We start from the raw sequence: 144,179 nt of genomic DNA, 5'->3' as shown, positions 1-144,179 counted from the left end.
AACAGCCAGATTCTTTGGCAATGAATGTTTGTAGCTTACCCTCCTTGTGAAGGGTGTCAATTATTGTCTTCTGGACAACTGTCAGATCAGCATCTGATTGTGTAGCCTAGCAAACGAAACTGAGAGACCATTTTGAAGAATCAGGAAACCTTTGCAGGTGTTTTGAATACTTTGCAGTATTCTCGTAGCTACGTAAAATTAATGTTGAACCCCTGTTGTCACATGGAATATTTGACCGATCTTCTTGCCACGTTTCTGGACCTAGATCGTGATAATTACATTGCTGTCTATGGGATGGGCAGAGAGGTCTCAGAATTCATCAAAAATATCTTAATTTGTGTTCCAAAGATGAACATGTTGTCTTACAAGTTTGGAACAACATGAGGTTGAGTAATTAATGACAGAATTTTTATTTTTGGGTGAACTTACCCTTAGCTTAGTGAATATTATGTACAGGAAGCAGTAGAAGTAGAGACTTGTACTGCTTGGGGTAGTGTACCAAATAAACCTTTAATTTAGCTTTTTTGTGCATAAATTATCAAAAGGAAAGAAAAGATGCACAATGGCACATCTTTTGCATTGTTTTTGTAGTAATTCAATTGTTTTAATATGAATATCGTTTTAATAGTGTTCAGTACAGTAATTGTCTATACATCTAAATCAGTACTTTAAACGTTTTGTTGTCTTAAAGGAGCATTGCGTAGGTTCTGAAATTTCTAACCGTTACTGACACCAGTGGCCGTTAGAGGAACTGCAGCCAGTCTCATGCTCGTTCTCAGTGCGCACGCTCTTTTTTTTTTTTTTTTTACTTACGAGGAGTGTCCGTGGGTGTCTGAATTGTGCTGGAGGCTGGTCGTTTCTTCCCATCCGCAGAGTCCATTTGAAAACACTATTGCCGCTGCTTACTATAATGGCTGGCGTGCCGTACGGTTGTAAGCCCAAGTAGACGAGAACGCGCATGACGTCACATTTTGTGAATTTTCGCGCCAATTCGGGCCCGACTCCTCCACACACAATTGAGCCTACAGGCTGATAGAGGCAACCGTGGTGGACAGTCGAGGTGTCATTCTTTTTTTTACATCATGGTTGGCTCATACATGTACAAATGAAAAATCTTAAAGATTTTTTTTTTGTAAAAACCTCCACATAGCTCCTTTAAGAGCTTTGTATAACAACTTAACAAAAAAAATTCAATGCGTGTAAGTGGAGTGAAAAGCTGTCGGCCAATCAGAGCGGTGCATGTTAACCCGCCGCCCACCTGCCCCTCCTATTTTTTTACTGTTTATGCTCCTATCCACAAGCTTAGTTGGCAGTTAGAAAAGTGGTGGAATGGCTTGAAATCTAGAAGGTTTTAGACAGGCCAGGTGCTGATTAACGTAAAATAAAGGTAACAGTTAGGCTATGTTTAACCTAATTGAATTTATGAATATTAAAAGTGACCTTGACATCATAACAAGCAGTCCAGCTGTAATGAGCTCAGTTCAGTTCAGTTCAGTTCAGTTCACGCGTTCATGTAGGCTAACATGTAAGGGTGGCTCTGCCAATAACGCACCTAAAAGCTGTCACAAAGAACCGGCAAAAGTAATGATTATGAATATTTTATGAATATAATTCATAAATTATATTCATGTATTCATGTATATATATATTCATATATTCATGAATATAATTCAGGGGGTGGTGTTGGCGCAGTGGATAAGACACACTTCTTTGGTGTGAGAGAACTGTGTTCGAATCCACTGTGAGACACCAATGTGTCCCTGAGCAAGACACTCAACCCCTAGTTGCTCCAGAGGCGTGCGACCTCTGACATATGTGGCAATTGTAAGTCGCTTTGGATAAAAGTGTCTGCTAAATGAATAAATGTAAATAATTATTATTAACAAGTGTTTTCTGTATCAATGTCGTGTCGACTGCAAAGATAAAGTTGACGATGCTGTCTCACGATCTTTGCAGTAGTGAACGCGTCAGAGAAATGCACATTTCATACGGATTAACGTTACATAAGCAGAGAGCAGTCTGTTTTCTTTCGTTTTGAATTGTTCTGTTCAACCCTCTGGAGTCGGTTAACGCGGATACGCGTTATGAGTCATTTTCTCCTGATAACCCCGAAAAGAACTTAAATTACACTTTCAGTTTTGATCGTACAGATAAGAGCAAAATCGAATCTGTAAAGGGTCTACTTTTATTTGTATACAGACATAATAACAACAAAACTTTGTGCACTTATAAAATAAAGATAACAAACAAGGTGTGCTGTCTGCGCTGATCTTCATTTACAAACACGTCATTAAAATGAAGTGTAACTCCGTGAATACTCAACAAAGAGACATGAGAGAGACATGAGATATCTATAGAAAGCCTGACATGTCTACTTTTAAACCAAACAAGTGCCGCCGAAAACAGATATTCTGTGATAAAGTAATCCATATGAAAACAACGCGATGTCCGTTTTTCACATCTCCCTTCATTATCTTCTATTGTGACCACGCCCCCGCACTGAACGGGCTATTCAGATTCTAATGTTAAATAAAGTTTTTATTTTTATTTTACTGTTTGCTTCGCGATGAGAGGAATAATATATAATTCACCCCAAAATATGATTTGGTTGAGTATTTGAGATTTGGATTTCCTCAGAAAAAAAGAATGAAGCACTTTATTCAGCAGAGATAATAAATAGGCTATGAGTAAGTCTCTTATTATTTATTTATATGCTTGTACTAGTTTTCACATAACGTGTAAACAATTTACTAGTTAGACTTTTTCCAAACTATAATTCCTGACTTAATGTATAATCAAGTGAAACATTATGAAGTTTCAACAACAATATACAATACAATACCATTCAAAAGCTTGATGTAAATAATATAAATGTAACAAACAATGCTGTTCATTCAATTTATTCCCCCGAAAAAAACTGAAAAAAAAAATATTCTCCCCTCTTTTCAACATTAATAATAATATGAGCACAGAGATGTTTAGTTCTCTGGTGACAAGAAAAGTCATGATTGCCTCCAAAGGCAGCATTTGTTACAAAGAGACTTTCACTGATGCACTAATTAAAAAAGCCAAATCTGTAACCTTTAACAAGTTAAACAAAAGTTTAAACACTATGCATGGAAAATTATAAAAAAAATTGTTGTTTGTTTTTAGCAAACTGATTTTGATATTGATAACTGCTGATTTTGCACATTTATTTAATGTTTTGATTTATTTATTTAGAAAGAATGTTTTTACTTTTATTTCTGACAAGATTTTCAGGTGGAAGAAGTTTCCATGGGCTATTCCTCCTGTACAAAATGTTCGGAGTGATTGCAGTAATTGTATAACATTTAGGGTCTAATTGTATATGTTATGGAGTAACTAATAATTCTTAATTGGTGAAAGGATATTATGTGTATAATATGTATTATAGTGTTAGGTATCTCATAGGTTTCTCACAGGTGTGTGTGCAACGATGGAGCAGTCATTGGCGGTGGGCTGTCAGTTTCTCGCGTGCTTGCGTGGGGGGGGGGGGTTGGGGTTGTAGTACTCATAAAATTTCTTCAAGGTTGGCAGGTATGTTATCCTCGTTACCCAACCCCACCCCTAAATCGAACGTCACTATCAGGTATCATGGTGTAAAAACACCCTGATCTGGCAACTCCCATTACTTTCCTGCAGAGACCTATTCGGATGAGACTGCTGCGTTCACACCTTGTCATAATAATTGAGGTAGCCTGCCCCTCTAACAACATTACGTAACTGTTACGTATCTGCAACGTAATCTGGTGACCCAAGTTTCATCGTTACGTCATGGCAACCGTAAAAGTGAAAGATGCGTATACGTCGCAACAACGTAACTTTGTGACGTTAAGTAACTGCGACCTCGTGGCAACGTCGCGGATCGGTAGTGGTGTGCTGGTAATCAGTTGGTCATTTTTTTAATCATTATTTATGATTTTATGGGCGGACATGCAGTAGTTAAACCTAATTTATGTCCTCATATGCCCAAACTAATTTAAAGGCTGTTTTAGCAGCTGTGAATGATGAATACAGACTCGAAATTAATTCAGTTAATTTATTAACAAGCAAATATGAACAGTAATACACCCAGATTATTAATAAAAACATAGGACATAGCGAAATATGAAACATAGCGAATGAAAGCATTCAGCCCATACAGAAGCACATAGATTGAAATATATTAATAATAAATACATTTAACATATATTTAAATATCTATATCATTCTGTAAGCATCCAGGGTCAAAACATTATGCACAAATATGCAAGTCTTAGTAGGACTAGTAGGACACACTCAGCACAATGCATTTAAATATTTAAGAGCCATCATTAACCATGCACACAATTCATCAACTAATTACAAGCTCCCACAATAATACATCAGCTAATCACACCCTTATCCAAACCACTACAAATAATTAATTGAATATCATATGCAATAGCTTATGAACAGATGTATTATAGCAAATAAAGTTTAATGAATCTCACACCTATCATACAGCATTATGGCCAGTTCACACGGCCACAAAAACTATTTAAAAAAATGCTTATTTTGTTTTGTTTGAACTGTGTTTAGCCTGTTGGAGTATGGCAGTGTGAATTGGCTTTTAGGTGCTTTGGAAACCAAAACAAAAAACAAAAAAAAACACAGATATATAGAAAATGTTTAAACAATTAACATTAAATTCTTAAATCTTAAGTAATTCTTACTTTCTCTATTCTTGCAATATTCAAGTGGTCATGTCCCTGAGTAATCTGCATCCACCGAAGTCTGAAGAGAACACAATATACTAGTAGACAGCCATCCTCGTGAGAGAGGTCTGGTGTGGAGGTGGATCTGGAACTGACTTCTCATGATTATCTGTCTTCACAAACTACCCTGAAATACAATTCAAACATTAACAATGATTGTTATAAATGTAACATAAGGCTCTTACATTCATAATGCTCATTTTGGATTCTACAGCTCATTTTGGAAATATAGTTAATATCAGTAATATGCAGCATGCACAATACAAGGAAGTGGTCAGTAACATCATCACTTTGAGGTATATATCAGTAAGGCTACTTTATGAAAAAATAAAATGAATAAATTAAGTTGTGTTATGCATTCAAATAGTTAGACATGCTTAAACACAGAATTTGGTAACAATAATAAAAAAAAGAAAAATTTCATAGGGTCCTAAACATGTATTTTTTTTTTTACTTTTAATAAATTGACATGAAAATGTATATACTATTAAAAAGGAGTTGATACTTTTTAATTAAAGTGGAAATCAGTTTACTAAATAAAAAACTTGACTGACTGCTACTTTAAAAGGATATTATTTGTGTTGTTTATTATTTATTTTTATGTATACTATATACATTTTTTACTTCCCTGTTAGCTGAGTTTGTGGCAAAACCTTTTGCAGTGTTTACATGTTGTTTATACCTGCATAAAATGTATTAAAATAGATGTTTAATTTCATAAAGTACAATTTGATTTAAAAATGCACCTAATTTTTTTGCATTTTGTGTTTTTCAGTTGAATAAAAGACACATTTTCCATATATATTTTATCATTGAAGAATATGGAAAAAAAAAAAAAAAAATCCCAGTTAACCCAGTCTCTTGTCTCGTCTCATCCCGTGGGATAAGTGTCTCATCAAACCCCTAGTAGCCAGACCAAGAGATACATTAGATTTATTTTGCATATCTGACAGTGTAACATTAAGCAGAAGTATTTCAAATGAGTTAAACCTGTATCCTGTTTTCTGGGTAACATTGAGAATATCAGTAAATATTGTTGACCAGTCTGACGGGGCTCATGCTTATAACAGTAGTTTGGTGGAGTAGACTCATTTAGACCAAAATAATCATTTGGTTTTAGCCAGTTTTCAGTCAAGCAGAGTACATCAAAACTATTTTCTGTGATCATTTCATTTACAATAACTGCTTTGGGTGCAAGTGATCTAAAGATTTTTTCGTTTATTTAGCATTTTTCTGGTTTAAATCACAATCAGATTTTTATCTAGAGATATTTTGACCTCACTATTTGGGGAATAAACCAGTGTGAATTTTTTCAACAAAGACGATGACGAAAATTTCTGTAACTAGGATGAGACGTTGACAAGCTAAAACTAATATCTGATGATAAAAACTTTGTGCTCTGTCTTCATTAATAAGACTAGATGGGACTATAATATTATTTCAGGTCTACCAGATATTCAAAATACAGAAAAGGCTATGGATTCGAGTCTCATACAATCCCTGCCGGGATCTCCCCCACCTTTAATACCACGACTGAGGTGCCTTGAACTAGGCACCGAACCATCAACATCAAAAAATGGCTGCTCACACAGTGTGTGTGTTCACTGCTGTGTGTGTGTGCACTTTGGATGGTATAAATGCAGAGCACGAATTCCAAGTATAGGTCAATATACTTGGCCACGTCACATCCCTTTTTATCACTTTCCTCATAAAGTATCTATCCAAGTCATTAATGTTAACCAACAAAAGATGTTAAATAAATATGTAAAGTGAACTTACTGTATCTGAAAAATGAGTTTAATTTGTTTCTCTGTCGTATTTGTCTTATTGTCTAATTTAGCTTCTTTCAAAAATTATAAATTATATACATTATATATGAACAACTGTAATTTTGCTCCCTTTTCACTACTGTTAAAGGGATAGTTCACCCAAAAAGAAAATTGTCATCATTTATTCAAGTTTTTCCAAATTCAGATTCAAATTTCTCATAAACTTAATTGATTTGGTCTAAAGAGAGAAGAATTAATTACTATTTTTGTTTGAAGACTACCGTATTTTCCGGACTATAAGTCGCACTTTTTTTCATAGTTTGGCTGGTCCTGCGACTTATAGTCAGGTGCGCCTTATTTATCAAAATGAATTTGACATGAACCAAGAGTAATGAACTACGAGAAATTGACCAAGAAAAAAACAATACCTTCTACAGCCACAAGAGGGCGCTCTATGCTGCTCAGTGCTCCTGTAGTCTACCACTGAGCAGCATAGAGCGCCCTCTAGCGGCTGTAGATGGTAATGTTTTCTTTTGCTTCTTGGTTCTAAATAAATGCGACTTATAGTCCAGTGCGACTTATATATGTTTTTCCCTCATCATGAGGTATTTTTGGACTGATGCGACTTATACTTAGGTGCGACTTATAGTCCGAAAAATACGATACATAAAAAATAGCTATCAAAATAAATGTTGGTAACTGCAGTTTGACTAAAAGTAATGACTAAACGTAATGACTAAAAGTAGACTAAGAGCCAGGATCCACCGCATGTTTGTCTATCCAGTTGATGGCCTACGTCAAACTGTGAAATGCACTCAGTATTTTACTGGACTGTGTCTCGCCCGCTCCCCCATATATATCTCCTTTGTATTTCATGAGAAGGAATGAATGGTACAGCTCCTTCCTACTGACTGGAAGGAGTGGCTCTCTGTGGCTGCACTTGTACTTTGGCTGTACTTTTCAGGCACCTTCCCCTGCCATTTCTGTCTTGGGGGGACTGTGGGAATGCTGATCCCAGTGGCTTCTGCCTTTTCAGAAGCACTCTTAAACAGTTTTTCAAACTCTTCTTCTTGTGTCCTGAGAGGAGTTAAACTTGACACCTCTTCTCCAAATGTAGCCTGAGTACACTGGCTAAACATTTTAAAGAGGTCAAGTTGCTCTCTTTTTGCCTTGCCTTGAATATCTGATACCTCAAAACAGGCTGGCGTGGTCCTCTATCAACACATTTGATCACATAGCTGACACTTGAGATAAAAAGCTTGGTTGGGGACAGGATCGGTTGGATACTTTAAGGATGCAATTTTTGAAATGGCCTCTAACAGTTTCCTCAACATCATTCTCTTCCATTGCTTCCTCAATCTCCACATTATCTACCATTTCTGGCCTCCTTCTCCTCCTTTCCTGATCATCTTTGTCATCTGTTTCAGGTGTTTCCTCCAAAGCCGCCTCCTGTTATTCAGTTGTTGCTTAAGATATATCTACTGCTCTCTCGGGTGTAACACTCTTAACGTCTGAGCTATCCGTTCTCCCTTGTTTTTCCTGGTACTCCTTCTCCTTCTTTTTCTGTATCCTTTCTTGCAATTGTGCAGCCAGTCAACAGAATATATAATTGCCTGAATAATAAAAAAAATACTAAGTAAGATAAGCCATTATTTGCAGTGCAGTAACATTTCCCATGTTTTTGCATGTTCTGTTAAGATGCTTAACAGTTAACTTAATTGAGTAAGATTTTTGAAATCCAATGGCTTATTACCTGCCTTAACTGATAGCCAGGTACACAAACAGTGAAGACAGATCCAGAGAAAGAATGGAAGTTCTTAAAAGAACTGTTTAGTCAAAACTGTAATAAGTATTTACCTGAGTAAACCACCATCAAATGCCATCAAGCACACTCAGGTAAATACAGGCACTAACAATGACTTAAATCAAGTGACTTAAATACTGGTTCCTAAGGTCGGAAACCAATGAATGCAAGACACAAATCAAGTAATTGCAACTACACAATATCCCAATACACCAGTGTCCATGAAGATTTATAAAAGCCAAAGTTGTTGTATGTGTCCACCACTAGATAGCGTCCCAGCTCTATTAAATTAGATACACTGTCTGTTTCATCAATGAGTAACTCCTCCGCATGTCTCTAGTCTTTGTAGCACACTTGTTGTGCACCTACAGCCCAGCAGATGTTGATCTCAGTCAGAATGAATTCATCAAATCAGCATATTAGAATGATTTCTGAAGGATCATGTGACACTGAAGACTGGAGTAATGATGCTGGAAATTCAGCTTTGCATCACAGGAATAAATGACATTTTAACATTTAACATATTCAAATGGTAATCAGTTGTATTTTTAATCTTAAAAATGCATGCTTGGTGAGAGACTTCTTTTAAAAACATTTTTTTAATATTTTAACGCTAATGTCGCTTTCTTTCCGCTTAAGGACAATATTTTTTTTTATTTCACTATGCATGGACTGACAGACACGAAAATCCCCAAAACTTTGTAGTCGTCACAATTCGGTTTTCGGTGACAGAAAGTATACGAATGTGCTGTTGTATCACACTTCTCTATGAAGGCCTCAGAGGTGAGTAATGCCAGTTTGTGTGTATGTGTTTGAGTACTGCTGAAGCAAACGGGTCACTTCCTGTGTGCTATGTAAAGGGACAGATGGGTGACAATGACAAATCCCATTCTACGTATCCAAACTAACACATTCACAGAAAGCTTTAAGGTGTTCTTCTCTCTACTTTCAGTCTAACAGTGGTGTGCCGAGACTGAGTGTAGTTTTCAGTCACACTGACTCTTCACACATTAGCAGAATGCCCCCGATGAACTGGAAAAACAACGAGGGACGCTAACACCGTGTTTCTTCTGTTTTTCTAGAACATGAATGTGCTGACTTCTGTCTCAGTTCGTGACGTCAAAAGACACCTCCGTTCATGAGTGAGGCTGGTTTCTGTGATTAATGCATGAAGCTCACACATTTCCTGTCCATCGTATTTTTCAGTCCATGTGATGAGCCCGAGTGCGTCTGTTGAACATGACGTGTCTTGTTCGTAAAAAATAACCCTTTCTGGGATCCAGTAAAAATCACTAAAGACGCCATCCGCTGAAGGACAAACTAGAATGTTCCAGATAATCAACATCAAAATTGCAAACTCAAAAAGTTATTTGTGTTTGTTTTGAAAAAAAAAAAGAAAATCCATTGTCACTGGATTCACATGAAAACTCTTAACTAAAGGTAAGAGGGGTGTTTTACATAAATCATGCACATTTGTTTTTGTTTTTTTGTGAAATAATTTTTTTTCTTTTTCAGTCGCATTTCACTCAGGAAGTGCAGAGTGAGTCAGTTTGCAACTCCTCCGACAGTCGTATACTGCAACTCCAGATATTTTCACAAAGGATGATTTAATGAACTGACGTAATTCAGCTTATATGTCAAAATGGTGGAGTTTCCTCACATTTCATTCAGTTCTGAGAGGCAAAATAGCTTGATCTAATTAGAAACTGACAGATTTGCCCAATGTGTGTGCGACTTTTTTAAATTTATTCGATTATCATGCTGTTAGCTTAGCAACATGCTAATGTCAGACTCAATCAATTGTGAATTGAGTCTTTAAATATAGTAGATATGACTTGTTGGGAGTGTTATGAATATAAATGGACTAGCTATACTAGCCTTGACAGCAAAGCAGCTCAGTGTGTGTGTGTGTGTGTGTGTGTGTGTGTGTGTGTGTGTGTGTGTGTTGTAATTTAAGGCCTCCGTAATTGCTGTCGTCAAATCAATTCTCTTGTTGTCCTCACACACTCTTCAATTTCCTCTTCCATTTCAGTGTAATCTTCTGGAGAGCGGGTTTTTTGTGTGTATATGTGTGTGAGTCTTTATGATTCATTCTTCATGTTTGTTATGTATCCAAACAAAAAGCCTAACAGCAATCTGACTGGAAATGGATGTTTTTCTGTAGTTTTAACTCTCGTACGTCACCGTTTAGCACATTACACCACTAGCCGTCCCACATAGCAGCTCTCTCTATCTCTCTTTCTCAAACATAGACACACTTTATAAGATGACACAAAACTGTCATGGGGTGTGCGTCATCATTTTTGCACGTAATTTTTTGATTGGCAAGTGGGATAGTGAAAGAAAAGCACCTTTCATTGACGTTTAGCAATAGTGTGAGTAGTATGTGCATGTTTTGATTCTCCACTGTTCACCACACATCCAGGTATTAATGCTTTTGAAGCACTTTACCTGCTGAATACAGGCAGCGTGACTCACAAACACACTGGCTTTGTTCCAGAAGCTGCCTATGCAACATTTTAAGGCATCTTTGGTACTTTCAACAAATACTTTCAAAAACTAGGAAGTGTAATCATGCAAGACACAGTATTTTGACCAGAATTCAAAAGCAGCATTTGCATTAACATGGATACAGCAATCCCAGAATGCACTGAAATATAGTTTATTTAATAAGTACTTGGGTAGTCGACAAATAACATCCATTATTCTTTGTGCACAAAATAAGGGAGAGTGTTTTAGTTAACTAAAACAAAACAAAAATTATTAACAATAATTTTTGTAAATTGAAATGAAGATGGAATTAATGTTTTTGTACATTTTTAATCGGCTTTTAGTTTGGCTGCTTTCTAAAATAGCACTGCAGTGTGACGACATAAGTATAATAATTATTCTAAATAAATAACACTTCATTTAATTAGGATCCATTAATGAATACACACCTTAACTATATTTGAAAAAGAAACTATTATAAATATGAGCAATAATTACGCACAAAATTATTTCTAAAATTATATAAATAAATAAAAAACTTTTTAAATATGGTCTATTCATATAAATACGACATATACTGAAATAGAAACTTATAACTATAAGCATTAACTAAACAAAATTATAAATGAATTATAAAATGATATATAAATAAAAAAATATTATAAAGCATGATTTTAAAAGGGTTTGTTCATAGAAATACAACATCTGAAATAAACTGAAAAAAAAAATGAATTAATCAATAAATATGCCAAAATTATAAAGTAAATATATAATGATTTAAATAAAAAAATTAATGTACTTCGACTATAAAACTATTTATATAAGATCTATTAATAGAAATACAACATCTAAAATATATATAAATATATATATGTAAACAGAAGCAATAGCTATATACTATATAAGGCCACTTAAAGAGCAATTATTTGCAGAAAAGTTGCAAAAAATACAGAAAAGTCAATATTTTGTGCATGTTTTTCCAGTGTTCACTCTTATTCATCATGTTATCACATACGTCCTCACACTGCAGACACCAGGGTTGCCAACTCTCACCCATCTGGCGTGACACTCACGCTTGGACTTCAGCGTGAGATTGATGCTGAAAGCGTGAGTTTCACACCAGATGTGTGAGAGTTGGCAGCCCTGGCAGACACACCAGGGCCAGGACGGGTCAGCCCTGATGTCAGCTGCCTAGGTAGGTAACAGACCACAAGGGCAGCTCACTGGCATTCAGAACACACAGAGTCACTCATACAGTACAACGTGTTCAGATACACAAACAGTGGATGGGAGGAGAAACTCAGACGTCGTCACAGCGCGAACGGACCCACACACAGAGTCAGAGTCCTTTGTAGCTCAGTGTAACAACAATGGAAAGACGTCAAAATGAATCACCACGGCCTCTTTCCAAACATGTCAGTCTGCTGCGTGTCAGCCACGAAACTGCGGTTCCTAACATTTGGGAGAAGCATATTTGGGAGAAGCATATTAACCTTAATAAAAGTGATAGCAAGCCTGACTTGAATTCCCAGTGTTGGCACAGCACAAGTGCTAACTGCTAAGCTAAACACTGGCCTTTGATTTGTTTTTCTTGCACTACACTGCAAGTTATTTTACTTTTCTCCTTGATTTGTCTACTTTCTCTCATATCCATCTTCATTTTGCTCTTCTTGTCTTTATCTGAGCAAATCTGAGTGCTTTGTGTAAGTATGTGGAGAGCAGTTGCGTCAGTGTGTGCAGTGATTATTCACTGTGTGTGGAGGTAGAGAGAGTGTTTTGTGCATGATTATCCATGTGTGTGTGTGTGTGTGTGTACATGTTGTCGGTGGGTAGAGGGGCGATGGGCAGGATGCTGCTGCATAAACAGTGGGCTCCAGAGCCGAGCCGTCTCTCTTGTGTTTCCTTCCCTGGCTGGGGGGCGTTGACGGGGGATACAGGGTGTGAAACGGCCCCTGGCTGTTCGAGCCTCTGTGATCAGCTGCAGATTATGATCACATGTTCATTATTAGTGGTGACTGATTGGACAAGCATCACTATTACTATAGACATGCGTCAGGTTAGACACCATATTGAATTTTGTGCAGATGAAAATGAGGCTGTGAGGGATAGACGTACAGTCTTGACAATGGCACGTGTTGTATAAAGGTCCTAGATCACGTACTTTTGAAAGCTCAGACAAAGAGTCTGGAGTGATGTCCGGTTCACGAATGAATCATTCTTTTGAACCGGTTCTTTTTAGTGAACTGATTAAACCTGTTCACCAAATTGGACTGAACTGTCTGAAACAGTTCATGGCTCAAGCACCTCAGATCTACAAGGTACTCATTCAAAACAATCACCCCGACTTGAAATGAGCCAAAATACTGGCTTATATAATCCTGTGATAAACTCATTCAGCGCTTTAGCTCCTCCAATAGTCCAATGAACTGGTGATATGTGGTTTATGGCCATGGTTTATGTAAAAGACTGGTTTATTCCCTTTATATGCTTTAGGCATGTAAAACATCCATTTTCCACATTGTACCATATGTTATGTCACTGTGTGATTACATAAACTAACTAGGGAATTGAATCAGTGAAAGTCCCCCTATTATGAATTTTTGGAAAATGACCTTTCATATGCAGTGTGTGACGCAAAGTGAATGAAAACATCTGCAAAGTTTTCAATTTGAAAGTACACCGTGTATAAAGTTTTTTCTCTCAAAAGAAAGAGTCGACTCTTAGTCATTGAAAAGATTTGTTTTTAAAACCAATCCCAAACCGTTTCCTGTTGATGTCAACATAAAATATTAACATATTCAATAAGGGGTTCAAAGGGGTTTTAGGGTGTGTTTGGGTGGTAATCTACAGGCCCATGTCAAAAGAGCTACACAATTTATGGTATTATTCACATGCTCATAACCTGTTATTTTTGTTTATATACATTAAAAATATGCACTGTACATGTTATATGATGCATACTAGACCAATACCTTTAATATGCTTTTATATATATATATATGTGTCATTCTTTGACACTAGGTGGCGCTTTTGTTTTGGATCGTAAAAATAGCTGTTTAACGCTGTAAACAAAGCAGCACTGCACTCACAAACACTGCTTTATCAGGCAAATAATTACATTTCCCTGACTGCCTGAGACTATATGGATTACTGGGAGTACTGTTGTAAATAATTCAGTTTCTTGCAAAGACCGATCGTTTCAGTTCATTAGACCTCAATATATCGCCATGATCCACGGGGGTTAATTTAGTTTCTTCATGCTCTTTTTAGCCATTGACTTGCATTTTATGAATCACCGATGACCACGGTTTCAGCTAAAAATCTTCCACTGAGGAAAAAAAGTGACCAACATGTATGGCCTGAGGGTGAGTAAATTAGCAGTGAATTTAAATTTTTGCACGACTTATTCCATTAAGAGCAAGTTATAACACAAATGAACCGGTCTAACTTATATATATATATATATATATATATATATATATTTATATATATATATATATATATACTGTATATAAAACCATATTGAAGGTATTGGTCTATTATGCATCGTATTACATGTACAGTACATATTTTTAATGTACTGTATATACAAAAAAATAACTGGTTATGTACTGAGTATGTGAATAATACCATAAATTGTGTAGCTCTTTTGACATGGGCCTGTAGGTTACCACTCAACACACCCTAGAAACCCCTGTGGCATGGGAACCACCCTAAAACCCTTTTTGAACTTCTGAGCAACAACCCATCTGAAATTGTGCTTCAAAGCCATTTGATTTCCAAAGATGTGCTTATTTTTAAGATAAAATATGTGAATGCCGACTGCTAGCATGAAGTTTAAAGTCAATTAGCTTACAACTGCAGTATGAGGAACATGTGCTAGCACGTCACAGCTTCTCCACGGGAACAGACAGCTGAGTAAAAGCTTCCCACATCTCTCACACACACACACACTCGAGCAGCAGATGAGAAGGTTTGTCTGTGGTTCATTAGTAATGAGCCACTCACAGACACACCTCGGCCCCACCCTGCGCACCCGCTGGAGTGGAATGGGGTTTTTACGCAGCGCTAGTTTCATACTCAGTCTTAATGGAAAGTGTGGGTGGATTCCCTGCTCGTATGATATCCACAGAGTGTGACATTACCAGTAGAATGGGGTGAGCGGTTAAAAATCTCTTTTGTTTTTGTTGAGTCCTCGAGGTCTGGGACGGGCCTGCGGTATTTACATGCCCTGAGGATGTGCATTGTTTCTGATGACTGGTCGCACATGCAGCAGCTCTTCACTGCCAGTCTAGATCTGCAGAGAGCTGTTCCCATTTCCTGCTGAACAGGAAGAGCCAGTCCCCACTGGTCTTTGTCACTCAGAGAGACAGGAAGAGGAAATGGCCCACAGGAAACAGCTCCCCCACTTGCTCCGAATCATCCCACTGTACGCTACATGAACTTACGTGCACAAACTGTCCTCAGTTAGCTGCCTTACAATAAAATACAGTGTAAAAGTGAATGTGTGTTACCTGAACTAAACGGTGGAAATGCTTTCACTGGTGTAACACAATGTGGTCAAACTAGTTGATAAAAGTCATTTAATTTATATTTAGGTTATAAACTACACTTACACTGCACACATTTGAAACAAAGATCTAGTACAATTCTGCAACATCAAGGAAAGGAACTCAAATATTCACTTTCATCTGTGCATGAATGGTTCACAAACACACACACACACACACACATATATATATATATATATATATACCTTGAAAATATGCATGTTCTACTCTAATGATAAAGAAAATCTAACTTGTCTTCACAAAATTAAATGGAAATATTTAATGCATTTAAAATTTAAATTCACTTATTTAATATAAATTAAATAAATGAAAGCGTACATTAATAATTCTTATCATAATATTAAACTTAAAAGATGTCAGTCTTTTTCGTGTTCACTGGAAGTCGTTGCTATATATACATACATATACGACATCGCATACAAAAAAGTTTGTTTATATATAATATATGTGTGTGTACTAATTATTTGTATATGTATAAAAGAAATTATTTATTTCAATACACATGTATATGTTTATATTACTATAACAATTTATAGTGTAGCTTTCATCGCTTCTGTCCAAACCACACGCTGTGTCGCCATGCTTTTGTTTCTGTTTTCGCAAACTTTAGAGCAGTAGGTTCATAGTTACATCTCGTTTTAAATGAAACCCAAGTTGTTGAATAACTCTTATGATGAATAATATTGTTCTGAAACGTATACATATTACGCAATGAGATTTCAGGACTAGCATGCACACTGACGGCATGTTGTAATGTTTCTGTCATTTATTTATTTTTTTGTCATACATTCTTTAAAGGGAAGTAATACAGATGCAGTGTCACCACAATCTAACCAGAAAGAAACACATCTGTGTCTGACGCATCCACCGCCGTGCCTCTGTCCACACAGCGTTCACAGCCCTCAGCGGCCGCCAGCCGTTTCTGGACCGTGAAAAAGGGTGTTAGTGGTTAGATCCTGAAACTGATACTGACGGGAAACGCAGGTAGCTTCTGCATCATTGTGTGTGAGAACAGAGCTTGTCATTGAAACTTTTCAAACCAACTGCCAGAAATGGATCACTGGCCCAAAAACATTGACACTTAAAAATAAGGAAGTGTTTTTAACATGACAGGAATTCACAGAAACTGCTTATTGAAGTACAGTAATAAGTAATAAGTGCCTGTGCTGTACAATAAACAGTGCTATAGCAAAAGTTTTTAAATGTGTCATTATTTAAGGTTATTAAAGGTCATTATTTTTTCAAAATACAATATATATATATATATATATATATATATTTTATTTATTAAAACTTGATAATCTGTTTTGAAATTGTGGGACACAGCTAAATATTTTTGGTGATTAAAAATGGAATAATAATTAAAACGCTTTATTTGCTACAGTTAATTGAATATCAATATCAAGACTTTAAATATGACTTTGAATATTGGATACACCATTTTAATAACAATACATATATTTAATGCATTATGAGTGAAAAATAAAAAAATGGTAAAAAAAAATAAAATAATAACAAAAAAAAAACATAAAAACATCATTAAGCATTGAGCCATCTGAGATGTTCACTATGGTAAACTACAGTTAAAATATGGTTGTAAGGTATTGTAAAGATTGAATGCATTCAAATTGTTTTTTATTAATACAACTTTGTCTTGGTTCTCAGCATTTTCAGGATTTAAATACCTCAAACCTTATCGTCAGCACCATTTGTTTCAGAGAAATGAATCTTCAAATAGACTGTGGATGTGTTTTAAGTGTGTGTGTGTGTGTGTGTGTGTGTGTGTGTGTGGGGACAGTCACATGAGTCATCAGCATAGTTCTTCCAGAAAAATTATTTGAATGCTGAGGAACAATGTTGTCAAACGCACCAGAAATACACCAATAAAATATGTAAAAATGTGTGTGTATTTATGTTTAGGACTATTAGATCTCAAACATCCGGCTTCATTGTTCCAGAGGTGCTGTTGCTCATATAGCTTGTGTGACTCAGGTTTGGTATTTACATTTACACAGCGGACTCATTCTAATCATTTAGCATGCTTTTAATAAAATTGTGGATTTTAGCACTTCACCAGTAGTCCTCCCACTCAGCTGTTCAGCCGGCGTTTTCAGACAGTCAAACCTCCCACAGTGCTGGACTGCCATATTAATAAAGCAATGGAGTAATAAGCACCAAAACAATGATACACAGTTATATAATGATACACAAACTAAACTAAAATGTCATTTCAAGAGGTTCTGTGCAACCCTTTTAAGTAAGTTTGTTCAGTGTCACTGTTTACTCACCCTCATGTTGTTCTAAACCTCTCGGAAAGTTATTTAGCTGAATGTCCTGCTCTCTTCATACAATGTGATTGAGGACTGGCCTGTTGAGTTCCTATAAAAACAAAATATATTTTTGTGTTCCACTGAATATTTTACCCTTAAAATAATACAAAAAAAAACCATCATTTACTTACCTAATGTTGTTTCGAACCTACACTGAAAAACACAAACACAAAGAAAAAACACAAAAAATGTTTAATGTTTTCTCTGTGACACACTTTCATGAGTTTACAGTTTGTCAGAGCCACCAAACTCGTCTTGAACAATGTTATCTTCACCCAGAAACACATTCAGACACACTTGCACATAAACACATGTGTGCACCCACGCGCTTATCACCCGGTGAGTCATGTAGCGTCTGCAGACAGAGACACACATCACAATGGTTTTCTCTTCCTCTAATTGGCTCGTGAGAAGTAGGTAATGATCGATACGTGTTGTGTTTTGGTAAAGCTGTATTGTGCGTTGCGTGTGTGGAGAGCTCTGTCTGGTCTAATGAAGGCACTATAGGTTATGATATCTTTAGATTCTGCCTCAGAGGAGGGGAGAAAATCTCCAGCTAAAAGACGTGTCACCTGTCTGTTGCCATTGCATTTCTCCTCAACATCCCCTCCTTCCTTTGATTCTTCATCCCTCACTCACTCAAAAGGTATCTGAGATCAAGAATATAGAAAAATGACTCATTGTCTTCATGCAGTTATCCAGCGAATATAGGGATGTGGGATGCCAACTGCAAATATGAAGCATGCAATCCATATCAGGATTGCTTAAATTACACAGAAAACTGCATACAGGAATGTTTATGGTTCAAAACAAGTTAATAAGTGCTTTCACTGGCATCTGTGTCATCCTTTTCCTCGGCACGTCAAAATAAATAAAAGTCATGGTTACAGTAATGCACCTACAGTACAATGAAAGTCTATGCTAATGCTAATCTACTTTAGTTTACAAGACAATGCACATAAAGAACCAACATTTATATTGAATTGCATGTATATTCTTAACTTGATGTCCTTTCAACAACCCAATCATCACAAGCAAAATTATGATGTTCAACACTTTCCGAATGCAAAGATCAATTAGTGGTAATGTGTTGTTGATGTATTGAACTTGATGCAATAACTAAACCATGAAAACCATACAGTGTACGATCGGCCTAAGACCTTTGATCATCTTCAGAACACAAAGGAAGATATTTTTGATGAAATTCGAGATCTTTCTGTCCCTCTACTGTCAGCAAAGCAACTTACACATTCAAGGTCCAGAATGATTGGCCATTAAAGTACTCCATTGGTTTAAACCTCAGTTTTATAAAGTGATGTGAGTGCTTTGTTTGTGTTAAAAAAAACATAATTTACCACTTTATTTATGAAAATATAATCCAAACACATGGTACTGTAGTGAACACTCACTTTTGTGCATTGTGTTGAGGTGCGAATCGCATAAACATAACACAGATGCATTGTGATGCACAATGCAGCTCAGTATTTTCATAAATAAAGTTGTAAATTATGGGTGCATCCTTTCATAAAATTGAAGTTAAACCACTGGAGTCACATGGAGTACTTTTTTAATGATGACTTTCTACTGTTCTGGGCTTTGAATGTGTAAGTTGCATCGCTGCTTATGGAGAAACAGAAAGCTCTCAGATTTCATCAAAAAGATCTTCATTGTTGTTCAGAAGACAAACGAAGGTCTTACTGTGAATTGACATGACGGTGAGAGATTAATGACAATTTCCATTTTTGGGTGAACCAAGCCTTTAATTCATCAATGGTTCAATCTTCCAACTGGAGAAAAATAAAATAAAATAAAATAAAATAAAAAAACACTGAAAGAAGCTGTTTTGGTGCTCAGTGCAAACTGGCTAAGTATGTACCAAAATATATAATAATATCAGATATTGCTCACTGCATGTTATTACAGGACAGAAGAAAAGCTGCTCTAGAACTTTGCTTGCTAGCTGAGATGTGACGTTAGCTTCCTAGCTAAAGTTAGCTAGCCTACTTGTTTCTATGGACTAAATGAAATTTTTAAAGGGGCTTTATGAAAGATTTTTCAAGTATTAAACGATTTTATTGCCAATGTGTGAACAGCATGTAATGAAACCTAAAAAAAAGAGATGAAGCCTGTAGACTCATTTCTATGTGATGTCCTTCTGTCATATCAGTGTAATTCATCTGTTGACAAGATGTCGATGAATCACATTGGCCATAGCTCACATTATTATGTAGTGTATGCAAGAGCATGCATGAGCAATAAGTTGCTGGCCACAGCTCACGTAACAGCCACCGGTGTCTCTAATAACAAGGGTTTCTGAATTCATAGAGCCCTTTAACTGCTAAATATCAGCATTTTTCAGGAGTTAATCTTTACTGTTGACAGCGAAATAGCTTGAGCCATCCTCCTGAGTAGAACACAGTTTCACAGGACTGCTTCATTTTTGACACGCAGACGAAGAAACAATAAAAGAGTGATAAAGAAACTTGCTTGGTAAATGCAATCGGTTGTGTCTTAAGTAAACATAAGAAATAAGGATCAATATATTGGATATATTGTCTAGTGTAAAGCTCCGTTCACACCAAGAACGATAACTATAAAGATAACGATATTAGCATCCACACCAGCGAACGATATCGTCTGTTTATTCTGAGCACACTTGCGTCTAGAGTTTTGTATTATCAAATTACAAATGACTTGTGTTTTAATTAAATACATTTCCACATCAGTATTTTTTGTTTTAATTAAATACATTCAATAAGCAAGTATTTGTAATTTGTAACAAAATACTTTGTGATATACAGTATTTGTTCCCATCTCTGCATAGAAAAATGTGATTTTTGATATGTGAAGACATATTTCAAAGGACTAGTTTTCTGAGCAGATAAACCTTTGGTTATTCGTTACATAACAACAGTATTAGGTGAGTTTTTAGACAATTTAGCTAGCTAACTACACTATGAAAATGATCTTGGCGTAATTAGCTAAAAGTTAGCCTTGAGCAACATTAGATGGTTATACTACAAACCTCATTTTCATGGTAGGAACTTATTTTTTGGGTGGATACATGTTTGATTATTTATTACATAACAGCAGTATTGGGCGAGCTATCCAGAAAATGTAGCTACAAACTATGTTATTAAATGACCTACGCTAACGCTAAACGGAAGTAGCTAAAGTAGCTGACTAAACTAAAGCTACATCGTCCTTTTAGTGGTTGGATTACTTTTCTAGGCGGGTGAAACTTTGTTTATTCATTAGCAACAGCCAAGATATTCAGAGAATTTAGCTAGCTAATCTACAAACTATGCTGTAAAAATAGCTAAGCTATACTTTAGCAAAAGTAGCTAGTAATACTACAAGCTACGTCATCCTTTTGAAGGGATCTCTTTTCTGGGTGGATGAATGTTTGGTTATTTATTACATCATCACAGTTTCTGGCAAACTATTTAGAAAATTTAGATTTAAAAAAAATAGCTAAATTAAGCTGTAAACTACACTTTAGTTAAACAAGTTGTTAAAACGACAAGCTACATCATCCTTTTAAATGGTTAGTTCACCCAAAAATGAAAATTCGTAAATGTTCGACTCACCCTCGGAGCATCCTAGGTGTATATGACTTTCTTCTTTCAGACGAATCCAAATGGAGTTATATTAATAATTGTCCTTGCACTTTTTGGGTGAATGAGCCTTTGTATATGCATTACATAACAATAGTAGGGCAAGCTATGAAAATTTAGCTGGCTAACCCTTATGAAAATTAACCATAGTTTTACTACAAATAAAACCAAAAAAACATGGTTACTGTAGTTAAACCATGGTAACCACAAATTAACCATGGTTTTGCTAAATTAACCATAGTTTAACCATGGTATTTGTAGTAAATCTGTGGTTATACAAATGGTAGTCAACACGCCAAAAAACCATGGGTTACTACAGTTTTACTATAATAAAACCATGGTTATTTTTCGTAAGGGAAGCTACAAACTGTATTATAAAAATTGACACAAATTGACACAGATACACACAAGAGCGTTTGAAAGCAGCATCTATCAGCCGATATATATTTTCAAAAGTTTGTATGTCAAAAGTTATCCAAGTGTCATGATCCTGCCTTCATGTCCTGATTTTCCTCTGGTCTTGAGGCAGGATCATGACAGGCCCGTGTTTTGTGTACAAGCACATGGCCATGTGCTTGTGTTGTCTCGTTTCCTTGCCCCGCCCCCTTGTTACCCTAGTTTTGTCATTATTGATTTACCTGTGCCACCTGTTGTGTCATTATTAGTCTCCCTATTTATATTCCCTTGTGTTCACTGTCTTGTGCGGTTCATTGCTACTGTTGATGCAACTTTGTCACTCATTGTTACCCTCAGAAGATACGTTGTGAGAGTTTCTCTGTAGTTTGTGTTCTAGTGTGAAGAGTCTTTTGTTAAGTGTTAGTTCCTAGTCTTGTTAATTCAGTTTTGTCTTTACCCTAGTTGCTGTTTTCCCCCTCGTGGGCTTTGTTTTCCCCTTTTGTTTATAAATAAACCCTGTGTGTTGTGCATCCTGTCTGCGCTTGAGTTCATCCCCGCACCCCATCCTGACAGAATGAACCGCCACAGAAGGAACTCAGCAGACAGGGGGTCCTCCGAACTTCAGCGACAACTGGAGTTCCGCAAGCAATGCTGGCTGTCATCCCCTACAGACAAGAAGAGGGTCACCCTCCCATACTCGTCCGAGGGTGAGTGGATCCTGCGGAACTATGCCCGGCTATGGGAGAGTATCTCCCAGGAGGAGCCGCAGGTCTCCCCCTCGAGGTCCCCACCTTCGGCCAAGCTGCCAGTGATCCCAGAGGGTCGTCTCCTGGCCGTTGCAACACTGGGGGATCAGGCACATCCCTCCTCGAGTCCTGAGGCACCTCCCACGCCCATCAGTCTCTACAAGAAGCGTGGGAGGCGGTTTTCGTGGGAATCTGCCTCGGAATCCCTCGGCGTCAGAATCAGCCCTGCCTGAGACCGAACCTCCCCAACCAGTCTCAGACCCAGCTGTGACCTCTGCACCGCGGCCAAGGAGAAAGAGGAGGAAGAAGGGGTCTTCTGGTCCTGCGTCTCTGTCTCAGCCTGAGTCCGCGATGCCTCTCCCACCCGCAGCCGCGGTGAGTGCTGATCCCGAAGCAGCTGCGGTGAGCGCTGATCCTGAATCGGCTACAGAAGGTACTGCGTCAAAGTCCGCAGTCGTGAGCGCTGAGGAGAGAGCCGCGGCCGACACTGCAGCTGAAGCAGTGTTGCAGTCTGTCTCGGCCAGTCAAGAGATGCCTGTAGTCATTGCTGCCAGGACCCTGTCAGATTATTTGTCTCGCCTTGTCAAGATCCTTGAGGTCCCCGCCAGCCCTGTCTTGTCCCCAGACCCTGTTCGTAGTGATCCCGAGCCAGCCGCAGTGAGCGCTGATCCCGAGCCAGCCACGGTGAGCGCTATTCCCGAGCCAGTTTCTGTCTACTCCGATGTTGTTGTGTGTCCAGAAGATGTTGTTGTTTGTCCAGAAGATGTTGTCAAGTGTCCACCGATCACTCACCACCCAGACCTGCCCGGACCCCTCGTCGTCAGCCTTCGTCCCGTCCACCTAAGACTCCTGCCCCACCCACTCACCCAGGACCTCCCCCCATGAACTTTGTTGTCCCTTCTCCCCCCCTCTTCCTTTTTTTTTTTTTTTTTTTTTTTTTTATTTGCCACCCTAACCCTGTTATAGTCTATTCATGTTTACCTTTATTGCTATTTGTCATGTCTTGTTGGCTTCTGTCTCAGTCAGTCATGTCCCGTGTTTGATGTTCCCTTAAGGAGCGTCTGGAAGCCGCTCCTTAAGGGATGGGTTCTGTCATGATTCTGCCTTCATGTCCTGATTTTTCCTCTTGTCTTGAGGCAGGATCATGACAGGCCCGTGTTTTGTGTACAAGCACATGGCCATGTGCTTGTGTTGTCTCGTTTCCTTGCCCCGCCCCCCTTGTTACCCTAGTTTTGTCATTATTGATTTACCTGTGCCACCTGTTGTGTCATTATTAGTCTCCCTATTTATATTCCCTTGTGTTCACGGTCTTGTGCGGTTCATTGCTACTGTTGATGCAACTTTGTCACTCATTGTTACCCTCCGAAGATACGTTGTGAGTCCTGTGAGTTTCTCTGTAGTTTGTGTTCTAGTGTGAAGAGTCTTTTGTTAAGTGTTAGTTCCTAGTCTTGTTAATTCAGTTTTGTCTTTACCCTAGTTGCTGTTTTCCCCCTCGTGGGCTTTGTTTTCCCCTTTTGTTTATAAATAAACCCTGTGTGTTGTGCATCCTGTCTGCGCTTGAGTTCATCCCCGCACCCCATCCTGACACCAAGTGCAAGATATTAACAAACGAGAGTGACCAGATGAAGTGTTTTTTTTTTTTTTGTCAATAAAGCTCAACCTGCACTGAACCTGAAACATTTTTTTCAGGAAGCATCATTCCTTGTGATAACTTTCATGTTGTAATCAATGTAAATGGCTGTCATGATAAGGGTCTTCTAGGGTGGAGAAAGGAGGAGGGCCGTTCACTGGCCTGCAGCTGTAATCCCGCTACATGGGGTGAGTTCTGTCTATCATTTTGCCTTTCTTCTTTCTCTTCCCCCCTCCCTAATCCAAGTGAGTCTGTGTGGGAGTCAGAAAGCCAAATCCACAGAGCTAGAATTAAAGCCAAAGACTTGAAGGAAATCAAAGCCTGGATCACTTGCTTCAACTTTACCAGAATCACCAAAATCATCCCACTCTGCACGTTATATTTCACCCTCAGTTTGTAAAGTGAAGGGTTATTGAGGAAATAAAGGATTAATCAGACACTTGATTAATTAAATTCAATGATACATGGATTTTGCAACATTAGGAACACTTTTCATGTCAAGCGAATGTAAAAATGACAATCCAAGTGTCTGATTATGTCTGCAATGAGAATGACTGTCCTTAAATTTAAACCAAACAATAAGTTAATAGCAGGTAGGACAATAAGAGGGGTTGATTACATCTAGAGATTTGCTATGGGAAACCCCTGGAAGCCTCGAAACTTTCCTGCTGAATGTCAACACGTCTGAAATAGAAGATTATCTCACACACATACATTTACCAGAAGGTATGAGAATGTGCTTCCGTAAACAAAACAAATGCTTGAATGGCACATTTGAGTGAGGGAACATGATGGAAACACCAATCAGGAGCATTTACAACATCTTGTTTGAAACTCGTAACACTTTTTGGCATTGAATAAAATATAATTGTATTATTTCCTTCTACTGACTTCGTTCAAAGTCAGCTGATCTTCACACAAACAGGAAACACAGCTGAATCCAATAGAGTAGGTAATTAGCATGTTGCTAACCAAACAATGCAATCGAGTTCATGTGATGCATCACTGTTTCCACACTGTAAAAAAAAAAGATTGTGATTTTAACAATAAAAGACTACAGTAAAAATGCCACAGTAAAAACCTGTTGACTGGTTAACCGTAAATTTCCATACTATATTCGGTGAATAAATGTAATTACATTTAATGTGATTTTACAGTAAAATACTGTTAAAACATTTTATTTTTTTTCGAAGTGAAAAAGAAAAAGTCATTGTATAATTTATGGAGAAAAAAACGTAAATTGACAGTCCCAGAATTCACTGCATGACACTTCATATTTGATGTTTTGTGTTGAAAAATTATGTTTCTTCTTAGTTTTTTTTATTATTATTATTATTAGTTGCGTACACTAGGGTTTAATCGTACATATAATGTTGTTAAATTAATGTTTATTGCATTATTTCAGTATCGCGTGTGTCAGCATGATGGGGTTTAGTGTTTGTTTAAATTAGACTGTACACCTTCTATATACTGTATAAGTGTTTTCCTCCTCAGCTCGTAGAAAAGCTGTTTGTGTTGAGTTTTGGTGTATCATTTGACTTTATCATCACCACCAGTTTTTGGTAGTTATTAGTGCATTACAATGGTTGCAAACAGATATTAGTACTTCAATATGTTGGTTTATGAACATTAAATCAGTAAATGAAATAAGGCATTTTATAGTGAATTTAAATTAAGTCTGTAAAACCTAAAATGTTGGTACCATATTTTTTACGGTGAAGCTCTGGCAACCACAGCTGCCGGTATTTTACCGTAAATGTCAGAGACTTTTTTGTTTTTGTTTTACAGTGCAGGTTCCTAAAGCTTCTTCAGATCCCAAAAGCAAACAACAAATGCTGCTAATATGTGCTGTAGTACTGCCTTAAAATCATGAACTTGTGATACCGAAATAGTTGGTTAGACAGTGAATATTGTTGTCTGGGATCCTGTAAATTCCAAGTATTCTTGGCCAGATCAAAGTTTACGATTTCTGCCTCCAAATCTTCCCACTAAGCTCAAAAGTTCTGTATTATAGTATTTTAACATATTACAATTAAGAGTCAAGATGCGTCACACCAGGTTTGACTCCAATGATATTAACTCTCATTGGTTCAACGTCTTAATGTGCCTTATTTTATTGACATTTAAAACACACAAGGATAGAGAATTTGTTCGTAAAACCTTTTAAACTCTTGAATTTAATTGACTTTTTACTTTAAAATAGCCTTGAAATTAATTCTGCTGGACTCCTACATGTATCAGTGGAGGAAATAAAGCCGTACAGGATTGGAATGATGTGAAGGTGAGTGAATGATGACAGAATTTTAATTTAGAGTGAACTCCTCCTTTAATTGCTACAAAACTAGAAACATTGCTTCACACCCATTTGACCCATTGTCTAGTCCACTCAACGTGATAAGATTACATTTAATTCTCTGGGCATCAAGCGCTGTTGGCTGACTCATGTTTCATTATTAAAACATATGATTATCTGCTTGTGCCTGTAAAAATGAACAACTGGAGATCTTATTCTGGATTATTTGATCCAGATCTAGGATATAGAAATGTTTGTGAAAAATACTGTGAAGAAGTCTTTTCTTCTGAGGTGGCGGCCACATTTGTGCCTCTGTTGTTTATTGTTGTTGATTATTTCTAAATCAGTTCAGTTCATTGGTCACTTTCCACCCTCGCTCACTCAGACACTGGAAGAGAAAATAATGTTGTCAGGTTTTTGCTAAATCCCTGCTTCAGGATGTTACCTAAAAATGCAGTCTAGCTAGGTTTTAAAACAGAGCTACTTCAATGCATTAACAATCAAAAAATAACAAGTAACTGTCCACCTGAATCCATGTTGGAAAACACAGCTTTCAAAATCTGGGTGTAAACTGAAAATGTTCCATACATGTGACAGAAAATAGACACAAGCCGAGGCGAGAACCCCGGTGTGGTTTCTCGTTCAATCAGACAGTGTCTGCAAGCACCTGGAGTCTGTGCTATTTTTACTGCTCCAGACTAGAGTTGCTTTGTTCTTCTGAATAGAGAAGGCGAGGTACATTTATATCTCTCTCGCTTTCTGTGCCCTGTAGCATTTTGGCATTAGAATGATTAGTAATACAGTCAGAGGGGTGTGTAGTGGCCTGTGTGCTTTCAGGAATGAGGTACTTCAGAAAAAGCAAGTGAACATGAATGTTTGGTAATTAACAATGTAAGTTTAATGGAACAGTTAAACTTCAAATGAAAAATTTTGTGAAAATGTACTCATCCTCAAGATATAGATGAGTTTTTTCAGAGTTCATCAGATTTGGAGAGATGAAGCATTACATCATTTGTTCACCAGTGGATTCTCTACAGTGAATGGGTGCCGTCAGAATGAGAGTCCAATCAGCTGATAAAAACATCACAATAATCTACAACTAATCAACACCAATCCAGTCCATCAGTTAATGTCTTGTTAAGACAAAATCTGCATGTTTGTAATAAATAAAAGCATCAAGATATTTTTAACTTCAAATTATCACTTCAGGCTAAAATATGAGTCCTATATCCATAATGTTGTTTGCTCCAATATTATAAAAAAAAAAGTGTGAATCAGGGGAGAAATATGCACAGATCAAGCATCGTTTACAAGCCAAAACAGCTCTGAATAAATATGTGGGTGGATTTTGAAATGGGAGACAACAGGAAATTGACTTTTTTTTACTGGAGGAAGATTTGTAAAGGATTCTGACGGCACCCATTCACTGCAGAGGATCCATTGCTAAGCAATGATGTAATTTCTACAAATCTGTTCCGAAGGGTGAGTACATTTTCTGCAAATTTTTAGTTTGGGGGTGAACTTTTCCTTTAAAAGCTGTGGTTTGACCTGATGCAATTAGCAAGATTCCAAACATATGAGGCATTAAGTTTGGATAGTGCACTTTCATGCCTATTTAAAAAAAAAAAAAAAGTGGGGGGTGACAGTAAAGTGGTTAAAGAAAGCAGACGTTTTTTTTCAAAGTGCATTACGTTGTGTTCCCGGAACACTTGTTCATTCCTGGAACGCTTGTTCTGAAAGTATTTTAAAGCCTCTGCTTTTTCATCTCCTACTATTCTTGAGGGTCTGTTATTGATCAGCTGAGGTGGTTTACTGCGTGTGTCATAATGTGACCCAATATATTACCGGCACACAGCTGTGAATCTAGGAATTCTGTCATTTACCACTGTCATCGGCATCATTGACATCATCATTATCATCATCATCATCAGTGAGGGGGCGGGGCTTACCAGGTGCCCAGAAGTGCACACATATTAGATTAGTGTTAAGGCTCTTTATGTGAAAGAGCCTGTGTTGTAAGAGCATGTGTGTGTGTGTGTGTGCTTGCAGTATATATTAAGAAATGCATCGGTCAGCAAGGAATTTCTGTCAGGAATCCAGGAAGCACCTGCTGTGACTAGAGCAAAAAACTCATGTGTGTTCCATTGTGATTTTTTGCCTATAATGTACATACATCAGGAAGACATTTCACACACACACACATACACACACATACACACACATACACATGCAGAGGCTGTGGATAGAATAGAGAAAAAAGAGCATGACTCACACAAAGAGAAGCAAATCAGGGGTTTCTAAAATGAGACAAACCCGTCATATGTTTTTCGATAAATCCTATAAAAATGATTCTATAAACCCTTCTAGCAGACTTCCTAAATCTATCATTTTTCCATAATGCCTTCACTATCCGGTCACAGGGAGGACATACATACAGACATTCGGTTGATCCTCCTCACTCGGGCACTTACTCGTGTAGGCTGTAGGCTACATGCACATCAACAATAACATACAATTACACCCAAATCTTCACCTCCCGTTCATTTAGCCAATGCTAGTTTGGAGTGTGAGGGCGAGCAGGCCTTGTGTCACCCCACCACACTGTGATGTCATCAGCCCAGAGATAACACAGGGCCATATGGGCAGAGGTGGGTAGTAACGAGTTACATGTACTTCGTTACATTTACTTGAGTAATTTTTTGGGGTAACGAATACTTTTCGGAGTATATTTAAAGATGGGTACTTTATACTCTTACTTGAGTAAATTTTTGGGGGAAAATCTGTACTTTTACTTCGTTACTGTGGGCGATGCTCCTCTCGTTACTTTATCTTAATGCAATAAATGTTATAAATGCTTCAGTTTGTTCCAAACGCGCCGTCTACTTTTCTCTGGGCAATGAGCGATGCACATTCGCGAATGATTCATTCTTTTGAGTCAATACTGTTCAAAGGCTTGATCAAACCAATTGGCAAACGAGTGAATTGGTTCATGAATCAGTTTGAATGAGTCGTTCAGTTCCCTGCCGCACGCGAGTCGTTCAGTTCCCTGCCGCACGCGCTGAGCGTCTGAAGTGGTCCACTCGGAGTTGTAACGTTTAAGAACAGAAAGAGCGTTGAAAACGTGGCTGGAACTGCACTGAATTGAAATCTGCAAAGGTTATTATTTGCTAGCGATGGAGATCCTTATTAAATGAACACCGCGTGTGCTGTCTACTGTTTAACAGGTAATAACTTGGGCTACATTCGATTACAGTACACGATACCACTGTGAGATTAGTTTGTTGTACGTGTGTGGCTTACAACAGAGGAGTCAAGTTGAATGAAGCTTCCAAAAGACAAAAAATAGCCGATTAAGATTATATTAATTTTAATACAATCACACCGGTGCGAGTACATTCAGCGAGTCATATCATCAGCTGCTAAATTCAGATCTGTGATCGCTTGCTGGCGCTGAGCCAGATATAGATGCGTTTTTACAGCGCTGTGCATTATAACAAATCACACATGATTCTTTTGAGCTTATTAAAGCATTTGCCAATCAGAGGCGTTCCGATGAGTCATCGCTAAAATGCCGGTGTTTCCTTAACTCGCTCACTGACTGGAGACCTCTTTCTGGCGAACTCTCTCGTCAGAAACAACAAAGTGCACATATGTGTACGAATCTTTAATTAAGATATTGATTTCACAGTGTTAACAGTTTCAGTGATTTTAATGGGAGTTTCTGAAAGTGATTGAAATCTAGACTGTCAGTGAAAATTATCTTTAATAATGTAAATGTTATTTGCTCTCTTTCTGAACAATGAAAGATTAGTAGCAATATTTAAATCACATTAACTTTCAATGTTAAATTCACATTTAATATAAAGTCAGTCGTATTAAAAATATGTTATGGCATGACACCTATATCTGTTACTCAAGTAAACAGACAGGGTTTTATAATAAATTACATAAATTGGAGTAAAGGATGATGAAATATATACATTTATACACACACACATACATTACATACATTTTATCTATATATCTAAATAAAAATAGGCTCAGTACAGTATATATGACCCAAAGTAACTAGTAACTAACTACTTGAGTAGATTTTTTTATCCGATACTCTTTTACTCTTACTCAAGTAACTATTCAAGACTAGTACTTTTACTTTTACTTGAGTAAATATTTCTAGAAGTACTTTTACTTTTACTTGAGTACAGTTTTTGGGTACTCTACCCACCTCTGCATATGGGTGCCGGCCTGCCACAGTAATCCTCCATCAGCCTGCTCTTCCTGTCACACACACACTCATTCTCTCCTCACCGTGGGATGCAATCTGGGAAACGTTGGGCCCTTACCAGTCAAAACCATTGCTCATATAAACTAATAAGACAACATTTTGATTATATTCCGCAGTGTAGGGGACATGATTGAAAACAAATACCTGTTGTAGTGTATTTCCTAGACTGGTGATGGAAGTGACCTATATAATCGCATTAAGAGATCCTGGGATTATGAAGAACGGATATAGGATAGGCTGAGGCAGTGAAGCCTTAGTTCATTCATATATTTTGAGGTCTAAATTCACTAAATTCACTAAATTCAATTTTTTTTCCGGAATAGCTACAAGTAGCCTACTATCCATCGAATAGCCCCACATACCTCTAAATATTTTCGTTGTTATTTCAAGGAAACGTGATCTGAATTACAAGAAAATGACACAGTGTGTGCAGAAGCGCCGTGATGAATTGATGAATTCAGTGTTCAGTATGTGTCAAGGGCGGGCTCGCGCTCGTGTCGGCGTGTCCATATATGGTTCGTGACGTCACGCGCCGGAGGTTCCAGTCCAATAAAAGCGACCCGACGGAATCCCCTTCGGAGGAAATGTAGACTCAGGCACAGCACACAGGGTTCAGTACACCCCTGAAACATCCACATCCCCACTGAAAACACTTCAGCTTGTCACTCCAACATGAAGGTCTCCAGCATAGACTGTCGCCGCCTGAGGAAGATCATACGGAAGGAGTGTGGAAGTTGTCTGATTGTGGACTGTAGACCGTATTTGTCGTTCTCCAGCTCGAGTATCAGAGGCTCCGTCAATGTCAACTTGAATTCAGTGGTGGTCCGGAGGTCCCGTGGCGGACCGGTGCCTCTACAGTTCGTCATACCGGACGAGAGAGCGCTGTTTCGGCTTCGGGAAGGAAGCATCTCGTCGGTCGTGGCTCTGGATGACCGTACAGCCCATTTACCAAAACTGAAAAAAGACAGTATTGCTCAAATTGTAATCAATAGTTTGTCGCACTTGGCGAGCAACGCGAGCATCTGCTTCCTGAAAGGTGAGGAAAGACTGCTGGACCGATCGGGTGTTTTGTTTAATGTTTTCTCAAGAGGAAGTGTTGAAAAATTTGAACCTCGTTTGATTTTATGTTTACTTTTGGAATGACGATTTCAGGACCATAAAAGATTTTTCTCTATTGTTTATTTTAAATTATTGTATGAAAAAAATGACATTTTAATGAATAAAATGAATATTTTAACTTTTTTATTTATATATATATATATATATATATATAATAATCAAAATATTATATACGTTTATAATATCATAATATAATAAACGTGCTAAAATGTAATATATTTCAAATCTCTCACCTCACACATACATACGTTTAACCTTCACTTTAATGCTGTTGAATTAATTGCTTAGGTTTTTGTCTGGTTTACAAGAGATACATTCTCTTTGTGCGTCAAAGGACGGATGAGTCGGAGAGGGACGTATGAGAAATAACACAGTAATATTTATAGCATTATATCATATTTTACTCCTTTCAATGATAACATTGCATTCAAACGTACAGGGATTTTTAAACTAATTTATTCAACTTGTTAAATTGACATGTTGAAACTAGGAGATTTTGCTGAAAGCAAGTCAAGCTCTTGGTCTCATGAACACTCTTCCTCTGTTGGTGGGATTTTCTTCTTGCCTCTCACACTCAGCTCAGCTCTGAAATGCAACACGTGAAGCTCTTGATAAGGTGAACGACTCAACAATCCTTGACGCCTTATAATAACGGTGCATTTCTCATTCCAGGAGGCTACGAGAACTTCCATTCCCATTACCCCGAGCTTTGCACTGAAACCAAGTCTGTGAATCTGAGTGAAGACAAAAGTGAAAGAGGCGTCAGCAGCCACTGTGACAAACTAGGTGCTCACCCCAAACCAGACTATGATCAGGTAAGAGAGAAGAAAGCGAGCTGTTGTTTCCTCATTTCAACCCACTTCCACCCAAACCACTTCCTGTAACTGTTGGAGTTTCTGCAACAACTCCCCCTCAAATATGAGTCTAAAAACTCAGAAGACCCTGTTTAAAGACTCTACTCAATAACCCAACCATCCACCCAAACCAAAAAGACCCCTTACAATCCTTCAAAGACATCCAACGGACATCCAATGTCCTTTTATGTCTGACCTTTTCAGTTTTTCTGAAAAGGTCAAACGGTCCCAGTACAGAACCTGTTTGTATTCGGGTAGTGAATCTTGAGATCTTGAGTCTTGAGAGTTTCAGTTTTGATATCTGTTTTTGTTGTTATTTTTCAGGGACGGCCCGTGGAGATCTTGCCTTTCCTATACCTGGGCAGTGCCTATCATGCCTGCAGACAGGACTATCTGAGTGACGTCTGCATTACAGCGCTGCTGAACGTCTCACGCAGGGACTCGCGGCCCGCCAAAGGACAGTATGACTACAAATGGATCCCGGTGGAGGACAGTCACACGGCAGATATCAGCTCACACTTCCAGGAGGCCATAGATTTTATTGGTAAATATTGTGTATATATAATAAAGTTTTGTAACAATTATTTTTTAATTTATTAATTTTATATTTTTCATTTTATTTTTTAATTTATTAATTTTATATTTTTCATTTTATTTTGATATTATTTATTTTAATGATTATTTAATTTTTCTTATTTAAATTTCACATGTAATTATATAATTATGTGCTTTATATAATTCGTTTTTTAATTATTATAATTTTATTTAAAGCTCTTTTTAATTATTTAAATATTTTCATTTCTGTTATTATTATTTTTAGTTTACCAGTCTGAGCACTTCAAAGTCTCACGTTCGAAAGTGGTCAAAACTGATATGATATTATCACTTGTTTCAGTGGGTTATTAATAAGAATAAGACGTTTTAAATAACAACACCTTTAGTGTTATATAAACTTAAACTTCATCCGTCTGGCTAAAACCATTCCCAGAACTGAGCACAGTCCTATAGATAGTGGAGCTTATTTCAGGTCGTGTAAAAATAAGACTTCCTCTGCTTTACTAACACATGATTTCCATAATCCAACTGGACTGCACCTTTATGTACGCCTACAAATCCCATGTTACTTGTGTTCTCGGAAATGCAATACCAACTCCTACTGAAAAAAATACGATGAAACATAAAGATAGAGAAAGATAAATGGACATGTTGCTGTGAGTCACAGGTTAGACTAATCCAAGATTTTACGTATCACAGGTGTGGCCAGTGTGTCAGTGGATGAGTCGATGATTAGTGGCGTCAGGTGTGTTTGTGTGCTAAGAATGGACTGTCATGTGTTTTCTAGGTTGTTCACGGCTTCTTTATCAGGTGAATATGTTTACACAATGATCTGAGAGTGTTTAAGGCTATTCATGGGTGATCTGCAGGGAGCCTGTCAAAAACAAATCCAAGTGTAGGCCATATTTCTACCCTTAAAAAATAGAATCAAGTTGAAACTGAAACTGAAAGGTTCTTGGGTGAACCAAAAGTGGTTCTTCTATGACATTTCAGTTCCTCTAGTGAGGCTTTAACCATGTCATCCTCTCATTCAAGGACTTTGACTCGCATATCCCACATCTCTTTCGAATATACTCAAGTTTCATTTACATTTGGCTGAATATAGTCAGTATTACGTAAGTAAGAGACCATGAGGTGATATGGTCTCCCGCAGGAAAGTGATAGCAGTGAAGTGAAAGAATAATCCATCGAAAGCTTCAACTAATGAGTGTGTGGTAATATTTAGGCACATTAGGGGGTGTGATAGTCATTATGACGCCCACAGCTCGGCATCGCTCTGCTCCAGATGGGCTTCAGGCGTGATTCACACCAGCAGGTTTTGTTTTAAAGAGACCAGCAGCGAGGGATCTCGCATGAACACGTGCTTCACTTCTCGGTGTGTGCGTCAGTCGTTGAGAGATATGAGGCTGGAATCTGCTTAGCTGTATTAAATCAGACAGGAATCCGCAATCAGAGCTTTCTATAATGGTGTGAGTGTGTGAATTTATGGATTTGTGCGTCAGAAATTTCTGGGGTGGAAATGAAACTGATATGACATTACGATAAAAAAAGGGGTCAGGGAGGAAATGAATTAGCCAAGCAATAATGGACAGAGGATATCAGAAGAACTGTGAAAGATATCCATGATTGTGTTTCACTCGTTAATATAACCCAACACCATTTTATGGCATTTACAGATTGTTAAATATATTTTACATACCAAAATTATTGTTCTCAAACTATAAGTAAACCATTCATAAATTGTAAAAATTTTGTAAATTAAACTGTATACAAGATAGAGTTGTGACTTTCGCGAACGAACCGATTCTTTTGAACGGCTCAAAAACATGAACGATGGGAGCCGAGTCGCGGCTGGAGGGGAGCCGTTCTTTCTGTCTTTCTTTTTTCCTATGCGTATTTCACACAGATGCACACAAATGAGCTCCTCCGCGAGACAGAACAGTTATAGGGGGAGGGGCGCACCCAGCGCAGGCCAACCCTTTATAGCGTGATGATATTAGTTATTAGTTGTGCATGTTCATTGCAGCCCACTTTGTTATTGTTCATTGACTTGAAGGGGCTGATGTCCTATTTGCAAAGTTTACAGTAGTAATAGTATGTATTATGTAGACATTTCCATTTTATTTATTCTAATTTTATCTACTTTAAATATTTTTTGTTTTCTATCAAAATGTTCTTGTGTGATAACAATGTTCTTGTGTGAAAGTGTTTGTAGTAAAAGCTGTTTTGCACAGAAATTCATTGCAGCCGGCTTTGTTTTTGATGTTTATTTGAGTAGGTATTGTATGAATAACATAAGTCAACGTAGCTTTACACACACACACACACACACACACACACACACACACACACACACTTTGTACTAAAGGTAAATCCAAAATAGTGATGTCACTGTCTAAGCAGAGGGATTTGTGCAACCCTATGGAATATAGTCCACACATGACAAATGAGGTAATAATCAATATTTCAGAATAATTCAAACTCAGATATTGGTGTGTGATATCTGAGTTTTAATTATTTGACTACAAATCTCACCTCATCATTCCTCCCAGTGATTATTTCCAGAATAAACTGAGATGCCCCCAAGCTGGCTTCTTAAAACTGACTAAATATTTAATAAGATTATATTCTTTTGAACGGCTCTTTGAAAGGAACGGATCGCGAAGATCCGGATCCCCTCAAAGAGCCATAAATCCCATCACTAATACAAGAAAATACAATTTCAGTCTTTATATATTTACATTTCATTTGGTGTTACTTTAAGTATACTATATATATATATATATATATATATATTATTTGTTAGCAATTTCTGAGTGGAAATTGTTTAGAGGTAAATCCTTTTTTTTCAGCGTAGATTGATTTCCCTCAAAAGTTTGAACATTTTGTCTCTGTGGTGTTCCAGCATGGCAACACTGATTCAACCAATGGTGTAAATTTGGGGCGGGGTTAATTGTTTGACTGGCCAATGGCAGACGAGGGGTGTGTTTGGGGAAACTTGTTTGAAGACAGTCATTATTATTTTGTCTGGTGCTGCTACTTCACCTTTTATTCATTATTTATTTTTTTTTCTTGTCCGATAATTTTAAAAGTGCACAGGACACTTCTGTTGTATTTAAATGTGCTTCACAAATAAAGTCTGGCTGAAAGTTTGACTTAAAAGACAGTCTGTATTTCTGGTGACTGATGCTGTTGTCTCAAGAGCTTTTGTAATGAATTCATGTTTTTTTTTTCTGTCCACAGAACGTGTGAAAGCAGAGGGCGGTAAAGTGCTGGTCCACTGCGAGGCTGGAATCTCTCGTTCTCCCACAATCTGCATGGCGTACATCATGAAAACCCAACGATTGCGTTTGGAGCAGGCCTTCGAGGTCATCCGACAGCGGCGTGCCATCGTCTCGCCCAATTTTAGCTTCATGGGTCAACTACTGCAGTTCGAGTCGGAGGTGGTTTCTTCCGCGCCTCCATCAGTCACTCCTGCCGCTCAGGATGCACCCACCTTCTTTAGTGGCGACTTCACACTCGAAACGAAGAGCTTTGAGTCCTCGGTTTTCACCTTCCCTACCTCCTTCCTGACACCAGTGCCCATCCAACCATCGGTTCACCAGTTCAAACTGAGTCCAATAACTGCACTGCCTTAAAATGGCTGTCTGGCTCATTGCAATCTCAGTGTACTTGAAAAATAAAGGACGGGTGAACGGAACAAAGCAATGGACTATCACAGGGAATTAAATGCTTATGTTTTCATAAAAAAAAGAAAAATCATGAAAGACAGTGTTTGCTTTTTCATTTTGTTTGCCTTAGAGAAAACCACTGCACAATGATTACACTGCAATACCTGCCTTAGCTCGATGATGTTCTGCCTATCAACAGCACCTAGCTGAGCAAATTAAATTATTATTATTGTTTTGTTTTTTACAATTTCTTTTTTATGAATTGTGGATTTGTTAATAAACATTTTTACAGAAGTGCAAAAATGTGTCCGTGTAATAAACACACACACAAGAATATTCCACCACCTAATGCCTTTGTTATTATTATATTGACAGACTATAAATATTTGCCCTCGCAAAAAAAAAATTGGAGTTTAGGCCACAGTAGAAAGACAAAATAGTGACCTCTGCTGTGAAATTTTACATATATTATTATTTTAGGAGAACATATATAATCCCTTCCTCACACTACAGTCAAAAGCAAAAGAGACACACTACACTTTGGCTCCTGTTCAGGATTCACACTAGCACATTGACGCTACAAAACAGAGTTTCAAAATGTAAAAAACACATTGAATTGCACTGAATATGCTTTAGGATTATATTCGTCAATAAATAATTAGCAGTAAAAGCTTTTGTGGCACAATATTAAGATAACACATTTTTAGGACAAAAGATACGTGTTGGGCATCATGAAAGCATGCAGGCAAACACACAGCAATTGCTATTCACCAAACATGACTGAATCCATAAGTAAGCAGTTTGTTTTTTGTTTATCCTATATTAACTATAATATTAAACTACATTATTTACTATTTGGAAATAAATGTAATTCCTTCAATCAATAATTACCCTCGCACAACTGAAGGTAATCAATAGTTGCGTGAAAAAAAATATGGCCAAACATCAAAACAAAAAATAATAAATCCCACACACTATCCACGCTTGCAAATTTACCAAACTGAATCACTCATAACATTTCGTTCTCATGACCTTCATCAAGCACGATGAATTCCCTCCTTAAATTAAATGAGGATCAGGTCTATATGATAATTATAAAATAATGATCACCATTTAATAATTTATGGACATTATTGACATAATTGGGTGTAATGCATCACCAATGACTTTTCCTTGAAATAGTAAAGTAAGGGGTTACTCTTAGTTTTTATGTTTTTATGTAATTTATGTCATGTACTTACTGTATAGACTGTATAGCGCAATGCTATATGAAACAATAGTGAATTGAACACCAAAATCTTAAATCTAACTATAAAATTTACATTTTTAATGTAACCTTGTCCCCATACTTCTGTCAGTTGAAGAATAATTTATGCTGTTTTATAATATTTATTTTGAAAGAATTAAAAGAACAACTTATGTCTATCCTTGAATTGTTCAACGGGTAGAGGTTGATAAAATAATAGTTAGCCTATCAAAAAAATAAAAATGGTAATAATAATTTTAAGAGTAACTTAATAACAAATGTATTATTATTATTGCATTGCAGTTCGCTTATGCAGAAGGTTTAACTGTGAAAAAAAGAAAGAAAGATTGCTGTATTCATGTACTGTCCCAATAACAATTTCAATACTACGGTACTTTTATGTTTTATTTTATTTTGATTAAACGTGTTTCCACTTTTAATTCAGTAACAAACTAAACGTGGAAGCACAATGATCGCTAACACCGAATGAGCACAACATGCTTCATCACAGAGCAGCTGTATTGGCGCCCACCTCGAAGGACTAAACCATCTCTACAGAAATAGGGGTATCGTTGCAGACGAAATGGATATGAAACTAATGAAACAGCAATAAGCTCATTAAACAATCAATTATTAATAAATATAATTTAATTATCTTGATATATGAAGGACCTGGTCTCCATTTACTATTGCTTTGAACATTTATAATAAACCATATCTATAAGCCTCCCTAAAAAGTCAAGTAGACTCGTCCGTTCGTCCCGCCTCTTTCGCCATTTTGACTGTTATGTCGGTTTCGTGAAGGGAGGGAAGGTAATATTAGACAGTACAGAAGAGTAAATATCGGAGAAATTGATCCGGTGTGCAGGTATATTTATCTTCTCTTAGCCCTTCTTCTCTGTGAGGAGGAGGGTGTCTGATTCGGCTGTTTCTGAGGATAGTTGTGTGCATAAGCAGCCATGTACATCAAACAGGTAAGAGATCGAGACGCGGCTCGACCGTTGCGTGTGAAATTATGATTTATATGATGAATTATGCGAGTAAACTACTTATTCACATATGTCAAATGTGCACAAACATGTATTATTCTCAATCTTGAGCATGTTTGAGTTGTGATTTCTGAGAAGTACACGGCCTTCATTAAAGTTAGCTTTAGCATTAGCTGTCAACCCCCCCCCCCCCAAACACAGCGATCAAATCTATAATAAAACATTTATAAAGTTTACTTTAAACCTTTATTTGCTGCTGCTGTGCAGATGTGAACAAACTAAGTTACTAGCAGAAAATGAAGTAACAGCTATTTCTCATGTTAGATACTAATAAGTCGTTATGTATCATGTAAATAAATCAGAAACTTTTGTTGTACCGTTACACAGACATGTGTCTGTATGTTTTGTTTGGATTGTACTAGTATTTTAAAGCATATTTAGATGAGAAGCGTTCTGACTATTACTATAAGACTATGTTGACATTGTACAGTATTTAATATGGTATTTATGATACCTTTATTAATATATTATATATATATATTCTGATGTTGTGTGTTTCAGGTGATTATTCAGGGGTTTCGGAGCTACAGAGATCAGACTGTGGTGGACCCCTTCAGCTCCAAACACAATGTGATCGGTGAGACCGGTGTCTGACTTTGTCATCGTAGTAGAAATATATATATATATCAAACCTTTTATTGTTTAATTTTTTTAAAGTGTGTGTATATAGAATAAATTTTGTTAGTTACTTAAAAAATAAGAAAGTCAGAAGTTAAAGAATAAAACTTTGATCAGGGGCCGGCAACCTTTTCGGCATGACTTGCCATTGTTAATTTGACATTTTTCTAAGGTGCGATAAAAAACAAATAGGCCTGTTTGATTTTCATGCAAGTAGTTTCTGGGGATTATTTTTTTAACCTTTTCAGAAGTTTCTTGAATAACAGAGAAACGGTGTGATCGTACTGAGCACCACTGTGTGTGTGTGTGTGTGTGTGTGTGTGTGACAAGGTCAGTGCATTAAAACCGTTCAGTTTAATCACTCTTCTATACTAATGCACCGCTTCAGTTGATGCGCGTGCACACACAGATCCGAGATCTGTGCAAAAAGTAACATTCAGAAGCTCATAAACTTTTCTTAATCCATAATGAATCGCTATGTTATATTTCTCAGCAACGGGGGGGGTAAAATCTCTGTTTTTTATGTAGCCAAACTAAACTTTTGTAGTTTAGCTGTCGGTCATTTAACATTTCTGTCGTAAAACTTATTGTTAAAAATTGACTAATGTTAAATGATTTGCAGCTTCATCTTACCTCGCTCTCTTTAGCGTTAAACTGACGCCTCGCGCTCTGCTTCTGTGAACAGTAAACCCCGCCTACTTTGATCTGATTGGCCATCCCAGTCATTTTGACATTGACAATGTACGTCAGTATGCAGTTTTCACTATTGATCACGTGCCACTGCTGGCGACCCCTGAACTAGACTATAGGAAAAAAAATGACAATATAATACAATTGTGGTTATAATATGCTAAAATAGAATGTTAAACAAGCTGGAAGTAAGTGTAAAAAGTAGAAAAAGAGTAGGTAATGGAAATATGGGAGATATATTATTTTAAAATATATATTTAAATTTTCAAATGTGTATATATATATTTTACATATAACTTTCACAGTTGGAAGAAATGGATCAGGAAAGAGTAACTTCTTCTATGGTAAGTATAAGTTAAGTAATGTAATACATCAAAAGACTGACGGTGTGGGTGAATAGTTTGTGATGGACAGTTATATATTTTTCCTCCATCAGCCATTCAGTTTGTACTCAGTGATGAGTTCAGTCATCTTCGTCCAGAGCAGCGTCTGGCTCTGCTTCACGTGAGTTATTTTATTCTGTTTCGTTTATATTCTATTTCAATTATTAAAAATAAAAAAACTCTACCCTTGCTGAACCGTGTGTTTTTGTGTAATATTCAGGAAGGCACTGGTCCTCGAGTCATTTCAGCTTTTGTGGAAATTATATTCGACAACTCTGACAACAGGCTGCCGGTAAGAAACTGGTCCTAAATGTTGAGAAGCGCACTAAAGTAAAGACAGGCGAGTAACTTGACCTCTTCGCTCTTAGATTGATAAAGAGGAGGTGTCTCTGCGCCGTGTCATCGGAGCAAAGAAAGACCAGTACTTCTTAGACAAGAAGATGGTCACGTAAGTTTAGCTCTCAGAAAACATATTAGAAGAGCTTTGACTGCTGAAAGCTGTAGCTGAATGGCTTGTGTTCTGTGTTTTTTTTAGTAAGAACGACGTGATGAACCTGTTGGAGAGCGCTGGTTTCTCCCGCAGCAACCCTTACTACATCGTCAAGCAGGGAAAGGTACGCTACTGTCCCTTGACAGGGGACAAATTATTTATTAATGGGGTTTTACAAGTATTCAAGCTTTTAAAACCACATTTTATCTAAAACGGAAAATTGTCGCTTTACTCGAGTTTTTCCAAACCTGACTATAAGTCGCAGGATCAGCCAAACTATGAAAAAAAAGTGCAACTTATAGTCCGGAAAATATGGTAGTGCCACATTTTTATCTACAATTTTGTCATCTTTTTGGACACTTTTTCTTTTACTTTTGTCCCCGCATCCACACATTTTTGCCTCCTCGTTTTGAGGAAACGGCTGTGTATTTTTGACTGTGACTGTACGCGTGACTGGCTGTTGTCACATTTATATCTGCCGTGTAATTGGCTAGATGGTTGGATTGATCCATATCGAGTGAAAATGTCCAGAGCTTATCATCATTATCAGCATAAATCATTTATCGGTCCAGCCCAAGTGAACCGTCTCTGGGATCCCTCTGGGATCATAGCAAACAACATGATCTCTTTCAAATACATTAATGCTCGGTTATAAACAAGAATGTGGCTCTTGGGATTAAAGTGGTGCTAATGCTGTTGCTACACGTTCTAAATGTGTTGGCTCACTTTCTTACACATTCTATTGTCTGAAACATGAAAACAGATCAATCAGATGGCAACTGCGCCTGACTCTCAGCGTCTGAAGTTGCTCAGAGAGGTGGCTGGCACCAGAGTCTACGACGAGCGCAAAGAGGAGAGTATCTCGCTCATGAAGGAAACAGGTAGATCCTTCACTGATACGGTTTTAATCAAATCTGTCATAACGGGCTAAATGCCATTCATCCTTTTTGATCTAGAAATATATATATAATATGAAAACTGTGTCTTTTTATTATTTTGTGAAATAGTTTTAATGGCTAAAGCAGTGCGGGAAACACTGCAGTAAATGATTTACTGTAGTTGTTGTTATGGTCAAAGGTTTGTGACGTGCAGTTTGTTCTTGTGTGTGTTTGTGTGTGTGTGTGTACAGAGGGCAAGCGAGAGAAGATTAACGAGCTGCTAAAGTACATCGAGGAGCGTCTGCACACTCTGGAGGATGAGAAAGAGGAACTGGCTCAGTACCAGAAGTGGGACAAAATGAGAAGAGCTCTGGAGTACACCATCTACAACCAGGAGCTCAACGAGACCCGGGCCAAATTGGACGAGGTGCACACATCAGTTCTTACTTGTCAACACCTTCTCGAGCCAATTCAGTCATTGCAGTAAATATATTAGGACTCTGCACTGTCTAATGCTTGATGTAACGTTATAAGTTAAGTATGTTGTTATTCTCTCTTCTAGTTGTCCTCTAAGAGAGAGACCTGTGGAGACAAATCTAGACAACTGCGAGATGCTCAACAAGATGCTCGAGACAAAGTGGAGGTAAACTCAAATGTTCCTTCTAAGCTGCGCGCGAAGAAATAATAATTAGAAGTAGGGCTGAAACGATTCCTCGAGTAACTCGATTACAAAAAATGATCGAGGCAAATTCCTCTGCCTCGAAGCCTCTTTTAATTTATTTTAAATCTCACGTCAGGTTCTTTCGCAATGATTTTTTTTTTATGTGACAACGCGTTTACGTCACCCACAAAGCGGAAGGAGACACAAGCGCCAATCGCATACTGCAAGGAGTCAGCAGTGTTTTGATTTGAGGGCGCGGGCAAACGTAAAGAGAACGTTTAACTCATGACATTTTGATGTTTGAAAGTCTATAGGTTGACATAAAGATATAAATGTAATTAAAAAAATTCGTAAATAATTATTGATTTTCAAATATTGCACCTGTCAAACATAGTCTATTTTACCGTCTGTTGACATGAAGGTGTAGGTGTGTAAAAAAAAAGAGTTTAAATTGTTGTCGTGAAGACAAGAGCCTGGTCTGTCGGCGGCCTCCCTCTATGTCACATACAGCAGCAGCAGCAGCGCGCCAGGCAAGATTCTGGTGCCACGCAGCAGAAACGCCACGCTCACGCCATGCAGCCAGTGTGTCACCAGCACACACTGAAGCGCGCGTGACGCTCTGATAATTTCAGCGTCTGCTGTCTCACTAAATAAGGACGTGAACACATGAACAACATCTCCAGAACTGCTCTGACAGTCACTTCATGAGCATTTGACCGTTTGATTTAAGTAAAACTAACACATCACATACACAGAACTGTAAAGGTACATCAACCCATCAAAATAAAAGTCCAGTGTCCTGACATTTTATTCTACCCGTCAGATTTTCCTACCCGGGTTTACTGCGCATGCGCACATCAATATCGCGTCAATATAATTAAGCAAAAACTCATTTTATCCGATTACTCGATTAATCGATGGAATTTTTGGTAGAATACTCGATTTCTAAAATATTCGATAGCTACACCCCTAATTAGAAGAAATAATAGGCCACACATAGGACATGTGTGGGAATGTCAGTTGATTGAATTCTAGTAAATGCTAAATAATTGCAGACCGCAATAGAGTTAGAAACTCTGAATGTGGTTTACAGGTTCATAGAAAGAGAGTAGGGATGTAAAATATTGATTAATTCCATGATCGATTGTAGTTTATATTAACGATCAATTAATCGATTAATCGTCAACCATAATGCTGCAAAATGCTTCTTTTGCACTTTTAGTCACCGGCATGGATGTGCAAAAGCCACACACACGCAAAATGCTTTCTCACTTGAATTAATGGGGTTTTAGTCTGAATAAAATGCTAGTAACAGGATTATAAAATGAATAGATGTGATAATTATCATTTGCTAAAATGAAGAGAGTGCGCCATACGTTTGAGATCATTTACTTTGTTGACTGTTGTCTGGCACGGAGACCGCTGAACGCGCCTCTTTTGATGGTTTTGTGGTGCTCGTTGTTGTATTTTAAAACACAATTGCAATGTTTTCAACTGACTTACTGATCATGTCTCCTTCGCCACAAATCCAAATGTTTCCATATTCGCAATGTATTTGAATGGTAAACTATTATTTATAATGTAAACTACTTACACATTCTCACACAGACAGAAAAGATGATCCTCTTCATATGTCCTTGGAACAGCAGAGAGGACCGGTATACGGTCTATTTAAACTGACCAGTGTAACCTTTTAAATGTTTAGTTGACTGTATTTTATTTTGATAATGAACAGACTGCGATGTAAGTTTGAATCGCTAGAATATACGTGTGCTCCAGGCTCCGACGCGATCGAAACAGCTGAGACAGAAAAAAAAACAAAAACAAACTATTTCACAGGGTTAGGAAAATGTTAGATGGTGACCATGCCTCTGGATGTCGTTCGAGATATAGCCTTATAACATTTAACTCGTAATTAGTACACTGTGAATTAATGATGATGCATTTATATAGTCACCGTCACTCACAGCCGCTTGCACGTGTTGAGTGCACACGAGCCGCACCCAGCCCAATATTAAATCAGTTAACCAACCATCGACAGCCTTAATCGATCAATCTCTTATCGACAATTAACCGATAATCGTATAATCATTTACATCCCTAAAAGAGAGTGATGTGCGCCAATGAGTCGCTGTATCAGTTTATATGCTTCAGTTTGTTTTTAGATTACATTAGAAACCTATTAAATAATTAACCTCAAAAAGGGAATCATTGAGCAATATCTAATATATATTATTATTTAAAAAAATAAAAACTTTTTTTAATAGAATTTCTTGGTAACAAGGTAACCTAAAATGTGCATCATTCAGTGACAAGGTTCAAATCAAATATAGCACATTAAAGTTAAAAGTTACAGACTTTTTTTGTGTCTGTGTGCTGTACAGGTCTGGTATAAAGAATGTTGCATGGGAATTTCACCTTTTCTTCTGAAAATTATTAGTAGTAATGATTACACTTGTGCAGTCCCACGTCGCAAATAACAGAAACCTTTTATTTTAGTATTGGGGGGGATTTTATTTCCATTTAGATTAACATGCATTGATGAATGAAGACCAGGAACAATTATTGTAAAAGTGATTTAGTTTTGGTTTCAAATTCACATTTCATCCAGCGTGTTTAAGAAATTGACCCTACAAATTGAAAATAAAGTATTTTAATGTGAAGATCTACTAAGAATCTGCCTTCACACGTCATTAAAACTTAAGCTCATATTGTGTAATCTTATCTAACCTCAGTCTCTCTGTGTCTCTGTAGGACACTGAGCGTGTGGTGAGGGAGCTGAAGGCTCGAATCAACGCCATGAAGGAGGAGAAAGAGCAGCTGAGCGCCGAGCGACAGGAGCAGATCAAACAGAGGACCAAACTGGAGCTCAAAGCCAAAGATCTGCAGGACGAGCTGGCAGGAAACAGTGAACAGAGGGTGCGACTAGCAGACGCTCACACGCTGACACATGCACACGCTACAGGCACACATATGCACTCAACACACACATTTAGAAAAAGTGCCATCATTTTTTACATTTATTTATTTAAATGTATTTGTTCACCCAGGCTGCATTTATTTGATCAAAAATATAGTAAGAAAAATACTATTTTGGATTATTTTAACACATTTAAAATAACTATTTTGTATTTGAATGCATGTTAAAATGTAATTCATTCCTGTGATGCGCAGCTGTATTTTCAGCATCATTACTCCAGTCTTATTGTCTGCTCAGGAAATGATTATCAGTGTTGAGAACAGCTTCATAATTTTGTGGAGAATTGTAAGGATTCTTTGAAAGTTTAAAAGAGCAGCATTTATTTCAAATAGAAATGTTTTGAATTCTTATAAAGGTCTTTAAAGTGCACCCTTGTTGAATCAAATTTATTTGAAAAATCCTTCCCAGCCTTAAGTTAAATTCAATAATGTGTAATATTTTTACTTTACTCTTTATGTCGTACAAGATTGCATGTAAGTATAATCCCCATTTCCTCAAACAAATACTCACCGGCTTGCTTTTCCTTATTGCTGTTGCTGTATTGGTCGCTGCAAAAACAAAGTAGTGACTGAATTCATATACACAAACCTGCAATTTTGATACACATGAAAACACACTCATGAGTGCACGCTAAGAGCCAGAGAGCTGCGGGGGAATGCTGGCAGGCTCTAGTGAACAGAGGGTCCGCAGTGTCTCCGTCTGCGTCACTATCTACACACGCTCACTTCAGCCTGGGCTCGTAGCCAGACGCAAACACACACACAATGCTTGTGAAATGCACACTTTCGGTCTGCCCTCCTGCATCCCGGCTTGACTTAGAAATGGATTAGCCCCACCTGGCCAAGTGTGTGTGTGTTTTCCTGTGGAGGAGAGGCAGAAGTGCGTCATTTGCCCTTTGATTGGTGAATGTGAATGTAGGTTTGCTCAGATGGAGATCCCCTTTGTTCTGCTCATGACACTGAATCTACACACCTATTTGTGCACCATTTATTCTTCTCCATTTAAATACAAACACCTCTTCACGCACTTGCACAAAATTTATTTAGGCTTTCTATAAAAAGGTGAAAAGCCTCAAGAATTGATGTCGCTGTTTGTGATTCAGTACTCTGTCCCCTCTGGCTTCCTGTCTAACAGAAACGGCTGCTCAAAGAGCGCCAGAAGCTTCTGGAGAAGATTGAAGAAAAACAGAAGGAGCTGCAGGAAACCGAACCCAAATTTAACGCTGTGAAAGAAAGAGAGGAGCGAGGAATTTCCCGGTAAACTCTTTGAAGTGTTGAAAGGGCCCATGAAGTATGGGACCCAGTCTTCTTATTGTGTGTTGATGTACTTCCTGTTCAAACAGGAAGTTGGGAAGAGACATATTGAAGTGCTTGCTTTTCCTTCTTTTTAATGCCTGTAATTTGTTAATATTCTTTACGTCTTTGGTATTTGCTTATTGCTTCTTATACTAGTTTTAAACAGTTTGCTGTTCTTTTACATTGCACTGGCAAGAATTTGGATCGCCCATTTTTCATGATCCAGTCATATTCTTGTGTATAAAACCAAGTCCCATCCCTTTTATGTTCAAAATGTATTTAGGAGGATAAGTGCATTAAAAATGTTTTTCATGTATTGAAGTAATACTTAAAGAATGCTTTTTTCTGGAGTCATTTATTTTGTGTTTGTTTGCATTTTTTTCAGACTGGCTCAAGCCACACAAGAGCGAACAGACCTGTACGCCAAACAGGGCCGAGGCAGTCAGTTCACTTCTAAAGAAGAGAGGGACAAATGGATCAAGAAAGAGCTGAAGTCTCTGGATCAAGCCATCAACGACAAGAAACGGCAGATCGCTGCCATCCACAAAGATCTGGAGGACACCGAAACCAATAAAGAGAGAAACCTGGAACAGTACAGTGTAAGATTTGGGCTACATTTGAGTAGTTATAACTCATCTTGGTATTGAACAGTAGATATGTAACTTTCGTCAGTTTTATGACCAGCATTTATTCATTAGTTCACCCAAAAATTAGAAATTGATTAAAAAATAAATTTACTCACTCTCAAGTCATCCAAGATGAAGATTGTTTCTTCAGCAAATATGGAAAAATATAGCATTACATCATTTGTTCACCAGTGGATGCTCTGCAGTGAATGTGTGCCGTCAGAATGAGAGTCCAAACAGCTGATATAAACATCAGGATAATCTTCAACTATTCATTTAAAGATGTTTTTGAACCTTTAACATTTCTTCCTAACTTTGATTTCTTCCACAGAAACTGGACCAGGACTTGAACGAAGTGAAGACACGAGTCGAGGAGCTGGATAAGAAGTACTATGAGGTGAAGAACCGAAAGGATGAACTTCAGAGCGAGAGAAAGTAAGATCCTCCTGTTCCTATTCCCAATGCATAATGGGAAAATGTCTGGCTATGGTCAGTTTTTCCAACATCCCACCCTTTCTTATTACCTGTACGAACCGTTCCCCTCCTCACCTGGCATTTTAGTTATTAATAATCCACGAGCCATAGGTTTCACAGCACGATGAGGCTCGACGGATGAGCTATAGAATAGGGTGTCCTGCTGAACCAAGGCCTGATGGGTGTGTCCGTGTGCCTCCTCCTGCAGCTACCTGTGGAGAGAGGAGAACGCAGAGCAGCAGGCGCTGGCAGCCAAACGAGAAGAGCTGGAGAAGAAACAACAGCTACTGCGAGCAGCCACCGGGAAGGTTAGCCACCAAAACAGACCTGTTTGGTTTAACACCTTGATGAATATGGCTGATTTTAATGTGTACGAATCATCTGTGCATTTTTTTTCTTGTTTAAGTAATATTTGTTTATAATTATATTGCATAAATGTTTCAAATGTTAAACTTGGACAAACTACAGGGAGCCCTTGAAAGTCTATTTTGTTGACTAAAGCTGTTAGTAACCAAAACTGAGCAGATCTGAGAAGCTGAAAACACTGTAACATGAACTGTTTGTGTGTAAATGAACAAAATGCCACACTCTACTCCGTGAATATGCAGTGAATATTTTCATTTGTTAAATCACAGAGGTTTGTTAATCACAGTAAGCCATATGTTTTTTTTGGTTTTATAGTGATCAATCATGCAAACCTACCATAGAGTTCATTATATGTAGCCAGTGTGCATGTATTTAAAATCATGTGAAAATGCCGCCCACTCCGGTTCACTGAGGATCAGCTGAACTGAACCATATCTCCTAAGCTCAACATGACCACTGGATACTTTCTCTTGGACTGAGTCAGTCACCAATTTTAGCAACTCTCCCACGTCACAAAAATATACATCAGTATATGAAGTGGGATTATCAGAGCTTCAGATCGTCATCTGGACTTTAAATGAAAATATGAACTTTGAAACGCAATCTTTTGCGTGTGGTTTGCTTTTTCTCCAGGCTATTTTGAACGGCATCGACAGCATTAATAAAGTACTGGAACATTTCCGCCGGAAGGGCATCAACCAGCACGTCATCAACGGGTACCACGGCATCATCATGAATAACTTTGATTGTGAGCCTGCCTTCTACACCTGTGTGGAGGTGACCGCTGGCACCAGGTCAGACACATTGTGTATTATTATTATTGTGTTGATCTGTGTGTGAACTGTGAGTGATGGAGTTGTGTGCTGGTGTTTTTTTCAGGCTGTTTTACCACATCGTGGAAACCGATGAAGTGAGCACCAAGATTCTGATGGAGTTTAATAAGATGAACTTGCCAGGAGAGGTCACCTTCCTGCCTCTCAGCAAACTAGACGTCAGGGACACTGCTTACCCTGAGACTAATGTAAGCTTACAACACTCAACCTGCTGAGTTTTCAAAATGCACGTTTTGTTCAATCTTGCAAACAATTTATCTGATTATCTCGGTTTTATTTTTATTTATTTTTTTTACATTTTTTTGAGTATGAGTAGAGGTCGACAGATAGTAGATTTTGCTGATACCGGAAAACACGGAACCACGGAATACATAGAGCCCTACAATTATACCAACACAATGTTTACTTTCACACTTTAAGTGTTCAAGGATAGAAGCAGTTTATGATTATCTTATAAAAATAAAAGAGCAGCGCTGAGTCTAGGAGAACTCACCGGTTTCACACACACTCCAGAGGCATCATGTTCAACTCGAGCAGCGGTTTAAAACGGTTTATTTATTCACCAAACGGACACTTCCGAGTTTACTTCAAGAAGAACAATGAGGCAAAGAGACGCTTGAAGTTCAGTGTTTAAAAAAAACGGAGCAAACGAAAAGAGCGATCTATATTATAGCTCTATAAATGAAGCATACAGACTTTATTAGAGCCACAGAAAGACAAACATTTAGATGAAAATGCTCATTTTCAATCAATTTATTTACATTAACAACGATTTGGGGCGAATTTAACAAAACTATGTGAATGGCGCTCTGTAGCACGGCAGGATTCTCTGTCAGCTGTATTTAAATCTGGGTCTGAAGTTTCTTGCTCGGTTCAGCATGTAGCATCACGTGTCTAAACAAACAGCACGTGCTGTCAGTGATTTTCAACCACTCTAACACTGTATAATGAAAACACGGCCTTCTCAGCCGCTCCAACAACGGATGCAACCTGGAAAACTATCAGCATGAATTTTTGCAGATAACCGATTGCTCCAGCAATCAACTATCGATACCGATTATTCGGCAAAACCGATACATCGGTTGATCTCTACTCGTGAGTCTTAATCAAATACTCAAACTTCCATCGAAATACCATACTTTTCAAATAATGTAGTCTGCACAAATTCATCCCCTTTTTTACAACCTTCTGTGAGCTCATTCATTTTCTTTTCTGCGTTTAAATTGTTTGTTATTCTATTAAGTGCAAATCTATGCAGATAGTCTCTAATTCCTTCTGTACACTTGCTCTAGGATGCAATCCCCATGATCAGCAAGCTCCGTTACAGTCCAAACTTCGACAAGGCTTTCAAACATGTGTTTGGGAAGACGCTGATCTGCCGCAGCATGGAAGTGTCCACTCAGCTGGCTCGAGCTTTCACCATGGACTGCATCACACTGGAGGGTGAACACACACTGTTTAATATGTGTACTTTTTTTTTTTTTTAATCCAATCCTGATTTTCAGATGAATTCTAACCCCTTGTTCTGGTATGTGTATCAGGTGATCAGGTGAGTCATCGTGGCGCTCTGACCGGTGGCTACTACGACACACGCAAGTCCCGTCTGGAGCTGCAGAAGGACATGAGGAAGGCCGAGGAGGAGCTCGGGGAACTGGAGGCCAAACTCAACGAGAACCTGCGTCGAAATATTGAACATATCCTCCTCATCTATGTCTCACACACACAGGCTTGCTTATGACGCAGTGGTGTGAAATCAAATTGATTGTTGAGTCTTAATCATGTGTGTCTTTGTGTCAAGTATTGGCACAGCTGAGATAAGTGGATTTAGTACAATCGGATGTTAATTAAACAAGTATTTGAAGAAACAGTCTAGTTTAGGCCTGTCACGATAACAAATTTTGCTGGACGATAAATTGTCCAATAAATTATCGCGATAAATGATAATATTGTCCTTTTTATGCTGAGTTCACACCAAACGCGAATAGAGCGTCAAATTCGCATCTACTGCATCTAGTTTGCCGCTGGAACATTTTGAATGCATTTGCGCGTCTAGAGCGAAATAGACGCACGTAAAAAGTTTGAAGCGAAATTGATGCGCGTCTGAGGCAAAATCCGCTTCATGTGGGAGGAGCAAGTGCTAGGCGGTTGTCTGTTTGCAAGATGGCTGATGTTGATCGAGCACTCAGGTCTTTTCCACACTTTCCTGCACACTTCCAATGAATAAACACATTATCTTGTTAGCGAAAAGCAGATGTAGGCTAAATTAGGTGGAAAATAGTTGTGAAAAACGGCGGGAAGGCAGCGGGTCGATTAAACATGTACGTGACTCAAAAGTTAAATGTCTATTTACAACACATTCTTCCAAGCAAGGTCCTTTTTATTCCTGTCTTTTGTCATATAGCTCCGGTTGACTGCTCACTGACAACATCAGTCGTTCCTCCATGTTGAATGATTGACTCCTGAGCAGGCTCCTGATTGGTTAACGCGGCGCGAGTTGATGCCAAATGTCCAATTTTTCAACTGGCGGCAGACGCGAATTCGCGTCAAACGCTAAATGCACAAAAAGCACCATACGCGCATATCGCACCAGATGCTCAATTCGCGCGAACTAGAAGTGTGTGTGTGTGTGTGTGTGGGCACGTTGACACACGCCTACAGACATATTTAGCTGAGCAAGCCAATTGAAGCGAGCGAAAAGTAAAGGGCAACGAAGTTACTTGCAAAATATGCTCCGCGGTATTAAAATAAAGCAGTAGTGCAAGCAAACTTCCACAAGCAAATGAAAGGCGCTTCCCAAAGCTGGTCACTCCAGCGAGACGTTATCTCTTTATTCCCGGGACATCTGTGCCATCGGAGAGGGTGTTTTCTGCCGCGGGCTGTCCACAGGCTGCGCTCCAGACTTGCCACACATCGTTACATGTTACATTTTTTAAATAAAAAATGAAAAAGGAAATTATCGCGACCGGAAAAATTATCGAGCTAATTATTTTTTATCGGGCGAATAATTGATTTATCGACTATCGCGACAGGCCTAGTCTTGTTATTGTTAACTTAAACTTAATGATTTTTGTTAACCGAAATAAAGCTAAAATAAAGTATAAATGTTAGATACAAATTTGAAATGTCGCCTTGGAAGCTCTCTGAAATAAAGCTAAATGGAAAAATAAATAGACAAAATCACAACATTAAAATTTAAATGAAAACTGAAAATCAAAAAATAAAAGCGGATTAATATTAATACTATGATAATATTAAAACATATAAGTAAAAAGTGAGGGAGCTTTCCAGAATTAAAATGGATCATGAGTGTGCTCCTTAACTCAGTTCTTCACGTATCAATAATGAGATTGACCAGCTGATGAATCAGATGCAGCAGATCGAGACCCAGCAGAGGAAGTTCAAGGCATCCAGGGACAGTATACTGTCTGAGATGAAGATGCTGAAGGAGAAGAGACAGCAGTCAGAGAAAACATTCATGCCGAAGGTAACCCATGCCATTGCATTTCAGGCATTAATACCAGACCTGTCATGATTTACTGTTATATTTGTGTACCAAATCTTTCATTTGTTTTCTCTCTGGTGTTTCCTCCAGCAACGCAGTCTTCAGAGTCTGGAGGCCAGTCTGCACGCCATGGAGAGCACGCGGGAGTCTTTGAAGGCAGAGCTGGGGACAGACCTGCTCTCTCAGCTCAGTTTAGACGACCAGCGCAGGGTGGACGACCTCAACGACGAGATCAGACAGCTGCAGCAGGTTCAACAGCACAATTAACACACACATCATTTACCACTGCTACATATCGACTTCGAAAACATCATGTATTTTAATATCTTTTTAACAGCATATTTCCTTGAAATATAAAATGAAAAAATTAAAATACATGAAAAAAGAACACACTGTTCACTGACCATCATATGTGAACAAAAATAGCAAAACCTTGTCCGTCATCAGTTCCAATGTGATTAGTGAAGTGATTGGCACTGAAACCACAGTTGCAGCTCTTTCCCACCTTCAGCCCGACACACGACTCACACACAGCAGACAATTGAAAAGCTACTTTAAATGTTGTATAACCGGTCCACATCATTAGCCTTCTGTTTTTTTTTATATGCCCTTCAATTTGGTTTGCTTATTTGTCTGCTTTTCTATTCTCAGACAGGCTTAGCATTTAAGCATATGCATACGAGTTTCCTTTCATTCTTCAGATGTGCGTTCATGTGGCCATTAAGCCTCATGTTCTGTTTTTAATCTAAATTGCCTTTATAATATGATTAAACCTGAACGTGTGGCTTTTGGCCCTCCGTTCTGGGGTCATTTAAAGATGTTTGTTTTTCATGTGTGGCATGTTTTTGCTATAGGACAACAGACAGCTGCTGAACGAGAGGATCAAGCTGGAGGGAATCATGACCAGGGTGGAGACGTACCTCAACGAGAACCTGCGCAAACGTCTCGACCAAGTCGAGCAGGTGACCATATCCCGGTTTTCATTTTTACTGATATAACCTTTATGAAACGCAATGGCATTAAGTGCACTAAAAAACGAGTGTGTGTTTGTGTAGGAATTGAATGAACTGAGAGAAACCGAAGGAGGAACCGTCCTCACTGCCACAACGTCAGAATTGGATGGCATTAATAAACGCATAAAAGACACTTTAGCTCGATCTGAGGGTGAGTGAAGACTCATAGGGTTTTTTTTTTTTTTTTTTTTCTTAAAAAGCACTACTTTTGTCAGTCTACATCTTGTATGTCATTTTGAATTTTTCAGATTTGGACTCCCTCATCGATAAGACAGAGGTGGAAATAAAGGACCACCAGAAGAGTATGGAGCGCTGGAAGAACATCGAGAAGGAGCAGAACGAAGCCATCAACCACGACACGAAGGAGCTGGAGAAGATGACCAACAGACAGGGCATGCTACTGAAGAAGAAAGAGGAATGCATGAAGAAGATCCGCGAGCTGGGCTCCCTGCCGCAGGAGGCCTTTGAGAAGTACCAGACGCTCACGCTCAAACAGGTACATTTACATTTATACATTTAGCAGACGCTTTTATCCAAAGCAACTTACAGTGCATTCAGGCTATCCATTATTTTATCAGCATATACAGTATATACGGCAACCATATCTGGAGCTTATTGTTTTTGACATTTTATTTTATTTTTCTCTTTAGACAAAAATTCATGGTGAAGTTCTGTATAATTTTCTTTGACTCATTTAGAGTGATATTAAACCAATTTTTCCTTCACTTACAAAAAAAAACAAAACCTTGTCACAAATGAGGGCATAAGTATTATGTAATCGCATGAAGACCACGACATGTCCGGGTACCCTTAAAGATGCCTCCTGCCTCCTCCTCGGCTCATGTCTGGCTTTACTTTTCCCTCTCACCCCCGTCCAGTCTCGCAGCGCTTCCACCTTGGCTCTCTTGTTCCTAGTCTTAGTTGGTCTTCCTCGTTTCTCTCCAGTGCTCCAGTCAGGAGCTCTGTTGTGTGTCAGGCCTCCTACACAGAGGTGATTCATTCTCCACTACCCCACGCTTGCGCTCTTTTGTTTTTCTCTTCACCCTCTCTTGGTGGAGTTGAGAAGGGAGGTTGAATCGTGCCATTTCTTTGTGTGCTTCTTTAGCGGCCCTCTGGAATTTTCTCTTGCAGGTTCAAAAGTGGGAGTTATGAGTTACATGCATTTAAGAGATTTCGGTGTGAAAGAAATTGACATGTAATTGTAGGTTGCAAAATGATAATTAGGAGCTGATCCTAATCTATGATCAGATTGATACGATTTATTCTGCAGAACTGCTAAGGGGACATGGGGATTGGAAAAAAAAAGAGATGCAAGTCTTTTGGAAAGTGTTTTTGTGTTCGCTTGCAAACGTTCTACAATGGCCCCTAGAAATTTAATTTGCTCAGAACATTTTTAGATGTGCTCACAAAAACGTTGTTTTACAACCAGTCATGAAATTCTCACAATCCCTTTTTTTTTTTACCTTTACCACTGACAATTTTTATTTTATTTTACAAAATAAAATAAAAAAGATTTCATTCACTGACAAAGTTTTTACTTTCACCTGAAAACCTCACACACAAAATATTCTCTTTCCCTCAAGAAACATTTGACCCTTGCACAATTTTTTTCCCCAAGAATAATTGCATTTTACTAAAAAACGTTGCATTCACTCGCATAATTTTCACTTTTCCCTCAAGAAACTTTGCATTCACTTGCTAAACCATTGCATCTGGTCGCAAAACTGTCAGTTTCCCTTGAGAAACTTTGTTCTTTTATTTGCTCACAAAATATTCATGTTTCCTTCAGAAACTGCATTCGCTTGCAAAGAAAAGTTTCTCAGGGGAGCACCGAAATGTTGCCAGCATCCCACATCATTTTTTTATCACCATGCCCACTTACAGGCTTCTTTAGTTGATTACATGTTTAATTACATTTATTCACATGTAATTATTATTTTTTTGTGTGTGTGTAGTTGTTCAGGAAGCTGGAGCAATGTAACACAGAGCTGAAAAAGTACAGCCATGTGAATAAAAAAGCCCTGGACCAGTTCGTCAATTTCTCCGAGCAGAAAGAGAAGTTGATCAAGAGGCAGGAGGAGCTGGAGAGAGGCTACAAATCCATCATGGAGCTCATGAACGTCTTGGAGCTGCGCAAATACGAGGCCATCCAGCTCACCTTCAAACAGGTACAACTATGAGACCGACTCCAGAAGTGTTTACATTTCAATATATATTTTAATTATTTTTCGATCTCTGGAGGTCGTCTTATTTAAAAAAAAAAAAAAAAAAACTATCTACGTAGAAACTGGTTGCTAATTGATAACATTTGTCATAACAAACTGGCTTTATGTGTGTGAGTGTGTGTGTGTGTGAGTGTGTGTGTGTGAGTGTGTGTGTGTGAGTGTGTGTGTGTGTCGGTTGACCAAATTTATTTATTATTATTTTTTTCCCTACAAACAAAATGTTGTCCTTTTTTTTTTTTTTTTTTTTTTATTTTTTTACCACAAACAAGATTTTGTTTTTCGCCACATTTTTTTCCACAATGGTTTCTTTTCACAACAAAAATTTATTTTTCACTACAAAATGTCTTTTTCACTACAAACAAGGTTTTTTTTTTTTACGTGTTCAAAACAAAGTGTTTAAAATCAACTTTCTATCACAGTAAGCGAAAAAGATGTCTTCTGGGTCCACTTATGATTACTGCTTTGTCTCTACAGGTGTCCAAGAATTTCAGCGAAGTATTTCAGAAGCTGGTGCCTGGCGGAAAAGCAACTCTGGTGATGAAGAAGGGCGACACTGAGGGTGGTCAGTCTCAGGACGAGGGCGAGGGGGCGGACAGTGAGAGGGGATCCTCCTCCCAGAGCAGTGTGCCCAGTGTAGACCAGTTCACTGGAGTGGGCATCAGGGTGAGGAGAGGACATCAGATGTTTGTGTACTGTAAGTGCAGTTATTACACGCTGATATTTGACCAACCCTGTGTGTGTGTGTGTACATCAGGTGTCGTTCACCGGTAAACAGGGAGAGATGAGGGAGATGCAGCAGCTTTCTGGAGGTCAGAAGTCTCTGGTGGCTCTGGCTCTCATCTTTGCCATCCAGAAATGTGACCCTGCTCCTTTCTACCTGTTTGATGAAATCGACCAGGCTCTAGATGCCCAGCACAGAAAAGCAGTGTCAGGTACTATCAGCTCATGCACTGTTGAAAGGCTTGGCCAAAAATAAACTGCTACATCATCAGAAAGCAGCTTAGATGAAATTATCCTCGCTCTTCTCTCTCTCCCTCTCCCCCTCTCCCTCTCTCTCTCTCTCTCTCTCTCTCCCTCTCTCTCTCTATATATATATATAGACTATATATATAATTCTTTCTCATATATATATATATATATATACATTTTCAAGTTATATTTTTGCTGAGGTTGTCACTGGTAAATTTTAATTACAAAATTAGCATCTAATGCCTTTTTTCCTGCTTGTTTTGATCACATCTTTTGTTATGTTGACTTAAAGTGAGACGATGCACATTAAAGTTTTAGTGGGGAAATTTAAAAAACACTTTCAAACAGTCTTCATCTCTGCCGAACAGCAGCTAAAGGCAGCTCCACTCATCTCCAGCATTTTTGATCTCTATCATGCTGCCACAACTGAAGTAAAAGTGCAGGAAAGCGGTGTCTATTTCATGCACAGCTTGAATAAACCTCAACGGGTAAAGCTGTCAGCTGTGTGGATATTAACAATGTATCGTCAACAGTTCTTGTGATCAAGATCTTTAGTCTAAATGCTGTGTAATGCTTGAGCTTCATAGTATTTGTAGCACACTTGCTGTCATATATTCACAATAAGTTTTGTGCTCCGTTACCTTTTAATGAACAAAGTATCCGCTTTAAAATTCATAATAGAATTCAAACAATAAATACACTCTTTAATGTAGCATGAGCGATCGCTTTAGCGTCTCAGTTCAAGCGGCACATGAACACTTTCTCTTTACTCTTATAGTGTGAACATTCAATGTTTCAAACTGTGGAAAACTTGTAAAACGAGTAAACACTGACTCGTAACAATACATTTACCTCAAAATAACTATTCAGCATCCATAAGCTCATTAGTCCGCTAGAAAAAATAGCTATAATGAGCAGTGTTTTGCTAAATGTATGCCCTATATTGCATATTCATATTTTTACTTAACCTGTTGACATAAGAAAGAATGCAAGGAACTAAAGATAAAGACAAATGTTCTTTTTTCTTCATGTTATCTTTAAAAATGTCTCGTTTATGTTACTGGTTTTGGGCGATTACAAAGCCCTGCTTTAAGTGAATTAGAGGTGGTTTTGTATTGTCTTTCAGACATGATCGTGGAGCTGGCTGGACATGCTCAGTTCATCACCACGACCTTCAGACCCGAGCTGCTGGAGTCAGCCGACAAGTTCTACGGCGTCAAATTCAGAAACAAGGTAACAGGCAACATTCACACTCTGATGTGCCAAGAAATTAGCAAATGCAAATGAGGCCTCTGCGTAGAAAATGAACTATAAATGTAAGTCTTGTCAAGTTGAAGTTGTACAGATGAGTTCCCCAGACTTACTGTGTGTGTGTTCATTAGGTGAGTCACATCGATGTGATCTCAGCAGAGCAGGCGAAGGACTTTGTGGAGGATGACACCACTCACGGCTAAGAGAAACAGTATACCTCTATCACTCATGTTCCTCGTTTCTCACCCCCGTCTCACCTGGTGTTTTCACTTTTTAAAAGCCCAGTTGGAAATAAATGCAATGTTTGTTTTTTTTCCCCTTGAATTCTGAACGGGATATTCCGACTAATTGTTGTTTTACAGTTATTTAGTATTTTCTTTCCTCTCTGTTGATTTTCATATTTCAAGGATAAAACACTGAACATGTTTTTCAATATTTTGATGAAATGTGCCATGCTTTACACCTGCTTCAGCCAGAGTTATTGAAAGCTGAGGAAGTTCAGTCGCTCTGTTTCAGAGTTGAGCTTCATTAGGGGAACTTATGTAGTTGCTGAGACCTAATACACAGGAAGTTGTATGTTAAAGATCTACAGTTTGCAGTCTTCTCGTTTGGCACCAGTTCTCTCTTCCTCGCTGCTCTAAACCAGCCTGAACCGTTCCTCCATACTCCATTTTTTTTAAGCTGTACGGCTCGTTTTGTTGGTTTTCCAAATGAGCCTAATGTTTTTATCATTGTTTTGTAGATTTCATTTCTTCTTTAGGTCATTGTGATTGATAGTCTTAATGTGTTTTCTGTTACCCAAAAAGAATAAAATAACCTTGGTCTTTATCAACATGCACTGGTGTCTTGCCGCTAGAAGGTGCTCTGTCACACATTTTACTGGTTTGATGTTATTACATTATGTGCTTGTGCTACACGTTGCAAGGAAAAAGACTTGGAGACTCGTTTTGACTTGGGCAAGTAAGTACATTTTATTAATAAATTATATATACAAATAAAATGAGTATATACTTTCAAGATTTTATGCTATATGTATTTTAAATATATCTGTTTTTGTAGGCTTTTTGAGGATTTGAGCTCAGCGAAGCTCTTATGAAATCAATGTTAAGGTACAATGTTTACCCTGAGCATATAATGCAAATAAGTATTTCTATTTTATAATGCTTCTCTCATTGTTTTCCATCCTAGTGTCTGTCAAACCTGAGCTTATGCAGATTCGAGTTGCGTGCGGAGATGATCTTGCTTGTCAGTAATAGGTTAGTAGTCATTCTGTCAAAGGTGAGTCATGTTCACTGAAGCGTTCTGGGGAAATTGTATCTTCTTTCCATCTGCCAACAGCACCAATGCAGTTTTATCTGCCAGCAGATCACTAAACTAATTCCAAGAGTCCTTTGGGCATGTCCATCTCTCTTCTCTTAACTGCTCACGCACTTCTCTCTGCCAGATTTGCGACCTAGATCAGCCTTGCAACATAATCAACAGATGAAACCACCCCATAATCACAGCGAGGCCCCAATAAATCTCGCATAAATCTGTCCGTGCTTTACAGTCATTCACCACACAAGTTAATTTGTTGTCTGGCAGGTGCCATGTCAAACCTACAAGCAGTTGGTCTTTCCATGTGCCCTTGACTCTGTCTGTCTCTGTGAACGGTGTTGGGGTCCCTTGTCAGTTGTCAGTTTTGTGAGGAGTGGCCTGCTGGGAGAACAGATGCTGCTGTCTCAATGGCAGACATGTTTACAAGTGCCTAAGTCCAAGTGTTTTAAATATTAGTATCAAATAAGTATTAGGATTTAAAAATTATTATAATAGGAGAAAGTGTATGTGTTCCGGGTTTTCGGGAAAGTTGTCATACCCCTTCATTTTTTTTTCATCTTTTGTTTTTGCTGCCTTATGTTAAACTACTTTTAAATGCCTTTTTTCACTTTAATCTACACTCCATAACACCATACAGACAAAGCAAAAAAAAAAAAGAATTGTGGCAACTTAGCAAATTAATTAAAATAAAAAACTGAAATGAGTATATTGCATAAGTGCTTAGTTGAAGCACCTTTTACAGCTCTGCACTGTAAGGTTGGATGGAGGCTGCCTGGTTTTCTCCACATGATGCTTGGAACTGAGGTTCATCAGACCAGAGAATCTTGTTTCTCACAATCTGAGAGTCCTTTAGGTGTTTTTTGTTTGTTGTGGCAAATTCCAGATGGGTTTTGATCAAGAAGCTCCGCTACAGTGACCATCAGCTTCTTGGTCTCCACTCTAATCAAGACCCTTCTCCATCGATTGCTCAGTTTGGCCAGGAGGCCAGCTCTAGGAAGATTCTTGTTGTTCCAGACTTCTTCCATTAATGGAGGCTACATGTTTGTATGAACCAGAAGATTTTTTTCCCCCCCAGATCTGTGTCTTTGCTCAATCCTGTGTCTGATCTCTACAGGCAGTTATTTTGATCTCAAGGGCTTTATCTTGTGTTGTTGATCCTACACACCTATCGATCACCTACAGGTTTGCAGGGATAGTTCACCCAAAAATGAAAATTCATTCATTAATTGCTCACCCTGGTGTTGTTTCAAACCTGTAAGACCTTCGTTCATATTCCGAACACAAGACATTTTTTGAGCAATCCAAGGGCTTTCTGACCTTGCACAGACAGCAATGCAACTACCACGTTCATGGCCCAGAAAGGAAGTAAGGACTAGGTTTGACCCATAATCGACTAACCGAAGAGGATTGGTCATTAACGGCTGATCTATGTGGTAATATAGTGCATCGGGCAGGACATTCATATGCTCACCTGACATTCATTAACCTTAAAATGGCTTATCATCTGAAATATGCATGTAGAAGCAACTTTACATGGCAGCTCAATCTAATGTTAGCCTAGAAAAAGTGCACTGTTCATGTGTTTGTGCGGAGTGTGGAAGCTGAACAGTAGCATGCTTGGGCTACTGCAAGACAGATGGAGGCACCAGTGTGGTCATTTGCTGTTCATCATTTTTGGTCATACAGATAACATTAATGCATCTTTTGTATCTGCAAAGATTCTACTTTTATTTGTGTGCACTCAGAATAACAACGAAACGTTGCACTTTTGTAAAATAAAGCAATCAAGAGCTTTCTGCCGTCTCGGTCTGTCAACTTGAGCGGTCACTTCGAATCTCTGTGTATTCTTGCCTTATCACTGACATGAAAATTATATGTATAGAGAGTGAAACGTTTAAATGAACCAATCCAAATAGAAAACAAATATCTTCAGATTTTGTAATGCATATGAAACATGCATACAGGCGCATAACTTCATCTCTTAAACCAAAAAGAAGTGTAACAGAAAAAAGCACTTGTGTAGCAATAAATAAAAACGTTAATGCAGTGTACTTCCTGTTTTTCCCTAACACATTTATAATTATTATATTTGCCTGTGCGCTGTGGCAAGCTTTTTTCTTTTTATCGTGCACTTATTAGGTTATGTAGATTGCCCACATTTATATGGTTTATTAATAAAATTGTGACTAATAGTCGACTAATGCTTAAAATGAAGGACTGCTAGTTGACCAGAACAATCTTTAGTCGAGGGCAGCCCTAGTATAAGGACATTGTTAAAATAGTCCATGTGACATCAGTGGTTCAACCATAATTTTATGAAGCTATGAGAATACTTTCTGTGTGAAAGAAAACCAATATAACAACTATTCAACAACTTATTCTCCTCCCTGTCAGTCTTCGACAGTACCACGCATGCATGTGGTGCTGCTGACACAGTTTTCTTGTTTGACTGGGAACTACATTCGTTCCTTTTTTTTAAAGCAGTTTTAAGACATTGTACAGTGCTAAAACCTGTCAATCAACCACACCTGGAATTGAACTGGAATTAGGTTTTCACTTTGAATGTCTATTATAATACATGCATACTTAAATCATTATTGCTGTCCTGATGTGTGACTTTTAAATCCAGTGTAGCATAAACATTGGGTCGTATAGGGGCGAGTTATTGTGAATGGCATCCACAGCTGTGTCCCAGCCTTTTTCAGAATAGTGATCTAGTGCAAAGGGGCCACGTCATGACTTAGCACAGGTCTAGTGAACGGGGTGCTAATGAGAACTTTCTTGCTCTCTGCCCTTTTTAGAAAGTAAAGTCTCTTGAAGGACTTTTTTTTACACTACAAACAATGTCCAACAGTGGATATACATAGACCATAGGACAATGCTGTAATCTTTGCCTCTTTTTGTTTATTCATGTTTTTTTCTGTCATAACCAACACACCTCAAATTATGTATTGTATTTAATATTATTTGGTTTCTGGAATAAAATAACCTAATTTCACATTTAGCATTTAATTCAGTTAAATAATGTTTTCACATTTAAATAATTGAAAAAAAAAATCATAAATTACATTTGGAAATGTTTATATTTCAGTTTTCGTTGGCTTTATAATCAAATTAATTTCATGGTGGATTTTCATTGATTGAGAGGCATTTGAAACGAAAATGAAAGCATGATAAGCGTCTTAAGTGTTAAAATGACCGTAATTCATGCACAGCTCCAGCTGTCGTTGTGTTTACGACTGTTTCTGAGGGGTTTCTAGTGCAGTTGTCCTGCTAATGTGGAACATTTTGTTCGGTGCTGGCAGTTTTAGTGTCATTTCTTAAACCGGATCTGTTTTCCTGCGAGTCAAGAACACTTCGGGATTGTCACTGTGAGTGTCACACATCTGTGGTGTCAGCAGGAGGCTGATGGATATCTTATGCATTTTTTTTATTGATCTCTTTCGATCTATGTATTTTATAGAATGAGATTGGTTTTTGACTAATGCCTTCAGTGGTTATTGTATTCACTGACTTCCCAAAGACTTCTATCCAAGTTAAACTTCTGTACACATCTCGGTTTCGTTGTTAAGAAATCCCACGGTGTTTTGAGTCAAATGAAACCCAGACACAATATCCTTCAGCCAGCATACAGATCTTTAATAGGGCTTTGTTCCTGGGACTCTCAATGTCCCACAGCTTTACAGTGAGAGAACCCAAGGCTTTGCACATAGACGTGCACCAGGGGCCTCATTGTCCCTCACAAAATGTTAATGGTCGGAAATGTTAATAATCTGTACATGGGGTTCTGGCCTTTGATGATCTGTTGACGAAACTGATCCGGCAGTTTTGAGTGACTGGTTAATGGCATTCCTCACACTTGCTCTATCATTGGCTGGAGAGAGAATGAAAGTGTCCGGCAGCCCACAGGGAATCCCAAATGGTCAAGTGCCTTTAACATCCCAGCTTCATGTCGTATTCCTCCAGCTTTACCACCAGCCCCTTTGAGAACCCTTTTTTATCCGCACTTTTTTTTAGCCGTTTGAGGGTCTGGCAGAAGCTCAGTGAGAGGGCGCGAGTGAGCTAACTTTCATTACCGCTGCTGATCCCAGAGGCACTGGAGGCCGATTCAAAACAACACGGCTGCACCCAAAGACTGGACCTCCACTGGGATTGAGTGCAGAAAAACCTCCTGTGAAGGACTCGTTGGATTTTTTTGTTTTGTGTGTGGGTAGAAATATATTTCTACCATGAAGCAAACTTGGGACAAGGGTGTTTTTGAGAACGGCCAGTCAAAAATTCCAGGGAATGTTGGGAAAGCTTCCACTGAACACCTCCAGAGGCAAGTAATGTGTTGCTGTGGGAAAGTAGTTTGTGTTGCATGGAGTACATGTATGTAAAATCAATTTATTTGTGAGTGTTTTGCCACAGTTGTAGAAAAATTACATTTTAGTAGCTAGTACAGTCAGAAGTCTTCTAATCACTTGATGTAACTCGGTTTCTCTCAAGACACCGGGATGATGGATGATGGATTGGTTTGATGAGTGTAACTTGGGAGTTCTTTGCCAGAGTGTAATTCCACTGCAAGTCTGAGCAGTATTACTGTAGCCGAAGGTACTGCAAAAGTAACTATTTTAAATTCAATGCCATATCATTTTAATATAATAAATTGCTTCATTTTATTACATCATCAATCTCTAATACACTTTTATTTTAATGCATTTTTGTATTATATTTTGTTGTCAGTTTACTTTTAAATTGACTATTTTTTCTTTCTAACATTTGTTCTGTTTTAACTAACACTGGATATAATTCCTTGGTTCATTTAATAATAGAGCAGGTAACAAGTGTGATAATACTGAAAAAAAAATCCCCGTTTATATACGTGTTTTTTTTTCATGTAATTATTAATAATAATTACCCTTCCTTACTGATAATAATGGAATAAATAATAGTATTTATTGGAAATTGATCTGGTCAAATTTTGTGACAACAGTTAAAAGGACTTAAGTAGGCTACTTAAATGTAAATTTATATTCAGTTAAATCAGAAACGAATAAGATTGTTAAATGTAATTATTAACATTACGGCTTTTTATTTATTTTAAAACTGACATTTGAGAAGACAAAGTTGTTTATTTAGCTACAGAAGGTTTTGAAGTTATTTTTTCAGTTGTATTAATTGCAAAATTAACTTATTTAACACTCTTTAAAAAATCATTCAAGGAAAGTAAACTTATGCTCTAATATGAGTTTTCATGTCTTGCTTGATAACTGCAAAATCACAGTATTGAACACAAGTGTTTTTTAGATCATTTAATATATATTTTGTATTCTAAGCAGTCGTTAAGATGGTTGCATAGGCGAGTTGTCTAAAGAACAACTGATTTTGTAAATATCCTGCACTACACTATCCTGAGATCTAATACAGGCAAACAAAATTAGCCCTGTATACTGGACGAACATGGCAGTAATATGCAGTCTTGTGTGAAACTGTAGGGTCGCCAGCGGCCGATGTGTAGAATCACACGACTCTTCCGTGTGTGTTTGTGTTACTGACAGAAATGTGGACACAAATATTGTTGCAGCGCTAAAAAGGTGTCCGTTTATGGTCGTGCCATCCACTGATTCTATTTTAACCCATCAACATTCTCTTGTTTTTGCACAACTCTTCCTGTGAGCAAGTAAAGGCTGTCTTACGTTTGCATCTAACCATTCTACACTTCATTATTGATTTTTAGTGTGCACGTGTGTGTGTGTATTAATTAATTTATTTATATATATATATATATATATATATAATATAAAAAAAAAATTATAAACAGGGTTTCTTAAGTCTTAATTCACCCTTCCGCAAATGAAGTTGTTCCTCTTCTGTAAGTCACGTTAAATGTAATGTAAATGATTTTTTCTGAGCCCATTGGCAGATAAATGTTTGTTCTTTTGTAATCATAATCTCACTCCATTTTGATCAGCTTCACAGAAAACAAGACTTATGTCATTTTGCTACTTGATTAAAGAATCTTTAGACATATGCACTGGAAAACAAAATGAAGATAAAATAAAGATCAGATCAGAAAGCACAGTAAAAGTTATTTCCATATTCATTGGAAATGTAACTATTGAAATCTTGAGCCTTTTATTTTTTATTTTTACAATAAATTAATAATCAGTGGAGAATTATTGGAAGTTTATTTTCAAACCTTGAAGTTTTAGTAATACAGCGCATTGCGTTTCTTCAATTTTCTTTTTATGTAGTCTTAAAAAGGTCTTTAAATATACCTTCATAAACCCTGCCGAAACCAGCTGGACAGAAGTTTTAAATAATTAAGATTTTTAAATGTCTCTTATGCTCAATAAGGCAGCAATTATTTGAAATAAGTAAATAAATAAATAATATTGTAAAATATTATTACAATTTAAATTAACTTTTTTGTCTATTTGAAAATACTTAAAGTATTGCCTCATTCAGCATCATTATTCCAGTCTTCGGTGTCACAAAATCACTCGTGAATGCTAAAATTGTAAAATGCAACCAAAAACTATTCTGTTGTTTTAAGGAAAATTGTTAAAAGTTGATATATTTAAGCAACAATAGATATATTCAGGATTTTTAAAAAATGTTAAAGTAAACTTAATCTCTCAAGTTAACAGCATTTGCATTGTTGTGTGAAATGGAAATATTTGTATTTATAAACACTTCGAACACTATCGAAACTAATCCGGTTGTCAGTGTGATTTTAAAAGTTACTATTATAATTTTGAGAAATCTCGGTCATAATAAGGTTAATTGTTAAACAGCCCATTCCAGGTTGGGTCTTGCATTAAACCCTCAGCTGCCTGTGTGAAGATCTTCACAGCCAGCGAAAGGACGTGAGCTCTGACAGTGCGCTGAAAGATGGGGTATTTTTGATGGATTGTATTTTAATAGCGCTGTGGGCCGCAGCATTAGAGCTGGTATTGTCAGGATGTTTTTTCCTCTCGTCTGCCGCACAGTATCGCTCCCTCTCTTTTCCCATATATCCCTCCTCAGCTGCTCTCTCTATATCACTCTGCCAGCCCGACCCAAAGGGGGAAGTTGCCTCGTACCCCCGGGAACGTGAAGGCTGATGGGAGTCACAGACGCCATTCTGGTTTATAGCACTTCTGAGTTTTCCGGATACTGCTGTAAACTGCCATGTGAATATGCCCCTGGAAAGGTACATTTGTGTTTTTTTTTTTTCGTTTTGTTTTAGTGTTTCATTTTTTTCGACTGCAGTGATGGTTATTGGTGTTATTTGACCATTGAACAGTTGGATCTAGAAGTTTCACACGTCGTATACGATTTCTTAGCGATGGCCAGAGCGCTGTGTTGACCTTGGCCCTTCAAAGCAAGCGTGTTTGCTGGTATTACAAGGGATGCTTAAATCACAGCTGGGAAATATGTTGTGAATGCCTTTGTCCCTTTAGCTCTTAAGACTACCGGCTATCGGTTGCCTTTTGTCATTAGCTACATATGAAGGCATATGGTAACACAATGCTGCATGGAAACACTTGTGTTTTGAGCTGTTTGCTGTGTAGATGCGACAGGAGAGGCCTTTACAATTCTAAAACGACAGGAAAGAGCTGAACTTGAGTCACTGTGACTCCCTTCGTTGGTTCTGGGAGAACATTTACGTCAAAGTCTTAAAGTTAGGAGGTAAGAAAGGTGACCATAGATGTCTGAATTGGGTTCAAATGGGCTTATAAGATCTCCAACTGGCCTTGCTAAGCTAACTGTTGCATTGCTGTTGTATTTCTTTATAGATATTGGGCAACACTGGATGTTGGGAATGGCTTCCAATCATAAATTCATTCCCAATGTCCATAACATGGTTTCCATTGTCCAGATCAGTGATTCTCAACTCCAGTACTCGCGCCCCCCAGCTCTGCATATTTTGCATGTTTCTCTTATTTAACACACCTGACCGTAATCATCAGCTTGTTAGAAATGAGCTCCGTGCATGAACTGTGTTCCGATTGAAATGGCCCCTACTTAGTGTTCACTGAGTAGGGAAATCTGTTGAAGTTTACTTGCAGTCGAATAGAACAAACGTCTGAAGTGATGAAAGATAAATACAAAATGTGCAGAGTGAGGGGTCAAGAGAACTGGAATTGAGAACCGCTGCTATAGACAATGGCGTACAAATAGGCAAAACCGGTTGTCATTGAAGAACTTAATTCGCAACCAAATAACCAAAGATTTCTGAACATTTGAAAAGGTTTTATCATCATGTGACAAGAAACAGAATGCCGATGCTACCATTAGCTTCATGTTTAGTAATAAAGTTGTCAAGCAATTAAACACTGCAATATAATTTGTTGTATAGGTGTACAGTCATCAACAAAGAGAATAATATCTGCTTCAAACATTTACAAAAATAACTAAATTTAGGATCTTCGACTTTATTTTATTCGTTTTAAAGCTACAAATACAACCCGAATTCCGGAAAAGTTGGGATGTTTTTTAAATTGTAATAAAATGAAAACTAAAAGACTTTCAAATCACATGAGCCAATATTTTATTCACAATAGAACATAGCATAGCAAATGTTTAAACTGAGAAAGTTTACAATTGTATGCACAAAATGAGCTCATTTCAATTTTGATTTCTGCTACAGGTCTCAAAATAGTTGGGACGGGGCATGTTTACCATGGTGTAGCATCTCCTTTTCTTTTCAAAACAGTTTGAAGACGTCTGGGCATTGAGGCTATGAGTTGCTGGAGTTTTGCTGTTGGAATTTGGTCCCATTCTTGCCTTATATAGATTTCCAGCTGCTGAAGAGTTCGTGGTCGTCTTTGACGTATTTTTCGTTTAATGATGCGCCAAATGTTCTCTATAGGTGAAAGATCTGGACTGCAGGCAGGCCAGGTTAGCACCCGGACTCTTCTACGACGAAGCCATGCTGTTGTTATAGCTGCAGTATGTGGTTTTGCATTGTCCTGCTGAAATAAACAAGGCCTTCCCTGAAATAGACGTTGTTTGGAGGGAAGCATATGTTGCTCTAAAACCTTTATATACCTTTCAGCATTCACAGAGCCTTCCAAAACATGCAAGCTGCCCATACCGTATGCACTTATGCACCCCCATACCATCAGAGATGCTGGCTTTTGAACTGAACGCTGATAACATGCTGGAAGGTCTCCCTCCTCTTTAGCCCGGAGGACACGGCGTCCGTGATTTCCAACAAGAATGTCAAATTTGGACTCGTCTGACCATAAAACACTATTCCACTTTGAAATAGTCCATTTTAAATGAGCCTTGGCCCATAGGACAAGACGGCGCTTCTGGACCATGTTCACATATGGCTTCCTTTTTGCATGATAGAGCTTTAGTTGGCATCTGCTGATGGCACGGCGGATTGTGTTTACCGACAGTGGTTTCTGAAAGTATTCCTGGGCCCATTTAGTAATGTCATTGACACAATCATGCCGATGAGTGATGCAGTGTCGTCTGAGAGCCCGAAGACCACGGGCATCCAATAAAGGTCTCCGGCCTTGTCCCTTACGCACAGAGATTTCTCCAGTTTCTCTGAATCTTTTGATGATGTTATGCACTGTAGATGATGAGATTTGCAAAGCCTTTGCAATTTGACGTTGAGGAACATTGTTTTTAAAGTTTTCCACTATTTTTTACGCAGTCTTTCACAGATTGGAGAGCCTCTGCCCATCTTTACTTCTGAGAGACTCTGCTTCTCTAAGACAAAGCTTTTATAGCTAATCATGTTACAGACCTGATATCAATTAACTTAATTAATCACTAGATGTTCTCCCAGCTGAATCTTTTCAAAACTGCTTGCTTTTTTAGCCATTTGTTGCCCCCGTGCCAACTTTTTTGAGACCTGTAGCAGGCATTAAATTTTAAATGAGCTAATTAAGTGGATAAAAGTGTAAAATTTCTCAGTTTAAACATTTGCTACGTTATCTATGTTCTATTGTGAATAAAATATTGATGAACATTGGTAAAAACTAACAGCAATTAATTATCAAAACCAGTTTGGTTGGTTAAATTGGGAAGTCTTAGTGTTTGGAATGACATCGACACAAGTGCGATTTCCTTCACATCCACGGACAAATGCGACAAATACAGTGTGAAAAGATTTGTAGACAACGCGCCAGTTTAGCTTGGTGAAAAAGTGTTAGGCTTGGCCTTCAGCGGGTGTCAACCGCTATCAGCCTATTTGTGGTGACCACTTTTAATTGTTTCCATCTTTGCAGAACTGTGGGTTTCCCGTTGTTGCATTGAGGTTCAGGCCTCTGGGCATGTGTTCATTGCTTTATTGACACGTAGAAACAACTGGGCTAATCTAGAAGTTCAACGTGTGACAGTTTTATGGCACTAGCAACTTCTGCTGTTTCACTTAAAGGACATTTCTGAACTTGGAACTAACATTTTTGGAAGCAAAAGGAACTCCAGAAATTGTGAATTTAAAAGTACATCACAACATTGCATTGGGGATATAATGACAACATGTATAATTGTATGAAATAACTTGCTTAAAGGGGTCATATGATGCTTTTTTAAAAGATAAATATTTTGTGTTTTTGGAATATGTTGACATGCTTTAATGTTCAAAAAACATTATTTTTCAAATAATGTACGTTATTGTAGGTCCTCTATGCCCCGCCCCACCTAATGTATTGTGATTGGCCAAACACCGCAAGTACTCATAATAAATGAAACGCCCCTTTCCATAATCACAAGCTTCAAAATAAATGTAAAGACAGTTAATAATGTCTTTAGTTTTACCTTAAGTTCAAACGCGGAAGTGGAACAGTCGCATGACAGATGCAGTGATGAAGCTCGTATGTGTTTGCAATACACAAGCCATGGACGGTTAAGACAGCTGACTCCACTGTGTGACTCCCTCACTCACTCACACTCACTCACTCACTCACACTCACTCACTCACTCACACCCCTCACTCACTCACTCTCACTCACTCACACCCCCTCACTCACACTCCCTCCCTCACTCACACTCCCTCCCTCACTCACACTCACTCACTCTCAATCACTCTCACTCACACTCACTTACTCACACTGCCTCTCTCTCACTCACTCACACTCCCACACTCACTCTCACTCATTCTCACTCTCTCACTCACACTCATTCTCACTCTCTCACTCACACTCACTCCCTCACTCACACTCACTCACTCTCAATCACTCCCTCACTCACTCTCAATCACTCCCTCACTCACTCTCAATCACTCCCTCACTCACTCACTCTCACTCACACTCACTTACTCACACTGCCTCACTCTCTCACTCACTCACTCACACTCCCACACTCACTCTCACTCATTCTCACTCTCTCACTCACACTCATTCTCACTCTCTCACTCACACTCACTCACACCCACTCACTCACTCACTCACACCCCCTCACTCAAACTCCCTCACTCACTCACTCACTCACTCCCTCACTCACTCCCTCACTCACACTCACTCACTCACTCACTCACTCCCTCACTCACAGTCACTCCCTCACTCACACTCCCTCACTCACACTCCTTCACTCACACTCCCTCACTCACACTCACTCACTCACTCCCTCACTCACAGTCACTCTCACTCACTCACACTCACTCACTCACTCTCACTCACTCCCTCACACTCCTTCACTCACTCACTCTCACTCATTCTCACTCTCTCTCTCACTCACACTCACTCACTCACTCACACTCCTTCACTCACTCTCACTCCTTCACTCACACTCACTCACTCACTCTCTCACTCACTCACACTCCCTCACTCACTCTCACTCACTCCCTCACACTCCTTCACTCACTCACTCTCACTCATTCTCACTCTCACTCACACTCACTCACTCACTCACACTGCCTTACTCACTCACACTGCCTTACTCACTCACACTGCCTTACTCACTCACTCACACCCCCTCACTCACTCACTCACTCACTCACTCACTCACTCACTCACTCACTCCCTCACACTCCTTCACTCACTCTCTCTCACTCACACTCCCTCACTCACTCACTCTCACTCACTCCCTCACACTCCTTCACTCACTCACTCTCACTCATTCTCACTCTCTCTCTCACTCACACTCACTCACTCACTCACTCACACTGCCTTACTCACTCACACTGCCTTACTCTCTCACTCACACCCCCTCACTCACTCACTCACTCACTCACTCACTCCCTCACACTCCTTCACTCACTTTCTCTCTCACTCACACTCACTCACACCCCCTCACTCACTCACACTCCCTCACACCCCCTCACTCACTCACTCACTCACTTACTCACTCACTCACTTGATGTGACGTCACTGACAGCTCTATATCTGTTTGATTGAATTATATGTAATGAGCTCTGCTGTTGTGGTCGTCCTGCTGTGTGCCCAACATATGCTGAGAAACACGTCAGCCAAGTGAAAAGGTCCCTGGGTAAACGTTGTCTAAAATTAAAGGAGGTGTTTATCCGAGTTTAATTGGACGTCTGTCCCCAAGCAGAATCGAGGCATGAGGCAAGTCTGCCTATAAACTAGATTTAGCCTTTATTTGATTGTTAAAATACAAGGTCCTCCAGGGACAGAAGTAAAAATCATTGCCATGCCGCTGTAGGTACATTCAGTGTTCAATGTCAAATTCCTTTTGACATTGTGTGTCTGTCTGATAACCCTTGACAATACTGTATCACATATCACATTAAAGTCAATACGGTTTCCTCAACGTTATCTCAGTGCTTCCTTGAGGTTCCTTTCCTATGTTTTTTTTACACATTATACTTTTTACCCATTTAAAAAAGAACTCATTTATTAATCATGGTTAGTTAACTTAAGACACCGTGTGATCTAATAATATATATATATATATTTAAAATTTTAATGTTTTCTTTATTTAGGTACATTAACTTCTGATCTGTTCCATTTTAGAGGCATGGATTATGCACTTCAAGATAACAAAAAAATTATATTCCATATTAAATTGTGTTTTATAATGAAACAATTAAAATTAATAAGATTAAAGCACAAATCCTCAAGCTTGAGATTCAGGTTTATTCTTTTGTGACTCCTCTCGGCTAAAAGTGACAATTATTATAATGACACTTATTAATAGGTTCTCTGGTAAATAACCTGTTATCATTCTCTCATGCGTGGCACCATCACACATAGAGAATAACTTTAAGCCATTTTCCATCATAATAAGTGTTTCAGATCAAGGTTGATTGAATTTCTAACACCTCGTGTGCTCTACGAAATCTTAAAGGGTTTAGTATAGGCTTGTAAGTGTTAAGTTCTGTGCTAAATATTCCTTTTGTTGCTTTCTGTTTTATGGTGTTTTCACACATTCTCTCTTATCAGGTCTTCAGTACAGCCGTGTTTCCACTGCTGGTACTCGGTGTGTTTCCACCGCAGGAACCAGGAACTAAATAAAGTTCCGGGTAAAAAAAATGCCCTTCAGAAAGTCCCTGTTGGCGAGGTAGTACTTTTTTCAAAGTTCCGGAACTTTCGGGGGCGGGACTTGGGCACTAAACATGCTGATTTGTTGAGTTCATGCAGCATTGTGATTTCAGCCACCATTTATTCGTATCATTTTCAAAATATTACTATTATTGTGTCATGAAATGTAATTTTTTTAATTATTTCAGGCGAGGATGTAGTTGTTTAAAACTCAAATCTGTGGTTTATTTATAAAGACGGCGCCTATTTAAAAATGTGTTTTCGCTCAGTCCTCATGTATCCGCCGCGAGCAGCCTCACCTCGGCTAGACCTTCTGATGTGTGCTGCTGGCTCTGATCTCTCTTTAGTGGTTAAACATAAAATATAATTCGTTTTGGGTAAATCTAACAGGTAATCTTAGGTCTGTATTCTATTTATCTATATCTTCCTGGTACAATTGTTCCGGGTAATTTCGGGGGGGAAACGCGGCATATGTCATCGAATGGTACTTTTAAGTCCAGCTAAAACAGATGTGGCTTGACCAAAGAAAGTTCAGGGCTCACAAATGTGCTTCTATCGGCAAACGACCCAAGATAATTCTGTCATGTTTTCAGGTAATACAACAATTTAAGATTGAAAATAGTCAAAATATGAAAGTCAATAGTGTACCATCAACTAGATGGGAGTAACTGACTGACTGAAGTGTGCTGGACATTCCTCTGGACGGCCTTTTAAAAACTAGCGAAACCAAAGAGCCCTATGTGGGAACACTGTCTCTTGTCAGCAGGTGATTGTTTGTTTATCACTAAATGGCACATTCAGAAGAGACGCATGTCTGTGATTCTCTTCATCAGTTATATACTGCCTCCACCTGTTTCCTCGTGGGGCGCTTTGACAGTTCTAGGCCCTAAATTCTCGCTTTATTAATTGTAAACTCTGACAAGTCATGGCTGATTTGTGGTGTATTCAGATACAGATCAACATACAATATGTGATGAGTAATCTTCTTTTTCCATACTAAGCCAGTGTAAGGTTCATCCACATCTGAAACAGAGACGGGCCTGCCAGCAGGTTTCACTGAGGTCTCATGGTCTGGCCAGGTGCTCGGTGTATAAATTACCAGGCAGGGCAGCACCCACTGCAATGCCCACATTTGCCAGCAGGTGCTCTGAAGGGAAGAAAACACAAGGGGTCCATATATTTTACTACTGGCCATATGTAATTTTAGATCCTAACTGCTGCCGACGTTAATGGAAAGCAATGCCTGATATTCCTTTTGGACTAACACCGGTGTTCGTCTCTGATCACATGACCCCCGCCTATAGTGTGTACTGTGTGTCCAACATTGTTGACTTGCTGACAGTTGAAAATAGGTTACCTTTCGATCGCTGCCAAGATGGCGGTAGCCGGTAGCTTTTGTTTAACAAGCTGGATAAATGAGGAGGATCGAAATTTATAGAATAATCGTCCCATAATCCACTGGTGTCAGCACCTAAAAGTTTTTATCTCATCGACGCTCACTGTTAGACAGTTTTTATGATTTTAAATGGAAGTTATTATCTTAAATATATCATCTGTCCACATTCATGAGTAAAGATGACCTTTTTTTATCATAAATGGGAAGAAAATCAGACAAATACATGAAATATTCCTATAAACACTGTTTAACAGTCAGAAAAGCCAATACAAACACACAACTATAGAACAGACCACACATGCTTGAAGCCCCAGAGGGCATGTTTTACAGCGACTTTACAGACCCTGTGACAGCATGTCTTTCTCTGAGACTCCATATGATATTCCTCGTAACACAACCCCACCCGGCCATGCCAAAAAAACTCCTCACCATATTAGCAACAAAATTAATAGATGAAGGAGTGTTGGGATGATCTGAAAAGTCAGTTTTGCCCATTAGTAATTACTAGTTTGTTATACAGTTACAATTATTTCTTCTTTTACATGTTGACCACCCAGTGATGCTAACTCATTGCTAAAAAGGCACTAGCCATAGTAGCATTCGTGTTTAGGTGTCTGTTAAGTCCATTGCACATGGTTCTACATGTAGACTACAAAAACATGTATTTGATGAAGTAGCTATAGCATTAGTGTTTGTGTTTTAGTCAACTGTGTAAGTTAACAAGGTTCTATGTGAGCTTTGTTTTTGATGCATTAGCATATAGCTTTAGTGTCTGTGTTTTAGTCAACTGTGTAAGTTAACAGGGTTCTACATGAGCTTTGTGTTTGACGCTTTAGCATATAGCATTAGTGTTTGTGTTTTAGTCCATTATGCAAGTTGTTAACCAGGTTCTACATAAGGACTACAAATACCATGAGGATGCAAGTCGATGTGCTTGATGAAGTAGCATTAGTATAGTAGCAACAATGTGTTTTGTTCAACTGTGCATGCGAACACTGTTTTAGATAAGTACCTCAAACACCACAAGGACTTGACTTTGTGCTTGATTAATTAGAAAACCATTGTAGTCTTTATATAGAAGCATTCTAGCAGCTTTTCTAAAACATTATATATGCAACACATGGAGAACTGGTTTTCCATTAGCTTTCCAAATTAACATCATGATGAATTCTGTTTCAAATTACTTTATTTGTATTTATTTAGTTATTATAGAGGAGACACATTCATGTTTGATCATTGAAAGCCCGAATTTACATTCTGAAACTGTTTCCTACACGGTTTTAACAGTGTTTCCCAACAGCTTCTTTCTACGCCAGGTCTCTTCTGACTCAAACTCAGTGGGAACCTGCAAAACATTGTTTGTTTCGTTTAGCACAGTGGGGAAGCCAACCCTGTGCTTCTGGTGTCATTAGCTGAACTTGATAAGATGACAAAAAAAGGCTAAAGCTTCCCTCTGGAGGCAGTCTGAGAGGATGACACAGCTGCAGGTTGGCGTTGATTGTGGTTTGGGATGTGTGAAGGTATGGGCTATTCGTGTTCATTCACAATGTAAATATCAGGCAGACGTATGAAGAGTGAGTCATTAAGACATTTTAAGGGATGAGGTGAATCATGTCCACCCACAGTCAATCTTACATAACACCCTAAACATCACTGACGAACAAGAACTCAGGTAGACCTGCTGTTTCTTTAAAACACCACAATGAAGATGCAACAAACAAGTTACTGGAATGTATTTTATATATATATATATATATACACACACACACACACACACACACACACACACACACATGACAGTGGCCTTCAGGCCATCTGCATTGTTTGGTCTCTTGTTTCTCATTTTCCTCTTGACAATACCCCATAGGTAATGGTCAGGTCTGGTGAGTTTACTGGCCAGACCAACATCATGGTCATTTAACCAACTTTTGGTGCTTTTGGCAGTGTCGGCAGGTGCCAAATCCTGCTGGAAAATGAAATCAGCATCTTCAAAAAGCTGGTCAGCAGAAGGAAGCATGAAGTGCTCCAAGATTTCTTGGTAAACGAGTGAAGTGATTTTGGTTTTCAAAAAACACAATGGACCAACACCAGCAGATGACATTGCACCCCAAATCATCACAGACTGTGCAAACTTAACACTGGACTTCAAGCAACTTGGGCTATGAGCTTCTCCACCCTTCCTCCAGACTCTAGGACCTTGGTTTCCAAATTAAATAAAAAAAAATTGCTCTCATCTGAAAAGAGGACTTTGGACCACTGGGTAACAGTCCAGTTCTTCTCCTTAGCCCAGGTAAGACGCCTCTAACATTGTCTGTGGTACAGGAGTGGCTTAACAAGAGGAATACAACAACTGTAGCCAAATTCCTTTACACATCTGTGTGTGATTGCCCTTGATGCCTTGACCCCAGCCCCAGTCCATTCCTTGTGTAGTTCACTCCAATTCTTGAATCAATTTTGCTTGACAATACTTTGCTTGACAATGGCTTCTTGTGAAGGGGTCAATGATTGTCTTCTGGACAACTGTCAGATCAGCAGTCTGCCCCATGATTGTGTAGCCTAGAGAGACCATTTTGAAGACTCAGGAAACCTTTGCAGGTGTTTTTAGTTGATTAGCTGATTGGCATGTCACCATATTCTAATTATTTTTGTTAAATGTAAGCCAAAATCAAAACAATTAAAAGAACCAAAGACTTAAACTACTCCAGTCTATGTGCACTGAATTCATTTAATACATGAGTTTCAGAATTTGAGTTAAATTACTGAAATAAAGGAACTTTTCCACAAAATTCTATTCTATTGAGATGCACCTGTATATATATTTCCAAATGAAGTTTTAGAATCAAATATGATATTTTAAAAACCACTTTAGCACATTTTAAACTCTTATTAAAAAAAAAAAGATTATGTATAAAATATTTTGACATTTCTAATTATATAATACTATGATAATTCTAAATAAAATTTTTAATCTATTTAATAATGTTTCTTTCTTAAGCAACATCGAAGTCATATTCACAACATAATTTTTAAATCAATGAGATACTATTTTTCATTTTTTTTTTCAATTTTACAATTTTCAGGTTTTTTATTTTAGTTAAAATGTTCATAATTTTGTTGTTTTTGTCATTTTTTTATCATCTTTGGAGGTTTATGTACACGCTTATGCACCTGTTTGCGTGTAAAACATGAGTGCACAAGTTTTTAGTATTTAAAAAAAAAAAAAAAAGTTTTTTAAATGATATTGATAACAGCTAAGTTTTGATGGACACACAGCCTTAGGAACAGTTGTACACAATTTAGCCAATTTAACAAGGCTATAATTATATTAGAAATGCAGTTAACCTGGCATTGTTGATTTATAACCTGTGCTCTCATTTGCTTCTCAAAGCACTGTCCCAGTGTAGTTTATGGAAACAAACAGGCCGTCACTGCTCTATTCTCAGCTGCTGCTATCAGTGCAGCTCATGGTTATCTCATACGAGCTTTGACTGAGACAGGGACAGACAGTCTAATGGATGATGTGCGTCTAAGAGAGGGTGTCCAGTTTCATTAGACTTGTGTGTCCCTCACTGATGAATGGAAGAATCTTCTCAGTTTTGTGGATGATGGAAATTGAGTGCATGAATTAGTCAGAATGTGCGTATGTGATCTTCAAAAGCGTATTAATGACATCTCAAAACCCCAGGTGGCCATAGTGCAGTGAAGCCTGGAAAGTGCACAGCTGTCATCAGCTATAACCTCTCATCAGATGATCTTGCCTAATCAATGGCCCCAGTGGGGAGGAAGTGATGTCGGGGCCTCTCTTAATGGCTGGTAGTAATGGCTGCAAATGGGCAAAGTTCGTCAGTGAATCAGTTGCGCACAAGGGATGAAGGTTTGATTAGCATGGCCCCATCATATATATATATATATATATTCTATTTATAGTTGTTTTAATTATTTTCTCTTTAGATAACTAAGCAAATATTTCTGTTCATGTGACTGTGGGATGATTCAGATATGAAGCAGGCAGCCTTGCCAAACAGTGATATTTTAAGGCTTTACTGCAGTGCTAACTTTATTTTAATAGGGTTTATTTAAAGAAGTGCTAAGTGCAAGCTCATTGTGCGTGTATGTGTGAACTTCATCCACAATATGTTTGAAAACATAATAAAGGCATTTCATGAGCTGAAATTGTAGAAACTCTAGTTTTCTAATAAATTGTATGTCATTTATTTGATATATTTGCAATAACTCCAAAAAATTTGGATGCTTGTCACACTTTAAGGAATAGTTTGCCCAAAAATGAAAACTTGCTGACAGGTTTACTCATCCTCAGGCCATTTCAAAATATAGATGAGATTGTTTCTTCATCAGATTTGGAGAAATGTAGCATTACAGTACATCACTTGCTCACCAATGGATTCTCTGCAGTAAATGGGTGCCGTCAGAATGAGAGTCCAAACAGCTTATAAAAACATCACAATAATCCACAAGTAATCCACACCACTCCAGTCCATCAGTTAATGTCTTGTGAAGTTAAAAGCTGCATGTTTATAAGAAACATCTATCATTAAGGCATTTTAACTTGAAACTGTCGCTTCCGGGTAAAATGCGAGTCCATGTTCATTTGGTCCTTATAATGAAAGCCAGTGGCTCCAAACCCACATTGTATGGAGAAAAAGACACTGACATGCTTCAAAATATCTTCTTTTGTGTTCTGTGGAAGAAATGATCTCTTAAAGTGTATCCTTGATAATATAAAGTCTTTCTACACTGGCACAATCTCCCTTCAGCTGCTGACAGCTGTGGCATCTGTCTTTTTGCCAGCACTTTATCGGCAGAAAAGTTTCATCCTCCACTTCCTCATTTGTCTTCTCTGACAGTCTGTGTGTCTTTATTAAATCCAGTAGGGATATGACACCAATGCGGCCCCTTTTTACCAGTGATTTTCACACAGGTCCCCCAGCTTCCTTGAGTATGTGGCAGCTGTTCACAGGTTTTCTATAATCGTCTGTATTTACAGTCATTACAGTAATGGCCATTTGATAAAGTATGTTTCCGTTCTGTGGAGTACACATGTGGCTGTTTGCCTTTTTCATAATGCATTTCGCTCAGAGATGTTCTAGAATAAAACAGATAGTTCCGGTCCTTGATTTTGATCGGTTGAACCGCGTTCGAAGCTGTAGTAAGTTACTCTACAAACATACACCTTTGTTTACTTCTGTGTGTTCCTCGGCAACCACTTAGTTGGAACCACAACTGATTCTGAGGAACTACATTTGTTTGGTGGAAGAATACTGTTTTTATAAATATCATTCCACTTTGTTTGCTCCGTTTTATTCTGTATAACCTTACTACGTATATGGAATAACCGTTTTATAAAAGCAATAATCCCCATGAAGCAGTGGTTTACAGTGAATTTATAACAGCTAAGGGGGGTTTAGGCACTCTGCTTCGGCACTCCGTTTTCTTCCACCAAACAATCTGTTCCTCAGAAACCATTGTGGATCCAACAAAGTGGCTGCTGAGGAACACACAGAAGTAAACAAAAGTGTATGTTTGTAGAGTAATTTACAACAGCTTCGAACCTACGTTCGGAGTGAGATGGAGTTTTACCTTTTCTACACAGAATTCAACAAAAAATTTAACTCTACATCCTATGAATAAACAATATACATGGGGTGTGTGCTTTAGAGTTGAAACTGAACTGCAGAGGGGCAGATCTTGATTTATTTCACACTGGAAATCCTGTGCGTTCAAGATCAGAAGACATGTGAAGAGGAACTTCGGATATCTTTCTGAGGGCGAGTGTGCGTGTGTATGTGTAAGTGCATTTAGGCAGGCATAGTTTTCCATGTGAGGACAGAGACAGGTGGATGAGGCACTGGATCCTGATTGGTGGGGAGGACATGTTTCTAGGCAGTTCTTTGCAGTGATTGGCTGAGGAAGGTGGTATCGCTGGGGAGTGACAGGGCGTGATTGGCATCCACAGGCTGACGGTGCTGACAGATGGAAAAATGCTACGCAAGCTCTGGACAGATCTCACTCACAGGGTGGTGGTAGTTGGGGCAGTCAGGGGGCGTACTGTGGGGTGGTGGGGCAAAGAATGCTGGAATGGATGCCTTGAGAATGTTGCCCTGAACTTGGATAAAATCTTATGTTTGGAAACATCGCCCTTTACAAATATGTGTGTGTGTGTATATATACAGAGAAGAAAATGCTCTCTTGTGGCAACTTGATTCACTGTGACATTGCAATGAGCTGCATTTCAAAACCAGTTTGCCTGCAAATTGGCTAATTAATCTATTTTAGTTCTGACTAGTCGAAACGCACATTTACACCCTGCCTCAGGGACCTCATTTAAAGGAGTAGTTCAACCAACAATTGAGATTATTTATAAAAACAACCAAAAAAATAAAAAAGTCATGTGGTGCATCCAAGAGTAATAGAGGCGGAGACCCTCATGACTGTGTCAAGGTCAATAAATCTCCTTAAATATTAGATGGTTTGACCTTTTTATGATGAGGCAAATCTGGGCCAGGTTGTAAAATGTCATGTGATGCAACTTCTCTGAAAAATAAAATAAAAAAATAATAATTAATGATATATTGAAAGTAATAAGTTATGGTACTTTTTACTTTTATAAATGTTTTATTTTATTTTTTTTACTTTTTGAAAATAATGATTACGATGTGTATTCCTAAGCGTGTAGGAAATGATTACATTATTTCATCGTTCATTTCATTTTTACGCCACAACAAATAATAATGCAACTCTGCCAAGCACAATGTGAAATAAAAGCGTTTTGAGTTTTATATTTGATACATCATGCTTTTGTGGATCATATAGTTTGATGAAAGAGAATATGGAGCTCATACTCAGAAAGAGAGAGAGAGAGAAAAAAATACTTTTTATTTTTATTCAGAGGTTAAATCTGAGGAAAAAATGTGACATTTAATGCAGCTGCTGATATTTCTATGTAAATCTAAGATGAAATTCTGATAGCTTTTAATGTTATTAACAGACTACTTACATAAAATGCATATATATACGAGTACCTTTTATCTCCCAATAATATGTCTTTGATCATAAAACAAAGCATTTAAATATCATCTAAGCTCTCTAGTTTTTATTTTTGGGGGCAAAACCTATATGCAGTGCAATACAATGACAGCTGAGTGATGAAAAAATAAATTTTCCTCAAAAGCCTGATAATCATATTTAATATTATTATTTTTTTTAAGAAAAAAGATGGATAATAAAGTAAAACCAAGTTGATTCAGATCTCTTAAGATTTTGTTTTGAAATATTACTAACAATGATATAAAAGTTAATTTTAGGTTTACTTTATAAAAGTCAGTAAAGGTTTCATAGCAAAAAGACATGTGAACCACAACCTGGCATTTTTATAATTACACTAAAAAGCCTTTCACATGCTAAAAAAAAAAAAAAAAAAAAAAAAGGAGTAAAAACAATCAATCAGAAAGCATGTAGATGGTTTATAACAGGTTTTTCAACAAAGTTTTGATCATATTGATAATTTAGAAGTCTGTTCTAGCTGGTGTCATCATGTCGCTTTTATCCTTTTAAATATTTTTAGGAGGTGGTGGAAGTGCACATCAGGGAAGTCCATCTTTCCAATTTTTCTTTTTCTCTGCATTCTGGACTTGAGCCAGCGTTGAACAGATTGAAGGCCGTCTGTGTTGGCCTGACTGTGTGAATGTTAAATGTAGTCCACATTATGATGTGCTTTGCCGGCTGGACTTAGAATATTCATAGGCTGGGGGTCCAAGAGCCAAACGCTGTGCAATCATCTGGCCTCTGCCCTCAACACGTGCTGTGACATGTACTGTCAGCAACCTGCAGGTAGGTGGGCGTCTTTTTCCTGTGGCTGTCAGCACAGGGGTGGGAGCCAGATCTGCACTGCCCAAACCGACCAATCATACTGATGCATTGTGTCCAAAAACACTCAGACAGAAGGAACATTGGACCTGTTGTTAGGAACTCGGTTCCAAAACCTAGTGAGTGGCTCTGCCGCCTGTATAGGCAGCATCCTGAAATGGAACCTTGCGAATGACCGATTTGGAACGCTCTATATTTGCAGCAGCTCTGGACACCTCACAAAATGCATTCTTGCAACTGATTTCAGTGGATGTTAACATGTAGACAAGCTAAACAACATAAACTCTGATTACAGCCATATGACATGAAGAATGCGGATGGAATTGCAAAATCCAGTCATAGATTTGCTTGTATAATGTGGAATATCACTGCAAAATTTGGATGAATAAATCAGAAGTATGGTTGTACACTCAGGCCGCATTTACCTAACATGGTTCAAGTGACCCAATTTTTTTCCATGTGGCACAGATCGGATATGACTCACAAATGTATAGGCAGGAAAAAGCATGTGGATTCCAATATTCTGAGTTCAGTTTCAGGCTTCACTCATATGTGGAAATAAATCCGATATGTGCATTTGTGTCTGCCATGTAAGTGGACAGATGGGATAGTGCCCTGTCAATGAGTCGTACATCACTGATAAAGCGACGGTGTCAAAAGACGTCAGCTCAGACAGAATGCGCAGTGTTGCCAAGTCTGCCGTTTTGCTGTGGAATTGGGGTAGTTTTGCAAATTGACAAAAAAGTCAATTACAAGCCATCAAGCATTTTTTTAAATTATATTTATACTTTTAAAATGAATTACATTGTTAAAGTTGTATGCATTCATATGATTACCACAGTTTTTAATAAATTTAACATTTATTTTAAATCATCAAACACAGCTTTCAGAAAAAACGAAAATCGAAAACACTGAATTTGGCAAAAATTCTATTAAAAAAAACGTAGGAAAAAAAACTGATTTCTAAACCATATAATTACCATAAAAGCATTCCACAAAAAAAAAAATATCATAACTTAACTCGTTCACCATCTTGGGTTTATTTTTCTCTGAGCTTTTTGCAATGCATTCTGGGATTGTTTTCTCTGTGAATACGTCTTTGTGTCGGATTAGTGATGCTTTAAAATGCTTCTCTTTGCAATTTGTAGCTATTTTACATTTTATTTTATTTATTATATTTTGTCATATAGTGGCTAATTCGTTTAATGTTTAGGGTTGGAGCTTCATGCTTCCTCTTTTTCATACAGATCAAATCGAACAAATTCATAGGAAATCACTACCTCATAAAAATACATATTTTCTCATGAGATAAGGCTGGTTTTGGATCAAAACCAGCATTGTGTGTTCGAAGGTTTAAAGCATGTAACTCTGAGTATGTAGTAGGCATTAAACCAGTCTTAACGTTTTATTTATCATGACAATTTTAGGCTGCTTGCTTTGTGTGAACACTGTAACACCAGTCATCACCTTTGATGCACAGCTACATTTGTATTTAATATTTATAGCTGGTTTTATTATACAGAATTGGGATTCAAATGTGGGAATTAGGTAACACAGTGTGTGACACAATGCCCTATTTGTTCATGCATGTTTTCTTACTTTAGAAGTGCTTTTAAAAGTCACCATATGGTATGACTAAATGTGGACCTTTTAAAAACCTCTCGGGGGAAAGTGATGTGATGGTTGTGACGTTACTACAGTATAGCGCTTGAATCACCTTCTAAAAGCCTGCGACGCTACGCTGTTGCGTCTTGGACTAGACTGTGGTTTGGGTCACACCAGAACGTCATAAAACACTCTCTCCTCAACGGCGTTTGGCTCAGACACCTCCCACAACTCCAACTAGCCAATCCAGACCGACTCTAATGACTTGGCCAAGTGGAATAGGCTGGGTTTGCTAAAAGGTTGTTAATGTCAGGGTGATTTATTGAAAGTTGATTTGAAATTATATGCGTGCTTCACATGCTTCACTATTTTAATTTTATACAATAGTAATATGTGTTTATATTGTAACCACAGTGATTTTTATGAAACTGACAGTTGCAACCCTAAAATCTGACTGATTGAGTCGTACATCAAGTGAATTTTAGTAGACTTGGGACATTGAGCTCTTCACTGTAAGTTGAGAAAGCTCAAGAAACTTTTACTGTTTTTAGAGAGTATAGACTATAAAAAATATTTTTCAAGTTGAAAATAAAGTAATAAAGAATATAGGAGATTGCAAATACGTTGTAAAGATTATTGGGGTGTTTATAGTTTTATAGTGCGTCTATTTCAATCTTGTTACTTCAGAATTTCATATTCATTCAATATGTTACTTGCACTTTCCTTGCCCTTCAACTGAGGAAAACAGACTGTTTAAATCAGTTTAAAACCATTTTTTTCCATTGTAATCAACTTATGGAAAAGTGCTAAATATCAACAGTTGGTCTGTGCTTTGATAAAACAATACAAGTTCTGTAAAGTTAAAAATTTAGTTTTTTTTGTAAGTATCTTATTTAAATTGAAGGTGCTTCACAAAGAGAACACTAATCGCCCGAATGGTGACTTTAACTGTAGCACAACATTTACATTTATGCATTTCATAGACACTTTTATCCAAAGCGACTTGCAATGCATTCAGGCTATACATTTATACCAGTATGAAGATATAATCATGATACATCAGGGTTAGTATCATTCATTAAAACTTTCAAAAACATTTTTATTAAACTAAAAAATGAATATTAGATGAAAAAAACAAACAAATGGAAATAAGACATAAGTTCAGGGTGAAGCACTATATATATATATATATATATATATATATATATATATATATATATATATATATATATATATATATATATATATATATATATATATATATATATATGTGCATGATATAAAACCCATATATGTAGGTTTGAAAGTTATTAAAATTTTCCTTTAAGTATTTTTTAAGGTAGCACGGCTAGTGCTACAGACGCCTCAAAAATGACACCTCAAAGTGAGCAGAGATGTGCTGTTACTTTTCTAAGCAAACAGATTTGTGAATTTGGCAATGAAAATCCCGAACACTTACAGAAAGCTAAGAGTCAGTTGAGGTTTGAGATTTCTCTGTTAACTCTGTGTGGAGTATGATATTTTGTGAACCAGCAGATGTATCTTCCAGTGCACACTGCCCTCATTAGGCCATATGTGGATCATAGGACACAATTAATGTCTGGGATGCTTTGGTGACAGTCAGAAATCTGTCAGCACCATCTAGTGGATTTGCTCTCTTTTCTGCTTATGGCAAAGAATGAAATCAATCACTTGAAATCACAGTTTGTCAGGGATTACTTTAAACCTATGTAACATTTTAATAAGATTACATTTCATTAATATATTACATTTTATTACAATGTTGTTGTTGTTGTTGTTTTTTTTTACTTACAATTTGTCTATATGTTAATTTTCTGTTTGTAATACAATAGTGTTTGTTTTAAATTTAAATTTGTTTTCCTTTTGTCTTCTTACTATTTCACTTAAAAAAAAAGCTGTATACCAAAGCTTTAAATAATTGTTGCTTTCAATACAGTTTTATTTCTCAGATCAGTGAGTGTTACTGGTTTTCTTCCTGTCCTTTGTTTTGGCGTCAAATTAAAGGTTTAGTATCACAGCAGTCATGTTATATCTGTCAGAAAGGTCTGACTTAGAGTCCTGTGGCTAAAAAAAGGGAACGAATGTGAAATGCTGGTTGTTGTGTCGTCCGCTCTGAATGCCAACAGATGGCTGGCTGTAAATCTGTCACATTGGCACCTTGCTGGGAATTGGATGATGTACCGTTTGTGTACAAAGGCCTGTTTATGGCAGGCTGTGAAGAGCAAAATTACAGACTAATGTTAACTAATAAGAATAAGAAACAAATGGTTGCTGAATTATCTAAAAATATAATTAAACAAGGTAATAACCTTGTAGTTTTATTTGTAAAATGTTTTAGAGGTCAGACCCTCGTCTGAGAAGAATACTTTTTGTCAGAGCATGATATAGTAGGTAAGAAAAATACAACATTTGAAATGTATTATATGCTAATGTATTTGTGTTTGTAATTTACTGCAAATTTTAAAACAAAAACAATGTATAAAACACTAATTGCAAAGGTACGATACAAAAATATAAATGTAATTTTGAATAGAAGTTTTTAATTAGGTGTGTGAAACGAACATACAAAACTACTGTTAGAAAAAACAAGTGTTTGTTTACTTTGCAGTGCTTTTGACATAAGACCTTTTAGATAGCGAGATAAGTAGTAATTGTGTAAATGTAAGATGGTCTATGAGACTCTGTAACTGAAAGCATGCCTCTTATTTTTGAGGGCTGAGTTTGGACCGATTTCAGCTCTGGTATAGTCTCTGAAGATATAGACTCGGCTTTAGGGTTTGGTGTCCACATGTGTTTCAAGTTTCACTGGTTTTACGTTCAGATAAATTCATTCTGTTTTATTATTCATCAATTATTCTTGGAATATTTCATAGAGTATCTTCATAAAGTGTTTTCGAACAGCAACCAGGGCTGTGCACTACTGAGAAATCACTTGAATGGACTTAAAATCAAATTCTGCTGCTGGGTCTAAATTGAAATTAAATCAAGGCCGTAGACAATTAAAATGAAATTATATTCTTATAACTCCTTTTTTTTTTTAATGAGTATCAGTTTTTCAGTTTGAATTTCCTGTTAAAACAAGTTATCAATCTTGCAATTTCAACATTCAAATTAAATATTCATTAAATGTAGTGACAAAACAAATAATTACATCATTAATTTTAACTACTTACTACCTTATTAAATAATATAAACACAAAGTTTATAAAGTTTAATACATCAAAATATCTTACCACTAATAGAAATGTAAGGTTTATTTTACATTATTAAATTAAACTTAAATTTCTTTTACTTAATGAAATTCAAGCTTAAAATTAAACATGCTGTTCATTCATGGTGGAACAAGACTTCATTTTCATGAAAGGGTTTAACTTAACCAAAAATTAGATCTGAGTATTCATAAAATTATCTGAAAACAACGTGGTGAACATATTTTTTTGGAAAAATGACAATTCAGTTCAGACTTTCAGTAACTAAATTTCCCGTCACTGCTGTATTTGATAAAATATACTATATACTATATACTAATTGCTAAATATACTATTGCAATTTAGCAAAAATGTGTAATGTTTTGCAACAAACACAATTAAGCAAATAAAACATTATTATGATTATTGCGTGATTACGTATTATTTATTTTCAGATTTCGTCAGTAATTTTGTCAAATATTTCCAGCCGAAGTTTGGACGTGCTTGTGGTTCATAATGATTTTCTGTTGTGTGTTAATATTCCCAATAGCTGAAGTAGATCTGTACGGGTGTTGCGTTTTATCCCAGACGTTGTCAGCGCTTCAGTTTATCATAATAAGCAGGTGATAGCAATCATCTGTCACTCCAACGCGAGGATGTTGCTAATTAAAAATGTGAAGACTAGGACCGGGAGAAACTGGACATTTGAAGTTCTGAGCCAGGTGTGCGTGTTGTCAAACAAGGATCACATTCAGGATTTAATACTCAAAGATTATCCTACAAACTTGTACGTGACTCCTGGAGAACATTTATGTCTGGATTTGGATTGCTCTTGTTTCGCTTAGATTTCACTAAGAAGGTCCTACAAGCGTATTTTTAACATCTGTATTGTAACGTGCATATTTTGCCTTTTACTTAAATTTGTGTGGCTTACTTTTGCTTTTCTTGTCAGGCAAGAAGTTTATTAAATTAATTTTTCTTTTAATTAAATTAAGTTAGATAAAAATAAAAAGTAATGTAATTAAAAGGTTAGTTCATAAAATTTTAAGTCATCTCTTTTATATTTATATGTATACATTTTATATGAAATCTTATCTTTTTAGTTTATGCTAGAAAAATTAATGTATGAACAATTTTTTTACTCATGAATTACTAGTAAATTTCACAGTTATAAAGAAACGGCAAGTAGCAAGTTGAATTTAACATGAAATTTTGAAGTAGAAAAACTAAAATGGTATTTTTTTTTTCATAAAAAATACTCCAATAACCTTTTTTTCCAACTTTGAAAATCAGTATAGTTAGTTAAAATTGGCTACATATACTAATATACATATACTAATTAGCTGTTCAACAAAAACACTATTTATTTGTTTGATTTTAATATGATTAAATCAACATGACTACATTAATTCACTGTTATTACACTGAATTTAAACAACAAACTAAATTGATCTTGATAACTACAGTATTGTCTTCTGTAGCGCTGCTTTACAGCTAAAATAAAACTTGTTTCATAATTCATGAATTTTACAACATACATTTTTCTGTTTATTACTCCAAATCTGTATCATATGAAGTCAAAAATAAAATAAAAAATGTATCTGCAAGCTCAAGTAAAATTTAACTAGAAAATGAGTTCAAACTAAGTTAAATCAAGTTAAAATCCATGGTAAAGTTCCTACATCTGGTAAATAAGTATGCGCATAGACACCATACTTGATGCATCGGATGGAGAAGCACATCCCATTTAGGAATGGTTCCATCCAAAAGGTTTTAGTTCACGCAACATCGCCCTCCCTGTTCTCCCTTCATTCACTTTTGCGAAGCACATGTGACTCTTCATAACTCCAGCCGCTATTCCAGGCCAAACCAGCCTGCTGAGCAGCACACATTCAAGGCAAAGGGGACTACAGGCGGCTAGTGAACGCAGAGGCTGTTATAAAGACAGAGACCTGCAGGCTTGAGTGAAGGAACAGCGCGAGGTAAGAGCCAGCGGCCTGCTGATGTGTTGACTCTGCTTTCTGCCATAAATTGTAAAGTGGCTGCCAGGTTTTTTGATTTAATGCACTTTTAAATCTGTTTGTCACACATTTCAAGGGGCGCTAATTTATTATTTCCTGAACGCAGCATACAGATGTAGTGTGTCCAAATGTGAGGAGGTTTGATGTTTGTGGTGTGGTAGGACTGGCGCGATAGATGTGCTGCTGTATGCAGAGACAAAGATGCGGATCGATTATTAGAAATTTAACACGGAGTTCAGTTGTTGAGCAGTTTTGGAGGTTGCCGCAAATTTAACATTTTGGGTATGGGTGCATTTTTAAATGTTTGTCTTTTGGTGATGTGACCTAAAGTAACTGGTTTAATTGATGTCAAAGAGTTTTTATTTACTCAATTTAACATAACTGAATCAACCTCATTATACTGTCAATTTATTTTTTCATATATATATATATGAAATAATAATAATACATGAAATTTTTGTTTAGTTGTTTGTGAAATGTATTATCAATTTCTGAGTGAAAATTGTTTTCCCATGGAGTTACACCAATCAATAAAAGGAACAGACAGGTTGAAAAAGGTCCTTAATTGAACAGTTGCACGTTCAGTGTTTGCAGTATCATTTAACATAATTTTGTATTAAAGCGATTAAAATTTGTTTGTTTCTGAGAAGGAAGAATTCTGATATTGATTACCAAAAAAAAAAAAAATTGCATATTGCATTTGAAATACATTATTATACGTATACTTAAAATATAATATATGGAACTTTTCAAAAACTCCTAAATGGAATAAATAACAGTACAGTATAAACACAAGTCATTTTTGTTCTCTTATAAAACTAAAGTACTTGTAATGTATAATAATTTGTATGTTTACACTTTAAGTTCAGTTAAGTGTGCTGATGTGAAAAGAAAGCTACATGCAGTACATTACATTACAGACACCAGATGCCCCTGTAAGCAGTAACTGAATATGGATACTGTATATATGCGCAACGTTACAAGTTTGTAAGGGTTTTTTCAGGATAGACGGTCTCTGATTTCCTTGTTGAACTGTTAATGTTCGGGAGTACATTTAGGAGTAGATTTTTTAATTGTTTTATTTTTTTTATTTTTTTAATAAATTAAAGGGGAGATGTGTTTCTTGAGACTTCTGAATTAAATTTAAGATTTTATGGTTAAGTACAGTTTAATTCCAGAATTAAACGGGTAAATTTATTTTAGCATTACTTACATTAACATGATAAGCCAAAAAAATTATCAAAAGGGGCAATAAATCAGCGTCGCTTTAAATTGAGAACATTTTTAATTTAAAGAACATGTAATGCTTTACAGGAGCAGAACATCACACACAACATTTAACACATGAAACTACGATAAATAAATACAACGTTACAGTAAATACAGCCACATATCTTTCCAATTTCAAACAAAAAAACTATACTAAAACCATTTTTAATTATGTTTGCTACCTGAATCCCTGGTACTATTTAACATGCATGGTTATGGTTATATACTATCAGTAGGCACATGAGTAGACAATGTTAAATATATTTTCAGTAGTTGTTGTTTCTTTGTGGATTTTCTCAGTTGCATGTGCTAATAAATGCTGTTTTTGAAATATTGTAGTGAATGCAAATGTTGTTGCAGAACTGGAGAACTACTGTTCAAAAAAATGTTTTTGAAATAAGTCTAGTCTATAATTTTTTCATTTATTTGAACAAATATACAGTAAAAAAAAAAAGTAAAATTGTGAAATATTATTACAATAATTGTTTTCTATTGAAATATAATTAAAAATGTAATTTATTTCTGTGATCAAAGCGGAATTTTCAGCATCATCCAGTCTTCAGTCACATAATCCTTCAGAAATCATTCAAATGTGCTGATTTGATGCTCAAGAAACATTTCTTATGATAAGTGTTGAAAACAGTCGTGCTGCTTCATATTTTTGTTGGGAACGGTGATAATATTTTTTTTCTACATTCAATGATGAATAGAAAATTCAAAAGAACCGCATTTACTCAAAATAGAAATCTTTTGTAATTAAAATATTTTTACTGACACATTTGAACAATTCAATGTTTTGTTTTATCGCAGAATCAAAGATAATTTTGTTAATGGTTATACTTTATTTTACTGCACATGTACTAACAGTGTATTTAACCAAGAAAGTACCGGGTAATAGATGGTATCTACATGGGTTCAGGTTAGGTTTAAGTTGTCAGTGTAATAGCTATAAGAAGTACATAGTGTATACACGTGGAACAGAACTGTAAAATAAAATATTACCATAATAATTTTTTATAAATATTTTTTTATATATATTTTCATCATTTCCATTTTATGTTTGCTCAAACAATGCTAAAACATTTTGTCCACTTTTGTTAACATGTACTGAAGAGCTGTTTTATTAAAAGGGTACTGCAGACACCGTTCTGAATCTGAGGAATGATGTCATGCATTTCCAGCCAATAAAAGTTCAGCTCTTATAAACAGTTGCTTTCGGGACACAGTTTGTCACATCATGAGGTCGGCGGGGCGTGACCTCTGTGCTCTTGCCAATTTACCCCAGGATTATCTAGAGACAGATGAAGAGTCACAGATTGTTCCTTCCCACGGCCCTGATTGGTGCAAAGACATTATACATGCACAATAGCGTATAATTATGCTCCGCACATTTCCTGTCCTAAGACGGGCTTGTATTAATTGGCGAAGGGCATTTGACACCTGGATCCTCTGCTTATTTGAGACGACTTGAGTGCAGAAGCCAGCGGGCAGCTGTGAGAGCCGTATTGGTTTGTGGTGGTAGCTGAACATGGTGTGTTGTGTGTCACTGGTGTATTTTGGGCTTTTGAGTCATGAATATAGGACGATACCGCCGTAATATCTAGCAGTCCTCTTTAGTGGCACAACCATGCAAGCAAAAGTTTATCCAGTTTTGATTTTGTCAATGATATATTCAATCATTTTGATAAATTTTATGACAAAATACCAAAAAAGTAACCACAACTTATTAACAATGTGCAAATAAAGTTTTTAGAGGAAGAACAACAAATCTGTCAAACGAATCTATTAAAATAAACTAAATGTGCTTTAGGAATTGAGCACTACTTAAGTGCAACTAACGTTACAATATTTTTGAAACCCAAACTGAGAGAGTCAGTGGTTGCATTTACGTGCACTTATGATGTGTAAGATCATATTATAGCATGCCAACCATGAAACTAGACTTTTTAAATCCGTTGTTGGCTCCCTTTCTGCACTCTTAATTGTGGTATGCTACAGTTGAGCAGCTGTTGGGTCTCAAAGGCCAGTTGTACCATAAAATTTCATTTATGTATGTTGTGTCTTAGCCCAAGATTTCCATTACATTTTTGCATGCCGTTTCACATGCCAGGTTGTCCAGGCTAAATAGTAACTTGGTAATAGACACCCATATTTAAGTACCAGTTTACTGCTGGTACTGCTTATAACATTAAAATAAAACTGTATGTACATTTTTTAGTTTCCACAAAGATATAAAGTGCCTTTCAACACATAAGTAGCTCTTGGCTATAAGCTGTCTTGCTAATAACAAACCTTTTATGAAACTAATATCTATATCTATTTGTGGTCTGAGAAATAAGTTTATTTATTTTAATGTCCACAAAGATATTAAGTACCTTTCAAGGCATAAGAAGCACTATGCTACATGCTAACAACAATCCAATATTGTTGTTAGCTGTCAACTAATTAGTTGTTAGCTGTCAACTAATTAGTTGTCAACTAATAAAACTTATTTTATGTGCATTTCTTAATGTTTTTTGCATTTGCAAAAAATTGCATCGTAAACCATTAGCTACATGCTAACAACAATGAAACAAATATCCATATGTTTCTTTGTGGTCTGAGAAAGATTAAAGTCAAATGCAACCACTCATGGTAGTCTACTTTTCCCAAACCAATTAATTCCACATTATATTAGCAGTAACCGTGTATGAACTCTAGCAGTTGGTTAGCCTTAACTCTTGCTGTGTAATGTCATTGAGAGACGAAAGTCTCTATATCCCTGCATAAATAACAGGAGTGCTTGAAACAGAGGTGGCCTGGTTGCCAATTTCTCACTGCAACTCTATATTTATTAGACTAATGCTTGAAATAATGATGTAACCATGTGCTTTGGATATAGATATTTTGGTTTGTTCTTACACGTTCACCCTGGGATATGTTCCAATAATGCCCTGTGTAACTCTTCAAAGTATATTCCACCTTCTTTTAGGCCATGTCCATGAGATTTTCCTCCTTCCATTTAAAAAAAAATCCATCCACATGAAAGCGCAAACACATGCTATGAAACACTGTTAAGAGCAAGCCAAGCCAACAGGTGGCAAAATATTCTCAACCGTAAAGCCATGTTGGCCAATCAGAAACCTGAAAAAGTTTCCCGTAGGCGGAGATAACTGCGCATGCTCTGACGTCACAACCCAAAATCTCAGATTTCTGTCTACACGATAACACTGCAACCGGAGTTTTTGAAAGTCTTCACTCTGGCAGGAGTTGTCAAAAATGTTCTGTTTCAGTAACCTGGTATTGCGTTACATAGAAAAAGCTGCGGTTCAGGACAGGGCCTGATGAGACTCAAAATCATAAGGAGCACGTGAACTACAAGCTCTGTCCAAGACAAGCTCTATGATCCGTATGTAAATAGGCAATATATTTTTTTAAGGTCTTATGAAAAGATTTTTTGTAAAGATAAAATCAAATTTAACGATCCAATCACATGAGGCCAAAAAAATTTATAAAAACAATACTGTTTTGGTAAAATCGAAAGTGGGAGGCCATGCCCCGAGGACAATCTGAAAGAAGCCAATTAGAACTCAGCTTCAAGTCACATGCTTTTCAAAAGTTTACAGATCTAATATGGCGCTTTTCCACTGCATGCTATGGCATGGCAACGTACGGTTCACTTTTGGGGGGTTTTCCACTGGGTACAGTACATGGTACTTTTTTTTAGTACCACCTTGGTTGAGGTTCCAAGTGAAACGTACCGTTATCAAAAGTTGACATATAAACTCTTCTGATCATGGATTGGACAGAGAGAATTGGATAGAAAAAGTTTTTCAGGAGTCGGGACTAATGGTAGTAGAGGCGGGGCACAACTATAACAACATGTAAATAATCCCACCCACTCTAAAGCGATACTAAACTGCAATGGAAATGCAAACCGAGCCGTGCAAAGCCGATTCGTACCACGCAGTGGAAAAGCGGCAATAGACACCCATTTGTCTGCTGCCCTGCGCTCACACACCACAAACGAAATACAGTTTTGATTTTTGGATTTTGAATAGGTGCTTACATGACTAACAGTCAAATAGTACGACTAAATAAATAATTTTTGTGATTATTTTGTAATATATATTAAACTTATTTTTAATATGTTCTTAAACATATACAAGTAGGCTTCTTCCCTGACTAACTTGAGTCTGGTGGCGCCCAAGCACTCTCTATTGACCAGCCGCCACTGCACATCCCAATAGCAATCACTAAGTTAACCGGTCTAAATTAATTTATATGTATTTATATCATCTGTGAAAGTCATAGGACCATAAAATGTTCGTCCAATCATGTCCCTCGATCCCTCTGAGAGCAACGATAGGCTGTCATACCTACCTGTCAACATATGTATTTGCATGCCTACACGCACCCTGTTCACACAGACATCATATGTCTTCGGAGCATTCCAGTACACTATTGAAGACAGAGCGAGAATGGATGGTGTTATTATTGTAATATTACGCACTTTGAACTGTAATGTTTTCACACCGGTGAATGAGAGATGAGGAAATCTGACAGCACTGCATTCAACCCTCCACCAACACATCTCTCATCATGTCGCTGGTTAGTCTTTGGTCTGACTGTTCGCATTCATGTGTATTAGAGGAGACATGGCTTTGGAGAGTAATTTGCTGAGAGGGTGTATCTTGTTTTCAAAGCTAGCTTGCTATTCCTTGCCTATTCGAAATCACCTACCCTACCTTTAACAGGAAGTGGAGAGATAAATTACCCCTAAGTCCTGAACACTACGTAGGAGTGCTGGAAATCGGAATGCAACTATGATCGGTCTCCTGCATGCAAATCTTTAATGAAATATGTGTAATAAATGTGGACATTTGTGTAATGAGTACAAAAGCAGAAAAAAAAAACTCTTATCTTATTATCTTCTGGTCTGGGGGATAACTTATTTAGAGCAGGTATTGATGTGTGAACTTTATGATCTGGAAAGGCTCCTATAAGTCCATGTCATAATCTTAAATGCCTCCAGCACTACTCTGGAGAGGTGTAAATCCCACCAAAAGATTCAGTTGCACAAATTCAGATCTGAAAGGATCTGAGGGCCTCCCCTTGTTCCAGCTGTTTCTTGACTGCTCATGTATAATCTTGGTCTGTATTTGAAAAACCAGAACACCTGGACTGTACTTCATAAACAACCTCTGAGGTTATAGGACTACAAAATCCCTTTATCATGGCCTGTACCTTTGAGAAACATTGTTGTTCCCTCTTTCACCACTAATACAACTTTTCCTTGGGGCTTTGCCACTTATTTCGTTTCTTGGCTTGGAGGGTGTGTACTCCGCTAGAATGGTATCAGGCTTGCATAGATATTTTGATTGATAGTAGTGCTTGCTAAATTTAGCAAGCATGTGAGCGCATTAATCAGTCCACTCAAACAGGGACAGGGAGTCTAGAGTTTCAGTTCTCATGTCAGGACACCAAGAATGTTTCTGAACTGTACAAAAACCCATTTCAGCACCTTGAGGTTTTGCAAAACAACACCTTTCAGTTTTAAGAGTTCTAAATTTGTGACCCATGTAACTGTTTGCATAGTCACTTGTTGATGTGTAGTTTTTACTGTGTACATTTGCCATGTATCTTGGTCATTTAACTGATGAAGTGTTATTTTTCTCTCCACAGTACCTCAGGAGAACAGCTTGATAATAAGTCTGCTCCTCTGTCTAGTGCTCATGGTGGAGTGGGTCAGAACCTGCTGCTGAGTCCTGCCAGTCTTCAGCTTGCTCAGCTTCAGGCCCAGATCACTCTACACCGCCTCAAGCTCGCCCAGACAAGCAATACTGCCACTGCAGCCACTGTCCTAAATCAGGTTCTTTCCAATGTGGCCATGTCCCAGCCACTCTTCAACCATCTACGGGGTTCCAGCATGGCCCAAGCCCACAGCGGGGCCTTTCCACCACCACCCATAGCCTTCCCACCACCAAATGCTTCACTGGGACAATTAGTTGGTGGTGGCTTTGCCCCAAATCCCACGGAAATTAGGCCCACCAACTACAGTGGGGTGTCCAACCAGAAAGCTGGTCAGCACAACGATTTCAGCAAAAAGGCTGGAACATTTTCGATGGACACAGACCGTCGCTTGCAGTTTGGATATCTGGGAGGGGCTTCAGTGGTTACTAGTAAATCATGTGATGGGAGACAGTATGGTGGACCCACACAACCCGGAAGCAATGTCCACAGCAATTTTCTAAGGGATTTTTACTCCTCAGAAACACCAGTACAACAAACTTGTTTCATGGGAGGAAGCAATGATCAGAATCTTGGATCAGCCTCTAAGGATCAATGGAAAGGTCCGATCAACTTGGGGAAGATGGATATGGGTACAGGAACAGGTTCTGGTGGTTGGGTACCACCTGGACCAGGGTTTGTGGGTCAGAGAGCGGAGTTGTATAACCCAGAGGAACCCACAGCAGATCCTAAATTCAACTCAACATGTGGCCCAGGGATTGGGCCACCCCATGGGCAGCAAGGGGGATTTCAACAGCAGCCACAGGTTTCCCAGAGTGAAGAAAGGGTGACCTTGCAATTGCAACCCCACCAGTTCAATGACTATCATGGGAAAACACCTTCACACCTACCCCATCAGTGCACCATTTGTGAGAAGAAGGTTTACAACCTGAAGGTGAGTAGTTAGATCTTGAGTAGATCCTGTTGGTTGAGTTTAAAGAAAATGGCCCATTCGCACCAGCCTCAAAAATAGAAAGGCATTTACTCTACCAATGTGATGTGTTTTCAACTACTCTGAATGTTGGCTGGATCAGACAAAATTTAGGATTCCTTTACAAACTGTATTTAGCAATTTCCAGTTGAGATCAGATGACACAAGATGGGATCAAAAAAAACATTTTGGACCTTGTTCATACTTTTTAATTTAATCCCGCTTGTGATCCGATAACAAAGAAGGATCTCAATACTAGGTTTGAACGTAATTAAATAGCTAAGACAAACCTCCCAAAGCTCTTAAATTGTTTCCCTAAATGTGCCAAATTTATGTTAAGCTTTGAATTCTGCTAATGTACTGTGCACCATATCTACATAAGTTTGTCCTGATGTCTCAGCTCCAGCATTCAGTATACAGATTGAGATCCAGTTGTCTTGACAGCAGCAACAGTTTTTTCCAGTTATTTCTGCAGAACTGAGAGGGTTCTCTTGATTCTTGTTTAACCACATCAACTCTGGGGACCCACCGGTGGGTCCAATATTGCATATGCCTAATTCTCAAAAAATCAAAATAACAGCTCAAGTGGTTAAAATGGGTTTATTGGTTACACTAGGGTGTGAATGCTTTTGTAGCAGCTGGCATGTGCTGAGTGGAGGGAGGTTTAGAGGGGGCGAGGACACAGTTGTTCTGCAAGATTTTGCCATAATCGCATTCGTTCTCAACTATTGCTTGGCTTTTCTCTGCTGTGAACCACTAGATTTCTAATTGGCCCAGGTTGTGGCTACACCAGGGGAATCTCTCACTCTCATAGAGAAGGATCGTAATGAAGTCTATCTGACAGGCATATCGTGTGTGTGTGTGTGTGTGTGTGTGCGTTTGTGTGCACTGTTTTCAGGACTGGGACCAGCATGTGAAGGGCAAGTTACATCTACAGAACTGTTCACTCTACACCGAAAGGTGAGTACAAAGAAAATTTCCTGTTGTACCATGTTACAATAAAAAAAGTGTATTTTTAAGTGTCTTATGATGGTGATAATCCATCAGCATACTCTGATGCATGGGCAGCTACAGTAATAGTTGCTAACCTGGTGTAGAAACAAGATAGTTTTAATGGGCTTGTTATTTGTCTATTTTGATCTGAGTTACGTATCGGTGATCGCCTGTGATTCTCTTAAGCATTTTATGAGTACAGCCAATCTCTGTATTAAACACAGTTATTTTATGAAGAGTCTTCTTCTATATAGAGAGTGTTATAACCAGAATTTTGAGCTGTCATAAGATCTAGTCAGACCAGATGCACTGGGATTGATTATCTAAATGCAGTGCTGTCTCTTCACAGTCCAATGCTTGGAGCAGTGCACTTTCCAGTATCATCTGAAGGATGTCTCAACATGGTATTGAGTAACACTATGGCATACACGTCGGCTGCCAGTCAAGGTAACTCAGATCTCCTAATTTGTAGTACAGTGTAAGTGCTGAAAATTCAGGAGGCTGAAAGCTCAGGGACATGATTTTAGAGGACTCTATTTTTAGGGCTGTGGCGGGGGAGTGGAGTGTCTACAAACTTGCACACTGAGCGACGTGCTAACACCAGTTTTTTTGTTTGTCAGAAATGACCGAAAAAACTTTTCACTGGTCATTTTTATTAAACGTGTTTCTTGTCTTGATATCTTTTTAACTATCTTATAGATTAGACTCATAATCAATAACTTGTTTGTTAGCTTTTGTGCCATTTATACTAGTGTACTTCTCTGATACCACCGTTGACTAGTATTATCAAGACACAACCCAGATAGCACAGGTACGTCTGCAAGATGTCTGTTAAAGAACACTTCATCTGCATCAAGAACTGCAATCCCTTCAGTATTCCTTGCCCCAACTTCCTGTTTCAATAGAAAATACATCAACAGAAAAATACGTTAGTCTAACTATCTAATGGAGTTTTAACTATTTAGTGTTTCCTCAATTTTTTTGCTGATCAGATGCATTCTAGACAGATCAGATGTATTGTAGAAAACTGTAGTCGACATTTATTATATAACAATATCTGAAGTGCCGTTTCCTGTTTTCTACAGATGTTTCAACTGGAAGTGCTGCGTATTTGCCTGCCACAGCCATGAAGTCATTTCCTCTCACAGGGGCGGGATTTACTTCGCACCAAGCAGGGGTAAGGGTTAAAATGAACAATTAAACAGATGTTTTTATTTATTTATTAATTTTTTTTTATTTTTATTAAGATTCACATGATATTTGGTGTTGGCTTTTTAAGAAACACGATTTAAACATTGTAGTAGTTGTGCAATTTTAAAAATGTCACCTAGCTCTAGTTGATGAGGTCTTTATTTGTGAATGTTTGTTGGTTTATCTCATAGCGTTGTTATTTTTGCCTTTTAGCTCACAGTTTTTGTAAAGAAGCCAAGAGTGTTGAGATACAGAGTCTGCTATATTTAGGTCACACTATTTCACCGACTGACAGATTACTTAGTGCTTATTATCACAGTCTAACGGTTATTATTCAAAGGACAACTGAGCCATCTTCACTGCTAGAGCTTGTTGAGAGCAGGTGGAAGCCAGCAGTATTGTATGGCTCAGTCACTGTTAGTAAAGAGTTTAGTTCGGTAGCATCAATATGGGATTGTTTCTGTATCAAGGGTTGTGAATATAAAACTTTCCAGCCCAATTGAATTTTCAGCTAAATAAATAGGTGCCGATCACACTCGATTCAGTTATGTTGTCGTGCTGTTGTAATAAGGTGGGAATTCATCAGGCCAGACAGATCTTGTCCCATGTGAAAACTAACACTAGTTTTTGTTGTCTGGGGACTTTATTTAGCTGTGTGATCAGGCTCCAAAATTAACTTTTTGCCCGACCTGCCAGTGCTGAGTGATTAGAAAAAAATCTACCACCCATGATACAAAGCACAGTATCATGGTCAGAAAGAATACATTTAATATATATTTTTCATATTATATATATTAATATTTGTGTATATATGAAGAGTTTGGTTCCAAAACACAATAAATAAAGTGGCAAACTTTCACATAGCAACTTTAGGTTATAACATAAATTCAAATCCAGGTTTTGTTTTTTTACGATTTAAAGCTGCAGTCGGTAACTTTTGACGCTCTAGCGGTTTATAAACAGAACTGCTTGCGTCTTGCGGAAGAACATTGTAGCCGGAGCTACTTCTCTTTGTTTATGTCTATGAAGAATCACAAAGGTACTGGGTTACTCTGCTGCGGTACCCCCGAAGCAATCTAAAATAGTCCAAATATAAACACTTATTATAGGTGTACCCTAGTGATCCAGGACAGGCTAAAAACACGGTTTGGAAAACGGATTCATGGTCTACTCGCTTATTTAATACATTTTGTAAATCTTGTACACAAAAAAAGTTACGGACCGCAGCTCTGATTGGTTGTTTCTTCCTGGGAGCGGTGTATTTCTGCAAATGGCAATAGGACCACTGGGCACTGAGCACCAGAGGAGCTTGATTTTTTTCACAGATTATCTGTCTCATATTCTACTGTCAGGACAAAATGACAGCACACATATTTTAACATATTTACAAATATGTAAAAAATACATTTTTACAAAAGTTACCTACTGCAGCTTTAATATAAAATTTTATTGCCCCCCCCCCCCAAATGCAATAAATCCATGATACTTTTTTTTCTCAATGCAATAAATCCATTTAATCAATATGAAAGTTATTTTTCATTTCGAAACTGATGAAAATACAGAACATAGTAAGTTGATCCACATATGACAGCCTCTGACAGAACTTGGTCAATACTATTGTTATACACAGACACTGGACTAAAATACATTCATCAGTCATCGCTTCCAACATGAATTCAACGGGTCATCTTGTTAATGCTGTAAATTAATTACAGCAATAAAATAACATTTCATCATGAACATGGAACAACAATATCACATTAGTTCAAAAATGACATTTCCCTTACATTCAACTTCCAAAAGTGTATTCAAGTTTGCCATGTTACATTCATTTAGTTGACTAGTGCTATGTGCTGTATTAACAAAAACATAAATGGCATTAATAAAAACACTAACACTGACAAGCTACGCTATATCGCAATATTGCATTCATCTAATGAATATGATGTAGCCTAGCTTGTCAGCTTTGTGTATTAAATGCATCTGAATAATTTCCATCTGAAAGCACGTGATGGAGATTTACCGGTAATATTAATCACAGAACCAGCTTTACTGACGAGATGTGGATGGCAGTCAGATGCAATTTATCATGCAGCCCTTGATTGTTGATCATAAAGTACTAAGTAGACGAGGAAAACTAGGATGTGGAGTATATTCAAAGCGCTGCCATTACTGTCTAGAGTGCGTGGAATGGTGCGCAGTGATTGGTTGTTACAGTTTACAGTGCGTGGAATGGTGTGCTGTGATTGGTTGTTACAGTTTACAGTGCGTGGAATGGTGCGCAGTGATTGGTTGTTACAGTTTACAGCGCGTGGAATGGTGTGCTGTGATTGGTTGTTACAGTTTACAGTGCGTGGAATGGTGTGCTGTGATTGGTTGAGCGGATATATCGCATTTTACAAAAAAAGTAGATTGTCGTTTATCGCAGTTTGGAAAAAATTGAGAAAACATCACCTGATAACTCTGTGAATATCGCATTTTGTGTAAAAATAAAAATGGACTTTTCAATACCGACCAAATAAAATACTGATTTTGGCGGAAACCACCTGTTTTACTTTTGGTTTTTAGTTTTGATTGATTGATTGATTGATTTATTTTGGTTTGCTTTCCAGCTAAAAAAACTGATGGAAAACATTCCACTGAGATTTTCGTTTTTATCTAGCAAATGTTACTAATATAAAAAAACTATAATAATTTATTAATCACATAATTTTAAAATTAATAAAATTTTTGCATTATTCAGTCTTATTTAAAAAGTTATAATAATACTAATAATACTACTAATAATGACTTGCATATGTATTTGTAGTGTAGCAAACCAAAGCAAAGACTGAAACGGAGTTATTAAGAGAGAATCATCACAAGTTTGGGTTTGTTGGATTTTTTTATGCTTTTGAAAAGTCTTAGGCTCACTAAGAAATGACAACATTATTGTGAAATATCACTGCAATTGAAAATAAGTGTTTTCTATCTTATTTTATTTTTTTCAAATATAAGTTATTCGTGCATGTTAAAGCTGCTCAAGAGGCATTTCTTTTTATCAGTGTTGAAACAGATGTGCTGCATAATAGGTTTGTAGAAACATTTTTTCAGGATTCTTTGATGAATAGAAAGCTTAAAAGAACAGCATTTATTTGAAACTGAAATCCTTTGTAACATTATTAATGTCTTTACTGTCACTTTCGATAAATTGAATGCATCCTTTTATATATATATATATATATATATATATATATATATATATATATATATATATATATATATATATATATATATATATATATATATATATTGCATTATTAAAATGATATATTATTATTATTGTAGTTTGTAAATATGTATTTTATTCATTGTTAATGCACTTCTGCGACATTATTCTGGTCATCGGTTTGTCTTCTGTTTTTCATTTCACCTTTCTCGCTCGTTCTTTGTTTGAGTGAACTGTAGTTATGCGAGTTGCGCTCAGTCAGACGGCTGAGTGTGACTGATGGGTCTTCACATATGGACGATGTGAAGCATTGTTTCGGATTACATGCTCTGACCTTGCACAGACGTCTGCCACCTATAATTGAAAGCATGTCCTGTGCAGGACAGTATTTTATGTGGTTGCCAGCTTGTGGATTCAGAGACTTGCCCAAAGATTCTTTATGGTGGTCTTTTTAGCCAAGTTATTTATGATTTAGTCCACTAGAGAGACATGGGCTAATGTTAGCTCCTATTAAATCCACCTGTTTTATAGCAGCTGTACCTCAGCGGTGCTTTTATAACTCTTAGTTTTCAGTTTATCATGTGAAAGGATGCATAGACTCAGACTCTGTTTCAAAAATCGGTATACAAAGAAAAAATTCATGTTTTTGACAGATCCTGGCAAGTAGTCAAAAAGTGTGTGATGTGTTCCAGGATTCTTTAAAGGCTCTGTGGCTGGGAATTCAGTTTCAGTCCACAGAATCGTAACCTGATCTTTGGGGGATAAAGGCTTCATGACAGCGGGAATGCCATGAGATTCAGATGAAATTCAGAAAGTGCATGCTATAGATTTCAGACGAACCTGTTTCAGGGCCTTTGTGAAGCAGTTTAAACCCTCTCTAGATAAGTGAACAGATGTATCTGTAGCGTGATACGGTGTCCATCATCGCTAGATCTCCAAAGAGAATGCCTTTCGTTCTCCTAATTTATGATGTGCTCACGACAAATCTCTTCATTTGTTGCCAAGTGTCATTGTTTGTTGACATCCATGATACAGCACTACTGTATTCTGTTACAGTTACATAAAAAAACATGTAATCAAAGTACCAATGCATTTTTATAACAAAAGAAATGGTGACAGATTTTGGCGTAGACGGTGACTGAAAAATATTTTTGCTTTGTGGAAGATTCAGTTACATTTATTGGTAGTAATGAACATCATCGATGCTACATATCATAACACTATTGTAACACTAATTGTAGATAATTGGAGTATGTTTTATAAGGAAAAGCTGTTTTGGTTTTTCTACTAGAAAATTTCACGACTAATTAAAGTGTTACTTGTCATTTCCTTGTAACTTTTTGTAAAATTAACTAGCAATTTCTGAGTTAAATTTGAAATATGTTTATGAAAATTTGGGGATATTGCATTAAAAAAATTCTGGATTGAAATTCTATTTATGCATTTTATCCAAAGCAGTTTTAAACCCATGACACTAACACTGCTAGCACATCCAAATAAAATTTAAAAAGGAAAATAAAATGAATTAATTCATTAAAAAGTCATGTCACTGTCCCATAATGTCATGTGGCAGAATTATTAAAAATAATGTTTTTTGGATTTTCCACATAAATTATGTTCGCAATTATATTGTATAGAAATATGCCATATTTGTTGCCATAGAAAAGACATTAACAGTTATCTAATCTCAGATATATATAGTTATTTCTCATCTTTATTTGGTGTTAAAATGCATTATCACAACTTAATTTTATCACAACTTATCACTAATGTAGTTAACTAAAACTAAATAAATTTAAATAAAATAAACATTTACCAAATTAAAGTATAAAAGTCGTAAAAATTACTATTTTATGCAAGCCAAGGCAGTATTCCTTATTTTCATTTACTGTAAGTTGATGTTCAAAAATACCTACAATTAAAACTAAAATAAACTATATATAGAAAAAATTTAACACTAAAAAACTAAATGACTAAAACTTTAACTTAAATTTAAATGAAAACTGAAAATAAAATGCCTCGAAAATATTAATAAAAAGTATATATTGGTAATAAAATAACACTACAACTTAATAACCAGAGGAAACTTTGTAGGTTGATTTCACATCAAAATGCGCCTTTGAAGCAACTTTTTACACTGTCATGCTTTCAAAACATTGCGCTGTTTGTTTACGAATCCCGACCAGCCCAACATAGCAACACTCACTCAACCAATCGCACTAGTTTGGGGGTGTGGCTATCCGTTTGGCCAACCAATGACTAACGGAAAATGTGATTGGGGAATCCTGTTTGAAAGACTCATTTTCGCAACAATTTCTACAAAATATGTACAATACAGCTGCAATAACCTTTTGAAAGGAATACATTTGTACCATTTAGGGGTAAATAAGGTACACGTGTAACTTCTAGCTTTTGTATCTTAAGGCCCTGATATACTTCAAACAAAATCGAAGAACGAACTGATATGTATATACGTTATTTCGAACAAAATCAGGCCAAAACGAAGTTAGTTTTGAGTTCATTTCAGCAGTTCGAAACAGCTGAACAAAGCAAACTATTTGGGGGAGCTCGTTTCGGCTCATAAACACCTTTGAGTTTCTATTGGTCTGTGGCTGTTACGCAATCGGTGAGTGTGCCCTGAAACTCCACCTTCTTTGACGTGCTATTTATTTATTAATTTTTTTGGTTCTTTTCTCATTCAATGGAGGTCAGGCAAGACAGAACATCATCTCCTTGTCACTAACAACTTGAATACACTGGAGTATCGAATGGCTGAGCTGGCACAAATATATCTGCACCTGTGCGATCGCTCGCGGAAAGACTAAAGATTCAGAGAAAGCATTAATTCCTAGAAAGAAATTGAAATGAAGCTTTGTGTCATGACCTGGAGTTAGGCAAAAAGCAATGCAGAGAAACATCCGAAATAAGTTTTCCAAAGCCATGGAAAGAATGAAAGGGAAAAGTAAAGATATAAAGTAGCAAGTATCACATACATGTGTTTCAAATAAATGTTACACCAAACTGCAGCTGCTGCTCCTGCTGTTGCTCTTTTAATAAGCAAGTTTAAAGGGTATACAATAAATGAAATGCCAAACAAACATACAATAATAAACCTTTGTTTTTATCGAAAGTAAATCATGACACCACATAAAATATAAAAAGGTGTAAGAATTTATCCAGTTTAATATAATAAATGAACACTAATAAAACAAAATAAAAAACCGACTCCAATATTTTTAATTTTTAAGTTTTACAGACTATGAGCCATTCACACTTCCCATAAAGGACTGATTATGGTTATTTTGTATTGCAAACATGATACTTGACTCTGAACTGCTGCTAAACATTATTCTTTTGTCTATAATATTTTGACCATTGGGGCCCGTCTCACACCTAGATTGCCTAAACTTCATCATTTCATCGTTGTTGTGTTTGTGAGCGTCGCGAGTCATGTTTACATTAATCTACACCCCGCCTCCAGCAGTGCGGGGGTGCTGGAATGTCCGGAAACAGTATACCGTCCCTCAGCCTCTTCGAACTTCTTTTTGCCCCCAAATGAAGAACGAAAACAAACTTTGTTTGAAGTATACCGGGACCTTAAGGGTACGGCCTCAGTGACAGCTAAGATTTTTCGCTGTTTTGGTTGACCAACCATAAAAAAACTTCTTTTGATTGGCATCCCATGCCGGCCAATCAGCAGCAGCCACAGCCCCTCGGGTTTCACTGCACTGCCAGAGTTATGTTTCACCTTCATTGCCAGAACATAGAGCCACTCAACAATCTTCGACTGCCTACAATAAGCTGAACGAACTCCAAAACACTGGTGTTGCATTTTACTAGCCCAGCATACAGAAGCCATTCACGGTTACACACTGACTTATATAGCATATAGCAGAGGCATAAACAGCCTGTTTGGTGGTCTATTTTGGTATGTGTTTATGGAGGTAGATCTAATGTGACCTTTTTGGCACATTTGGCCAAATGGAAAGTCTGGAAGGAAGCCATTCATAGAATTATCAGGAGCTCAGCTCCGACTGTTAGAGTCGGTCAGAGGCCAGCCACAGATAAACCCAGAAATCAACCGTGTCTACATTAACATTGGTTTAAGGCTTTGAATTTGCTAGGGGTTGTCACATTCTGTGCCTTTTTGGCACCTATTTGAGATCCGGTCTGAGTCTGACGATTGAATCATTTCCACGGATGACAGGATAGTCACGATCAGCAGTCATGATAATTAATCAGTTCTCACACACTCTAGATCTCTGTGTGCTAATACTAATACTTCTCCTGTGGTGTGTAAATTGCAGTGTAAACCCTGACCCTTTTCTCTGACCCTGGGCTCATGTGGGCTGAGCGGCTCTCACACTTGCTGCTGTCAATCAAGTCCTGCCACCTCCATGTGAAAACTCCCTGTACACATCCCACCTCACTCTAGCTTATATTACTGTCAGGGAAATTACATTTGCATGCTTTTTACAGTATTTAGATTTTGATGTATGTACAGGTCTAAAAAGGTAGGTTTCATTTTTAAATTATATTTCCTGTAGAATAATATACATTATTTATAAATAAATAAATAAATAAATAATAATAATCATATTGTGGTACAGGTATAATATGTGCTACCATAAAAGTTTGTCATAAGTCAGAATTCATTTAAAAAAAAAATTGTTGCAAGAAATGAAAACATTTATTTAGAGAGAATGCATACAATTTATTAAAAGTCTCAATAAAGACATTTATAATGTAACTCTTTATAATATATATAATACAAAAAATTGTTGTTTCCTGTTTATTAAATAATCTGAAAAAAAAAAAAAAATCACAGTTTCCAATGAAAATATGAAGCAGCACAACTCGTGTAATAATAACAGAAGTTTCTTGAGCAGCAAATCAAGATACTAGAATTATTTCTGAAGAATCATGTGACTCTGAAGACTGGAGTAATGGCTTATAATTTTAAAATGTACTTAAATAGAAAACGGTTTAAATTGTAATAATATTTCACAATATTGCTGATTTTACTGTATCTTTGGTATAGCCTTAATGAGCAGAAGAAACTTTTCAAAAACAGTAAAAATATTTCTGACCACAAATGTTTGAATTGAAGTGTAGATCAATCAATCAATCAGTCAATCAACATTTATTTATACAGCCCTTTACAACACTTGAGGTGAACCAAAGTGCTTTCCAATAAAAAAAGAAAATACACAAAAATGTCACAACAATTGCTAGATATTAAAAGCCAGTCTAAATAAATAAGTTTTAAGCTTTGCTTTAAAAAGGCCCATGTCAGTAATGGTGCGCATATTAGTGGGAAGCTTATTCCAGAGCCTGGACCCAGCTACAGAAAAAGCCTGGTCACCCCAGTGTTTGTACCGTGACCTTGGGACTTCCAGCAAAGTTGATTTGTTGAACTAAGAACCCTGTTTGGCTGACGAAAAGCCAGCATATCAGTTACATAAGGTGGGGCAAGGCCATTGAGAGCTTTAAAAACAAACAATAAATTAAAAAAAAAAACTATAAAAGAAACTGGAAGCCAGTGGAGCGAATAAAGAATTGGGGTTATGTGCTCACGTTTGTGTATGTTAGTTAAAAGACGGGCTGCAGGATTCTGCACCAGCTGAAGGCGCCTAAGAGATGACTGTGAGACACCAGTATAAAGCGCATTACAATAATCTAATCTTGAACTGATAAAAGCATGAATAGTTTTCTCAAGGTCAGAGCGATTCAAAAATGGTTTAACCTTGGCCAAAAGACGTAGCTGAAAAAAAACTAGCTTTAACCATGCTGTCAATTTGTTTATCATATTTCAGGCTACTATCAAAAGTCACACCAAGATTTCTGACAGTTGGTCCAAGCTTTGAGGTCAGCACATCAAAGTCAGAAGTTCCAGACTCTCCAAATATAATATATTCATTCATTTAGTTAAAGGAAATTTTGCTCTAGCCACAGTTTAATATCATAAATAAAATCAATTAGTGACCCAACTGTGTCAGCATTTTTTGGACTCATAGGCAAATAAATTTGCAAATCATCAGCATAGCAGTGAAAAGCTATATTGTGCCTGGCTATAATGGACCCGAGAGGCAGCATGTAAAGTGAAAATAAAATGGGCCCGAGAATAGAACCTTGTGGCACCCCGCAAGAGAGAGAAGTGGTGGAGGAGGACAAGTCCCCAATCACTACAAAAAAGCTTCTATTGGTCAAATATGATGAGAACCACTGAAGTGCGGTACCCTGAATGCAAACAAAGTGATTAAGGTGAGACAGAAGGACTTCATGGTCCACTGTATCAAAGGCCGCCATGAGATCAAGTATCACTAGAATAACAGGGCTCTTGGCATCAACAAACCGAGCAATATCATTGTGCACCTTTAACAGTGCAGACTCAGTGCTATGTCGCGATCTGAATCCAGGTTTGGTTTGGGCATGTTTTGTGGCAATGCTAGGTGAATGTTGTATTTCAGCAGCAGTAGGGGGCATTAGTGAGCACATCAGGGGAAGGTTTCAACACACACAAACTGCTAATCACAGACATCTTAAATGTGAACATATATTTAATCTAAACATTGTTGATGTATTTTATTCATAACATTAAGATGATGTTAAATATGGAATATCTAATAAATCTATGTTGTGTCCTCAGTTTCTTCAGCGTAAAGCGTGTCCCGGACGAGTTGTGCACATCTGTAACCTCCCGGAGGGCAGCTGCACGGAGAATGATGTCATCAACTTGGGACTTCCCTTCGGCAAAGTGACCAACTACATCCTCATGCGCACAACGCATCAGGTAGGGCGCATTTCAGCTCTGAAGAGAAGATCGCAATGATATACCGTACAGTTTGTCTTAAATAAAACCGTAGCACTAGGCTGAGCAAAAATAGATTTAGATGAGCACTTTATGTACTTTATCTTAGTGTATTTAAACCCTGACACCGATGATGTCTGCATCACCCCGATTCATTAATCACATTTGACTTTTTGATTGGTCCTGTTAGTACAGACTGGATCCAATTCTGGGTCCAGTGCCAAGTTTGCCATCTGCCTGAAATGCCTGGCATTGAATTGACCTTGTAACTGTCTTGAAGATTTATCACACAATTAAAAAGAATATCTTGAAGATCTGCTCGGATCACATCTGACATCTTTTATGTTTCATACATGCTTTAACGATTTGACGCCGGCGTCAGGCTTTTCTGGAAATGGCATATGTGGAGGCAGCGCAGGCGATGGTGCAGTACTACCAGCTGCAGCCGGCTACCATCAATGGACACAAGCTACTGATCCGCATGTCCAAGAGATACCAGGAGCTGCAGCTGAAGGTATGAAGCTCATCCTGATCATGGGATTCGAACAAAACCAACTCAAAGTGTTTTCCTCTCTGATCCAGAAACCAGGTAAAGATGTTGACTCTATAATCCAAGACATCACTTGCCAGAGAGAGCGAGACGAGATGCAGGAGATCGACAGGTGAGAAATATTGAGACCTTTTGGGTCTTTTTTTAAATTTTTTGTCTGGATCTACTGATTTTACTCGACAGTGCATAAAAATACCAATTCATATTTATAATGAACTGGATGCATCTCTTCTATAATTAAAAAAAAATCTAAATTCAAAACTAAAAATTGCAAAAACAGTCCTCACATCATAAAGAAGAAAAAAAAATTAAGTAGTTTGGTATAATCTGTTACTTGTATATTATTATTATTATATTTAATTTAAATAATGTTTTATGTATCTTGCAAATCTAAGTCATGTGGTGTGACCAACATGCAGAAAACAAAAACATTTAAATGACATCACAGAGAACGAGATGACCCCTGCAGAACTTAATGACTGTGTGTTAATATAGAACTATTAATTAAATGTAAATGTTCTATTTTAGGTTAAATATAGATTAATTGGCTAAAAAAAAATTTTGTTTTAGATACTTAAATATAGTAGATATAGAATACTACGATATAGAATTGTATTAATTTTTAAATCGAAAACTGGAAAAATAACAAAAATGGTTACATAATATTTATTGCATTTATAATATTTAGTGTTTTGTTAATATTTAGTAATATTTTATCAGATAATTCTGAACAAGGCAAGGCTAGTTCAGTTTGTAAAATGACATGTGGTGCATCTACTCAAAAAATATATATTTATGAATTAAAAATTCCTTGTAGATGTAAAAAAAAAAAAAAAAAAAAAAAAAAACTTTTCACTTTAAAATATATTTCTGTTACAATTTTTTTTGAAAATTAAGATAAAATCACATGGTTGCACCACATGACATCATTAAAGTTGAACTTTTCTTGAAAATGATATGAAAGCTTTTCAAAGTAATAAACCTGATAAAGTTTGTCACTTTGTGTTTTAAACTTGCTGTTTTTGTGCAGTTACCTGCCGGAGCGTGCCAGATCACGCAGTCCAGTCAGTCGTTCTCTGAGTCCGCACTCACACAGTCCCAGCTTCACTTCCTGTAGCTCCGGCCACAGTCCACCGGGGCCGTCCTGCCGGCCTGACTGGAGCAACGGCATGGGTCCCCGCCGGGCCTCTTGGGACTGGACGTCCCATTCCCGAGGCGATGAAGACCCCCGTGAGAGAGACGACTGGAGGAATGATGAGGAAGAAATACACAATGGATGGCTGTCTGAGCGCAGGAAAGCCTACCTTAAAACCGGGGACCGGATCAGCCCACGTATGGGCCCCGGGGACGAGCGGGGCAGGGACTGGTACCCCCGCGGAAGCCCCCAGGGTTCATCCTTCTCCTCCTACCACTCCATAGATGACTTTTACAAGAAAGACTCACTGTACAAAACTGATAAACTGAGCAGGCCGCAACATCAGAGACATGCGGGGAAAACGAAGAGAAGGGAAGGCAGCGACTACCACAGACCCAGACGCTCAGAGTCAGACGTGACGGACGACACACACTCCAACCGGACAGCTGAAGACAGAGGACGCAGCAAGAGGCCGAGCCGGAGACAAGATAAAGAGGAGAAAGAGTCCGAAAATCAGGTACACCCTACACATTTGAGAGACAACTGTAATACTGTGTATAATGTTCTGAATGACAAAACTGAAGTTTTTCTTAGAGTTAAGAACATTAAACAAATATTCAAAATATAAAATATAGTATCATTTACTTAATCCATTTTTTATATTTATATTACTTTTTTATTTGAATATTATATATTATTTAAAAGATATAAACTTTTGAAAAATATTTTAAAGATTTAAAGAATTTTATATTTTATTTATTTATTTTATTTATTTTTTTACATATTACAGAAGGAAGAATATAGAGCCAAAGAAAGATCAGCATCTCCTCATAACAGCAAACCTGCAAAGTCTTCAAAGTGTGACAGAGATGGTGACAGAGAAGTAAACATTCATTCATATGCATTTTTGCTTTCTGAAAAAAAACAGTAAAAACACTGTTATTGTGTAACAATTTTACAATTTAAAATAACCATTTTCTAGTTTAATATATTCTAAAAAGTATTTTATTTCTGTGACGTAAAGCTGTATTTTCAGCATCATTACTCCACATTATTTTCAGAAATCATTCTAATAATCTGACATTTCTGATTATTATCAATTTTTAAAACAGTTGTGCTGCTTCATATTTTTGTGGAAAACTTGATAATTTTTCAAGATTTTTGTGTTTACACAATTTATTTGAACGAGGAATATTTTGTAACATTATAAAAGTCTTTTCTGTCACATTTGATCAATTTGTTGCATCCCTGCTAAATGAAAGAATGAATTTCTAATGTCTCTCAGGGACTGGAAAGTGTAGATGATGGAGAAGAGGAGAGCTGGTATCCTAAAAGTATGGAGGAACTGGTGACCGTAGATGAAGTCGGAGAAGAGGACGACTCTATAGTTGAACCTGATCTACCTGATCTTCACGAGGAGGACCAGAGAGTCGAGCCCAGCCGGTCGACAGCAGAGAGCCCTAAACCAAACGCAAAGACCCCAACAGAAGGTGAGGAGAGCACGGTGGACCCTCTGTCGCTTCCACTGCTGGATTTGGTTCCAGCAGAAAGCTCTGGAGGTGCTCAGTCCAAGCCTGGAGAGACGCCCCTGAGACCATCTGCCCCAGAACAACCGGTCTGTCAACTCAACCTCTTCCCGTCCCAGGAGTTCAAGAGCGCTTTGGAGGAGACCTGCTCCACCACTCATATGGATACACACATCGACACAACCACGCCAGCTGGTCCTCTAAACAACAGCAGCACATGTGAAAATGGGAAAGTGAATGACCTGAGTAATGATGAGAGAAAGACGGCAAAGATGGACAACAAGGAACTATGTCTCAAAGTTGACAGTCAGAAGAAAGGTATACCCACAACTGACCTCAGTTTGTTAGTGAATGTCTGTTATGACCCGTCTAATGGAAATATGTTCTAAAAACATTTTTCTTATGTTTCCATGACGTTATAAGAATGTTATTTCTGAATGTCTCTGAATGTTCAAGATGTCCAGATTTTAAAAATTAACATTCCATTTGAGAATTTTGCAAACATAATGGGAATGTTACTTTTAAATATTCTCTGAATGTCAAACTAAAAGATTTCAGGAAATAATGGTCCATGAATGAAAAAAAAATAACGTTTAGAGATCCTTGGGTGTTGGGTGTTTGGGAATTTTACTTCTTGATACTCATACCATAATAGTACTTGGTAGTTCCTCATACAGATTTAAGTGTGGTCACTGTAATTTCATTAGGAATCCTCATTGGGAATTATATTGTGAAGGGCAAAGGATTTCCCCATTCAGATTTTGCATCAGGTTCAGGTTGGTCATGCAAAATTCCCCACTTTAAGTATCGGATAGAACTTAGTTTAAAAGTGACTTCTGTGTGAGCTGAGTGCTTGCAAAATTGTGCTAATAAGACTGCACATATAGTTTAATCACAACATCATATGATTAAGATTGCCGTTCAAAAGCGGTTCAGATTCACTGACTGAGCAAGTCTACTTTAAACCGTTAACTCATGAGTGAGTTCGAAACTTAAATCCTTCTGACTGACTCATTAAAAAGAGAGAGTTCTTGAAAATAATATGTCTGTGAATTGGACCTCACTGCTCACGCAGTGTTTATTTTTCCATGTAGGGAACACTAGTGTGCATAACTTATAGAGCAACCTAATAAGATTAATCTGACGAAACAGCATTTTTTGTTGCAATTGCAACAATTTTAGATGCAGCCAAGCAAAAATGTAAGTTAGCTTGATTAAACATGCAACTTTGTTTTGTGGAAAAGCTTTGACTTTTTGACAGTAACCTTTTTGTGTTTTATAACTTTGGCCTGACCTGTTAAAAAGAATATGTTCTCGAGAATAATCTGTCTGTGAATCGGACATCACTGGTCTCACCATGTTCATATTTGTGTGCCGGAAACAGTGGTGTGCACTTTAAAGTATCCTAAAAATTAACTAACGCCACCTCACAAGATTTTATCTGACTAAGCCACATTTTTGTGACGAGGATAGGTAGATGATGTCAGAATTTTCAATTCGTAGCAAATACTGTTCGGAAACTTGATTGAACTAATGTTTTTAGGTAAAATTTGGAAACTTCAAATTTTCGACAAATTGCTTTTTACCTCCAAATTTGTATTATTATTATGATTTATTTATTTTTAAAAGTTGCATTTAAAATCATGCTCGCCTCAAATATCTTAAGGGGAATTTTTGAACATTTAGTGGCAGTTTAATGTGATTTACAAGCTGTAGATACAAAAACATGTACTTCTCGGATCAATGGTACACAACAAACACTAAAGCATTTAATTCCACCGATTCATCTGTTCCAGATATTCCCGAATCATTACGTGCCCCTTCACCTCAGGTGACAGACTTCTTTACTGCGTCACCCTCTCAGGAGCAGGAGAAAGCCATCAGTGAACACAGCATACCGTTAGGTACGTCCACCAGAATTCCTATGGTCAAGTACCATTTGGTCAGGATGGAGAAAGTATGAGCAATAATAATAGGAACGCTTTACTGCGCGAGCAGCACTAATGAACGGCTCTGGCTGTGATGTGGGCTCTCAGTGGGTGACTGAAGCCTTTAAGGCCAGCTGATGTCAGTGGAGCATTTGTCATCCTGCTGAGTGAGGTGTGAATTGCACCCTCGAGGCCCAAGCTTGTGTACTCATTACCACACAGCTAACGCACCAGATTCTTTCACTGAAGAGCTGACTTTACACCCCTGCACACACTCACAGAGCCGTATATGACAATGGATTTGTTTGGAGTCGTTCTGATTTCTGGCTGGTTGTGTTGTTTTTGGCAGGTGTGGAGTTCATCGTGCCAAGGACAGGATTTTATTGCAACCTGTGTGGTTTGTTTTACACCAGTGAACAAGCAGCCAAGACGTCACACTGTCGGAGTACAATTCACTACAGGAACCTACAGGTCAGAACCATGCAGTCTTCCTTTCTCTTCCCACCCAAATATGAAAGGTTCTCTCTTTCTTAACATTTTCTGTGTTTGAAAGATTGATGATTCAAAGAGCTTTTGTATAACACATTTTAACTTTAGAATTTACTGAAGTTTTTTTGTAATATAATAAGCCATATTATACTTGTGTGATAAGGAGCAGGTCTGATATTTTGACTACACTGAAGCTATTTAAGGGACTTGAATCAATGAATTGTTTCCTAAAATCTCTTCCCCAATGAACTGATTCACCAAAATGAATCAGACTTTCCAGCAGTACACATGTGACTACTTACTTTACCGACTACCTATCTAAATGGAAGCTACTTAAGTGACTAAAATAAGTGAATCAGTCAACTGTTTCTTAAATCTCTTCCCAAATGAACTGATTCACTAAAATGAATCAGACTTACCAGCAGTACACATTAGACAACTTACGTTATAGACTACCTATCTACAACCCGAATTCCGGAAAAGTTGGGACGTTTTTTAAATTTTAATAAAATGAAAACTAAAGGAATTTCAAATCACATGAGCCAATATTTTATTCACAATAGAACATAGATAACGTAGCAAATGTTTAAACTGAGAAATTTTACACTTTTATCCACTTAATTAGCTCATTTAAAATTTAATGCCTGCTACAGGTCTCAAAAAAGTTGGCACGGGGGCAACAAATGGCTAAAAAAGCAAGCAGTTTTGAAAAGATTCAGCTGGGAGAACATCTAGTGATTAATTAAGTTAATTGATATCAGGTCTGTAACATGATTAGCTATAAAAGCTTTGTCTTAGAGAAGCAGAGTCTCTCAGAAGTAAAGATGGGCAGAGGCTCTCCAATCTGTGAAAGACTGCGTAAAAAAATTGTGGAAAACTTTAAAAACAATGTTCCTCAACGTCAAATTGCAAAGGCTTTGCAAATCTCATCATCTACAGTGCATAACATCATCAAAAGATTCAGAGAAACTGGAGAAATCTCTGTGCGTAAGGGACAAGGCCGGAGACCTTTATTGGATGCCCGTGGTCTTCGGGCTCTCAGACGACACTGCATCACTCATCGGCATGATTGTGTCAATGACATTACTAAATGGGCCCAGGAATACTTTCAGAAACCACTGTCGGTAAACACAATCCGCCGTGCCATCAGCAGATGCCAACTAAAGCTCTATCATGCAAAAAGGAAGCCATATGTGAACATGGTCCAGAAGCGCCGTCGTGTCCTGTGGGCCAAGGCTCATTTAAAATGGACTATTTCAAAGTGGAATAGTGTTTTATGGTCAGGCGAGTCCAAATTTGACATTCTTGTTGGAAATCACGGACGCCGTGTCCTCCGGGCTAAAGAGGAGGGAGACCTTCCAGCATGTTATCAGCGTTCAGTTCAAAAGCCAGCATCTCTGATGGTATGGGGGTGCATAAGTGCATACGGTATGGGCAGCTTGCATGTTTTGGAAGGCTCTGTGAATGCTGAAAGGTATATAAAGGTTTTAGAGCAACATATGCTTCCCTCCAAACAACGTCTATTTCAGGGAAGGCCTTGTTTATTTCAGCAGGACAATGCAAAACCACATACTGCAGCTATAACAACAGCATGGCTTCGTCGTAGAAGAGTCCGGGTGCTAACCTGGCCTGCCTGCAGTCCAGATCTTTCACCTATAGAGAACATTTGGCGCATCATTAAACGAAAAATACGTCAAAGACGACCACAAACTCTTCAGCAGCTGGAAATCTATATAAGGCAAGAATGGGACCAAATTCCAACAGCAAAACTCCAGCAACTCATAGCCTCAATGCCCAGACGTCTTCAAACTGTTTTGAAAAGAAAAGGAGATGCTACACCAGGGGTGGCGAACCCGCGGCTCGCGAGCCGCGTGCGGCTTTTTGACTGCTTTTTTGCGGCTCGGTTCAGTCTCCACATGTTCACATCGCAATTCATTCAACTTTTTTAGAATTTCTAAATTTTATTTCAAAATAAATAGGAATGAATTTAAATGTATTATCTGAATGTAATTTGACTTTTTAAAAATAATACATTATTCATATTATTTTTTTATTATTTTTAACAGAACCTCAACTCTCGCGTAATTTAACGTGGCTAGCCTATTATTGACTGACAGGAGCTGCCGCTGTCAGGTTAATGTGAAGTTCGTTAGTAGGAATTATCATGGCAGAATCAAAGAAGCATACAGCTAAGCGCAAATATGAAGATGAGCACAGAACATTATTATCTGAATGGGAGGATTTATATTTTTTTGTTGAACGAATTGGAAAACCATTCTGCTTGATATGCCAGACGTCGTTGTCGCATTTTAAGGCTTCAAATCTTGAGCGCCATTTCACATCACTCCATTCTACAGTGGCCAGGGAATTTCCCAAAGGCAGTGAACTTCGCAAGCACAAGGTAAACACTTTGAAACGTCAGTCGGAGAAGCAAAGTCAGCTTTTTCGGAAATTTACCAAGCATTCAGAGACAGTGACATTAGCGTCATATCAACTGGCATGGAACATTGCTCGTGCAAAAAAACCATATCGTGAAGGGTAGTTTCTTAAAAAGTGCCTTAGTGATGTTGTTGCTATTCTTTGTCCCGAAAATGAAAATTTGAAACGTTCAGTAAAGGACCTTCAGCTGTCACGGCACACAGTTGAAGAGAGAATATCGGACATTAACGACTCAGTTGAAACACATTTATATTCAGATCTTCAGAAGTGCCGGTATTTCAGCATTGTTTTGGATGAGTCTTGCGATGTTCAAGATAAGCCACAGTTGGCGATATTTGTACGGTTTGTGTCAGAAGACTGCACAATTAAGGAAGAGCTGCTTGACATTGTGCCACTGAAAGACAGAACCCGTGGAATCGACCTGAAAGAGACACTGATGGCTGTTGTTGAGAAAGCAGATCTGCAGTTATCAAAGCTAACAGCAATAGCCACTGACGGAGCACCAGCCATGTTGGGATCTGGGAAAGGCCTTGTAGGGCTGTGTAAAGCTGATGACCGTTTTCCTGAATTTTGGACATTTCACTGTATTATCCACCAAGAGCACTTGGTGTCTAAAAAGCTGAACTTTGATCACATCATGAAACCTGTGCTGGAAATTGTCAATTTTATACGCACACATGCTCTCAATCACAGGCAGTTCAAAAATCTCATTGCTGAGCTTGATGAAGATCTTTCATCTGATCTGCTTCTTCACTGTGCTGTAAGATGGCTGTCAAGAGGTAATGTGCTTTCTCGTTTTTTTGAGCTTTTAAATCCAGTGAAGCTGTTCCTTGCAGAGAAACATAAGGACTATCCTGAGCTACGTGATCCCCAGTGGATTTCGGGCTTGGCTTTTTTGGTCGACATGCTGCATTATCTGAATGGCCTTAATGTGGATCTGCAAGGGAAGTCAAAGATGGTGTCTGACCTGGTGCAGAGTATTTTCACATTTGTCAACAAACTCAAGCTGTTCAAGACTCATCTACAAAAGAGGCAGTTAACACATTTTCCATCCTTGTTGAAGGCAAGTGGACCAGCAGCAGAGGTTGTAAATGGGAGTACTGCACGGTATGCAACACTGCTTGAAAGTCTCGAACAGAGTTTTGAGGACAGATTCTCCGGCCTACGCCAAAAAAGACCACAAATTTCATTTCTTATCGACCCATTCACTGCTGAATCAGACTGTTTAAAAGCCCCTTTAGTGGAAGATGAAGCAGCAACTCAGCTTGAAATGATTGAACTTTCTGAGGATGACAGACTTAAAAGTGTTCTGAGGGAAGGAACCGTGGAGTTTTGGAAGATTGTGCCGAATGAGAGATATCCCAATGTCAAACAGGCTGCAGTCAAACTATTGTCAATGTTTGGGTCAACTTACATGTGTGAATCACTTTTTCCAACACTGAAACAAGTGAAATCAAAGCATCGCTCTGTCCTGACTGACACGCATGTGAAAGAATTACTACGAGTAGCCACAACTGAATACAAGCCAGACTTAACAAAGATTGTGGAAACCAAGGAGTGCCAGGTGTCCCACTGAGTCATGTAACCTTTTAGGTAGGCTGATACTATGACAAACATTGACAAACATTAAAATCCATGAAAACTATTGTGTATGTAATTAGTAACTGTAATAAGTAATAAATTGTAACTTTATTGTTAGACACATCTGTTGTGTGGCTCTTTGCAGTGATGAGGGATTTTTTTTTGGCTCATCATGCTGAACAGGTTCGCCACCCCTGTGCTACACCATGGTAAACATGCCCCGTCCCAACTATTTTGAGACCTGTAGCAGAAATCAAAATTGAAATTAGCTCATTTTGTGCATAAAATTGTAAACTTTCTCAGTTTAAACATTTGCTATGTTATCTATGTTCTATTGTGAATAAAATATTGGCTCATGTGATTTGAAAGTCTTTTAGTTTTCATATTATTAAAATGTAAAAAACGTCCCAACTTTTCCGGAATTCGGGTTGTACACTGAAGCTACTTAAGTGACTAAAATAAGTGAATCAGTAAACTGTTTCTTAAATCTCTTCCCAAATGAACTGATTCACTAAAATGAATCAGACTTTCCAGCAGTACACATTAGACAACTTACGTTATAGACTACCTATCTACACTGAAGCTACTTAAGTGACTAAAATAAGTGAATCAGTCAACTGTTTCTTAAATCTCTTCCCAAATGAACTAATTCACTAAAATGAATCAGACTTTCCAGCAGTACACATAAGACAACTTACGTTATAGACTACCTATCTACACTGAAGCTACTTAAGTGACTAAAATCAGTGAATCAGTCAACTGTTTCTTAAACCTCTTCCCAAGTGAACTGATTCACCAAAATGAATCAGACTTTCCAGCAGTACACATGAGACTACTTACTTTACCAACTACCTATCTACACTGAAGCTACTTAAGTGACTAAAATAAGTGAATCAGTCAACTGTTTCTTAAATCTCTTCCCAAATGAACTAATTCACTAAAATGAATCAGACTTTCCAGCAGTACACATTAGACAACTTACGTTATAGACTACCTATCTACACTGAAGCTACTTAAGTGACTAAAATAAGTGAATCAGTCAACTGTTTCTTAAATCTCTTCCCAAATGAACTAATTCACTAAAATGAATCAGACTTTCCAGCAGTACACATTAGACAACTTACGTTATAGACTACCTATCTACACTGAAGCTACTTAAGTGACTAAAATCAGTGAATCAGTCAACTGTTTCTTAAACCTCTTCCCAAGTGAACTGATTCACCAAAATGAATCAGACTTTCCAGCAGTACACATGAGACTACTTACTTTACCAACTACCTATCTAAATGGAAGCTACTTAAGTGACTAAAATAAGTGAATCAGTTAACTGTTTCTTAAATCTCTTCCCAAATTAACTGATTCAGTAAAATGAATCAGACTTTCCAGCAGTACACATTAGACAACTTACGTTATAGACTACCTATCTATACTGAAGCTACTTAAGTGACTAAAATCAGTGAATCAGTCAACTGTTTCTTAAACCTCTTCCCAAATGAACCGATTCACCAAAATGAATCAGACTTTCCAGCAGTACACATGAGACTACTTACTTTACCAACTACCTATCTAAATGGAAGCTACTTAAGTGACTAAAATAAGTGAATCAGTCAACTGTTTCTTAAATCTCTTCCCAAATGAACTGATTCACCAAAATGAATCAGACTTTCCAGCAGTACACATTAGACAACTTACGTTATAGACTACCTATCTACACTGAAGCTACTTAAGTGACTAAAATCAGTGAATCGGTCAACTGTTTCTTAAATCTCTTCCCAAATGAACTGATTCACTAAAACGAATCAGACTTGGCAGCGGTACACATGAGAGGACCACTTAGCAGAGTGTATTTGACTATAAAGCTGCACGCAACATGAACAATGTGAAATCCAAACAGCGATGTAGCATTTGGCCATGCTATACTGCTACACTGTTGTAAATAGAAGCTTTTACTGAAAAGGCTTACTTAGTTACTCCCCACCCCTGGTGACTGCAGTGTAAGATTGACTGACGCAAGAAGCCCAGTGCTCAGGGTGGGATATAGTTCCTCTTTATAACCCTTCAGAAACACACGCATACAGACAGACAAACAAACTTTGCAGCACAACATCGTTGAGGCGGCAAGGATCCGGACATTCCCCGTCATCACAGTCAGACCACAACCAGTTGTCGTCTCTCAGACTAGAGTGGTCGGCCAAAGAGCGTCACCTCATACTTCACTTCTCCGGCTTGAGGTCTGCCAGCTGTGTTGAGTTTACAAGAAGTAGAGAGTGAGAAGGTGACAGCTGAATATAACACCAGAAGAGCAAGACAGGTGAAACCAAGAATGACAGAGAGAGAGACTGTAAACACTACAGGAAACCTGCTTTCCTCCCACATTTTGACCTTGTTCCATTTCAACTTGTTCCTTGTTTCACTGGTAAACAAATACGCTTTTTGGAAGCACATAAACGTGAGTTTCATCAACTCTTATGTCATTAAAACCGACCTCAACAGGAAGTCCAATAGACCATGAGTGCAAAATTACTTTGCAACTTTAAAATATGAAAGTGCTATCTTTTAGTTTAGTAAAACTATGCAAAAAGTGTGACTAGATCATATAACTGTGTGCATTAAGGTTACTTAAAAAGCCAGCTATGAAATTAGCCTAAGTAAGACAAAGTGTCACAGTGGATTTTATCCACTAGTAGACATTGTTAGGGCTAAAATTAAATAAACGAATGGGTTTCAAAAATATGTTGGGATAGTGTTTAGTTTCTAAGACAAAAGAGCCTAGAAACACGCGATATCTCAATGTAGCTTGAACTTTCTTGAGTTTAACAGTCATAACAGATGCTGTCAGTCAGCCATTTTAGTCAGAGAAACCAAACTGTTGCTCTTCAAGGCGTTATAGTTGTTCTTATGCCTGTGATTTAAAAGTAAATGGTAATTTGTGTAATTTAACAGACGATTGTTTGTGTTTTTATAGAAGTATCTGTCAAAGCTGGCGGAGGAAAGTCTCTTAAAATTCCACACACAGTCGCAAAACACTGAATGAAGCTCAAGTGAGACTATCAGGACTGCACCACTGCTGGGACATGGACACAAGAAGAACTGCAATTGGGTCATTTGTGTACTCGGGTTCATAGCAATACAAACTGTATGAAAGTTTTCGGGGATTAAAAAAAAAGCCACATTAAATGTCTTAGATTTTAAAGGAATAGTTCACTGAAAAATGTAAATTCCAAACACACATGACCTTTTTTGCTGTTATTCTTCTGTACAGTGGAATTGATGGTGGGCTGTGGTTCCAAAATTTTAATTTAAATCATTAAAGTAGTCCATGCGACATGTGCACTATATTCCACGTTTTATTTTTGAAGCCATAGTTTAAGAAACAAACTGAAAATATAAAAATACATTTAGTTTTTAGATCTCGGAGCCCTGTACATGACATGCGAAATAAAATTTGAATATTAATTATGTCTGTTGTATATTAATTATCCATTTTCAGTTTTAATTTAGTTTCATCATGGCCTTGATTCAACTAAAATGAGGGAAATAATGTTTGTAATAATTGTATTTCTATAAATAATTGTATTAATATAAACACATTTTGTTTTTGCTAAGGCAACATATCTTATTTTCATTTAGTTTAACTCTGAGTACTAAAATAACTCAAACTAAATAAACTAAACTAAAAAAGACAATCAATAAAAACTATATAGACCCAAAAACAATTAATACAATTAAAACAATATAAAAATGAAATCTAAATCAAAATATTAACAAAACCTATATTAGTATATCAATATACTAATATAACACTAGAAAGAATTAGTACAACATGGCCTCTAAGTCATGGGAACTAATTCTTAATTTGTGACCACAATATATTTTTATTCAGCATGTCATGTGTGCTTGAAAGCCCCTAGTCCCCATTCACTTTCATTGTATGGAAAAGAGCAGCAGGAACGTTCTGCAAAATATCTTCAGTTGTGTTCCACTGGAAAAATAAAAGTCTCTCATACAGGTTTTAAACATGAGGAAAAGTAAATGATGACAGTTTTCAGTTTTCTGTGAATCCAGTGTGTGTGTCTTCTGTAGTCCAGCATGGATTTTTCTTACACTGTGAAAAATATGCATCAGAATGTGAAATGCACTGGTAAGTGTAGTGTTTACATCATCTGCCTGCCTAGTTCATACTCCAAAGCTTGCATATGTGTTGGTTTTTCCAAGCAGTGGACAAATATGAAATCCACTGCAGAAGTGCCTAATTTAAATTTCTATTTTAATTTAAAGAGGTGTAAAATTATCCTCAGGTCAATACTTGTGAATATTCTGTTGATGCCTTTTAAATTATTATTATTATTCTGTTTCAGTCTGAACTTTTCAAAGTGCCTTGTAATGTATTAAAAGCCCCAGATGCTTAATAATCAGCTGAACACCAGTGAACGCTGCTTCTGTATAATGTCTGTCATACTCTTTTGTTTTTCATCATTGCTGTACACAGAGCCCAGACTTTTGGGATACTTGAACTGGACCATGTTTATTTAACTCATATCAAAATTATAAAAAGCTGAGTGTTATAATGCTAGTATATAAGCAGAATGGTTCTGGAAAACTTTGTTTTATATTCTGTTAATAATAGCACAACATTTTATGGAAGGAAATTGTGTAGCACTGATGCAAATATTAAATAAACATTTTGGAAAATAAGGTTGCCTGATGTTTATGAAAGTGTCCCATGGTACATTATAAAATAACCCCTGCATCTTTTTTTTATTTTTATTTACATGTAATATATGCCAGTTTAATAATATAAAAAGACAGAGGGACTTCATCTTCACCCCATGAGCAATCTGTTACATAATGACGTAAATTCTGTTGCAGCATCCATTGCAGGGCGGAAAGTCACGATCTTCACCGAAGACCTCATAGAAAATACGAGAAAGACCGGATTCATTTCAACTTAATTTTTATTGGTCACTTTGTCATCCGCCTCTATTTTTCCAACCAATCAGAGAGCGCGCAGGACAGCATTACGCTATCGTGTTGCCGGGCAGAGAACACAGAATCAACATCAACGGAGCGTCTACTCAAACTTGGACTACGCAATAAAACAGGTTAGTGGGATTTGTTCCTTATCAACTGGATGTTGTTTAAAAGCAACGTACTCTGCAATATTCAAGACATTCGAAGGTTTTATTTTAGACGCTGTGTCAAATATAGACAAAAATGGCGTTTGTTGGCTGCTAGTTCCGAGGCTTTGTTTATGTTTATGTTGCGCTCGCGCACTTGTTCGTGCACGTAACACGATAGATTGAATGCATGCTCTACGTAACATTTTAAACGCATTAATGACCGTTAGTACAAAAACTAAGTATTGCTCAGCCAAAACACTTTATTTTGGAGACTGCAGGTCTTCTGTCTGTTTGGTAATGCGATACAGTCATTGTATCAGGCTTATGTTGGAGCCAAATGGACGCTGCTGATTGGAGCAGCTGCTTGTTCTCATTTATTCATTCATTTTTGCTTCACAAAGAAACTTGCATATTAACGTTAATATTTCTGCATTCTAGGTGCAAAGGCACATTTTATACCCCGTAAAACTTAATTTTCAGATTTTACCATGGCAGCTGACTGTGAGGCATGGCTGAATGCAAACCCTGTTGGTAAGTTGATTTTTACTGCGATATTTAGGTATTTAATATCACGGTAAATGTTTCTAGGTCAGTGTTTCAGAATCGTTTGCCCTCATATTTGGTATTTGATATGATAAGTCTGTGCAAAGTTGCCAAGGTCAAGCCTATCACTTGTTTATACTCTCTCAAATATATGTATAAGGGGCCCAAACGTTGGTCTCTAGTGCTAATCCTGTTTTAAAACATATGTTTAGTCTCATATAACACATTATATGCATATTCACATATATGAATGGTTCCAAACACTCTTGTCAACCACAGAGGCTGGAAATCTCAGCGATTCCTTCCCCTCTGGGGACGAGGACAACACCTTCACTGGAAACGTTGATAATGAAATCAACGGAAACTGGATCTCGGCTCCCACCGGCAGCATCCATGAAGCAAGACTCAAGGCCAAGGTGAAGAGACGTCTGAGGAAGACCTCCTCCAGGGACTCGGGCCGGGGCGACTCGCTGAGCGATAACAGTGATGTGGTCCGCTCTGTGGTGCCCCCCACCAGCCCTAAGGGCAAACTACTTAACAGGAGGTCGAGGATGGGCAAGGGACGAGGACTGCCCAAGAAAGGTATCAGTGCTGTTTGATTCCTTAACCAAGAACGATAGCTATATTAGCATCCACACCAATTGACAATACCATTCGGTTTATTATAAGCATGCTGCATTTTCCGATTATTATCCTCAAGGTTTTAAAAATCGTTCTGAAAGTGATTCCAAATGTATAGTTTTTCTGTCGTTATTGTTATAAGTTGTGGTTTGGAGTTATTTATTCTCATAGATTTAAAATAATTCAAACCTTGTATAGTTAATCGGTTTATATCATCGTATAGTTCTCAAGTTACCGCCCCTGGAACCACTGGGGGTTTTTCTGTTTGAAATGTAGATATTGGTTCAGTTGAACTCTGAATGCACGCATACAAATAAACTGGATTTAGATAATTCTGAAAGTTCCGGAACTCCGGTGCAGGTTGGGATTTATTGGCATCAGTTCAGAGCGTAGAAGTGTTGACTTGGTTCCGTTCCAGCATCCGTTGTTTCATTTTTGCCAGTTTAGACTTGACTTAAACATCCGAGCGATTCTTCATGCAAGCGGACTGACGCACTTCAGCAACTAAACTCCACCCACATTCTCACACACACTCATAACAGACAGTCACTGCCATTCATTCAGTTGTTGAGGGTTTATCACCCTTGTGTGCAACAGACCTGAATTGATTTGGAAAAGTCTGGCTTGCAGAAACGTCGGGCATTCTGTCTTGCTAGCTGCATCGAGAATGCTATATATATATATATATATATATATATATATATATGCGCGCAAGACTGCAAAAAAATATTTAGATTTTGCCCCTCGTGACCTTTTCACCTCCCCCATCCCCCGCGAGATAACTTCATGACATGCTTCTCTTTTTGATTCCGTCTGCGCTGGCATATTCGACCCTTTTTGTGTTATGTAACTGCTGGTTAAGTCGGACTGCAGGGCTAGAGTTCCTGTTAGCTGTCTTTGGACAGAGGCCTTCAGATGAAAATATACTTCATCATCATGAAAAGTGAAAACCTGAAAAAATTGCATTACAGCATATTGACAATCTTCTTTGGAGGCTTTGCGGTCAGGCTGAGCAGAAGCTAGTTGTTGTGTTTTGCATTTAATCAGGGATTACAAATTGGTGACACATTTTCATTGTCAGATAATAATAATTTTTTTCTTTGTCACGGATTAATTTGATAATAGGTTTTTAATCAAATTTCAGTATTTTAATTTAGCTTTCATTCAGGCCATTTTTGTAAAGATTGTTTAGCACATTTGGCTCTGAACGTATATGTATATTTATTTTCAATCATTTTTAAATGTTTTATTATTTTTTAAATCTTAATTTAAGCAACTATATATACATCTTTTTTATATACTTTTTTATGGTTCTTCTGTAATTCTGTAGTGCTAATTATTATCGTACTATATATTTTTGCCTAGTGTCAATATTTTGGTAAATATTTAGGTCAGGTACATTTTAGAACATTTAGAACATACAGATAAGTTTTTGCACTAATGTTGAATGTTTTTAAAAGAGATTATGCTTTTGCAAGGATGGGAACGTTCTAGATGTTTCTGGAACATTCTGGAATATTCCAGTGCTTTCTGGAATATTGTGGGACTAGTCAAACAAACCTCATCTAACGTACACTTCTTGAGTTGTGGATGTCTCGATTTTGGTAATAGTTGGTTTTATATATATATATATATATATATATATATATATATATATATATATATATATACATCTAAAAATGAAAACGATCATTTACACACCCTCTTACCACTTCAGAACTTTATGATTTAATTTATTTTGCGGAGCACAAAAGAAGATATTTTGAAGATTAAGAACCAAACAACACCGGACCCCATTGACCTCCATTGTAATAAAAAAATAATGTGCCACAGAAGAATGACATTCATTCAGGTTTGGAAGGTCATGAGGATGTAGCAGAACATCACACATAGCCTTGCGTGCACAGACTGCTGTATGGTCTTCTGCCATTGAGAGATGATTTCAGCAGCTGTGAATTAAAAGAGCCTGTGTGGGCAACATGACAAAGACAGGGACAGCGTGCACTTTCATTGACTACAGCAGAAGGTTTTCTTTCTTCTTTCTGGTCTCTGTTGACATGTCTTGGCACTGTTTCTGTGTTTTGTCTCCATAGGTGGGGCAGGAGGTAAAGGTGTATGGGGAACACCTGGGCAGGTTTACGACGAAGATGAAGTTGACGTTAAAGATCCCAATTATGATGCTGAGCAGGTAAAAGCCACACAGTGTGCTTGCTTATGGTTTTTAAAGTAATAGTTCGGCCTTAAATAAAAATTTGCTTAATCTCAGATCATCTCAGATCAGAGTTTGTTTGTTCATCAGAACCAGTGGATGGGTGCCGTCAGAATGAGAGTCCAAACAGCTGACAAACACATCACAATAATCCACACCACTCCAGTCCATCAGTTAATGTCTTGTGAAGCGAAAAGCTGTGTATGTAAAACTGTTGAAGTTAAAGATCGGACTGGAGTGGTGTGTGTTATTTCTGGATTATTGTAATGTTTTAGTTTATTGTTTATTATTGTAATCTGTTTGCGGTCTCAAGCCCAAAGCACACTTTGGCCATGGTACGCTGATGCAATTTAATCATCAGAAGTGTCGGTGAACGTCTATCTGCACTTATCTGCTGAATTTCTCCAAATCTGTTCCCATGAGGAAACTAACATATTTTGGATGGCCTGAGGTCAAGAGAATATTCAGAAAATGTTTATTTTGGGGAGAACTTTTCCTTTTAACCATCAAACTGTCACACAATCCATCAAACGTTGTGTTTCTGCAGGAGAACTGTGTATATGAGACGCTCGTCCTCCCTCTGGACGAAGACACGTTTGAGAAGACGCTCACTCCTATCGTTCAAGAGTACTTTGAGCACGGGGATGCTAATGAAGTGGCGGTGAGATTTATGGCTGTGTTGTTAAATGAAGAGAAGGCTTTTACGGCTGTTCATATCTAATGAAGTGTTGTGCGTTTGAGTAAAAACCCTGAGGAACACGCTGCATTCTGATTATAATCCGGACATCTGGCTCTGTTCCTTCAGGAACTGCTTGCTGAGCTGAACCTGGGAAGCATGCGAGGCGACGTGCCCATGCTAGCCGTATCGCTAGCGCTGGAGGCTAAAGCCAGCCACAGGGAGCTGACGTCACGACTGCTCAGCGAGCTCTGCGGGTGTGTGCTCACAGCGGGCGACGTGGAGGCCTCCTTCCACAAACTTCTCAAAGAGCTGCCCGACCTGGTGCTGGACACACCTGGAGCTCCACAGGTGACCTGCTAGAAGTAGTGTAGAGTCGCTCGAGTGAGGCCCTTAACCATGCACACTAAACATCCAAATATATTAGAATATATGTGTGTATATATATATAAAAAAAAAAGTGACTTATATATATATATACACACACACGGTCATCTATAATTTGATATATTTTTATATTTACCTTTTTAATTCGTTTTTAAAAGCCATAGTTTGATTTTGATATTAATTTTACTATTTATTATTCCAGTTCCTTTTTTGGACCCTGTGGAAAAACAAAAACAATACGTTTATATTAAAAGTAAATAGTGTTTTTAATATATTTAAAAAACAAAAAACAAATTAGTATATATTTCTGCATTAAAGTTAGTATTATAGAATTGATTAAAAAAAACGTATTAAAATATAATACAATATTATTATACTTGAGTTATTAAATTCTTTAATATCATATATTTTGATATTATATTTGACAATATGATCAGAAAGTGTACAAGGTTGAACTCAGAAAAAGATTGTAATTCTTTGTATAATTGTTTGTAAATTGATGTATAGGCCTCATATCTAATACATTAACATTTATATGCACATATATAAATGTATATAATTTATATGCGTGTATATATTGTAATTTAGATATTAATATATACATAATTATATATTATAAATATTATATTTCAGATATCATATCTAATATATTAACATAACAAATATATAAATGTTAAATATTGTTATAAATCTAATACCTTATATTAACAGCATTAACATTAAAATATTTTTCTTTGTGGCAGTATTTAATGCTTTATTTCTTAATTCTATTAATGTCACTACTATATGAATGACGTTAAAAACAATTTTAAGTCTGTGTGTGTTAAGTAGTATGAACAGAAGATATTAAATTAAACACAACTTTGTTGTATGAGATTTAATGATCAGCGATGGTTCATAATCATGAAGCGCTCTAGTTGAGGCGTAGGTTTAATTTTTGCAGCGTAACATTTGTCACAGTTTCTGAGCTGCATGTTTCCTCTGCTAAAAGCATGTTTGGCGAGGCTGCGGTTAACAGTGAAAACTCTGTGGTCGGAGCACGTCTGTGTGGTGCAGATGAGCCAGTCACAAGAGACTTTCAGCTGTTTCCTTCGGCTTCGTAGAAACACCAGTGAGCTTGTGTGCAGAATGCTGGGTCAGCGCTGTGCATCAAACACATTTGTCAGCCTTCATTACAGACACGAGGGCACATGTTGTTCGAGCGGTAGAACTGGTTAACAGCCAATACAATCTGAATACAAAGGGTAGACGTGCCAAAACAGCATAAGAACAAATATTGACCTCCGACTGCATTAGTATGAACTGATGCGTGCTACCGCTTTACAGACACTGTGTGTCCTCCAGCTTCACACACAGCTGCACTGCTTACAGTAACACACACACACACACACACACACACACCAATGTCTCGATGAGGAACTCGAGGGACCTTTATATACTCTTCAAGTGAAATCCTGCTGTGTGAAAAGATTCAGTTCTTCTTTTTGTATCCTATGAGGGGTTTTTGTGTGTAAACAAGAAATGTGGAAAGCTCTTTTTTTATGACAAGGATATGAAATCTTTAATCTTTATTTTAGAAGAAATCAAGTTATATATTTTCTAAATTAAAGATGTAAATATTAATATTTAATATGAATAAAATTAATTAATATATACAAATATATTTTATTCAGGAAGGTGCGATTTGAAAATAGAGAAAAAGGTTGCCAAAAAATAAAAATAAACTGTATATATTTTATAAATGTAAGGTTTTATTATTAATATTAAATATTACTGTTTAATTATATTTCATATTTTTATTACTTGTCAGAGTTTTCAAATCCTTAAAAGCAATTCATATAGGCCTAGTTTAATTACAAATTATAAATGATTTATGTTCCTTTTTTCATGTCAGTAAGAAATATGGAAATTATTTCAGAATGAGTGCTAATTATCTGAGAATATAAAAAAGCTAATGTTTGAACCAAAAATGGATCAAGATTAAAGTTGATCAAGCATTTGTAAATAATATTAATACTACAAATTATATCTAATATTGAAATAATATAAAATGTTAAATAATTCAAAGATTGACTATCTTTAATATTTGTCAGTGTTTTAATACAGGAAAACTAGTCTTTTTTCCTCTGTATCTTGTGAACTCTCCGAATGAGTGATCTTTAGCTGGAAATGTTTACATTTGTCTTCCAGATGCTCGGTCAGTTCATCGCTCGAGCTGTCGCCGACAACATCCTCCCAAAGAGCTTCGTAGATGGCTACAAAGGACGTGTAGATTGTGAATACGCCAGGTACTGTGTTTTCCTCTCGGTGGGTCTGGTTCTGTGTTTTGACGGCGTGTTTGACGTGGGTTTGTTTGGTTTGATCAGAGCGGCTCTGGATCGCGCCGCCGTGCTGCTGAGAATGAGCCGATGGACCGGCCTGCGCATCGACAGCCTCTGGGGCTCGGGCGGCGGCCAGAGACCTGTCAATCAACTCATCAAAGAGGCAAGGACACGCCCATTCCCCGCCTACCACCTCACATAACCCAGCCCCACATGTATTCATTCTCTAACTCCAGATTGCATGATGGCTGTTGTTGCAGGTGAACCTCCTGTTGAAGGAGTATCTGTTATCAGGAGACACGGTGGAAGCCGAGCGCTGCTTGAGAGAACTGGAAGTCCCACATTTCCATCACGAGTTCGTTTATGAGGTAATAACGGCAACAGAACCGGGTCTTTAGAAGAAAGCTTGTACCTGATTATTAATAGTTGTTTTATTTTTTCCAGGCGGTCATCATGGTTCTGGAGTCTAAAGGCAACCGGACGCTTCAGATGATCCTGCAGCTGCTGAAGTCTCTCTGCACCTCCACGGTCATCACTGTGGACCAGCTGAGACGGGTACGGCGCCACCTGCCGGTCAGTGTGAGTCACTGCAGCTTAAAAAGCAGATGTACAGTGAATGCTGTCCTCTTGCAGGGCTTTGAGAGGGTGTATGTGGACATGGCTGATCTCAGTATTGACGTGCCGTGTGCGTATTCGCTTCTGGAGAAGTTTGTGGAGCAGAGCTTTGATGCCGGCGTCATCGATAAAAAACTCCGAGACCTCTGTCCTTGTCGGTGAGTGTGGCCTTTTTCTGTATAACAAACTTGTATAATAACTTTTATTATTATAAAAATATTTATTCTGTAACATTCCATCTTACTATTATCAAAACAATTTTTTTTTATGAGCTTCAAGAGGTAGTCACCTGAAATGGTCTTCACTTCACAGGTGTGCCCTGTCAGGTTTAATAAGTGTGATTTCTTGCCTTATAAATGGGGTTGGGACCATCAGTTGTGTTGTGCAGAAGTCAGCTGGATACACAGCTGATAGTCCTACTGAATAGCTGCTTTTTTCTTGCCATAATACAAATTCTAACAGTCTAAGTACAGGAAAACGAGTGGCCATCATTACTTTGAGAAATGAAGGTCAGTCAGTCCGAAAAATTTGGAAAACTTTGAAAGTGTCTCCAAGTGCAGTCACAAAACCCATCAAGAGCTACAAAGAAACTGGCTCACATGTGGACCACCCCAGGAAAGGAAGCCCAAGAGTCACCTCTGCTGCAGAGGATAAGTTCATCCTAGTCACCAGCCTCAGAAATCACAGGTTAACAGCAGCTCAGATTAGAGACCAGGTCAATGGCACACAGAGTTCTAGCAGCAGACACATCTCGAGGAGACTGTGTGAATCAGGCCTTCATGATAGATTATCTGCTGGGAAACCACTGCTAAAGAAAGGCAACAAACAGAAGAGACTTGTTTGGGCTAAAGAACACAAGGAATGAACATTAGACCAGTGGAAATCTGTGCTTTGGTCTGATGAGTCCAAATTTGAGATCTTTGGTTCCAACCACCGTGTCTTTGTGCGACGCAGAAAAGGTAAACGGATGGACTCTACATGCCTGGTTCCCACCGTGAAGCATGGAGGGAGGAGGTGCGATGGTGTGGGGGTGCTTTGCTGGTGACACTGTTGGGGATTTATTCAAAATTGAAGGCATACTGAACCAGAATGGCTACCACAGCATCTTGCAGCGGCATGCTATTCCATCCGGTTTGCGTTTAGTTGGACCATCATTTATTTTTCAACAGGACAATGACCCATAACACACCTCCAGGCTATGTAAGGGCTATTTGACCAAGAAGGAGAGTGATGGGGTGCTGCGCCAGATGACCTGGCCTCCACAGTCACCGGACCTGAACCCAATCGAAATGGTTTAGGGGTGAGCTGGACCGCAGACAGAAGGCAAAAGGGCCAACAAGTGCTAAGCATCTCTCGGGGAACTCCTTCAAGACTGTTGGAAGACCATTTCAGGTGACTACCTCTTGAAGCTCATCAAGAGAATGCCAAGAGTGTGCAAAGCAGTAATCAAAGCAAAAGGTGGCTACTTTGAAGAACCTACAATGACATATTTTCAGTTGTTTCACACTTTTTTGTTATGTATATAATTCCACATGTGTTAATTCATAGTTTTGATGCCTTCAGTGTGAATCTACAATTTTCATAGTCATGAAAATAAAGAAAACTCTTTGCATGAGAAGGTGTGTCCAAACTTTAGGTCTGTACTGTATATATATATATATATATATATGTATATATATATATATATATATAGTACACTTTTATTAATTCAATTGATGTTACTGTATATATACTGTATATAGTGTTTTTGTATATTATTTATTATTTACGGGAACACATGCTAGGTAAAAATTGATAGCCTGAATGCACTAAGTCGCTTTGGATAAAAGCGTCTGCTAAATGCATTAATTTAATTAATTAATTAGAAGATTAACATTTATTATTAGTGTAGTAATGTTGTCGTATCCACTTCTTCTTGTATCTGTTTTATTTGGTCTGTTTCTGTCAGGGGCCGTAAGCGGTTCGTCAGTGAAGGAGACGGAGGGCGTCTCAAACTCTGCAGCTTCTGAATTCAGGAGTCCTGCGAGCCGTTTCTGTGGCAGCTGCTCCAGTCGTGACCCTCGCTGGAGTTTTGTATTTCTTCATGTTGCTTTTATTTGTCATGAAGCTTTAAATACTAAAACCTTTCCTCCTGTCAGAACACAATGGGACCGAAGGGCCAGGCACTTTCCAGTCTGAAGGAGACGCGAGATCCTTCTGATATCACTTGTATAAGCTAATCCTGAAAGTGCCACACTTATGATCTAGTCATTCCGTGTTTAGTATTCCTGAGTTCACTGCCGCTCCTGTTGTCCAGTCAGAGCTCTCTCTCTCTCTCTCCTCCTGGGCTGCTTTTGTATACTGTGCTCCAGTTTACTTTTCCCTTTATCTCCTCTGACTTCTCAAAGATGTCACTTCTGATGGTCACTGACGAAAGGACAAACCTGAGCAACGCACAGCAGCTGGGATCATTTCACAGGAGTGTCCAGAACATTTATTTTTATATTTCAGTAGACTGGTGGAAGTGAAATGCACCTAACTTACTTGCTTTTTGTTCAAAATGGTTGATGAATAAATAATAAACTGTCGTCATCGTTGATTACTGGTAATGACTTGGGAGTGTGTGGTTTCATAAAGAAAATTAATATTGTTTTTTTTTTAGGGTGAAAAATCCATCATGACATTATTAAAACCGGCATAAATTACAATAAAAAAATTTATTAAATATTATTTTGTTATTATTTAACATCTGGAGTGAAATATACCGGACTACAATTTATATAATTAGCGATTAAACACTGAAAGTGTGTATTAGATGATAGACACAAAGAGAAATGAAACAAAATATTTAAATTAATGTATTTTTAATCAATATTCACTACATATTGAAAACAGTATTCAATACATAACAAAATAGCTAAACATTGGCCCAATTATTGAATGCTTTTGAAAGTCTCTTCTAACCAAGGCTGCATGTATTTGATCAGAAATACAGTAAAAGCAGTAAAATATTACAATTTTTTAAAATATATACAGTAACTAATATAAATATTATTGAATATTCCTGTTCTGGCAGAGCTGGATTGTTAGCAGCCATGTATTTGTGGAAACGGTGACACTTTTTTTGTTATTTTTAATAACTGAATAAATATACATTTCTTTCCATTAAAAAAAAGGTTTTGAAGATACATATATTTAAATATGACATTTACAAAGTGGAATGTACTTAAAAACTAGACCGATTTCATGCATTAATTAGCTGCCATTTCATTCAACTAAAGTCCATTCCGACAGTGACTTATAGTTTTATATATATTAATATAAAAAATACATCCTGAACTTAATAATCATTCATGTGCATAATATGCGGCCTTATGAACTAAAGCATACATGACCTCATGCATAAATAAACGAACAAACAAAACAGAAGCGTTCATATGAAGGCTGCCCTCTGACTGTAAGAGTGATATGTGCTGATCTCAGGTTGTGATGAAGTGTGTCCTACTCTGCTCTCTCAGACTCCTTCAAAGCCAGTTGTTGTTGTCTGATGAGCTCCTGAGCGTCCTGCTGCATCTTCTCCAGTTTCTCCAGCGTCACAGACTTCAGAGGAAGGAGTTTGGGTTTGCACAGGACCATGGTGGGAACATCCTCCACGGAGAGCTGACCTGCACACACACACACACACGTGCTGGCTGTCAACGAGATACAGACTAGAGTTGAGCTGAGGTTGTTTTGTATCTGAACTCGGTCTGTATAAGGGTGAGAGTTTGAAGAGCTTCGTGCTACAAACAAATGCAACAGTGCTGAGGAAAACACCACAAGAGCAGTCGAGAAAACTCACCTTGTTTAGGGAGAACCTCTCGAAACACCGACTTCACTTCAGGCATCCTGCTTCAGCGAGGAATCCCTTAATGTCACGTAAAAAAACAAGTTCGAGAGTTTACCTTTATTTAATGTGTGGCCGGATGTCAGTGATGGACCAACGTCACCGCTCATAAACGACTGTTGGTTTACTACACATTCACAAAAACTGCACTGTAAACGATCAGAAATAAGCAGTGGATTTGCCGTTGATCTCGTCAGATGGTGTTACACGCACTTCCGGTTCCGGCCGCTGACACGCGGATCTGTGTTTCTTTTACTGTATGGTGTTTCAGAGCACACATCGGAGACGGGATCATTTTTCTGTGGCTTCTTATTTTTGTTTAATTTATAGATATTGTGTTCATAAAGTGAGCTGTCTGAAAGTCAAACCTACGGCTGTTTGAATTTGCCATTGGAAATGTTTATAGTAGAATTACAGACTTTGTTTCGCTTCATAAAAGCAACTCAGATAAAAAATAATATACTTATTTCTTAATTAATTTTAACACTTGATCATTTTCACTCCAAAATCAAAGGAAAATAAGATGTTATTTTATGTAAAATACGCCCAATTCTTGACCTTTATTTTACAGGTGCTGGTCATATAATTAGAATATCATAGATTAGAATATAACTAATTCCATTCAACTTGTATATTATATTCATTCATTACACACAGACTGATATATTTCAAATGTTTATTTCTTTTAATTTTGATTATTATAACTGACAACTAAGGAAAATCCCAAATTCAGTATCTCAGAAAATCAGAATATAACTTAAGACCAATACAAAGAAAGGATTTTTAGAAATCTTGGCCAACTAAAAAGTATGAAAATGAAAAGTATGAGCATGTACAGCACTTAATACTTAGTTGGGGCTCCTTTTGTCTGAATTACTGCAGCAATTCGGCGTGGCATGGAGTCGATCAGTCTGTGGCACTGCTCAGGTGTTATGAGAGCCCAGGTTCCTCTGATAGTGGCCTTCAGCTCTTCTGCATTGTTGGGTCTGGCATATCGCATCTTCCTCTTCACAATACCCCATAGATTTTCTATCTGGTTAAGGTCAGGCGAGTTTGGTCCTTAAACCAGGTACTAATAGCTTTGGCACTGTGTGCTGGGGCCAAGTCCTGTTGGAAAATGAAATCCGCATCTCCATAAAGTTGGTCAGCAGCTGGAAGCATGAAGTGCTCTAAAACGTCCTGGTATACGACTGTGTTGACCTTTGACCTCAGAAAACACAGTGGACCAACACCAGCAGATGACATGGCACTGCAAACCATCACTGACTGTGGAAACTTTACACTGGACCTCAAGCAACGTGGATTGTGTGCCTCTCCTCTCTTCCTCCAGACTCTGACCCTGATTTCCAAAGGAAATGCAAAATTCACTTTCATCAGAGCACATAACTTTTGACCACTCAGCAGCAGTCCAGTCCGTTTTGTCTTTAGACGCTTCTGACACTCTCTGTTGTTCAAGAGTGGCTTGACACAAGGAATGCGAAAGCTGAAACCCATGTCTTGCATACGTCTGTGCGTAGTGGTTCTTGAAGCACTGACTCCAGCTGCAGTCCACTCTTTGTGAATCTCCCCCACATTTTTGAATGGGTTTTGTTTCACAATCCTCTCCAGGGTGCGGTTATCCCTATTGCTTGTACACTTTTTTACTACCACATCTTTTCCTTCCCTTCGCCCCTCTATTAACGTGCTTGGACACAGAGCTCAGTGAACAGCCAGCCTCTTTTGCAATGACCTTTTCTGTCTTGCCCGCCTTGTGCAAGGTGTCAATGATTGTCTTTTGGACAACTGTCAAGTCAGCAGTCTTGCCCATGATTGTGTAGCCTACAGAACTAGACTGAGAGACCATTTAAAGGCCTTTGCAGGTGTTTTGAGTTAATTAGCTGATTAGAGTGTGGCACCAGGTGTCTTCAATATTGAACCTTTTCACAATATTCTAATTTTCTGCGATACTGAATTTGGGATTTTCCTTGGTTGTCAGTTATAAACATCAAAATTAAAAAGAAATAAACATTTTAAATATAACAGTCTGTGTGTAATGAATGAATATAATATACAAGTTTCACTTTTTGAATGGAATTAGTGAAATAGATCAACTTTTTGATGATATTCTAATAATATGACCAGTACCTGTATGTGTGTATATATATATATATATATATATATATATATATATATATATATATATATATATATATATATATATATAGACCAAAAGTTTGGAAACATTACTATTTTTAATGTTTTTGAAAGAAGTTTCTTCTGCTCATCAAGCCTGCATTTATTTGTACAAAAATACAGAAAAAACAATAATATTGTGAAATATTATTACAACTTAAAATAATAGTTTTCTATTTGAATATACTTGAAAAAAATAATTTATTCCTGTGATACAAAGCTGAATTTTCAGCATCATTACTCCAGCCTTCAGTGTCACATGTAACATCCGTCTATCACATGATCATTTAGAAATCATTCTAATATTCTGATTTATTATGAGTGTTGGAAACAGTTCTGCTGTCTAATATATTTGATGAATAAAAGGTTAAAAAAGAACTGCATTTATTAAAAAAAAAAAAAAGAAATTCTAATAATATATATTCTAATAATATATTTTCTTTACTATCAATTTTTATCAATTTAACACATCCTTGCTGAATAAAAGTATTGATTTTATTTAAATAAAAGAAAGAAAAAAATTCCGACCCCAAATTACTGACCAGTAGTGTATATTGTTATTACAAAATATTTATATTTTAAAAACATAGCTTTTTTTTTTTTTTTTTTTACTTTTTATTCATCAAAGTATCCTAAAAAAGTATCACATGTTCTGAAAAAATATTAAGCAGCAGAACTGTTTCCAACTTTGATAATGAATCATAGAATGATTTCTAAAGGATCATGTGATAATGATCCTAAAAATTCAGCTTTGCATCACAGAAATAAATGATAATTTAAAGTACAATACATTTAAAAACAATTATTTTAAATTGTAATAATATTTCACAATATTACATTTTTTTCTGTATTTTTGATCAAATAAATGCAGGCTTGATGAGCAGAAGAAACTTCTTTCAAAAACATTAAAAATAGTAATGTTTCCAAACTTTTGGTCTGTACTGTATATATATATATATATATATATATATATATATATATATATATATATATATATAAATTATTATCATGGTGGTGGTTTTTATGCTGATCATTTTACACTCGAAAACAAAAAGAGAATAATTAGAAATGTTATTTTACATAAAATACGCCTAGTTCTAGACATTTATTTATTTCTATTTTTATGTTATTTTATGTTACGATATAGTTATTATTTTCTTGTTGGTTTTAAACACATCTGGGTTATATTTAACTTCATATTTATTAGTATTATTGTTATTATATTGTTAGTTTTTAAGACGTATCGGTCAATTTGTGAAATCCAAAGAGACGAATGATTAGAAATGATCGCTGTTGTTAAGATATGGTTATTGTTATTATTTTATTGTTGGATTTGAACACGTCTGCGTTATATTTCACTCCACAATAATTATTTTAATTGTTGTCATTTTCATTATTATGGTTGTTATTTTATTGTTAGTTTTTAAGATGTATTGGGCCCTCCAAAATCATAACAGAATAATAATTGGAAATGTTATTTTACATGAATACAATTATAATAGTATTCTTGTGTGCAAGTGTGATTAAAGTACTGAATCTCATTGCTTGACGTGTTCAGCTACATCTGAATAAATGCACATTTACACCAGAAGATTAATTACACGCACATCAGTTAGTGCATGTTTCGATATTTCCAAACAGAAACCAATTAGAACTGCATAGGTCTCGAGACGCGTCTGTGACGCGTGCGTGTGACGCGCGCTGGCCTGGGAGGGAGCGCGAGCTGCAGCGCTGCTGGAGAGCAGGAGGACACGAGGATGGCGGAGTCACGCGTCCGAAGGTAAATTTCTTTAGCGGCTCTGAGTCGCAGCTTCCGCGGCGCGGGGTTGACGCTCGCCCCGATAAACGTCCGCGTATTTGAATGCACGCTGTTGTTCAGTCTCGGAATGGCCGCTGCTTTATGTGTGTTTATAGAACGGGTTGTCTTTTTTTTTCTTGCGGAGAGAGAGAGAGAGAGAGAGAGAGAGAGAGAGAGAGAGAGAGAGGTATGCGTGCGGAATGCGTCTGAGCCACCCGACAACAAACAAAAGAGTGATTTGTCCCAAAATGGTCACAGCGTCAGAGTCAACAGAGCTTGACTGACTGATTGTAAGTCTACAATTTAAATACTTACCGCACAAAAACATTTCTTTAAAACTAGAAACAAGTTATAGTACATGCACAAAGGACGGAAAAGAAAGAGACTAGGTCACAGAAAAAAAGATACATTAAAAATATAATAAATATATATTTATAGGTGTCAGTTCAATAGAGAGTAGAGCACAACTGCTGCTGCGCGCACGCACGCACGCTAGAGTTGTGCGATTCGTGAACGATTTGTTCTTTTGAATCGGATCTTTTCAGTGAATTGATTGAACCGGTTCAAGAAAATTAACCAGTCCGTTTGTTTACTAAAATCAAAAATCAAAATCAAATTTTTGACTTAATACCCACACTTTTTACTTTTTATTATTCCTTTATTTTTACAATTGAGCTAGTTTTGATTAGCTGTGCTGCTTTTGTTTCGCAGTCCTGGCCACCCTGAGAGCAGTATGACACTATAATGTCCAGTTATGACATTTTGATTAAAGTTTACAAGGATTACATAAATGCACAATGAATTGTTCATAGTAAGATCTATAATATGAATATGTTAAGCTTCGGTGTTGTGGAAAGTTACTTTCAAAAGTAATGCATTAAAATATTGTGTTACTTTATAAAAAAGTAACTAATTAGCCTATGTTATTTTACATTACTGTTTACGGAAAGTAATACGTTTCTTTTTCTCATCTGCCTAGCTTCATGTTTCTCTCTTCAGAAACAAGCAAACAAAAAAAGAACATAGATGTTATATTTATCTAAAGTAATTTTTGCTTAATAGTGGTTGATCATTGAAGGTCAGCAGTAAACAGACTGGTTAATAAAATGGAATTAAATATATAAAGGATATTTGCGTTATTTAACATGTTTGCGTCATGTCCGGAGTTTGCATTGGACTGTTTTTATTCAGTTTGACATGTTGACATTAAGTCTAAAAATATAATAAGTTAACCATCATGTTCTCTCAATATGCGGGCAGCTGTCAGTCAATACATGAGAAAACAAAGTACAAAGAAAACAAAGTTATTAAAAAAATATATTCATTACTAGTAGCTTGAAAAAAGTAATCAGATTACGTAATTCACATTACTTGTAATGTATTGGAGCCCCGCACATGGCATGCAGGAAAAAATAGTAGGCTAAATTGTGTGCATGATTTACTAATTCTTTCCCTCAATGTACTAAAACTTGCACAGGATTACTATTGCGTTCCCTCGATTTACTATTTAGTTCACTCGATTTATAAATTATGCACACAATTTACTAATTTGTTCCCTTGATTTGCTAAATCGTGCACACAATTTAGCAAATTGAGGGAACGCAATAGTAATCGTTTGCACATTTTAGTACATTGGGGGAACAAATTAGTAAATCGTGCGCACAATTTATAAACCGAGTGAACGCAATAGTAAATCGAGGGAACGCAAAAGTATTCGTTTGCACGTTTTAGAACATTGAGGGAACAAATTAATAAATCATGCACACAATTTATAAATCGAGGGAACGCAATAGTAAATCGAGGGAACGCAAAAGTATTCGTTTGCACGTTTTAGAACATTGAGGGAACAAATTAATAAATCGTGCACACAATTTATAAACTGAGTGAACGCAATAGTAAATCGAGGGAACGCAAAAGTAATCGTTTGCACGTTTTAGTACATTGAGGGAACTAATTAGTGAAACGTGCACACAATTTATTTATTTTTTCTTGCATGTCATGTGCGGGGCTCCGTAGTAATGCGTTCCCCAAACAATATTAGGTTTTAATTTTTACGCTGACTAGCTGTTGGCTGAATCTGGCTCTTTGAACCGATTCTTCTAAACGAACCGTTCGAACGAACCGATTCGCGGAAAGCGAGCCGGACGTTCCATCCCTGACGCACGCGCACGCCGCGGCTCGAGCTCTTCCCGCTTTGAGCTCGAGGACTGTTCGGTGGATGACAGTTTGTTTTCACAGGGCCCTGTCTGAAAACAAGAACGAGCGCTTGCACCTTCAGCCACGGGAACCGAGTCTGTTTTCGTCAAGATGAGACCGCTTATTCTCAAATGTACGCGTTTGGTGAGAAGCGTGAGGTGACACTTGTGTTTTGTACAGTTTGTGTGTGTGTGTGTGTGAGCTCGCTAATGCTAATTCTGTTAGCCGAAGCTGAAGGGTGGCTAATGCTAGCATAGAGATTTCCGTAGCCAGCTTTCTATCTGTCCGTTTGTGCCGTCAGAAATCACGACACAGACTGTTTTCGTTGTTGTTTCCTTTAGTCAGCAGTATCGTGTTAGTCGTTAACAGTGACAGTTGTGTGGGTGTATATGTGGTTTAATAACACGGAATAGTTAGCTAGCTAGCTAGCCAGCCGTATCAAAACAGACGCCCATCAAACATCAGACAATACAGATTTTTATTGCTTACCACATTTAAACGTTTTATTACACTTGTAAATGCGCTTCAGGTTAATAATATGGTTTGTTTGTAAACGAAATTATGCATTTGATGCTTTCGCTGACCCGTTTGCTAAAATCTCTTTATGCTTGTGTTTGTGTAGAAGTGCATCTGTGGGCTTCTAGGCCTTGTTTTAAAGGCAACATCATATAGTAGAGCCGAGCAATTGAAATGGTCATATTTAGTAAAATCATAACCCTTCAGGTGTTAAAATAGACTATAAATAACATCCCAAGCTGATGATCAATGTTATAGGCTTGTTTTGTCTTTTGTGTGATCACAGTATGGTGCTTTTGTGATTGAACTGTTCTGAGTGCATTTAACAGTTCTTTTAGTACTCTTTTATAAATAAATATTTTGGAGAAAATGTTTACAGTCTTCACAGTCGGCTGTCAAATGATGAGATGATTATGGGACAGGTTTGTAACAATGTCATAACTGGGCTTTCTGAAGAATATGGCAGATTTTTTTCTGGTGATGTATGTAGGACTTGTCCTGTCATTTAGTCTGTTTTAACTCTGCCCCCTTCTAGCTCACATTCATCAGCCCTCACATTTTGAGTGCCACGCCCACATCTCGGCACCCAACCAACAAACAATACATTAAAAAAAAGTCCCGCCTTACATCTTTCTATTTCAGTAATTCGTTACATGTAGGTGTGTCACAGACATAGTAATAGAAAATGCTCTCTTTTACATTTAGACACATTCGTATGAATTTGTGCGCTTTCTTAAGATCTGCTTATGCCCCACTCAAGATTAGGTTTAGGTTTGCAAACATTTTTGAACTAATCAAATAGTTTATTTTTATGCAAAATTGACTAGTAAAACATTTTTTTTCTCTTGAGATCAGTTTTTTTAACCCTTTTTCACAATGTATGGCATAGCAGTGTTTCCCACAGACTTGCAGTCTATTTGTGGCGGCATATATGCAGATTCATTCTCTGCCAGCAGGAGGAGCTTGTAGAGCAGGAGAAATCGAGGCTTCCCCGGTAATGTTGTACACAAAGCTGCGCTTCGCTCACAAACACCGTTTTATCAGGCATTTAATGCAAGATGAAATGAAAATGACATTAAATTTTCTCAAGACAGTCGGTTTCCTTCTGAAATGCAGTGATATAAAACACCCCGCTGGTTTTTGAAGAAATAATAAACCAAATAATATGTACTTGTCCACCCTCTACATTACGACGAAATCTTCCTTCTGGCTATTAAATGATGTATAATATTAGCCGATGGCTAATAAATTCTCAGGTTTTACTAGCCATTGTGTGAGTTGGAGGCTAAGTATAAGTTTAGAACAGATATATTTTCACTCGCAAACACTCAGCTGACTCTCCGTAAGGCGATCCGTGCTTTTTTTCAGTTCATCTCAATGGATGCGCAGCGCAACTGTATTTAATGTACCGTAAACTCTAGTGTGAAAGTGCACAAATTGCCGTCGCTTTCTCTCACACACACACAGAGAAAGAGAGAGAGAGAAGTGACGTGCTACAATTAAACCATATTCTCTGTTGTATTTTCCTGTCAAAAAAACAGCGTTCCTATTGAAATCTTCAGCTTTTAAGAACAGCCGGGTTTTCCGGTAGTGGGTGGAGTTAATGTGCAAACAGCAATCTCATTGGCTGGCGCTCACCTATTATCATTTTTGTTTTGATTTCAGAAAATCAGTTCGAGTGAATTTATATTCATGAATCCAGCAGCTCATTAACCCTTAGTAATTTTACATATATTTCTTAAGTATATACATTTATTGGTAACACTTTAGAATATTGGTCCATTATTTAATGTTAGTTAACTACTTTAGTTAACATGATCTAAGCAAGAACGATCCTTCTACATTCATTAATCACAGTTTGTTAATTTCAACATTTACTAATGCATTATTCAAATTGCTTGTTAACATTAGTTAATGCACTGTGAATAAGCATGAACTAACAATGAATAACTGTGTTTTCATTAACATTAACAAAGATGAATAAATACGGTAATAAATCTATTGTTCATTGTTTGTTCATGT

The 144,179-nt window shown here is 37.5% G+C and overlaps 5 protein-coding genes and 1 long non-coding RNA gene across 10 annotated transcripts in view; 5 read left to right on the top strand and 1 right to left on the bottom strand.

The window, feature by feature from the left end:
• Positions 1-31,254: 31,254 nt before the first annotated feature.
• On the top strand, positions 31,255-37,190 carry LOC132131493 (dual specificity protein phosphatase 5-like). The gene is made up of 4 exons (XM_059543534.1): positions 31,255-31,724; positions 32,480-32,622; positions 32,986-33,205; positions 36,460-37,190. Exons 1-4 carry the CDS (start codon positions 31,361-31,363, stop codon positions 36,852-36,854), a joined length of 1,122 nt encoding a protein of 373 aa, XP_059399517.1. The 5' UTR covers positions 31,255-31,360; the 3' UTR covers positions 36,855-37,190.
• A 1,713-nt stretch (positions 37,191-38,903) lies between these two features.
• LOC132131492 (structural maintenance of chromosomes protein 3-like) lies at positions 38,904-59,264 on the top strand. Its single transcript, XM_059543533.1, has 29 exons — positions 38,904-39,107; positions 39,684-39,759; positions 40,796-40,834; positions 40,927-40,994; positions 41,094-41,165; positions 41,242-41,321; positions 41,409-41,487; positions 42,127-42,244; positions 42,493-42,668; positions 42,804-42,884; positions 45,657-45,821; positions 47,017-47,138; positions 47,563-47,776; positions 48,135-48,238; positions 48,486-48,585; positions 49,277-49,437; positions 49,523-49,664; positions 50,769-50,919; positions 51,018-51,170; positions 52,809-52,960; positions 53,069-53,227; positions 53,833-53,940; positions 54,034-54,142; positions 54,240-54,487; positions 55,947-56,159; positions 56,691-56,879; positions 56,971-57,148; positions 58,312-58,418; positions 58,568-59,264. Exons 1-29 carry the CDS (start codon positions 39,093-39,095, stop codon positions 58,637-58,639), a joined length of 3,651 nt encoding a protein of 1,216 aa, XP_059399516.1. The 5' UTR covers positions 38,904-39,092; the 3' UTR covers positions 58,640-59,264.
• Positions 59,265-66,772: 7,508 nt separating this feature from the next.
• LOC132131422 (RNA-binding protein 20-like) lies at positions 66,773-122,513 on the top strand. 3 transcript variants are annotated; one of them, XM_059543440.1, is made up of 14 exons: positions 66,773-66,930; positions 96,232-97,231; positions 98,166-98,227; positions 98,610-98,707; positions 99,346-99,437; positions 109,309-109,452; positions 109,853-109,984; positions 110,053-110,132; positions 111,051-111,672; positions 111,946-112,038; positions 112,441-112,999; positions 114,478-114,585; positions 114,959-115,080; positions 122,084-122,513. In XM_059543440.1, exons 1-14 carry the CDS (start codon positions 66,917-66,919, stop codon positions 122,150-122,152), a joined length of 3,195 nt encoding a protein of 1,064 aa, XP_059399423.1. In that variant the 5' UTR covers positions 66,773-66,916; the 3' UTR covers positions 122,153-122,513. The 3 variants fall into 3 exon arrangements, with proteins under 3 accessions (XP_059399423.1, XP_059399424.1, XP_059399422.1); XM_059543441.1 differs by lacking the exon at positions 66,773-66,930 and adding an exon at positions 89,090-89,259; XM_059543439.1 differs by lacking the exon at positions 66,773-66,930 and having other exon boundaries at positions 95,538-97,231.
• A 1,554-nt stretch (positions 122,514-124,067) lies between these two features.
• LOC132131202 (programmed cell death protein 4-like) lies at positions 124,068-134,198 on the top strand. Its single transcript, XM_059543209.1, has 12 exons — positions 124,068-124,220; positions 124,677-124,769; positions 125,061-125,363; positions 127,496-127,590; positions 128,159-128,272; positions 128,417-128,638; positions 130,865-130,962; positions 131,041-131,158; positions 131,256-131,363; positions 131,440-131,550; positions 131,629-131,768; positions 133,559-134,198. Exons 2-12 carry the CDS (start codon positions 124,727-124,729, stop codon positions 133,617-133,619), a joined length of 1,413 nt encoding a protein of 470 aa, XP_059399192.1. The 5' UTR covers positions 124,068-124,220; positions 124,677-124,726; the 3' UTR covers positions 133,620-134,198.
• An 896-nt stretch (positions 134,199-135,094) lies between these two features.
• Positions 135,095-135,541, bottom strand: LOC132131617 (uncharacterized). Its single transcript, XR_009428904.1, has 2 exons — positions 135,431-135,541; positions 135,095-135,249 (listed from the first exon to the last, which is right to left on the bottom strand). It is a non-coding gene; the product is annotated as an uncharacterized LOC132131617 (long non-coding RNA).
• A 3,737-nt stretch (positions 135,542-139,278) lies between these two features.
• The window catches only part of LOC132131149 (leucine-rich repeat protein SHOC-2-like), a 15,206-nt gene continuing 10,305 nt past the window's right edge, over positions 139,279-144,179 (top strand). Inside the window, exon 1 of one of the 3 annotated variants that reach the window (XM_059543137.1) lies at positions 139,279-139,427. The gene's annotated coding sequence lies outside the window, so the exon portion shown is untranslated. Of the gene's footprint in view, positions 139,428-141,607; positions 141,800-144,179 lie in introns of those variants that run through there. The other 2 variants (XM_059543135.1, XM_059543136.1) reach the window with 2 other exon arrangements.

This window comes from Carassius carassius, chromosome 48 (assembly GCF_963082965.1).
Source record: "Carassius carassius chromosome 48, fCarCar2.1, whole genome shotgun sequence".
In the NCBI taxonomy this organism is placed as follows: Eukaryota; Metazoa; Chordata; class Actinopteri; order Cypriniformes; family Cyprinidae; genus Carassius; species Carassius carassius.
This window is presented reverse-complemented; position numbering and strand designations above follow the sequence as displayed.

What these genes read in the sequence shown, in the direction of transcription:
- LOC132131493 (XM_059543534.1), top strand. Translation starts at nt 31,361, where the DNA reads ATGAAGGTCTCCAGCATAGACTGTCGCCGCCTGAGGAAGATCATACGG. An exon ending in GAGCATCTGCTTCCTGAAAG is followed by an intron (nt 31,725 to 32,479) that starts GTGAGGAAAGAC and finishes TTCTCATTCCAG; the next exon opens with GAGGCTACGAGAACTTCCAT. An exon ending in CCAAACCAGACTATGATCAG is followed by an intron (nt 32,623 to 32,985) that starts GTAAGAGAGAAG and finishes GTTATTTTTCAG; the next exon opens with GGACGGCCCGTGGAGATCTT.
- LOC132131492 (XM_059543533.1), top strand. An exon ending in AAAGAGTAACTTCTTCTATG is followed by an intron (nt 40,835 to 40,926) that starts GTAAGTATAAGT and finishes TTCCTCCATCAG; the next exon opens with CCATTCAGTTTGTACTCAGT. An exon ending in GTCTCGACCAAGTCGAGCAG is followed by an intron (nt 53,941 to 54,033) that starts GTGACCATATCC and finishes GTGTTTGTGTAG; the next exon opens with GAATTGAATGAACTGAGAGA.
- LOC132131422 (XM_059543439.1), top strand. Translation starts at nt 96,206, where the DNA reads ATGAAGTGTTATTTTTCTCTCCACAGTACCTCAGGAGAACAGCTTGAT. An exon ending in TGTTCACTCTACACCGAAAG is followed by an intron (nt 98,228 to 98,609) that starts GTGAGTACAAAG and finishes GTCTCTTCACAG; the next exon opens with TCCAATGCTTGGAGCAGTGC. An exon ending in TCATGCGCACAACGCATCAG is followed by an intron (nt 109,453 to 109,852) that starts GTAGGGCGCATT and finishes CGCCGGCGTCAG; the next exon opens with GCTTTTCTGGAAATGGCATA.
- LOC132131202 (XM_059543209.1), top strand. Translation starts at nt 124,727, where the DNA reads ATGGCAGCTGACTGTGAGGCATGGCTGAATGCAAACCCTGTTG. An exon ending in GGGATGCTAATGAAGTGGCG is followed by an intron (nt 128,273 to 128,416) that starts GTGAGATTTATG and finishes CTGTTCCTTCAG; the next exon opens with GAACTGCTTGCTGAGCTGAA. An exon ending in GTAGATTGTGAATACGCCAG is followed by an intron (nt 130,963 to 131,040) that starts GTACTGTGTTTT and finishes TGGTTTGATCAG; the next exon opens with AGCGGCTCTGGATCGCGCCG.